This window comes from Myotis yumanensis, unplaced genomic scaffold, assembly GCF_028538775.1.
Source record: "Myotis yumanensis isolate MYYU_CA2020_CCGP unplaced genomic scaffold, mMyoYum1.0.hap1 SCAF_17, whole genome shotgun sequence".
Lineage (NCBI taxonomy): Eukaryota > Metazoa > Chordata > Mammalia > Chiroptera > Vespertilionidae > Myotis > Myotis yumanensis.
Window position 1 is genome coordinate 36,337,502 of NW_027223768.1, and position 131,494 is coordinate 36,468,995.

Genomic DNA, 131,494 nt, shown 5'->3' on the forward strand with positions numbered 1-131,494 from the left:
GGCTGAGACCCTATGTTGGGAACTGCTTAATGAGACCCCATGTCAACTGAACCTGTTTTTGTGCCTGACTCTGTGCCACACTTTTTACCCAAAAGCTCCCAGCTAAGGAATGGGTCTGGGTATTGGGAGAGAAAGTCTTTCCAAAGTTCTTCATTGCAGGTTTTAATTTTAAGTAGCTTCCTTGACCATGTTTATGCTACACAACTCTTGAGGAGACTAAAGCTGTCTTAGAAAGGTTGCATCTTTCCCGAACCCATTTGGCTCAGTGGATAGAGCAACAGCCTGCAGGCTGAAGGGTCCCATGTTCGATTCCAGTCAAGGGCACATGCTCAGATTGCAGGCTCAATTTCCAGCAGGGGGCGTGCAGGAGGCAGCTCATCAGTGATTCTCTCTCATAGTTGATATTTCTCTCTCCCTCTCCCCTCCTCTTTGAAATCAATAAAAATATTTTTGTAAAAAGGTTCCATCTTTTATTATTTCTTGTCCAGGAATAATAGGATCCATCACCTGCAGTGCCTTTGGGCAGCGAGTTTGTTAAAGTGGCAGCTCCTGCTCAGCCGTGTGGCGCCATGTTTGAGCAGTTGACCCATGAACAAGGAGGTCACAGTTCCATTCCTGGTCAGGGCACATGCCCTGGTTGAGGGCTCCATCCCCAGTAGGGGGCTTGCAGGAGGCAGCTAATTGATGATTGTCTCATCATTGATGTCTCTCTCTCTCTCTCTCTCTCTCTCCCCTCCCTTCCTCTCTGAAATCAATAAAAATATGTTTTAAAAAATTAAAGTGGCAGCTCCTGCACCACACCTCCCCCCACTTCCTCCTCTCTCCTCAGAATCACCTCAGAAGAAAGCATGGTAGAGGAAGGGACGGATTCAGCCCAGACCCACCTGCACAGCTGCAAAGCCAGAGCCACAGGCCCTTGTTCTCTTTCATCAGCTGCTCTGCCATCTCCCTGTGCTCCAGCTGGGCAAGCTGTAGCCCAGTCCCTTCGCCCAGCTCCCTCCCCATGACCTCAGCCTCTGAGTCGTTCCCCCTCTTCCTGCACCATCTTTTCTCTTTCCAGATTTTTGTCCCCCTTGTCATCTTCCTGTCTCATTTTTTCTTTCCTCTGTCCCACCTCATCCTGCTGGTACATTTCCCTCAATATTTCTGCTCTGTCCCAAGCTCTCACTGTGCTCTGTTCGCCTCTAACGTTCCATCTGCCCACGAGGGTCTCACAGCCCGTGAGAGTTACTGCCTTGGCTGGTTTGTTTCCTTCCTGAGTGAAATAGGAACTCACTGCTTCCCAGCCTGGTGGCCCTGTGTCCGGGAGCCCAGCTTGGGCAAAGGCTCTCTATGGAGCAGACAGCACAACAAACACATTGGTTCATTCTCTCAACACCAGTAGATATCTGTAATGCGATTCCTGATGGACTTTTCCCAATGCCCCGAACTTAGAGCTAAGACAAGGAGACTTCACGCTCCCAAAAGAGCTATACGTAAGTCAGGAATAGCATCACCTCTAAACTAAGTAAGGCGTGATCGAGTTGATTTTGCTCCCCCAGCAATCCACCCCAGCACTCTTCACCCCCACTCTGCATAAATAGAAGAATGGGGAGGGAGGAGAAAATCATCAGGATCAACATTGTTGGATCTGGGAGAGACCTGTGGCTTTTCCCTCTCTTCTGCATGAATGAGGTCACCTTGCCTTAATGCCAACTGAAAGGGGCTCCAAAAGCACTACATGAGAGAGTCAAGAAATATAAAAGAAAGTGAAGCCGCTCTCCTTGGTCGGGCAGTGGATTCGTTGATCTTCCCAAAGACAGAAGCGTGGACTTTGAGTGAGATGGGGAGGAGTCTGCACACTCGCTGCTCGGCATGGACACTGCAGAGGTAGCCAGGCTTCACTTGTCTTGCCATCTGGCCACCAGGTAGGGATGCCAGCAGCGGGGTTGGATGCTACACCCTCCGTGGGAGCCGCGTGGGAGGAGGGCCAGGGAGGCCAAGCCAGAGAATGCCTCCCACATCAGCACTCTTCAGCGGAGAGCTCCCCTCCCACCAGCCCCCCAAACACTCACACCTGTGCTCCACAAATGAGCCAACACGCCGATGTCTGTCAGAGAAGGCATCCACAGTGGATCAGTTTTAGTCAGAGAAACAGAGAAAACTAGCAGTGGCCAGGTAACTGAGAACTAGTTTGGCCTCTCTGCCATGCCCTCACCACTAGAGAAGCTGAAATTAGATGAGGCAAATAGAGGGGAGAGGTGTTAGACCATATCTCCCTTCCTATTATAGATTTTTGGACCACGAGACAAGCCTTAGCTGGAGTGACAGGAAGAGGTTAAAGGGGAGTTTTACATTGAACTGCACTGTTGAATTACTAGAAGTGATAAAAGCAGAACTGAGGGATTTTCCCAAAGCATCCTTAAATGAAGGAAGGCAGATTCGACATAGTCCTGATGTGAATGGGGGTTGGGGGGGGAAATGTAGGCTTCCAACCAACCAAGTTCAGACTATTTAAAAATTGTTTATATGCATTTATTAAGCAACACCACTCTGGATTTAGCACTGAGAAAGACAGGCACAGTTCTTGCCTTCATGCTGGAGGACCACCCCAAGGAAAATTAGTAATTTCATTCATGACAATGCTACAGGTGTCATCAAATATGACAACTGCTAGATAAAAGAGCTGGTGAGGGCGGAGCAAATGTAAACTAGGAAGATCAGATCTAGTTTTGAGGATCAGAGAGAACTTCCCTTTGGAATCAGAGACTGAAAAAAGGAAGGTCAGGGGAGTGTGTGTGGAGAAGCCTTCAAGAAAGAGAAAAGGGCCTGGCCAGTGTTGCTCAATGGTTAGGTGTCGGGCCCATGCAATGAAGGGTCACAGGTTCAATTCACGGTCAAGGGTCCATACATAGGTTGCAGGTTCTTTCCCCAACCTCTGTTAGGGTGCATGTGGGAGGCAACCAATGGATGTGTCTCTCTCACATCAATGTTTCTCTCTCTCCCCTTTCCTCTCTTCCATTCTTTTTAAAAATCAATGGAAAATAAAAAGAAAGAAAGAAGATAGGCCCTGGCCAGGTGACGCAGTTGGTTGGAGCATCATCTCTTACGCTAAGAACATTGCGGATTTGATTCTATCAGGGTACAACATACCCAGGTTGCGGGTTTGATTTCCTGAGTGCGTACAGGAGGCAACCAGTTGATGTTTCCCTCTCACATCAATGTTTCTCTCTCTCTCTCTCTCTCTCTCTCTCTCTCTCTCTCTCTCTCTCTCTCAAAAAAAATCAATGAGAAGCATATACATGGGAGAGGATTAGAAAAGAAAGAAAGAGGGCGACTGGAGGCCGTCTGCTGCTCCAGACCCCGCACCTGCCGCCAGGAGCTGTCAGCTTCCGCCCGGCTCTGTCACAAGAAGGTTGTCCATCGTTATGAAAACCCCAGAAACGTGGGGTCTCTTGACAAGACATCCAAACATGTTGGGACTGGATTGGTGGGGGCTCCAGCGTGTGGCGAGGTGATGAAATTCCAGATCCAGGTGGATGAGAAGGGGAAGATCCTGGGCGCCAGGTTTAAAACATTTGGCTGTGGTTCCGCAATCGCCTCCAGCTCGCTGGCCACCGAATAGGTGAAAGGAAAGACGATGGAGGAAGCTTTGACCATCACGAACACAGACATCGCCAGGGAGCTGTGCCTGCCCCCCGTGAAGCCGCACTGCTCCATGCTGGCTGAAGATGCGGTCAAGGCCGCCCTGGCTGATTACAAACTGAAGCAAGAACCCAAGAAAGGAGAGGCGAACGAGCCCCTGGAGAAGCCTCCAGCAGGGCCTTCAGCTGCGTGCCCGCCCCATGTTGTCACCTTAGATTCCAGGAAGCTCCTCACCCTGCAGTGAAAGGCCATGCGCACGACCCTTGCTGTCCACACTGTGGCTCTGAATTCTGCTCTGCGAGCAGAATACAGTTCAGTTGTTCTGAATCCTGTGGTTTCTTTCAGCCCAGTCTTACCGCCTTAATCCTAATTCTGTATATTTTGAATTGAATGTACGGCCTCAAAACAAATCATTAAGTCTTGAGTTTTGCTAGTCCACGAAGTGCACAAAGATCTATTTTATCTGAATCTATTTTGGGGAGGATTACCAATAGAATGCCTTGTACGACTCTTTGATAGAACCAAGTATTGTACATAGAACAGATCTGCATATATATATAATAAATTAAAGAGTGTAAGGAAAAAAAGAAAAGAAAAGGAAAGGAAAGAAAAGGAAGGATGAGGCGAGGTGCTCTGGGAGAAACAGCCACCACCTGGTTGCTGGAGAGGTGTGAATGAAAATTGGAAAGCTATTACTACATTTCTAGATGGCAAATAGAGAGCCATCTTGGGTGGTGGTGCTTGAAAAATAAGCCAGTTCTCAAATAATAATTCTTAGCATGAATATTCTGGGACTTTCATTTCATAAGAGTCAGGATCAGATCAATGAGAAAAATCTGTTTTTCCTGATATGACTGAGGTCTACGTGTTTCTTAGAAAAACTAGTGAGAAATTCAGCTGTAAGATTGTACCAAGAGGGAGATTCAATGACAATGAAGTGGACCCATTTTCTCTCTCACCCTTTAGACTGGAGTTGAGCTTTCCTGACTCCAAAATCAACTTTGAGCACAGGAGCATGTCACTCAGCATCAGGCCAGAGCCAGGGCATTTGTATTTGAAAAACATGAGAAGGGATTGAAGGAGCAGAAACTGTCCCCGGTAGCATCTGGTTGTGTGCAAGACGCCTAAACAAACAAAAAAAAATGTGGGGGAGAATTTCACTGACTGGTTTAGGAGTAACTTGAAGAATCAAGAAAGAAACTAAACATTGGCGCTGATGTCATGAGATTTAATAGGCAAATTGTTAGGGTGATCAAGATGAATCACTTCCAATTTTTCTTGAGACTTGTGACATTCGGCCTCATATGCAAATTCCTATGACCACTGTTCTTCCTAAAGTTCCCTGGGCTTTTGAGATCTACTGGACAATTCAGTGAAGAATTTTATGTAGTTTCATGGCAGAGTTGGGTGTTCTTTTTCTGAGAAAAACTGGAAAGGCAGAAGTTACTCTGAAACGGGCCAGTAACCCCTCTCTAGCCCCTTGTGTGGGCTCTGGAGACTCCGGTGAGGCTAGAGAAGAATCAGCCCAAATAGAGCCAAAGACAGCGAGTGGTAGCATTGGAAAGATCTCTATGTCAAACTACAGAGACACTGACCTAATTCCCACCTTCCACCTCCTGCCTTGCACCATCACCAAAGACACAAAACTGAGTTCAGGAAACCCTACTTCAGGACAAAGAGGAAAAGCTTGCCATTCCTGAGATTCAGACTGAGAGACCAGTGTGTCTGAAAGAGAACGCATGGCAAGAGATGAGACCAGTGGGGTCACGGGGGCCGTGTAACGCAGGATCCTAAGAATTTCGTCCTGAGGACACTGGCCAGCCATTGATGGACTTCCAGCAAGGGAGGAACATGGCTAGGTTTGTGTTGTGAAAGATTGCTCTCACTGACGTATCAAAAGTTCCAAGGAAGTTACAGGTGTTGATAAAAGTGGTTCTCTGTGAACTTTCTGCAGGATGAGGAGGGGAATCAGCAAATTGGAAAATCTGAAATATTTCCTTGAAAAAATCCAGGTGTTAAGTTAGCATTATTTTATTAATTTTTTTCATAAAATTTTTTTTCTAGATATCGGATAACTAACGTACTGCAATATTGAGAGTTTATATGTAGAACCATGGACCTCAGAAATGATGGTAAATGTATATACTTATATGAATTTTATTCTTTATATATGATAATAAGATCAATATATACATATTAAAAATTATGTATTTTTATATAAAGGAGAGAAAATAGGTTCAAAGTGTGGCTAAACTGGGAAAAAAGCTAGAGAAGAATTTGAAACAAAACCTTAAAAGCCAGTATTTTTCCAAGCCACCCTTCATCATTATTTTTCTTTATTGGAATATTTCCTATGAAATGTCCTGAAAACTGCATGGTAAACTACAAAGTAAACTTCAAAGTAAACACACCTCTATAATTAGCACTCAGATCAAGGAACTTATTATTAACTTTAAATATATGCAAGGGATTAGGTCTGTGTGATACTGTTCTCAGAAGATGAGGACAGACATTGGTAAATGCCCTCCTCATTCTCCTTGACTTCCAAGCACACGTGCACAAAGCATACACACATTAACCTTCTTCCCATACATCTGACTGCAAAGATGTCCCTCTTACATGATTAGACCATTCTCTGGTGGCAAAGACTCCTAACTGCTTATTAAATAAATTCACCTTCCCCTTTTCACAAATTCACAAACCCTGATGTTTAGTTGGACGTGTTGCCATTCATCTAAAGGCTGTGTTTTCCAACTCCTTTACCCGGAACTAAGTTTTAGCCACTGCTAATAAGCAGAAATCATGTAGAATCTCCAGCAATGGATAGGAACATATTTTCCATTTCTTTTTTTATCCTGTTGCCTGAGACTCCCCCACCCCCATCCCCTAATAACGAAGGATGTATGCAGTTTTAATAGCCATCTTGTACTATGAGGACAAAGGCCATAAACTAAGGATGATAGGACCACCATATCCTAAAGATATCTGAGGAGTCACTATACCAGTGATGGCGAACCTATGACACGCGTGTCAGAGGTGACACGCGAACTCAATTTTTTGGTTGATTTTTCTTTGTTAAATGGCATTTAAATATATAAAATAAATATCAAAAATATAAATCTTTGTTTTACTATGGTTGCAAATATCAAAAAATTTCTATATGTGACACAGCACCAGAGTTAAGTTAGGGTTTTTCAAAATGCTGACACGCCGAGCTCAAAAGGTTCGCCATCACTGCACTATACTCAACTAAACAGCCTACTGCTTGTCTTTTTTAGTTAAGACAGTAATAAACATGTATCTTGTTTAAGATACTCTTTTCCAGGTTTCTTAAACTCATTCTATTTCTAATCCTAACTGATTTACCATGTGTAGCTTCAAACAGATTTACCTACCTCCTAAAAGGAACCATCTAAAGGTTATAGTCAACTCTTGCACAAGAAGTCATGACATGGATACAGTCCTCTCAGTTTAGTTGTGCAAATGATGGCGATTCTGCTTTTAGTTCCCTATATTATGGGTCAACTTCACTTGAAAATAGAAATTCTAAATAAAATATTACCAAATTAATTTCATTAACATTAGAAGATATACCACAGGGATTATTCCAGGAATGCAAAGATGGCGTAACTTTTTTAACAATCTATTTATCTATTAGTTAGGCCAATTAAAGGGGGGAAGCATACAATCACTTCAATAAATAAATAAAAGATGTAGAAAAATTGACAATGATTTTAATCAACCTAGAAGATGAGAATTCACTTGACCTGACAAAGAGAATTTCACATTCTCTCTCCCTCCCTCTCTCTCTCTCTTTCTCTCTCTCTCTCACACACGCACACACACTCACACACAGTAGATGGTAATAAAAAATGGCAAAGTAAGGATTTCCAAAAGATCTCTCATTCATAAAAGTAATGAGAAAACTATAAAAACAAATAATCAGAATCAACTTTTCCAGAGTTCTAGAAATTAACTAAAATAACTAAAGGTTTACAACAATTCAGGGAGTGTTTATTCAAGAAAAATGTCTAAATTCCAGTAAGAATAGTTACCTCTGTGGCATTTTATCTAGTCCTATTCTTCATCCTCTCTCTTGCCTTATAACCAACACAGCACAATCATGGTGAAAACCAATAGACTTGTAGCCACTGTAGGAGCAGAAAGGGGGTGGGAGAGCCTTCAAAACCTCATTCCCAGAGAGCTATCATTATTTGATTTATCTGGTTGTTCCTTGAAGAACCTCACTTACAAGGCTGGCTTTATTGGATCTGACTGGAAATCACACAGTATGAAAGCCTTTTCCCTCAGGGTGTTTGTAAAAAACAATTAGAACCACTTCTGAGGTGTTGGATAACAGTTCTGTTCTTATTCTGTTGAATCAATCAAGAACAGAAGAAAACTTCCATGAATCTATAAAAATAAAATTGTAATATGCAAATCAACCAAATGGCTGACCAGCAGGACAACCATCCGGACGTCCGTCTGGACAAAACCAGGGCTGCGAGGGCCGAGGCAGCTGGGGCTGTGAAGGCCTACTCTTGTACGAATTTTGTGCATAGGGCCTCTAGTAACAGATAAGAGGGGGCTATAGGTTGTCTCTGGTTCTGCCCCACAAATGTCTTTTCATTCCAGTTTCTAGGCAACAGGAGCACATCCTTGTTCTGTTGTGCCATTCTCTAGCAGAGGGCAGAAATACAGAGCAGAAGGCTCTTTTTCAAACACAAATATCTGATATTTCCATGTTTAGAATCTCATTGACAGGCTCTTTAGAAGGCTGAAAGGCTACTACTGGTCACTACATGACTTGGCTTCTATGGATTTCTCCTAATTTCTAGTCTGTCTCCTCCCTTTCTGCAAATGCTTCAACCTTCCTGGATTACTGGCAGTTCCCCAAACTCACTCCGGGCCTTTACTCAAGTTTTTGCCCTTCTTGGAATCTCCCCTCCCCTCCTAGTTCGCCTAACAAACTCCTACTCATTTGACAAGATTCAAACCAATTGTTGCTTCCCCAGGGCCTCAACACCATTTCTTTGGGATGAGACTCTCTTCCTCCCCCACACATCACTTCTTCCCGTCCCCTACGTGATAGAGAGATTAGTACAGAAAAGATTGGGAAATCATCAGCAGGGCAGCCCACAAAAATGTGCATTTCCTGGTATTTTCTTTAATCTTAGAAGACTAAGAGAGGGAAGTAACATGCCCAAGGCCACGTAACAAATTAGCAGCGGAGTTGAAGTTGGAAGTCAAAGATGCCTTCTCCTTCCTTTGGAATATGCTAATTGACCCATTACCCTCTTATGTTCACAAAGGTATCCTGGATTCTCTCAAATTTCAGACAGTTAAATTTTGCAAGGTCTTCTAAGAAGGCAACATTGAAAAGCTTGTTGACACTTAGAGAAAGCACTGGAATGAGTGTATTTGGTCTAAAGCCTATACCTAACACCTGGAACCACAAAGGAAGCCTCTGGAAGGCTTCTAGAGTAAAAGAAAGAGCATAACTTTTGCAGGCAGTCTTGGGTTTGAGTTCCAAACCCACCAATTACCAGTTTTAGAACCTCAACTATAGGCCAACAAGCTAAAAGTAAACTTTCTAGTCTCAGTTTCTTCATGTGAAAAAACATGGTGATTTTTTTTCATCAAGATTAAATAAGATAGACTCAGTAAAACAACCAGCACAAAGTCTGGCATACATTAAGTATTCAATAACCTTAGTTGCCTTCTTCTCGTGCTGCTCCCTCTTGTCTCCCAGGCTCAGGACTTTAATTTGACTGAATCATGACAAGCTCTCTTAGCCTAAACGTTTCCAAATCCTATATAATAAAAGCATAGTATGCAAATTGTTCCCTCGACCCAGAGTTCCTCCAGGAGTTCAACCAGCGGACGGGGCCGGCTGGGGGAAGGGAGGGAGGCTCCAGCTGGCAGCTGGCAGCCTTTGGGGGACCCTACCAGTGCACGAATTTCATGCACTGGGCTTCTAGTCTAAAATAAGAGAAAATTGATTACATGTTCAATTCCAAAACGTGTACCTTCTTTTTCTTCTTTCTTTTATTAATCATCCCATTCAAGTCTATGAACTCAGCACAAAGCTTGCCTTTGGTTGTAAACTGCACAACAGAGGTTTGCTTTTAGAGGAAGTAAAGAGTGGTTGAAAGATACCTAGGGAAATGCAAATCTGGTGGCTAAATAGGACTTCCCTGGGTAAGATAATTTCCAAAATGCTGCTGAGATATAATTTTAGTGATGATGTAGAAAGGGAAGGCCAGCCCTACCTCAAAGAATGGTTGTAATTAGTGTGTTAATTCCATAAATATTTTTAGCACCTACTGTATGTCAGGTATTATCAGATAGGGAAAACACAAATATAGAGGAAAAGGAAAGTCAGTCACGGGGAAGGTATAATGACCTAGACCCAAGAGACTGCTTTTTGGTCCCAATTTCTCAAAAACTAGTCATATGACCTCTGGCAAGTCCCTCAAAGGTGTTAACCTCTTAGTTTCAGCTCTATGTATTCAAATACCCCTTAGAAATCTCCATCTGGATGTACCATAAATATGCCAACTGAACCTATCTAAGCCAAAAAACTAATTTTATATCCTTGCTCCCAATTGTATCTCAAAGTTACCTCTACCTCTTGTACTTCCTATCTCAGAGAATGGCATTGCGATATGCCTGGATTTAAGCATCTTTGTTCATCAGGGACATTGGCCTGTAATTCTCTTTCTTTGTAGTGTCTTTATCTGGGTTTGGAATTAGGATAATGCTAACCTCATAAAAAGAACTTGGAAGTGTTCCTTCCTCTTGGAATTTTTGGAATAGTTTGAGGACGACAGATGTTAGTCCTTCTTTGAATGTTTGGTAAAACTTCCCTGTGAAGCCATCTGAACCTGGGCTTTTGTTTGCTAGTAGGTTGTTTGTTTGTTTTTTATTATTGCTTCTATTTCATCGGTTGTTTTTGGCTGTTCAGGTTTTCTGGTACTTCCTGATTCAGTTTTGGAAGATTGTATTTTTCTAGAAATTTGTCCATTCCATCCATATTGTCCAGCTGGTTGGTCTATAGTTAGTTGTTCATAGTATTTTCATGCAATCATTTGTATTTCTGTGGTGTCATTAGTTACTTCTCTGCTTTTGTTTCTGATTGTATTTATTTGGGTCCTCTTTCTTTGTTTCTTGATGAGTCTGGCTAATGGGTTCTCAATCTTGTTTATTCTTTCAAAGAACCAGCTCTTGGTGTCATTGATTTTTTGTGTTGTTTTTTTTAGAATCTATGTCATTTATTTCTCCTCTCATCTTTTTTTTTTTTAAGTCCTTATTCTCTCTTTTTTTAAAATATATTTTATTGATTTTTTACAGAGAGGAAGGGAGAGAGATAGAGAGTTAGAAACATCGATGAGAGAGAAACATCGATCAGCTGCCTCCTGCACATCTCCTACTGGGGATGTGCCCCCAACCCAGGTACATGCCCTTGACCGGAATCGAACCTGGGACCTTTCAGTCCGCAGGCCGACGTTCTATCCACTGAGCCAAACCGGTTTTGGCTTTCCTCTCATCTTAATTATTTCCTTCTTTCTACTTACTCTGGGCTTTTTGTGGTGCTCTCTTTCTAATTATTTAAGTTATAGGATTAAATAGTTTATTATTAATTTTTCTTGTTTTTGAGTTAGGCCTGTAATGCTTGCTGTGAATTTCCCTCTCAGGACTGCTTTTGCTGTATCCCAGAAATTTTTGGTTTTTGAATGTTCATTTTCATTTGTTTCCAGGAAGTTTTTTATTTCTTTCTTGATCTCATTGGTAACTCATTCATTATTTAATAACATGCTATTTATCCTCCATGTGTGGATCAATCCCTTTAGTATTATGTAGTGACCTTTTTTTCTTTTCTTTTTTTTTTTTTTTTAGTGTTTTTACTGTAGTTGAATTTTAATTTTATTCCATTGTGGTCTGAGAAGATACTTGATAAGACTTCAATCTTCTTGAACTTGTAGAGACTTGTGTGTCCTAACATGTGGTCTATCTTTGAGAATGACCCATGTGCACTTGAGAAGAATGTGTATTCTGCAACTTTGGGGTGAAATGCTCTATAAATGTCAATTAAATCTACCTGATCCAGTGTGTCCTTGAGAATCACTGTTTCCTTGTTAATTTTTTGTCTGGAAGATCTATCCAGTGAAGTCAGTAGAGTGTTAAAGTCCCCTACTATGACTGTATTGCTGTCAATCTCTCCCTTAAAGTCCTCTAGAAGTTTTCTTTTAAATCAGCGGTTCTCAACTTGTGGGTCGAGACCCTTTTGGGGGTCAAACGACCCATTCACATGGGTCGCCTAAGACCAACAGAAAACACATATAATTACATATTGTTTTTGTGATTAATCACTATGCTTTAATTATGTTCAATTTGTAACTATGAAAATACATCCTGCATATCAGATATTTACATTACGATTCATAACAGTAGCAAAATTACAGTTATGAAGTAGCAACGAAAATCACTATGCTTTAATTATGTTCAATTTGTAACAATGAAAATACATCCTGCATATCAGATATTTACATTACGATTCATAACAGTAGCAAAATTACAGTTATGAAGTAGCAACGAAAATCATTTTATGGTTGGGGGTCACCACAACATGAGGAACTGTATTAAAGGGTCACGGCATTAGGAAGGTTGAGAACCACTGTTTTAAATATTTAGGTGCTCCTATATTGGGTGCATATATGTTTACCAGGCTTATATCCTCTTTGGATCAATACCTTTAGTATTATGTAGTGACCTTTGTTGTCTTGTGATGGCCTTCATTTTGAAGCCTATTTTGTTAGATATGGGTATAGCTACCCCAGCTTTTTTTTTTTTCCATTTCCATTTGCCTGGGAAATTTTTTTCCATCCCTTCACTCTTCACTCTCACACTGTATGAGTCTTTTATTATGAGGTGGGTGTCTTGTAGACAGCATATAATTGAGTCATGTTTTTGTATCCATTCAACTACCCTATGTCTTTTGATTGGAGCATTTATTCCATTTACATTCAAGGTTATTGTTGATAGTTATTTATTGCCATTTAATTCTGTAGGCCTCTGTTTCTCTCTCTCTCTCTCTTTTCCTCTCTCTCTCCTCATTACAGCAGTCCCTATAGCATTTCTTGCAGTTTCTTTCAGTAGTGGTACATTCCTTTATCTTTTTTTTTTTTTTACTGGGATGCTCTTTATTTCACTATCTATTTTGAATGATACCTTTGCTGGATATAGTAATCTTGGTTTCAGATCCTTGCTTTTCATTACCTTGAGTACTTCATGACATTCCTTCCTGACCTGTAGAGTTTGTGATGAGAAATCAGCTGACAGCCTTATAGGAGCTCCTTTGTAAGTAACAAATTGCTTCTCTCTTGCTACCTTTAAGATTCTCTCTTTGTCCTTAATTTTTGGTATTTTAATTATGATGTGTCTTGGTGTGGGCCTGTTTGTGTTTTTCTTGCTTGGGACTCTCTGTGTATCTTGAAATTCTGTGACTTTTTCCTTCACCAGGTTAGGGAAGTTTTCTGCCATTATTTCTTCAAACACATTTTCTATCCCTCGCTCATTTTCTTCCCCTTCTGATACACCTATTATATGAATATTATTACGTTTCATGTTGTCCCACAGCTCCCTTAAGCTGTCCTCCTGGTTTTTAATTGCTTTTTTCCTTTCTGTTCTCTGATTGAGTGGTCTTTTCTACCCTGTCTTATAATTCACTGATCCAACCCTCAGCTTCCCCTAATCTGTGTATTCCTTCCAATGTGTTCTTTATTAGTGCTATGTCATTCTTTTTTTCTGACTGTTATTTTTTCATAATTATCTTTTCTCATGCTGTTGAGCATCTTTACCATCATTACTCTGAACTCTATATCAGATAAATTTCTTATCTCTCTGATTTATCTCTTCTTCTGGAGAATTCTCTTGTTCCTTCATTTGGGGGTGGTTGACTTTTTGTCTCCCCATTTTTGAGTTTGTGTTTATGTATCAGTAGATCTGCTGCGACTCCCAATCTCTAGTGCAGGACAATGTCAGACACTGTTTCTGATTGTCTCTGAGTCCCCTGTTTGGGGCTATCAGAAATCCACAGCTTGTGGCTCCCTCTGCTGGGGTTGGATGCCTTTGGAAAGGACAAGATATGCACCAGGGTCTTCTTTTCCTAGCCCTAGGCTCAGAAGATCAGACAAAGACTCAAAGCCTCCAGAGATCTGCTTCTGCCTGCAGTCTGATTGTTAGCAGCCTTGATTGGCCTTAGGCCAGTGGTCGGCAAACTGCGGCTCGTGAGCCACATGGGCTCTTTGGCCCCTTGAGTGTGGTCATGAAGTTTCAATTGCACTATATGTGTGCACCCGTATGTGGTATTTTGTGGAAGAGCCACACTCAAGGGGCTGCAGTTTGCCGACCACTGCTTTAGGCCATGGACCACAGGGTAGGGCAAGAGTTCTTCCAATAGGGTGTGGTAACTGCCTTTCCCCCAGGCCAAAACCACCTACATAGCAAAGGTCCATAGAAGAAAGATGTCCTCTGCAGCATGAGGAAATGATTCCGCACAGGAAACCCAGGTAGCTACCCTCCAAGCTCCAACCCTAGAGTCCCCAACCCTGAACTCTCCTCACACAGCTCCAGTTCACTCTGCCCTCCCTCTGCCAGAGCTCAAGGTGCGTGGCTGCACAGGAAATTTTGTGCATTGACCCTTTAAGAGGATGCCTGCATTTCCAGTTGTCTCTGGCTGCAGACAGCAACCCTGCTGCTCTTCACAGCCAAGTGTTATGTGAGCTCCTTTCTCAGTTCTGGTGCTCTGAGTTCTCAGTGGGAACCCCCTTCAGCTGAGAAATCTCTCTGCACCTTCAGCTGCTGTCTGTGGGAGCCCGGGCACCCCTTTCGAGTCTCCACACTTCTTACCAGCCTCTATGCTGTTCACCACTTTCCGTCCATGGTTATCAGCTTCTCCCCAGCTAGTCTTCAGTTGATTTTTCAGTGTGATTTTTCTGTATTTTAATTGTATTTCCAGTTTGGTCCTGGGAGAGTGTCAGTGTAGGTTCTACTCACTTGGCCGCCATTTTTAATCTGAGGTTCATTATTTAATTCCTCATGCCCATCTCTAGGAAATCACAAGAATGATCGGCACCAAATGAAAAAATGACTACCACGTGCCAGGCACCTTGCTTGCATTAATATCATTTAGTTCTCTCAACAGCTCTGTGAGGTGGGTCCTCCTCTTAACTATGTTACTGCTGAGAAAAGGCTCAGAGAGATTGAATAACTTGTCCAAGGTTGGATGGTTTATAAATAACAGACCAGGAGTCTGAACCCAGGTCTCTCCAACCACAGAGCCAGAGTTCTGAATCAGTCTACTCTAGTGCCTTCAAAACAGAGATTTGCAAACTTGAAAGCAGTTGTGACAAGGTAAGAAAACTATGGAATTTTTTCTTTTTTTAAAAAAGAATTTTTCAATGTTGTATTACATTTGCAATTTTAAAAAGAGGCAACAAAATTCTAATGTTTAAAAATCCCTTTTCCTATGCTGCTCTTAACTAGAAATGATGCTAAAAAGTCATTCAAGTGGTTTATGATTAAGGGTCTTAGTCCTTGTATAATTACATCATTAAAAGGTGTTTACTAGTAGAGTCACTTTTTAACCCAATTGAATGGTTTTCTCATGGTTAGTGCCAGGGTGGATGGATGGATGGATGGATGGATGGATGGGTGGGTGGATGGATGGAAGGATGGAAAAGAGGAAGCTATAGGACTTCCTCCATGTGCTTCATTTGGGACCATCGCCACAGTTCATTGCTTTCTCTAGTGATTCCAGCTAGAATTTTTCACTGAAGCTTTCTAATCTATAAGCTTGGTTTTACAAACTGCTCAATTATCTTAGCTTTTTCCTCTTTCCTGGACTGACTTCACGTCAGCCTGCCTCATTGGTGCGACAACACAGGACTTCCTGTTCTTGGCTCCATACATGATCTTATGCAGCATGCAACTCCCACTTCCCCAGATGTCTCTGTGTCTCAGGGAATCACCTGGTGGTTAGGGACTACAGCTCTTCAGAGAGAAAGGAATTAATCTTGCTCCCTATCAGCTTTTGCAGGAAGAGTGCTCAGTAGACTTGCCAAAGAACCTTCTAGGACTGTTGAAGAGGAGAGCTTCATTTGAGTTTTGTTTGAAGGGAGGAGCTGGCTGACAGTGGTTTTCCAGTATTTCTAAGATACTTCGGAAATTATTGTCGTATTTATCACTAAGTCAATTGGTCAGAGCTATGGGAAGCAATGTTTGGTGCATAGAAAAGGTCAGAGGCTGACCTTAACCCTGTTCCTTCCTAGAAGGAGTGGTATGGTGTGGGTATTTCCCTTTCCTAGCAGCTTATGCCAATAGAAAGCAGGCTAGCAAACTTCACGGCTGCCATGTAGGATCATTTGAGGAATACTAGGAAGCACCCCTAACCCTACCAAGAATGCTTCTCAAAGAGCTGTGGAGACTGCAGGGACATGCGGAGTTCAGGGTCAGTCTAAGGAAGATCCCAGAAGTGGAGAGATCCCCGCATATTGGCTTTGGGGTCTGGAAAGATGGCAGGAGCATCAGTCGAACTGACAAGAATTTGGGGAGGAAATCTTCAGATTATCCTCCGGACTCCAGTGCCCTGAACTGGATTTGAATTCTGTAGGAGACAGTGGGGTGGGAAACTTGGTGAAGACCTTGGAGTGGGCAACCTCAGCACCACAGACCAGGTTAGGGCCAGAGGGCACTTCCAGTGGGCATCCTGTCTTCACAGGCCACACTGAGCCGTGTCCCCAGCTCACCTCCCTGGGCCTAGGTTACACAGCACATTCATCAGCTCAGGAAGGTGACTGGCTGGCATGGATTCTTAGGGTAAAAATACTGGATAAAGCCTGGGCCTGGGTCTGAGCTAGAGCCACCTCATAGCCTAGTTTCCTTTTGTCCCCCCTCAACCCTTATAACTCCCACTCACAACAGAGCTGTCTGGTTGACTGGTTTGCTCAGTCTCCACATCAGACACCTGTCCCTGTGGGCTTCCTCATCTCACCCGACAGGGTGTTTTTTCCAGTGCTTTCCCCAGACCAATTTAGACTCTGTGATCAGGTCTCCTAGGAGATGTTTCAGAGTTGGGGGAAATTTTGTATTTTCGTTTTATTTTTTACTTATTTTTTTTACTTATTCAGATAAATGTGCTTATCATGGCTCCAAGTGGCCAAGTGATCTGGCCTGCCCTTCAGTTACCTGACCCTGCAGGTCTGTCTCATGTTATAAGGTCAGAGGCTTTGATGAGGATGACAATTGGCTGAAAGGCCAGAAGGCTTGGGGCAGCCCAACACCAGGCACCCGGAGGCAGGTCACTTTGCCACATCTTGCCCAAAAGTGTCAGGAGACTAACAAGTCTTAGCGGCATGTTACCAATTCCATTACACTTCCCATGAAACATGGCCGCTGGGACAGACAGAGGTAAGGGCAACAGGAGAATCCTGGGGGATCACTGTTTCCTGCCCCTCACCTCCATCATCTGTGACAAACAGCAATCCCTTCCCTGTGGCTATGCGGAGCAGAGCCCACCCTGAGATGGAGGAAGATCACATGCTTGTGGAAAACAGCTGCACAATGAGACCATCTGCCACTCTTAAGTAGGAGGGTCTAACCTGCCGTATATTAGTAATTTGTGTCCTTTGTCTTTTTCTATAATTTAGGTTTATCAATTTTGCTGATCTCTCAAATATCATTGATTTTGTGGGTTTTTTTTGTTTTTTTTAAAATATATTTTACTGATTTTTTACAGAGAGGAAGGGAGAGAGATAGAGAGTCAGAAACATCGATGAGAGAGAAACATCGATCAGCTGCCTCCTGCACATCTCCCACTGGGGATGTGCCCGCAACCAAGGTACATGCCCTTGACCGGAATCGAACCTGGGACCTTTCAGTCCGCAGGCTGGCGCTCTATCCACTGAGCCAAACTGGTTTCGGCATGATTTTGTGTTTTCAATTTCATTGCTTTCTGGGTGTGTTTTTTTCTGCTTACTTTGAATTAATTTGCTCTTTTTTTTCTAGTTTCTTTTTCAATTCTTTATTGTTTAGAATATTACATATAGTATTACATATATCTCCTTTTTCTCCCATTGACCTCTTCCTGGCCATCCCCACCTCCCAGCACATACCTTCAACCCTCTAGTGCAGGGGTCCTCAAACTACGGCCCACGGGCCACATGCAAATGCAAATATTGTATTTGTTCTCATTTTGTTTTTTTACTTCAAAATAAGATATGTGCAGTGTGTATAGGAATTTGTTCATAGTTTTTTTTTAAACTATAGTCCGGCCCTCCAACGGTCTGAGGGACAGTGAACTGGCCCCCTGTTTAAAAAGTTTGAGGACCCCTGGTCTAGTGTCTGTGTCCATTGGTTATGCTCATATGCATGCATACAAGTCCTTTAGTTGATCTCTTACCCCGTCTCTCCTCCCTCCCTCTTCACTTTCCCTCTAAGTTTGACAGTCTGTTCCATGTTTCTCTGTCTCTGGATCTGTTTATGTTCATCAGTTTAGATTATTGATTTTTAGGTATTTCTTTTCTAATATATGCATTCAATGCTATACATTTCTTTGTAAATGCTACTTAGCTGCATTCTACAAATTTTGATAATTTGTGTTTTCATTTTCATTTTGTTCAAATATTTTAAAAATTGTGTTGGGATTTCTTTCTTTAACCCACGTGTTATTTAGAAGTGGGTTGTTTAATCTCCGTTGGAGTCTCTGGTTATTCTTCTTTTATTGGTATCTAGTTTAATTCCACTGTGGTCTGAGAGCAGATATTGTATGACTCCTATCCTTTTAAATAAGTTAATGTGTATTTTGTGGACAGGAAGATGCTCTGTTTTGGTGAATGTTCCTTGCAAGCTTGAGAAAAAATGTGTATTCTGCTATTGTTGAATGAAGTACTCTGTAGACATTCATTATACCCAGTTGACTGGTGGTGCTGTTGAGCTCCACTGTGTCCTTACTGATTTCCTGTCTGTTGGATCTGTCCATTTCTGATAACAGGGGTGTTGAAATCTTGAATTATAATAGTAGACTTATCTATTTCTCCTTGCAGTTCTATCAAGTTTTGCACACATGTTTGAAGCTCTGTTGTTAGGCACAAACATGTTAAGGATTGTTATGTCTTCTTAGAGAATTGATCCCTTTGTTATTGTGTAATGTCCCTTTTTTTCTCTGATAGTTTCCCTTGCTTTGATGTCTGCTCTGTCTGAAATTAATATAGCTACTTTGCTTTCTTTTGATGAGTGCTAGCATGTTTTTTCTTTCTCCATCCATTTACTTTTAATCTTTATGTGTCTCTATACTTAAAGTGGGTTTCTTGTTGACAACATATTGTTGAGTCTTGTTGTTCTTTTAAAATGTATTTTTAGGGAGTCGACCAAGATGGCGGCGTAGGTAAACACCGGAGACCGCTGCCGCAAACAACCATTTCAAAAATACAACTAAAAGACTGAACGGACATCACCCAGAAACACAGGAAGGCTGGCTGAAGAGAGACTCTACAACTAGAAGGAAAGAGAACAGCAAATCGAGGCTCAGAGGCGGCGCAGTGTGGAAAATACAAAGGTACCGAGGTGCGCGCACAAAGCGGGCTGGTGGCTGAGGGCGCGGTTGTCGTTTTCTGTCGGGAGTGAGTCTCAGACTCTGGGCTCCAGATCCGGGCGAGTCTCTAGGGACCCAGACTCAAACGGGAGAAGCGGGATTACCCGGCATCAGTTGGAACCTGAGGGCAGCTTTCTCTCCGAGGTTTGCAGCGGCTGCCGGGGTTCTGAGAAGCAGAGCCTCTGGGAACGAGACTGAGCGTGGCCATAACTGCTCCCTCCGCCCGCCCTGTTGATCCCGCCCCGCCCAAAGCCTGCGCACAGCCATTTGCCGATCGCCTCAGGCAAAGGCTGGATTAGCGCCTCCCCAGAAGGCAGACGTTTTCCGCACAGCTGATTCCTATAGCCAGTCGGCCTGAGGGTCAAATCCCTCTAGTGTTAACTACAACAATTAAGGCTTGGCTAGAACAAGACTGCGCACAGAGACCACAAGGGGGTGCACCAAGAAAGCATAAAAGATGCGGAGACAAAAAAACATGACAGAAATGGAGGATATGGAGCTAAGAATCGCAATTTTGAGGGCTTGCCATAAATTTGTGCAGAGCCTCACGAAAACTAATGAGACCCTCGATGCTACGATAAAGAAATTAGAAAGTAAGCATACACGGACTGAAATAAAGAATATTATACCCAATAGCAGACCAGAGGAGTACAATAATCAAACCAAAGATTCGACAAAAAACACCCAATTGGAAAAGCAAAATGAAAAAAGAATCCGAAAGTGTGAAGATAGTGTAAGGAGCCTCTGGGACAGCTTTAAGCGGTCTAATATCAGAGTCATTGGAGTGCCAGAAGATGAGAGACAGCAAGATATTGAAAACCTATTTCAAGAAATAATGGCAGAAAACTTCCCCCACCTGGTGAAAGAAATGGACTTACAGGTCCAAGAAGCGCAGAGAACCCCAAACAAAAGGAATCCAAAGAGGACCACACCAAGACACATCATCATTAAAATGCCAAGAGCAAAAGACAAAGAGAAAATCTTAAAAGCAGCAAGAGAAAGAGGCTCAATTACCTACAAGGGAATACCCATACGACTGTCAGCTGATTTCTCAACAGAAACTTTGCAGGCCAGAAGGGAATGGCAAGAAATATTCAAAGTGCTGAATACCAAGAACCTACAACCAAGATTACTTTATCCAGCAAAGCTATCATTCAGAATTGAAGGTCAGATAAAGAGCTTCACAGATAAGGAAAAGCTAAAGGAGTTCATCACCGCCAAACCAGTATTATATGAAATGCTGAAAGGTATCCTTTAAGAAGAGGAAGAAGAAGAAAAAGGTAAAGATACAAATTATGAACAACAAACATGCATCTATCAACAAATGAATCTAAGAATCAAGTGAATAAATAACCTGATGTACAGAATGAACTGGTGATTATAATAGAATCAGGGACATAGAAAGGGAATAGACTGACTATTCTTGGGGGAAAAAGGGGTGTGGGAGATGCGGGAAGTGACTGGACAAAAATCATGCACCTATGGATGAACACAGTGGGTGGGGAGTGAGGGTGGAGGGTGGGGTGGGAGCTGGAAGGAGGGGAGTTATGGGGGGAAAAAAGAGGAACAAATGTAATAATCTGAACAATAAAGATTTAATTTAAAAAAAATGTATTTTTATTAATTTTAGAGAGGAAGAGAGAGAAATATCAATGATGAGAGAGAATCATTGATTGGCTGCCCCTCACATGCACCCCATTGGGGATGGAGCGTGCAACCCAAGCATATGCCCTGACCAGGAATCGAACAGTGACCTCCTGGTTCATAGGTCGATGCTCAACCACTGAGCCATGCCAGTCGGGCTGTTGAGTCTTGTTAATCCACTCCAACAATCTCTGTCTTTTGGTTGGTTCATTTAGACCATTGACATTCAGCGTGGTTATTGATGTAGTTGACTTAATATTTGTCATATTTCTTACTATTTTCTATTTGTTATCCTTGTCTTTGTTGTTATTATTACCTTCCACTCCTTTTCTGCCTTTAGTGGTTTTTTATTTTCCCTCCTTTCTTAGTGTATTAGTTGTACTTTTTTTTTTAGTGGTTGCCTTAGATTTTGCAATATATATTTACAACCAATCCAAGCTCACTTGCTGCTTCATGGGTAGTGTGAGTACTTTATAATTTAAAAATCCTAATTCCTCTCTCTATTCCCTTATATCATTATTGTCATACATTTCACTTATATACAAGCACAAATGAATATATATATATATTTTAGAGGCCCAGTGTATGAATTCATGCATCAGTGGGGTCCCTCAGCCTGGCCTGTGGGATTGGGCCAAAACTAGCTCTCCGACATCCCTCAAGAGGTCCAGGATTGTGAGAGGGCACAGGCCAGGCCAAGGGACCCCACCAGTGCATGATCGGGGCCAGGGAGGGACACGGGAGGTTGGCCAGCCAGGGAGGGACCGCAGGAGGGCTCCAGGGCATGTCTGGCCCATCTCACTCAGTCCTGATAGGCAAGACACTAGCAGCAATCTAACTTACCAGTAAGAGTGTCTTCCCTCTGGTGGTCAGTGCACATAGCAACTGGTTGACCGATCAACTGTCTACCCCCTGGTGGTCAGTGCATGTCATAGTGACTGGTGGACCAGTCAACTATCTTTCCCCTGGTGGTCAGTGCACATCATTGCGAGCGGTTGAGCAGCCTTAGCATATCATTAGCATATTATGCTTTGATTGGTTGAATGGCCGACCTGACACTTAACATATTAGGCTTTTATTATATAGGATTTATATACATACACACTAATACATATATATGATATATACTTAAGCACACATAATTGAATACATTATTGCTATTATTTTAAACAATGTGCTATCTGTTAGATCAATGATGAATAAGATAAATACAAGTTTTTATTTTACCTTCATTTATTCCTTTTCTGATGCTTTTCCTTTATTTATGTAGATCTGAGTTTCTGATCTATAATATTTTCCTTCTTCTTAAAAAAACTTCTTTTAACATTTCTTACAAGTCAGCACTACTGGAAATGAATTCCCTTAATTTTTGTTTGTCTAAGAAAGTCTTTATTTCTCTTATTATCCTGATCTCCTTATGGAGGTCCATTTGGAGAGTGAGTTTAGCTGTTAAAATGGACTTTAAAAACATTAGCCTGGTGCCCTAGCTGGTTTGACTCAGTGGATAGAGCATCAGCCTGTGGACTAAAGGGTCCTGGGTTTGATTTTGGTCAAGGGCACAAGCCCAGGTTGGAGGCTCAGTCCCCAGTGGGGGGTGTGCAGGAAGCAGCCCATCAATGATTCTCTCTCATCATTGATGTTTCTATCTCTCTCTCCCTCTCCCTTCCTCTCTAAAATCCTATAAAATAAAAGCCTAATATGCAAATTGTCCCCTCAGGCGGTCATTTGGCCAGGAGTTTGACCAGGAGGCCGGGAGTTCGACCACTCACTATGATGTGGCACTGACCACCAGGGGGCAACATGGAACATAGCAGGAGTCAGCGATGCAGCACTGGCAACAGGTGGCAGTGGAAGTGCTGCCGGCCCCGATGGGCCCCAATGAGAGCAGGACTGCAGCAGGATAGTGGAGCAGGTAAGCAGGTGGCGCCAGGCCAAGGTGGGTGCAGGTGGGGGCCCAATTGCCCCGCCGATCACCCTGTAGAAAGTGACAAGCAGCAGCAGGGGGCAGGGTTGGTGCCCAGCTCCCAGGCACTGAGGGAGCCAGGTAGGGGTCCCAGCCCCAACCAATCACCCTGCAGGTGGGATGGTGGATCATGTGAAGGGGCGACACCAGACCAAAGCGGAGTGCCAGGCGGGGCCGTGGGGCTGCGAGGCTGGGGGCGCAAGCTGGGGCTCAATCTCTGTAGGCCACCCCGAGGGACCCCACTCGTGCACGAATTCGTGCACCGGGCCTCTAGTAAATAATATATTTTATTTTAAAAAACACACAAAACAAAACACTAGCCTGGTCTTTTAAAGACTCCTTGTGAACACCATAATAACATCTTTCCCAGGTTTCATTCTTATAGCATAACTCATGGAAAAGCACATGGGCTCTAATTCTGTTACTTCTCCTCAATAAAAATTTAGACACAGGCCCTGACCGGTTTGGCTCAGTGGATAGAGCGTCGGCCTGCGGACTGAAGGGTCCCAAGTTCGATTCCGGTCAAGGGCGTGTACCTTGGTTGCGGGCACATCCCCAGTAGAAGGTGTGCAGGAGGCGGCTGATCATTGTTTCTCTCTCATCGATGTTTCTCACTCTCTATCCCTCTCCCCTCCTCTCTGTAAAAAATCAATAAAATATATTTTTTTAAAAATTTAGACACAAGCTAAAAAATAAAGGCGGTCCCTCCAAACAACCACAGAGCTCACTAAATGCTACCACCTTGTACCCAGCAGGGAAGCTGGGTTTCTGACGGCTGATCTGCACTTGCCCACCCACCTCTCTACGACTGACAGCGGGACTTGCCTACATGTAGAGGTGTTCTCTGAAAGTATGGAACAAATCAGAAACAAGAGGTCCTTTGACTCATTAAAGTTCAGTCATCCACGTCCCACTTGACCTGCCTCACCCAAATTTGGGAGTGATCTGACAAAACTTCCTTTCCTTTGAACTCTAGGAAGAGTTACCACTCAGAACTGCCCAGAAATCTTGGTGGCCCCTTTCCTGGAGACAGCTAATAGGAGAGCGCATTTCTGCGGTTGTACCAGGGTTTGGCCAAAGTGACCACACAGCCCCTTTCCCGGCTTTATGGTCTAAGCACCTGACTCGGACTTCTTGGGAACAACAAAATGATTTAAGGCCTGAGGGGGATGAGCAATTCACTAGATCAAAAAGTCCCGTTAAGACAGGAAGCCTGCTGGTTCCTGATGCCTGGTCTAGTCTGCAGAGTCAGGACTGCCCGGTAGAGTTCGCTTCTGCCGTGCCGTTTACAAGCAGCTGCCGCCCGGGCTCCTCTCATCAAGCTCCTTCCTTCTCTTCACGGATGGATCCCAAGGGGCTTCTCCCCTTGAACGTCCTGCTGTTTCTCTCCCTGGCTTGTGACCGGAGCTGTGGAACAGGTGGGTGTCTGTGTGTGTGAGGGTTGGAGCCCTGGTGTTACTTGCCATGGAGTCAGCTAGCCCCGGGGACTGGCAGGAGGCGCGGTGGCGAGGGGCTGTGGTTCAGCTGCCTCTTCCTTAGGGACTGGCTGGGAGTTTCATCTGCCTCTTTCGAACGGGAAGGAACACTGTGAGTTCCTGTGGCCCGGGTTCCGAGGAAAAAGGGAGCTCTGAGCCAAAGGCACAGGTCACCATCTAGACCAGCCTCTCTGGTGACAGGCTCTGGTCAGTCCTGGTTGAGTGGGTGGTTTTGTGTGATGTCCTTCTGGCAAAGAACCAGGCCAAGAGCTTGAGATGGGGAGACGGGGCTCTGGGAGAAAATGGCTCCCACACCCTGGCCCTGGACAGGGTCAGAAACATGGTCCAACAACAAGGGAGGACTGTCGTTGGAAGAGAGGGTAGAAGCGAAAATCCCAGGCATTTGGTTGAGAACAGGGTGGCCACAGGGCGGTTGGACCGGTGGCTACTTTCCTGGAAGAGAAGGTTCCAAGGCAGCAAGAGGAGAGAGGCCAGGGTTTCTGGTTTTCTGGTTACAGTTAGTGGTCAGGGCAGCTTCAGCTCAGGCCAGTCACACGGCAGAGCACTCGGACGGGGCTCTGCCCCTGTCTTTCTTGCCTTCTGAAGGCTAGCTGATGTTCTCTGTTTGGTAGCATCAGGGCTGTGGAAAAAGGTATTTGAGAAAGAAAAAGCCAAGCAAGAAGTGAACTTTGGGTTCACTGGGTATTGGGGTGAGTCTCGTTTCAGCTTAAAGGCCTTGGGACTTTAATTAGAGTGTGGGAGGCAGCCTGAAGTGTGCGTGGGGGGAATCCGGAGCCTCCGTGTGTTTTGTGCTTGGGGTTTTCAAGACAGTACATCCATTATGGACTCCTCCAGGAAAATCCCAGAGACATGCCTGGGAGACCAGAGGGGCTGCCAGACTCCCAGGTGGAAAGACCTTCCTGGCCCCACTTTTCCTCAGAATCAGGCAGACCCATGGCTCTTGCTGCCCGATGTCTGGGAGAGGAATAACTGAGCTCAAGGCTCAGAAAGCCAAACTGAATCACAGGAAGGGCCTTCCTGGGTGCAGCCTATTTTCAACTCCTTCCTTTTTAGAACACCTCTAAGTGACTGTGGTAAGGTTTTTCATTTCTGTGCTTTCTTGCCTCCTGGCACATGACGTCTCAGGTGCTACTGACAGCTGTTCCACTCAAGACTGTGGAGGTCACTGGTTAGTGAGTAACAGCCCAGCCCCCATAGGGTGTGTCTACCCAATCAGCAGTGGCTCCCTTCCTTCCATTCTGTCTTCTCTGAAATATGCACACCACTTTTAAAGTGTATTTATTTTTAAATACACACCCTTCTGTGAAACCCCAATAAAACCCAGACAGAAATGTTTTGCAAGTGGGACAGATCAGGAGACCAAGATGGCGGCGTAGGTAAACACCGGAGACCGCTGCCGCAAACAACCATTTCAAAAATACAACTAAAAGACTGAACGGACATCACCCAGAACCACAGGAAGGCTGGCTGAAGAGAGACTCTACAACTAGAAGGAAAGAGAACAGCAAATCGAGGCCCAGAGGCGGCGCAGTGTGGAAAATACAAAGGTACCGAGGTGCGCGCGCAAAGCGGGCTGGTGGCTGAGGGCGCGGTTGTCGTTTTCGGTCGGGAGTGAGTCTCAGACTCTGGGCTCCGGATCCGGGCGAGTCTCTAGGGACCCAGACTCAAACGGGAGAAGCGGGATTATCCGGCATCAGTTGGATCCTGAGGGCAGCTTTCTCTCCGAGGTTTGCAGCGGCTGCCGGGGTTCTGAGAAGCAGAGCCTCTGGGAACGGGACTGAGCGTGGCCATAACTGCTCCCTCCGCCCGCCCTGTTGATCCCGCCCCGCCCAAAGCCTGCGCACAGCCATTTGCCGATCGCCTCAGGCAAAGGCTGGATTAGCGCCTCCCCAGAAGGCAGACGTTTTCCGCACAGCTGATTCCTATAGCCAGTCGGCCTGGGGGCCAAATCCCTCTAGTGTTAACTACAACAATTAAGGCTTGGCTAGAACAAGACTGCGCACAGAGACCACAAGGGGGTGCACCAAGAAAGCATAAAAGATGCGGAGACAAAAAAACATGACAGAAATGGAGGATATGGAGCTAAGAATCGCAATTTTGAGGGCTTGCCATAAATTTGTGCAGAACCTCACGAAAACTAATGAGACCCTCGATGCTACGATAAAGAAACTAGAAAGTAAGCATACACGGACTGAAATAAAGAATATTATACCCAATAGCAGACCAGAGGAGTACAATAATCAAACAAAAGATTCGACAAAAAACACCCAATTGGAAAAGCAAAATGAAAAAAGAATCCGAAAGTGTGAAGATAGTGTAAGGAGCCTCTGGGACAGCTTTAAGCGGTCTAATATCAGAGTCATTGGAGTGCCAGAAGATGAGATACAGCAAGATACTGAAAACCTATTTCAAGAAATAATGGCAGAAAACTTCCCCCACCTGGAGAAAGAAATGGACTTACAGGTCCAAGAAGCGCAGAGAACCCCAAACAAAAGGAATCCAAAGAGGACCACACCAAGACACATCATCATTAAAATGCCAAGAGCAAAAGACAAAGAGAAAATCTTAAAAGCAGCAAGAGAAAGAGGCTCAATTACCTACAAGGGAATACCCATACGACTGTCAGCTGATTTCTCAACAGAAACTTTGCAGGCCAGAAGGGAATGGCAAGAAATATTCAAAGTGCTGAATACCAAGAACCTACAACCAAGATTACTTTATCCAGCAAAGCTATCATTCAGAATTGAAGGTCAGATAAAGAGCTTCACAGATAAGGAAAAGCTAAAGGAGTTCATCACCACCAAACCAGTATTATATGAAATGCTGAAAGGTATCCTTTAAGAAGAGGAAGAAGAAGAAAAAGGTAAAGATACAAATTATGAACAACAAACATGCATCTATCAACAAATGAATCTAAGAATCAAGTGAATAAATAACCTGATGTACAGAATGAACTGGTGATTATAATAGAATCAGGGACATAGAAAGGGAATAGACTGACTATTCTTGGGGGTAAAAGGGGTGTGGGAGATGCGGGAAGTGACTGGACAAAAATCATGTACCTATGGATGAACACAGTGGGTGGGGAGTGAGGGTGGAGGGTGGGGTGGGAGCTGGAAGGAGGGGAGTTATGGGGGGAAAAAAGAGGAACAAATGTAATAATCTGAACAATAAAGATTTAATTTAAAAAAAAAAAATAAAAATAAAAAAAAAAAAAAAAAAAAAAAAAAAAAAAGTGGGACAGATCAGCCATGACAGAGTCACCCAACCAAGAAACCCAGTTCTTCTAAAATCAGTACCATCTCCCCTTCCCATCTCCCTTCAGCTCACCTTCCAATTCCCAGTCAGAATTGTAAAAATCAAAAATTTCACATGGCTCAGTGGTTGAGCATCAACCTATGAACCAGTAGATCATGGTTTAATTCCCTGTCAGGGCACATGCCCAGGTTGTGGGCTTGGTCCCCAGTAGGGGGCGTGCAGGAAGCAGCCAATCAATGATTCTCATCATTGATGTTTCCATCTCTTCCTCTCCTTTCCTTTCTGAAATATCTATGTACTGGAGGCCTGGTGCATGAAATTTGTGCACGGGAGTGGGTCCCTCAACCCAGCCTGCACCCTCTCGCAATCTGGGACCACTGGCTTCTAACCGCTCACCAGCCTGCCTGCCTGATCGCCCCTAACCACTCTGCCTACCTGCCTGATCACCTCTAACCATCTCTGCCTGCTGGCCCGATGGCCCCTAACTGTCGTCCCCTGCCAGCCTGATCACCCCTAACCGCCTCTGCCTCAGCCCCAGCCACCATGGCTTTGTCTGGAAGGAGGACTGTATGACCGGAAGATGTCCGATCAACCCAGTCTAATTAGCACATTACCCTTTTATTAGTATACACACACACACACACACACACACACACACTAGAGGCCTGGTGCACGAAATTCATGCATGGGTGGGGTCCCTAGGCCTGGCCGGCAATCAGAGCTGGGCTGGAGAGGAGGCAATAGGCTCCAGGCCGGGCACAGAAGGAACAGACATCGACGCCACCATTGTCGGCGCCCCACCACCGCACAGTTCCCCACCTCCCCCCTCCTCCTTCCCTTGCCACCACACCGCCACCACGGCAGGCAGGTGGCGGGCCGATCGGGCCCTGCTGGCAGCGGGGAGAGACAGAGCACGGGAGGTTGGCCACCGGCCCCAAGGAGGGAGCCAGCCCTCAGTCCTCTTGGGAAAGGGGCCACGTCTGCTGCCACCCACCCCCAATTCCCCGTCCCAGCCCAGGGGCCAGCCCCAATTGGATCATCAGGGCCTGCCAGCCAGGGGGAGGGACCATGGCCCGTTGGCCGGCTGGGAGAGGTTGGCTGTGGGAGTGCACTGACTACCAAGGGGCAGCTCCTGCATTAAGTGTCTGCCCCCTGGTGGTCAGTGAGCATCATAGGGACCGTTCATTCTGGTGGCTTAGGCTTTTATATATAGATAGATTTTTTTTTTTTTTTTAAGTTCATGGCCCTTCCCTCAATAAAGTGAATTTCCCATCCCCCCTATGGTACTTTTAAAAAAATAGACTTTATTTTTAGAGTAGTTTTTGGATTCACAGAAAAATTGAGGCAGAAGTACAGAGAATTTTTTCCCTACCCCCCCCGCCCCCCCCCCCCCCCCCCCCGCCACACACACACACACACATGCACAGCCTCCCTTATTATCAGCATCCCCCACCAGAGTGGAACATTTGTTACAATTGATGAATCTACCCCAATAGCATGTTTTATTCCTTCATGCAGGTCCTCTCCACCTCCTCTCCACACACGGTGGGTGGGGGAGATGAGGGACAAGTAAATGTGGGTTCTAGACTTGGTCCAACCCAGTGTATATAACAGTCTTGGGCCCATTTTATCTCAATATGTAGATCTAGGCACTTTTATTTCTCAAAAGCTTTAATAATGCCACCACCATCTCTGTCTCCAGCACTGGACTGGAAACAAAAACATCAGGGCTATTTGTTTTATCATAGATTGACCTGGGACCATCCCATTCAGCAACTATGTATTAGGATGCATGATGTGGCAGGCACGGTGAGAGGTTTGGGGGGAGCAAAATGAGCAAACACAGCCTCTGCCAGCACCTGACACAGAGTCTGGTCCATGAGAGCTCTTACACACATGTCTGTGGACTGAGAAATGACAGCATGTGCCTCTGCTTACTACTTACCAGGCACTGTTCTAAGTGCTTCATGTGTATCATTCATCTAATTCTCAGGCCAACCCTAAGAGATATGTTTCAATTGTTACTACCATTATCCTATATAATAAAGAGGTAATATGCAAATTGACCCTCACTCCATCACGCCATCATAAGATGACTGTGCCCACAGTGGAAGCAGGGTTCCTGTAACACAAGATGGCTGCACCCACAGCTGAGGCGGGGTTCCCGTAACAAGCCAAAATGAGCGAGCAGCAGGGACCTGAGGCTGCGTGGAGCTGGGCCGGGGGACTTGAGGCTGTGCCCCCCCACCCAGTGGGGTTTGATGGGGGACCTCAGGCTGCACCCCCCATCCAGTGGGGATTGAAGGGAGACCTCAGGCTGCATCCCCCACTCTGGCACCGGGTCAGGGGACCTCAGGCTGCGTCCCCCACCCTGGCACTGGGCTGGAGGACCTGAGGCCACAGCCCCCAGCCCAGCGGGGCTTAACGGGGGACCTGAGGCCAGGCCCCCCACCCTGGCACCAGGCAGGGGGACCTGAGGGTGTGCTGGGGGACCTGAGGCTGCGCCCTCCACCAGGAGGGCTTGACAGGGGTAAGGCCGGCTAGGTCTGGGTCTCGCGCGATTTCATAGTGCATGCAGGTGGGCGGGGACTTGACTCTGGGTCTCGCGGCATGCCCCAGACTCTGACAGGAGGAAGGTTTTCATATACATTTTACTAATTTTCTTTCATCTCTAACACTTCTATTATAGAGAAAGGGCAAATAGCAACATTAAAATATTTCCTCTAATTAATTCCCTTTTAATGTGCATGAATTTCATGCACTGGGCCACTAGTACTTTTATAAAAGAGGAAAGAGAGGCACAGAGTAGTGTAGCAAAGTTTCTCTGAGGTCACACAGCCTGACCCCAGAGGCCTCAATGAAAAACTGGATGAACTTGTGTTTAGGGAGGGGAGGAAATGCTAAAATTTGTATCCAGGTCTCACAGTAAAAATTAGAATGTGCTATCTATAATTGAAGCGTATGAGTTGACTTGAATTGAATTGAAATGAATCGAAGTATAAGAATTTTTAAAAGATGAGAAAAGTTGATAAAATCATAGAAGAAAGTAGAGGGCATTTGGAAGTATTTGATCTAGAATTTGGAAAGTGGATAGAAACTTCTTTCATTGTGTAAGTTTTCATTTAATAACTTGGTTTACAGGTTTGTTTATTGCAAGAGTATCACATGTACATCTAAAAAACTTCGACAATACAATGGGGTGAAAAATGGACACAAATCTCCCTTCCTTACCCCTCATGGAGGAACTCTATTACCAATTTCTTTCATGTCCTTCCAAATATATGTGTCTGGCAGGTTGGATTGTTATAGGCCTTGAAAAGAGTACTCTAGGTGAGGGCACTAATGTAGAAGTGAGGTGTGTGAGTGTTCAGAGAAAATGGTCAATGGTCTGTTGTCCCCGAAACCTAAGGTTCATAGCTCAGCCACTTCCATCTCCTCACCTGGCAAGTGGGGAGAAAGGTCCCCATCATTTCTCTCCATTTTACATCTCTTAGGAATGTTATAAAGATGGAGAGAGTATATTCTTCTTTTGGAGAGAGGAGAACTTAAACTCTTGTCATTTGTTCATTCATTTAGCTCATTCAGCTGTGTCATTCTTGGGCTACAAGGATTTATTGAGCTCCTACTATGTCCCAAGTGAGTTAGGATTACAGCAGCGAACATGGCTGTCACAGTCCCTATTCTTGGAAGCTTCTAACTGAGTAAAGATGATGGGCCTTGAACCAGAGTTAAAAGCATGATGACTGGTATGAAGGAGAGGGGCAGAGGACACAGGAAGCACACGGCAGGAAACCCTGGTGTCAGAGGCAGGGGCAGGATGGAAGGTGCTAGCCAGGCAAACACAGGGTGGTACCAGGCTTTCCGGCTGGGGAGTGGCGAGTACAGATTCTCCAGGACAGAAAGACCCAGCAGGACCGAGGACTGGGAACGGAGGATGGCTGGTGGGACTAGAGTTGAAAAAGCAGCCCTGGGCACATTATCCTTTCTTTCTGGCCCTAGATTTGCCGTAGGAACTGTGAGGCTCTGTGAGTCCTGCCTCTTCTCTACCTGAAACAAGTGCGGTAGCAAGATGCTACCAGCGCCTGTGAACGTACTGGGTGAGGTGGGGTGGAGTGGGGTGGGGGTGGGGGTCTCATTAGGCAGAATCCAGTCATGTGAAAGGGTTGGTTCCATGCTACTGATCTCAGGAAACTATCCATGGCCCCTGTGAATCACTCTAGTTTCTGAGTAGAGTGACCCTGGAAGGAAAATGAGTCGGTGCTAACAGCTACGTGTTCCGTCCAGGCCCTCTTGGTAAACAGGAATGACTGAATCACAGACCCCCCGGAAAGCACCCGTCAGGCAGCAGCCTCGGGAGCGGGGACTCCGCTGAAGGCCTGTGTCACCCTCTTTAAAGTCCCCACTTGTTTTCCACTCACGCTCAGGTGGCGATGATTTCAAGGCTCCCCCCGCCACCGCCCCAGTCACTTACACAGAGTTGTTACCTCATCATTCTTTTGTGGTTGTGGGCTGCGAGGGTCTCTTCCTAACCAAGTTTTGATTCCACTTCCCATGACTGAGTGAGCACAAACCACTCAGCCTGTTTTTCTCATCTGCCCCCTCTTTTCTTTTCCACTTTCCCCTCCTACTTCCTTTCCTTGATTTTTTTCCTACTCCCTCTCTCATCCTTTGTCCCCTCCTCCCCACTCTCCATCAATTCTGAGTTTTCACTGTCACCGTGGTGCAGGGGGGGTTGGGTTAGGTGGGGGTAGGGGCACTCGGGAGATGTAAGGGATGGGGGAGGGTTATGGTGTGAGAAGGGGAATCGTTTTCAGTTCTTTCCTCGTCGTGTCCAAATTGGTCTAAACATATAGACAGTATGCGAGTGACTTTTAATCTTGTTTTGAAGTTCAGGCCCCTGTGAGATATGACATTTATGGATGTGTTCCCAGAAAAAATGTCCACATGCTTATCTGCCCAACATTTTGTACATAATTTCAGGGGACTCCACAGGATGTTTCTTCTTGCACATATGGTTCTAATTTTCTATCCTTCCTTTATATGATGAAGTTTAAGTTCAGGATGCAAGAGGTTACTTTCTTGGGTTCTGTACCTGCCATGTCATCTGGACGGTCAGGCATTCATTAGGGTGCTTGCAATATGCTTCACAAATTATCTTTGTAAAAACACCAAGACCAACACCAGCTTTCCTCATCAGCATTCCTCAGCTAAACAACAAGCTTTCCTCACCAGCATTCCTCAGTTAAACAAGAGAACATTCTGTTTTCAGAGTTAATATATTAGCAATATTTTAAAAAAGCAAATGCCTAACTGCCTTTCTCACTTTTCCTCAATAAGTATGAGTCTCAGCCACTCTAATCCTGATGCTGGCCGAGGTAGATTGCTTTTTCCCCTCCTTTCCCCCTCCCTCCAATCTCTAATCTCTAGTCTGATGTTATTTGGGCCCTCACAGCTTTAGGATTTCAGGATAGTTGGGTATCAAGAACATTTCGGCCAGTCTGTCCAATTTCCCAACCACCCATCTTAATCACAAGTTAATTGAGTCTTTTCTAGGTGGCTACATCACTTAAGCAAACCGTTTTATTTTTCTTTTCTGACTTTTCTTATCAACTAGAACAATCTATGCTCTCTCTCTGAGTCATGGGCTCCTTCTTTTATGAACATTAGCATGGTTACATTATTGAGATCAGTTATCTATTGGGCAAGGCTAAATAAGAGAAATTCCAGTCAGATAACATGGCTTTCGGCATTCATAAATTGAACAGGCATTCATTAAAAGCCTATTGTGTGCCGACCACTGTGGTAGGTCCTAGGGACAAAGCAATGAACAAAATATGATTCTTCCTCTTGAGGAGTTTGCATCCTAGTGGGAAAGACAAAAATAAAATAAACAAATAAACAATCTAACATCAATTAAGCAACAAGGACAGCATTCTGTTTTCAAAGTTGATATATTAGCAATATTTAAAACAGTGATAAGTACAACAAGAAGGGGGATGCTATTTTGTTTATTTGGGGGGGGATGCTATTTTAGACAGGGAGGTCAGAGTACGTCTCAGAAAAGATCATGTTTTATCAGAAACCTAAAATAAAGTGAGGGAATGAGCTATCCAGATATATAAAAGAAAGTGAGAGAGAGAGAGAGAGAGAGAGAGAGAGAGAAAGAGAGAGAGAGAGAGATGCAAAAGTTCCAAACTAGAAATGTTCTTGAGTAAAGAAACAGCCAGAGTCAGGATGTCCATAGTGCAGAGAGCACACAGCAGGGAGAGGGAAGGAGATGGAGTTGGAGCAGTACTGGGGGCTGGGTTATCCAGAGTCTCTGAAGCCAGAACAAGGACTATGAATTTCTATTCGATGGGTGCTAGAAAGCCCTAGAAGTTGAAAAGCAGTAGAAACAACATTGGACATAGTTTTAAAAGATTACCCAGTCCATCGTATGCATGTAGGAGATTAGTTGGAAGACAATGGCGGGGCCCAGGCCTGGAACAGGGGGTCCCTCGGGGGTGAGGACAACGGAGCCCAACGCACTGGGGTGTTTGCATACATGATTCCGGAGACCAGGTTCAGAGACACAGATCCAAGTTTATTAAGGAAGTACAGCCGTATATAAAGGGGTAAGCTGCCAATAGAACAGGGACACGCTTGCTATGTTATCCAATGGGCATGAGGGTCGGGGTTAAGAGTAGGTGGCTCTTGGAGATTTGTCAGGCGGGCGTTTCCACTTCCTGGTGTGCCAAGGAAACATGTTTGCTGGAGTGTGCTCACAGCATTGCATCGGCCACAGCACTGAGATAAATCTCTTGAGCTCTGCCCACACAGGCCAATGATGATGGTGGTAGAAGCGAACGAGGTTGGAAGAGCTGGGATGCCAAATGTATTTTGAAGGCACAGCCAACAGGAATTGCTGTTAGACTGAAAGTGGAGTATGAGGAAGAAAGGAGTCAAGGATGATTCCAGTATCTCTGCCTGAGAATGTGCGGGGAAATTGGGAAGCAGTTTGAGGAAGGGGCTTTGGAATCAAGTTCATTTGGTAAGTGAGAGATGCCTTTAGACCTCTAAATACTGAGGAGTACAGCGAAGGGTGAGAGAGATATCTCTAAGCATTCCAGAAAGAGGTTGAACTGTGTAACTAGATGAGTGTGGGTGGGAAAAAAGAAGAGGTCTGAGTGTGAGTCCTGAGATGCTCCCATACTTAGAGGTTTTTAAGAGCAGAAGGTTCCAGTCAAGAAGACTGAGAAGGAGCAGCCAATAAAATGGAAAGAAAATCAGGAGAGTGTAATGTTCCAGAGGCCAAGGAAAGACAGTGCTTCAATGAGGGAGTGATGTACTGTGTCAGGTGCTCCTGAGACAGCAAGAGGGGGATGGAAAAGTGACCTGGCGTCATGGAATGCACAGCCGCCCTGACAAGAGTGATTCCAGGAAGCAGGAAGGAAGAATGCCTGTTCGGAGTGGGTACAAGAAAAAAATGGGTCAGGAAATGGAGACAGGAAATAGATGCACACCTAAAAGGACTCTGTGATCATGAAAAATAGAGAAATGGGGAAATGGCTGGGGAGAGACCTGGGATCAGGGGATGGTTTTTTTAAGATTAATAAAATCACATGTGGGTATGTTGTGTTAATGGAAATAACCCACACATATCAAATCACAATAAAACCCATGATGCGAGGGGTGGGGCAATTGTAGGAACAAAGCCTTGAAGTAGGTGAGTGCTCCATGAAGGAGGAAGCTAGCCTTCCCTGGGAGCATAGGCAACCCATCCAGGTAGGTAGGTCACCTTGGTGGTGCTAATTAATGGAAGTTCTCTTTTTATTTCTTCTATTCTTCAGTGAAATCGGAAGCAGGGTCGTCAGCTGAGGTTGTGGGTTTGAGGAGAGAAGATGTGTTAAATAGTCAACAGTGGGATCCCTTAAATTGGTTTGAACGGTTTGGGGTTTTTACAGCTGTTGTTGCTTCTGCTTTTTGTTGTTGTGAATCCTCACCCGAGAATATTTTTTTTCATTGATTTTTTTTTTAAGAGAAAGTGGAAGAGGGGAGGGGAGAGAGAAGCATCAATGTGAGAAAGATACATCAATTGGTTGCCTCCCCACATGTGCAATGACCAGGCTGGGCATCAAACCTGAAACTCAGGCATATTCCTTTGACTAGGAATTGAGCCACACTGGCCAGGACAGCTCCACTTTTTTTTTTGAAAAATAAAATAATTTCTTACCCTCAACATGATTAACTATCTTGAGGGTTTGGGGAGGGCTAGGAAACCACAGTTTCAACACTGGGCTCAAAACCTCCCTGACTCCACCTTCCTCAGACTTTTCTCATTTCCATTGTCTGAAATGACACTCTTGTAACCTTGGTCTCCTGGGCTCACGAGCTCAGAATCACTTCCAGTTGCTCTCCATCTGTGCCAGGCCAGCATGGCCAAGGGTGAACCTGAGGAGGGACGGTGAAGGATTTAAAGAAGACAGACAAAGAGAATACAACTGGGGCTTGGAGGATCTTCCATGCCTGGATGAGGACACAGAGAGATCCAGCCTGCAAGCTGATGCTTTACTTTATAGTCTGATTATAACAGCATTAACAAGTATACAAATGTTCTTGTTTTGGCAACACTTGCTGCACCTCCCACAGCCCATTCACTACTTAGGAAAGAATTAGGGAGGGCTGCAAGGTCAGGCTTAATTATGCTAGGAGAGCTCTGCCCTCCAGGCTGGGACTTGTTTGTGGCCCTGCCACAGGTCAGTCCAAGGAGGCTTAATCCTATAGCCGCTCCCTACATCCATCCTTCAGAGTACATAGTGGTGAGAAGCCTGGTGAAGGAATTACCAGACCTGGATTCCAGTCCAGTTACCAGTTATGTGATTTTCAGGAAGTCATTTAACTTCTCTATGCCTTAGGTGCCTTAACTATAAATCTCAGTTGATAGAATTCCCTCCCTGGTCAAAGAAACCCAGTGTCCTAGTTAGTTTATACAGCTCTATAATAAGTAACTTTAAAATTTCCACTGCAATATTACAAATACAGCAGGGTCCTCTTGACAGTCTTTATAGATCACTAAGGCCTGGAAAGCCTACTCTGCCATTCCTGACCCACGCACCACTCGCCAAGCCCCACACCCTGGCATAGCGTTGTATCTTCCTGGGGGTAGAGGCAATTTTTTCTCACTTAAACAAAGGCTCTGGATATAAAGTCACTTCACTGCAGAATTAAACTAGAGTCTAGGTTCTTCTGAATCCATCTAGTGCTTTACTGAGCCTTTCTTATCCCAGCCCCTCTCAAAGGCACCCAGTTTGTATATCTTAGGTTCTGAGGTTCCTTTGAATTCCCAGGGATCCTGACCACCATGTGATTCTCAAAGGCCCCCATAATAAGGGACTGTCTTCTTCTTCCTCCCACAGGTTGCCCAACCATCTTTGGGCAGTTGGGAAGCAGTGTGCTGCTGCCCCTGATACCTGAAGGGATAAGTAGGAGTATGAACAAGAGCATCCACATGTTCATCACATGGGCAAAATCACCGGGAAACAGGTCCAGTAAGAAAATCGTGTCTCTTGATCTGCCAGAAGAAGGCTCTTCACGCTACCTGGAAGATGGCTATAAGTTTTACCAGGAAAACTTGAGCCTGGAGATCCTGGAAAGCAAAAAGGAGCAGGAGGGCTGGTACACTATGACCCTGGAGGAAACAAATTCAGTCCAGCACTTTTGCCTGCAGCTGAAGCTCTATGGTAAGAATGGTTGCTTCTCCACACTGGAGGGCCATGATGGTCCCTTGCCTAAGATCTAAGGCTTCTCTCAGACGCAAAGAATAGTCAGAAGAGGGAGCATGTGAAAGATCACCTAGTCTGGGGGTATTTAAACTGTGCTTCAGAAGGAAGTGTTAGGTTCAAAAATCTTCCTTGTCTGAATTGTACATTGGTGGTAGCTGATTAGCATAGTCACCCTGACCCCACTTTCCCAAAGTGCTGGGGCTGACCACCAGACACTGAGTGACGGATGAATGATTATTCTGACACATGTTTCTGTGAAAGAGAGGGCTAAGGGACTGTCTGGCTAAAGGAACCAAACAGCCCCGTTTGCCTGACTCCTTTGGCTTAATTGTAGCAACAGCTTGAACTGAAATTAACTTCTAGATACTATCAGCAGGGTAAGCATCCTTGAGAAAACACATGCATCTGCAGTGTCCTTTAAGCAAGGACGTCTGAAGTCTAAACATAGATTCCAATAAAACACCCATGGGCTCAGACTTGTTTGGAAAAGTCAAGTCGGGGTCTGCCACCTTCGACAAGGTTCCCCTAGAGCAGCGGTTCTCAACCTGTGGGTCGTGACCCCTTTGGCGGTCGAACGACCCTTTCACAGGGGTCGCCTAAAACCATCGGAAAACACATGTATAATTACATATTATTTTTGTGATTAATCACTATGCTTTAATTATGTTCAATTTGTAACAATGAAAATACATCCTGCAGATCAGATATTTACATGACGATTCATAACAGTAGCAAAATTACAGTTATGAAGTAGCAACGAAAATAATTTTATGGTTGGGGGTCACAACATGAGGAACTGTATGAAAGGGTCTCGGCATTAGGAAGGTTGAGAACCACTGCTCTAGAGGCCTCCGACCTTTCCGAGAATCCTCCTTACAGACTTTCCAACCAACTCCTGTGCTTCCCACACCAAAGGAAAAGAGCACAGCTGCCTGTGGGCCAGGGGCCTGGAGCCCTGAGAGTCTCAATTTGCAAGTAAGATTTTGTTTTTTTTAAAAGGTGGCTTTTTTCCCCCTGATTTTTAAAAGTTTGAATAGCACTGATCAAGCTCCACCTCTCATAGATTGAGGACTGAAATCCAGAGAAGTGGTTTGTACAAGCTTTCACACATCTGTGTGGGTGGTGGGAGAAGGAGAGCTGAAACTCAGCCCACGCAGCATCCTCCAAGCCTTGTGCCCTGGCCAAGCATTGCATTTTCCTGGGGGAAGAGGGAACTTTTTCTCATTGAAACAAAAGCTCTGGTTATAAAGTCACTTAACTGCAGAATTAAACTAGAACCTAGATCAGTGATGGCGAACCTATGACACGCGTGTCAGAGGTGACACGCGAACTCATTTTTTTGGTTGATTTTTCTTTGTTAAATGGCATTTAAATATATAAAATAAATATCAAAAATATAAGTCTTTGTTTTACTACGGTTGCAAATATCAAAAAATTTCTATATGTGACACGGCACCAGAGTTAAGTTAGGGTTTTTCAAAATGCTGACACGCCGAGCTCAAAAGGTTCACCATCACTGCCCTAGGTTCATCTGAATCCGAGGCCAGTGCTTCACTGAGCCTTTTTAATCCCAGCCCCCCTTGAAGGCACCCAGTTTGTATCTCAGCCTCAGAAGTTTCCTTGAATTCCCATGGGCCCTACCACCATGTGGGCTGTCCTGCTGCCTTGTCTCTGAGGATGGGACAGGAAGCTCCACCTACTCCTCAGCATTTCTTTGAAATCCTCAAGTCCCTACAGGAGAGACAGAAATACCTTTCTCACCCTTTCCCTGCCCTAGAATTCCTTTTCCTCCAAACAGTGTACGCAGAATTCCTCCAGCCCTCCAGCAAGTACCCGGGAGTCCTGATCAGTCGCATGGTGGTCCTGGCACAGGCTGCTGTGAGCGTGGAGGCTATACGTCATGCATATTCCAGAACAGTTCACCCGGCCTTTGTGACATTTTGTGATCAAATTCTTTCCTTGGAAAATATGGTCTCTGCAGCCATGATATTCTCAAGTTGAAGGAAGAAGCTGGATTTTTCAGTCAGACAGGCTGAGGTTCAGCTCTCAGCGTGGCTGCCTATCAGCTGGGTGACATTAGAAAGGCACTCCACTTCCCTGGGACTTAGTTTTCTCGCCTGTAAAATGGGAATAAGCATAACCAGGGTTGTAATCTTAAGAAAGTTTTTAGGAAGATTAAAGAATGCGATGAATGTAAAATGTCAGCATTGTGCCTGTCCTATAGTAGTTGCCAAATAAATAAAACCTTTTCCTTTCCCTTGCCGATTGCATGGCATTAGAGTGAGATAGATCAACGAGGCCTCTACTTCAGGCATTCTAAAGCACTGGACACACACACACACACACACACACACAAATTCTACCATGAAAAGTCATTCTTTTAGGTCTTGGAGGTGATACTTTAGCCAATGACAATTAAACCTGTGGGGCATTTATTAACAGCAAACTCCACAGATAGAATACAGAGCAACCCAAATCAGGAACATCGGGGAAGGCCAGGGGATCCACTGAAAGACAATGTTTTTCTTCTCTATTTTATCCCACGGTGGTCCAGGCAAGGAGCATGTGGGGAGAGGGGGATGGTGCGGACCTGTAGGTCCCTGCTAGAAATAAGTCACACTTGCAGACCCACTGGGAGGGAACATACACGAGGCTGCATTTTCTTCTAATAAAAAGATTAAGTCAGAATCTCAGGGGGCTCATGACAGTGATGACTCCCTTTCTCCCCTCATGACAGAGCAGGTCTCCACCCCAGAAATTAAAGTGCTGAACTGGACCCTGGAGAATGGGAACTGCAGCTTGATGCTGGCCTGCACGGCGGAGAAGGGGGACCACGTGGTTTACGGCTGGAGCACGGAGGCAGGCACCCACCTGCTGAGTGCAGCAAATGGCTCCCACCCTCTGTACCTCACCCTTGGCCCCCAGCACGCGGACGATAACTACACCTGCACTGCAAGCAACCCCATCAGCAACCGTTCCCAGACCTTCACCCCGTGGTCCAGCTGCAGCTCCTATTCCTATTCAGGTGAGTGGTGGCTAGCGTGCCACCTTAATGCTATGGGCTCAGCCCCACCTGGACCAATCACTCTGCTTCTATAGCCACGGCCTTTACCTGGGTAGCAACGCTACATATTGTCTCTAGTTTATAAAAGCCTCCCATGTGTACTCAGGGAGTGCTCTCTGCCCATCATGACGAGGGTGGCATTATTACACTCAGTTCACAATTGAGGAAACCAATGAGAAATGATGGAGGCAGACCCAGAGCCCTGGTCTCCAAGTTACGATCCTTCTTCTCTCCTCTCTCGTTGGCTCCAGTCAGCAGGGGTGGCCAGGTGAGGGGGTGCAGGTGGCAGGTACTGACTCCCACATCCCTGCTCCACCAATGGTGGGACAGTTCTATACCGTCAATAAGTACTTATTGATCACCTAGGCCCGTGGTCGGCAAACTGCGGCTTGCGAGCCACATTCGGCTCTTTGGCCCCTTGAGTGTGGCTCTTCCTAAGCCTTAGGAGTACCCTAATTAAGTTAATAACAATGTACCTACCTATATAGTTTAAGTTTAAAAAATTTGGCTCTCAAAAGAAATTTCAATCGTTGTACTGTTGATATTTGGCTCTGTTGACTAATGAGTTTGCCGACCACTGGTCCTAGGCTGTAGGAAATTGGGAATACATATGACATGTGATCTGCTCTCCAGCAACGTGTTATAAAGATAAGACATAAAACATTTGCTCAATAACGAAAAGCAGGATGTAATGAAGGACCACTTTCATGGAATTGACTGTAGATTCCATAGCGGGTGAGAGGATTCAGGGAGTCAGCTCTCTGAGGACCTGGACTGGGAAGTGTGGGAATAATGACAAATGGTCTAGCACTGGGTCATTGCAAAGGCACTTGCCATGGTCTCTTTTGATCCTCACAAGAACCTTGCCAGCATCACCCTCATTTTGCAGACAAGGAACTTGAAGGTCACGGTATTTAGCTACCTTTCTCAAGTTTCTTCAACTTATAAATGGCAGAGTCGGCACCTAGATCTGATTGCTCCTTCACTAGAAGGAAAAGCACCATTATTCTGTTTTCGAAAGGAGCAGAGGGCTGATTAAGCAAGACCACCTAGGCCCTGGGAGTTGGGAAGAAGATAAGCACCGACTGTTTTCACCAACATATGTTGTGTCCCTGTCTCGGGGACAGAGAACCGGGTGCTGGCCTTGCAAGGCATTGCTGGTGCCCTCTGTGCATCCCCTGGGAATCTCCAAGGAGACTCCTCCCACAGTAGGTTTGGAGTTTACGTGGAAGGATTTCCAAATGACCAGGGATGGAGAGACAGGGAAAGCCAGCCAGTTTATGCACTTCATTACAGCATCTCCAGTTAGAGACTCACCTGGGTATTCCCACATGAACTGCTGGGAAAATCCCGCCTGGCCTCCAGTCCAGTTCCTTGGTGAACTGAACCCACCAGGTGTTGCCTCCCCAGCCATTCATGGCAAGTCAGTCATCTGCCCGCCTAGACATGTGTCTGGCTGCTTGCCCATCTTGCCCACCAACGACATTCAGAGGCTGTCTCCCAGTTCAGGCCCCTCTCCCTGGCCACAGTCATTCAGAATGTGCCGGTGGGACCAAGACAGCGGAGTTTACAGGACATGGCCCCAGAGGTCCCAGATCCAACCCTGTCCCTTTTGCTTACAAAAGTAAGTCGCTTAACCAAGACTTAGATTCTTTCTCTGAAATCATAACGGACAGGTCTTTATTGTTTGCTATATGCCAGTCATGTAGCATCCTACTTAATCCTCACAGCAACCAAGTAGTGTCAGTATCCCCAACTTACAGATGAGGAAATAAAAGTATAAAAAGATCACACAGAGCAAGTGACAGAACTGAGCTCTCCGACCCTGGAGCCCTCACAGGTACCAGTGGAAGACATCACACACTAAAAATGCCTGATAAATCTCAGTAAATGTGTTGTCGTTTTTTCTTGGGGCTGAGGAAGCAGCGGCTCTAAACCCTGCAGAGCCCTCTCTGGTCATAGCAGCCCTCTCTGGCCCATCTCAAAAAAGGGGAAGAACTCTTCTCACGCTTCTCGGTGTGGTTGAATAGGAATTTTAGTGCATTCCAAAGTCTTGGCAGGCCCTAGAGCTTTTACTCGGGCACTTGACCCAGGACAGTCCAAAAAAAAACCGTAAAGTTGCTCATATCCATCTAAGCTAGTTTCAGGACCAAGTATGCACTGGCCTGAACCAGATTTATCGAGTATTGAAGCAGGTTCCTGGAAGCTGTGGAGAGGCAGGCGAGCAGACGCAAGGCGCCATGGGAAAAGCCCTGTCAGGACCTCAGCTCAATCCTAGAGAACTACCCTGCATGGGGCAGCCCTTTCATTTTCTTGGGGCTCTGTTTTATCATCTGTAAAATGCAAAGGGTGAGCTGGGGAAGGTCGTTCTAGAGTTGATATTCTAATTCAGTTGGTGTGTACATTAATAAGAAATGCTCATAAGGGTTACAACAGTGAAGGTGTATTAGTTTGCTAGGGCTGCCATAACAACGTACCACGATCTGGTGGTTTAACCAGTAGGAATGTATGGTCTCACCGTTCTGGAGGCTGCAAGTCCAAGATCAAGGTGTTGGCACAGTTGGTCCCTTCTGAGGCCATTAGGGAAGGATCTGTTGCAGAGCTCCCTCCTGGGCTAATAGCTGGCTGTCTTCTGATGACTCTTTACATTGTCTTCCCTCCATGCACATCTCTGTTCTAATTTCCCCTTCTTATAAGGACTCTAGAGGGCCGGTGCATGAAATTCATGCACAGGTAGGGTCTCTAGGCCTAGATGGTGATCAGGGCCCATTGGGGCCTTCCGGCTGCCGGCCGGGCCTTCCTCTCCTTGGCTTCCAGACAGCCACCTTTTGCTATGCCTTCACATGGTCTTTCCTCGGTACATGCATATCCCAGGTCCCTCTTTGGGTGTCCAGATTCCTCTTCTTATAAGAACAATAGTATGATTGGCTTCGGGCCCACCCTACTGGCCTCATTTGAACATAATCACCTTTTTTAAGACCCTTTCTCCAAATACAGTCACATTCTGAGGTACTGGGGAGCTAGGGCTTCAACATATACAATTCAGCCCATAACACCACCCCAATGACCTCATTTTAACTTGATTAATTCTGTAAAGACTATGTCTCCAAATAAAGTCACATTTTAAGGACTTCACCATATGCACTTTTGGGGAAACACAATTCAATTCATAACACAAGTAGGGATTCCCCTCCCCTGCCTATAGGGACAGGGAACCACAGCATGTCAGAAACAGCTCCCACATGCTGTTCCCAATGCACCAGGTTGACTAAATACGGACAAAAAAAGTTTTACTAATTCATTGATTTGTGTTTGCAAATGAATTCTACTAATTCTAAAATACTGTGCTTAGTTCAACAAAACATATTGAGGCTCTACTATGCTCCAGCATTGTTCTAGGTCCGTGGTCGGCAAGCTGCAGCTCGCGAGCCACATGCGGCTCTCTGGCCCCTTGAGTGTGGCTCTTCCTAAGCCTTAGGAGTACCCTAATTAAGTTAATAACAATGTACCTACCTATATAGTTTAAGTTTAAAAAATTTGGCTCTCAAAAGAAATTTCAATCGTTGTACTGTTGATATTTGGCTCTGTTGACTAATGAGTTTGCTGACCACTGTTTTAGGTCCTTAAGGAGGGAGATAGCTCTGTAGGTAACTAGTTATCCTGGATTGTGCAGGGTGATGGGTATGGGCAAGGTAGCAAAGAGGAGGGAATGATCATCGCTGTCTCAGGGAAACGAAAGGCGCACCACAGAGGATGTGACAAACTGGGCTTGAAAAATAAGTAGAAATTACCCACACAGATTAAAAAAAAAAAAAGATGTTGGGAGAGGGAAAAGCAGATACAGCTGGGTCTTGTTCTGAATTATCCTGTAAGCAAAGGGAACTAATAAAGAGTTAGATAGAGAAGAGTAACATGATCAGGTTTGCGTTACAGAGAAAATCCAGTAGTGTGGAGAATAGACGGGGGCAGGGAAGAGGAAGAAGAAAGAAGTTAGTTCAGGGGGAGGGGCCATTATTGCAGCAACCCATCAAGACATGGTGAGGCCCGAACCCAAGCAGTGGCAGTTTACCAGACTTCAGACTTGGCATGAAGTGATGGGGTATGAGGGTCCCTTCAGCATCTATAACGAGTACAGTCATTTTAAGACTTTCATTATGGAAAAATCCAAAATGGTTAATAGTGTGAGGAGACCAAGCGTGATGTAAATCAGCACTCAAGCTAAACGGCAGAGAACACATTTGTCCCTCGGATCTTTTTTTCTGGTGACATTTGTCCAGGTGCCCAGTAATATAGTCATTCTTATTCCAATGACCGTCTCAGTGTTTTACGGTAAGAAACTTCTTCATGTCTATCATTCTGAAGGGTCTTTGTTGCAAAGTCCAAATCCCGGTGTGCTACCAAGCACTCTCACTGTGTCACACAAGGCATGTTGGCGTGGGTCAACATTTGGACAGGGTGACTTGCTGCCATCCGTCGTCAGTACTGTGCTCTGACATAGCTGCGTCTATGCTCCCAGGAATAACAAAACGTACGTAATTCAGCTAAAGGAAATGCCCCTGGAAGCTCCTCTGGAAAAGAAGACCCTTTTCGGTAGATTGGCAAAGAGCTGGCTCAGCACATCTAGGTTAGTTCGGCAGCAGAAAAAGCTGACACCTGCCAGTGAGGTCCCAGGGCTCTCCCTTTCTACCAAGGCCATTTCTTCCAACACTGAGCTCCCACTGTCACGGTCACCTAGATGTTTCACGCACAGGGCAGGTCCCTCACGTTCCTCCCAGTCCGGCAACCATGGCAACAATGGTGGAAGGGTGGAGCCTGGGCACCGCTCGGCGACCAGAGCCTTGTCACATGGCCACACCTGCTAGAAAGGAAGCTGAGAAACATAGTCCTTACCTGGGCAGTCAAATGACAAGACAAGACTTGCCCATGGAAGAGTGGGGGAACTGGCACCGGGGGCACAACTGGAGCCTCGGCAACACAATGCTGGGTGGGTGGGATAGGCAGGTGTAAGGAATTTTTTTGGAAGCTGTGAACTTTGTAAAATTTTTGATTTGGATGGTCTCAGATCTTAAATTAGTAAATGGTCGGTAAGCACCCTTCCCCCCACCCCCAGTTCTAGGTGGAAACTGCCACCGACAAGAAGACATCTCTTGTAGATGGTTGACTTCTTTGAGTAGATGTACATGGTGCAGGCAGCCTTGCTGACAGAACCACATGAAAGGCAGGAAAGAGATCTGGCATCCTCAGACCGTTACTTTAGCATCGCAGTAGCTCCTGGGGTGAACTACAAGCCACCTTTGTTTCTCGGATTCGTTTTTGTTTTCTTGTTTATCTCCCTTAAAGATTATGGCGTGGGGACCTGAGGAGAGAGAGGAGCTTTGTGTTTCTGTGTCAGCAGACCTCCAGAGTTTGGGGGAAAGGCCCTCCAGCATTTTCTTGGAGCCATGGCTGCAGGCCAACTTATTCGTTTCAGCCACAGCCAATAGGGTAGAGGGACCAAAAGGTGGAGACTCGCGCAAAGTACTCTTCATAAGTCCTTCATGGCACAGGGGTTCTCCATCAGCCTGCTCAGCTCTCTCCAAGAGGCAGCGGGGAGGGTGTGTGCGGGGAATGTACCGAACCTGCTGTTTAAGAATTCTGAATACGGTTCCTTTGTGAGTGAAGAATGAGGCCGGTGGACCCTGAACAACCTGGGTCTGATTTCTGAGCATCAGCATCCTGAGAGGCCTCACTCCATTTCTGAGCAAAAAAAAAAGAGGGAAAGCTGGAGTTTCTGCCACAGGAAATGGTGGTTTGAAAATGGGAACACAGGTGGTGCTGACAACATAGACACACAGCTTCCTCCTGGTTCCATGTGGTTATTGTCACGCCTATCCCAAGTAGGTCAGGGCTCGTTCCCTTCTATCTCTACCCTGGGCCATTCAGGAGGTGATATTACATTCTTCCAGAGGCTTTCTGATCATTTTTAATAAAAGGGTACCTGCCAGTCTCCTCCCAGCTTTTTTCTGTGGCCTCTAATTTAATTTAATTCATCACATGTATATTGAGTGCCCCCCTGCCCTATATTATATCAGATGGAATGGAGGATGTAAATAAACCATAAGGTACAGGGTCTATTTTCCAGTCGTTGACAATCTAGGTGGGACTTCTGTAGCTTATTAGGTAGAAGAATATTATCATATTAAAGAAATGGCTACTAGAATTCCTCTTTGGAAGAGAACAATGTTTGTTTAGGATAGTACCTTCATAAATGCTAGAAGAGACACTCCTCCCCCGCACCCCCCACAGAGAATATGGTAGTTGGTTAGATGGTTTGGGATGAGAGAGGGGGAAGACATTGCTGATGTAGATGAAGGAAGAGAAAGAAAAGGTCTGAGCCTGTCCAAGGGGGGAAGCCTGCTGGTTCCTAATGGAGTCTGCTCCCTGTGACCTTCAAGTCTACAGTAGAAGGATCAAACCCACAAAATTCTTAGTGTAGGGCCGTGGTCGGCAAACCGCGGCTCGCAAGCCACATGCGGCTCTTTGGCCCCTTGAGTGTGGCTCTTCCACAAAATACCATGTGTGGGTGCGCGTGTACAGTGCAATTGAAACTTCGTGGCCCATGCGCAGAAGTTGTTATTTTGTGGAAGAGCCACACTCAAGGGGCCAAAGAGCCGCATGTGGCTCGCGAGCCGCGGTTTGCCGAGCCACAGTTTGCTGACCACTGGTAGGGTTTTGGTTTTGGTTTTGGTTTGGAGTGTGTGTGCATGTGTGTAAACAGATGAAGGCATCCAGAATAGCTTAGACTAGAGCATATGGAGCTGCAGAAGTAAAGACTTGGAACCACAAGGAAATTTTTGCCAGAAATAACAGAAACTTTGGGAAGCCTGACCACAAGCCATAAAAACAGCGTCTTGTCTGTCTTCACCCAAGTTCCTGAAAGCATAGAGCCCCTGGCATTTAGTTTGCATGTAAATATCATAATTAGATAGTCGTGTCAAACAGATGAGCACCATGTGAAAATATACCTGGGCCTGCTGGCCAGATCAGGAATTGAAGGCATCAGCAAACAACCGGGTGGGGCTGAAGCATCTCTGGAGGTCAGTAAAGGAACCTCTGACTTGAAATCAAACCTCCCTCCTTGTTCTCCAATCAATCAGCAAGAAGTTCCCGAGGACCTACTAGTATATGTGCCCAGTGCTGAGAGAGCTGCAAAAGAAGTACAGTAAGCCCTCAAGTTTGGAGACCTAGATTTAATACACTTCAGACTTAATGGACAAAATTTTCCAGGCTGTATGTCTTATATGAAAAGTCACATCCTGTTAATTTTTTTTTTTTTTTTTAGATACAGGGAATTTTATTAAATTGGCATAGTCGGGACCAAAGAGATAAAACAATCACTGCCAACTTATCTGCAGCCCTTCCTTTTAACAAGCTAATGAACACAACCTGAAACACAAGCTAGTCTTGCAGGTCTAAGAGACAGTGAAGGGGTTTCCTCAGAATTTAAACATATTAACACAACCAGTCATATAAATCTAAACGTAAGCCAATCTCCTACAGGTTTTGAGATGGCACTCGCCACCTCTGTGAAAAGTTGAACACTAGGAATCAAGTCCCACCATATTGTTAGAAGGGAGGACAGTGACAGTGCTTGCTGAACCAAAATTATCATCAAAGCTCAAAAAGCTGACCCTATTCATTTAACCACAAGCCAATCTTATTTAAATCAGGACTGCCCAAAAGAAATGCTCTATTAGCCATTCATGATCTGAATTCTGGTGTATGAGATCAATTTAAATATGGTACACATAAAAAAAAGTCATGAGACATTTGTAATAAATAAGGCAGTGGCCAACTATTACTCATGAGTAGCTTTTTTGAGATAAGCTATCAAGTCTGCCCTCTCTGCACTCTTCTGAATGCCAGCGAAGATCATTTTTGCTCTAGGGATGTACTTCTTGGGATTCTCCAAATACTCCATCAGGGTAGCCTCACCCCAGGTGACACCTTTGTTCTTGTTGGCATCCGTGTGAGAAAATCCAGGGGCCTGACCTGTCTTTCGCCCAAAGAGACCACGGAGGTTTGGCCCAGTCCTGTGCTTGCCTCCCTTTTCCACAGCATGGCACTGGGCACACTTTTGAACAAAAATCTTCACGCCCTTCTCAACATCACCCATTTTTAAATCGCTCGTTAGTCGCACGCGACACAGAGATGCCCAATCGTGAGCCGGACGTCCCGCTCTCTAAGTCTCTCTGTTAATTTTAAAATGCTTTTAACCAAGATTTGCTTATAATGAAAGTACAGGGTTTGTTTTTAATTAATTCAGTTACTTTTAACAAATTTTCGTGAATAGGCCATATGTTAGAAAAAAAAACACTGTAATCATTACACCAACAGAAAGAAATGTGACATAGCCACAGCTATCGGCTACCTATTTACACCCAAGAGTCACGGCTCATGAACAACGTTCGGCGAATGCTCAGCACAGGATCCCACCGCATCCGCCAGGGAACTGGTTCTGCTGTCGGGGGCATGACTTTCTGCAGCAGTCTTAACGCTGCCGGCAGATGTGCCCACGTGCGCTAAGCCACACTCCAGCCCGTGCATTTGTTTACTTGGGTGAGTGGTGTGTGCACGCATTTACCAGACCTATTCAGTATAAATTTAAAATTACAGTAATACATAGAGAAAACTCTTCTGTGAAATTCAACTTTTCATACAGGCTTAATTTTATTTACACAAATGTGTCTACATAAGGAAAAATAGGTAAATTAACTAATTTGTCAATTTTTTAATATACGCATTTGGAAAACCTACTTCATTATACAACAGACTTTCAGCTTTAAGGGACACCCCCACACCCAAATTAGTCCATTATATCGAGGTTTCACTCTAAAGAGATGGCCTCTGGCCCCCAAGAACCGAGCAGCTAGTTGGGGAAGTGAGGCTAGTGGGAGAGTTCACACTTACCACCACGCGCTGCATCCCGGTCATTGCTCTGGGTTTATCAGAACAAGTCTGTGTCGTTTGCAGATGAGGAAAGTGAGGTCCCGGAGGTGTGAGCAGCCTATCTGGGGCCCCAGTGCTAGGAAGTGGTAGACCTAGAATTTGAATTCATCTGTTTGGCTCCAACTGCCTTCACTGCAAATGGTCTCCACAGCAGAGATCATGTCACAACTCAGGTTCTAAGATGCATGACATAAACCCAGGTGCTGCAGGGTTCCAGGTAAAGGGGAAAATGAGAGGCAGAATGGTCAGGCAATGGGACACGGAGGCAGTAAGATTGGCCTGGAAGTCAAGGCGGGGCGGGGCGGGCCAGGTAGAGAGCTGAAGGTACAGCAGGGGAAGAGGAGGGAAAAGGGCACTGGGGGGTAGGAATGGGCAGGTGTTGGTTAGAAGATGGTGAAGGGATGAGTTGGCACCTCAGAGTGCTTTTGCCTCAGGAGGTCTCCCAGGCATTCCAGTCTGCTGCTGCTAAAACACAACCCATAAACTTTCATCCAGCTCTACCATCAACTTTTTAAAATATTTATATTTTTATTTATTTCAAGAGAAAGGGAGAGGGAGAGAGAGATAAAAACATCAGTGATGAGAGAGAATCATTGATTGGCTGTCTCCTGCACGGCCCCTACTGGGGATTGAGCCTGCAACCCAGGCATGTGCCCTTGACCGGGAATCGAACCGTGACATCCTGGTTCATAGGTCAATGCTCAACCACTGAGACACAACAACCAAGCTGCCATGAACTTCTTCTGTGACTATAGGTACACTTGTCTGAGTTTCAGTTTTCTCAACACCAAATTAGGGGATCAGATGAGATAAGCATGATAGTTCTTTTAAAGTTAAAAAATGTCTGTGGTTCTGTACCTTAAATACTTCAGCAGATTCATATCACTTTGAATCTAAAGACTAAGAGAAAAATGAAGACTTATGAAATCTCTTTCAGGACTATGGCCAGGTTGCCTCTCACATCTGGCTAGACTGGCAGAAGCTGGTCATTTATGTCATAGGACAAGGGTAGCAGATAACTTTTATCCTCCTACGACCCTGAAAAACAAAGAGAGGAGTGGACTGGTGGTTGCCAGAGGAGAGGGCTTTGGGGGACTGGGTGAAAGAGGTGAAGGGATTAAGAGGTACAAATTGGCAGTTACGAACTAGTCATAGGGATGTAAAGTACAGGATAGGGAATATAGTCACTAATCCTATGTCATAAAAGGCTAACATGCAAATTGTCCCCTCAACCGGGAGTTCGGGGGGGTGGGGGGGGTGGGGGGCTGGCTGGCCAACCGCCCAAGGACCCTCCCCCAAGCCAGCCCGGCCCTATCTGAGGTAACACTTTATAAAGTATGTGACCATCTAACCATGATGCTGCACACCTGAAACCAATAGAAAATAGTATTGAAAGTAAACTAATTTAAATTTTTTTAAATTTAGAAATCCAAAAAAAAAAAGAAGAAGAAGAAGAAAGCACAGGCTGGAGTATTATGTCCCCAGGGCCTCAGTAATATGCCCCAGTCATTGTTACAGGAGTAGGTGGGGGGCAGAGCTGTCAACAGCAGCCCCGGGAGAAAGGCTCAGTTGACAGGTGTTACTGATACAGTTTTGTCATCCGCTGTTTTCTGGTTTTAGGGGCACCACTTTGTTTTATTTTTCTCTCAAATGAAATTTGAGAGAAAAAAGTGATTTAGATGAAATTAACTATAGTTTTAGAAGGTCCCCAAATATATGAGGGAAAGCAAAAGAAGAATTAGTCTCAAAATAAGAAGGGCTACTATAACAATTCGCTGGTCAGTTCCGTGGGCTCAGGAGGCATGATGGTGCATAGGCTGCTGCCTCTGCTTCTTATCATAGGATTGAGGAGGTTGCTCCACAGGTCCCTGGTGTTGGCCACATAAGCCCTGAATAATCAATCTCCTACTCATTCATACACACACACACACACACACACCTGCATGCATAGAGGGTTCTCAGAGTAGTCCTTCAGAGTGGAGCCGCTCACAGAGCAACTCCAGCCTCAGGAGTGAGTCCACACTCAAATTTCATGCTTTACATAAAGTCAGGCATCTTACTGCAGCTCTCTGTTTGTCCCCTAGCTTTTTCATCAAGTCATATGACTGTGCTAAAGTTGGTATCTAGAAGGGTTAAAACATATTTCATTTGGGGAAGGGAATCTATAATCAAGATGTTTTCAAAGCCAGTTCAATGAGATGCCTTGGGATGACTTGATGTCTGAAAGACCTAGGAAGAAAAAGAGAATCTTTTCAAAATCAGGAGGCAACTTTGGGTTAGCTGTCAGGTGGAAGGGCCACTGGATCTCAGTGGCATGCCTTTTCTCAGCTCACTGAGACTTCAGTCTGTATCTTTAATCAACTCTTAGACATGTGAGTTGTTCATTTGTTACCTAACTATTCCTTCCTTTCGACTTCTTCCCAACAAATTCATCACAGGTTCAACAACAGGCTTATTCCACAATCATCCTGAGAAGTTGCCCTTGCACGTTAATGTTAACACCTGGCAGTATACTACTTAGAACCTTAACACTATTACTTCATGTAGCAGCCCAGTGTTTCAAGTTGGCTCCCACTGTTCATTACCTTGGTGTCACTTACCCAAGTCCATAATTCTCTTGGACTCTCCAAGAGATCTATCTTCAGTATGCTGCCATGTTTCTCCTCCTGGACCAAGCTCTAGTTCTTGAGGATCTCTACACCTGCTTTCTTATCCGCAAGATGGGAGTAATGAGAGCACCCACCTCGTAGGATTGTTGTGAGGATTAAATACATTAATACAGATGATGCACTGAAAGAAATGCCTGGCCTGTTGTCAATGCTCAGAATCTTCTGTTATCTTATTGAGCTACATGTCTTGTTTACTTAGGCAACGGGCCTCAATCACTATTTTCCCAAATGCTGCTTCCGGTTCAGAAGGATTTGATAACCTGGGTAAAGGAGAAAAGGCAATAAAAATTGGCTCTGTGATTTTGAACCTGGGTGATTGGTACTCTAGAGCAAATATTAAACATGGGAATGATGGAGAGGAAAAATACTTGCTTTCCTTTTAGTTCAGGTCTAGTGGGTTCAATACAGTTATTTGCATGGACGGACAATAAAAGCACTCGTATGTTTCTTTTTAAATAACAAATGTAGGTCTTTCTTCCTCTCAGCGTTCTCACGAGAATGGTGTGGGAGTATGGGGACAGCAGGTGGAGCCATCATGTTCTCTTTACCAAAATGGATACAGCCACATTCGAGATTTTAAAATAGAGAAACTGGGCAGAAAGGTTGACTGAAGAGAAATGAAGATAAGTTTGGTTTTAGACATGGGATGTGGCATTTGAAGTAAAAATAATGCATTTGAATAGAAAAAAAAAATCTTTACAGAAATCAGGACTATGAAAGCCAAATATGGTAAGAAAAATGAGGAGGAGAAAACCGATGTGGAAATCTTCCGTGGTCTAAAGCTGATCTCTAAAATGCAGAAAACAGATGTCTTCCTTGAGAGAAAAGGTAGAAAGAGAACAGGAGGCTCGTGTTCATCCTCCCCTATCTGTGTAGGACGTTCTCACACTCACAGTGCATTTGAGATTGCCTTTTGCCTTTTCTTTCAGTTCCAGGACAATGGGGACTGTATGCTGGGCTGGCTTTAGGGGGCGTCATTGGTGTCATCATGATTCTCCAAGTGGCAATACTTCTATTCAGAAGAAGAGGTAGGTGTCTAACAATAAGGATGCTTATCAGAGTCTCTGTGGTAAACAGGGGACCTCTCACCACAAGCACGAACTTGCTCTCTTCGATTTAGCTTTCCTCAGGGAGTACCTTTGTGAAAACACTGAGCAAACATATCCTGGGACCTTGTTCAGTTCAGTCTAATTCAAAATGTCTCAATCCCCTACACCAGTGGTCGGCAAACTCATTAGTCAACAGAGCCAAATATCAACAGTACAATGATTGAAATTTCTTCTGAGAGCCAAATTTTTTAAACTTAAACTATATAGGTAGGTACATTGTTATGAACTTAATTAGGGTACTCCTAAGCTGGCCTTTGCTAAAAACGTCCTCCATCTGATTGAGGTACGTTCGCTGAGGTCGACCCCTTCCAACTCTCCCATCCACACTCGTCTTGTAGACTTGTTTTGTCTATCTCCTTTTGTTCATCCTCTCTATATGTCCAAACCATCTCAACATACCTTTCTCCATCCTCGACACTACATCTTCTTTCACTCCACAACGTTCCCTAAAATTAACTTAATAAACTTTACTTTTGTCACCCGCGCGCGATTTGTGGACGCGACTAGCACTAACCACTGCACCTGAGACTGCTGACTGACTGGCTCACTCAACTCGAGCATAAATCGTGTGCCTCCCCCCCCCCCCCCCCCGCTGCCTGCTCCGCGTGTCTCCCCCGTCACCCGACCAACTGACAACCCCCACTTCTTCTAACGCCACTTCTTCAAAATAGACTCGCCCAGGCCGAAAACTGACTTCTGCGCATGGGCCACAAAGTTTCAATCGCACTGTACATGCGCGCCCGCACATGGTATTTTGTGGAAGAGCCACACTCTAGGGGCCAAAGAGCCCCATGTGGCTCGCGAGCCGCGGTTTGCCGACCACTGCCCTATACTAGCCTATGGGGATAAAAAGAGACATGAGCTTTAGGTATCTAACATGGGAGACATTATACACAGTTAGTTTTAATTCAATGTGACAAATACTGCTGAAGGGGTACTGACCAGAGTTTTAATTGGAGCAGAACTCAGAGGACTCTTGGATCTCATTCAAGAAAAGTTGTAATTATTGACCAATAACAGGACATTATAACACATTTTTGAGCAAGGGTCGAAATCTTGCTATAATTTCTCACTATTCTTATGATATCCCTCTGAGAGAAGTAGGGTGACTGTTTCTATGTGACTTAGCAATGGACTAACAGAGGCACAGAGAGGCCAAGTGACTTGTCCAAGGCCACCCAGCTGGTTGGCAAGGAAATGAGAACTGTAACTATGTCTCCCAGCCACCAGGGTGCATTCCCCTGGGAAGGCCCACAGGTCATCAGAAAACAGCAGAGGGATCACTCTTTACTAAGACTTTTGCACAAATCCCGACTCACCTTGGGAAAGTGTGCAATTTATGAGGTTGCTTAAAGCCAAACTAAGTAATACAGAAAGTCATCCAGAATAGACTAAAACCATCAAGGCCCAATGGTTTCCTTGCCGTTTAAGTGCCTAGAAGTAGTTTCTCCTGCCTTTTCCTCCAAACGGTCCTATGATTCAGTGTCTCAAGGCAGTGTGCTCCCCTCCACCACACTCTCCTCACCCACCCACACGAGGGCCCCCAGACCCGCATGGGGAGGAGAGAACATATCTTCATGTCATCAAGCTGACGGCTGAGCTCATTCGCAAGTAGATCTATCTTGCCCACATGTAACCTTTTCGGAAAAGCCCTTACCTCAGCACTCTGATGTTGGTTTTGCTTATATAAGAAAATCTAGATCACAGCACAGCCACCTACTTTGTCTCATTTCCTCCATCTAAGAGTTCACTGGGGAGGAGGTGGAGGGAGGGGTGATTCAGACAGAACTCAAGAGGACAGCCGATGAGCATGGGGCAGGGCAACCACACTTGGTTGGATAATAAGGAAAGAGTGAGATACCATGGTTGGGAAAACAAATTAACACACCCACGTTAAGTTCATTAGTGGGAGGTGGTAGGAGTCTCACCCACATTTTTTCATCAACTACATCCTACTCCTCATATAATTGTGCTCTGAAGGGACTAGTACTCTTCATCCCACAACAATTTCCTACCACCACCCCCAACACACACATCCGTCCTCATAGCCAGTCACCATGTATTCCTTGTCAGCCAGGAACACAAAAACCCTGTCTCAAACCTGTGGGAAAACCCGTTCTTACTATCTGTCCCCTCCAAAGACTCTGCTCAAGAGATCCTGTTGGCAGTTTCTAATGCTGCCATCTGCCGAATGCAGCTGGACTCCGAAGGTTTCCCAATGGACTCTGGCAACTTCATATCCAGAATACATGGATTGAGAACATGGGCTTTGACGTTAGACAGACTTACATTTGAATGCAGATGTTGCCACTGACCAAACAAATGACTTAACCTCCCCTCTGGAAAATGAGAATAATATTATGTACTTCATGTTCTTGTCATGGGGATGCATGAGTTCATACACAGAAATCAGAGGATACAGCGGCTTCTGTGGATAGATGTCAGAGAGGTAGGTGATAGGTAGATAGATAGATAGATAGATAGATGATAGATAGATAGATAGATAGATAGATAGATAGATAGACGATAGACAGACAGACAGACATAGCTCTAATGTAGTGAGTTAAAACATCAATAGTGAAGTCTTATGGCCAGCAGAGGGCAGCACAGGAAGCACCTGGGAACAGTACCTTGTTTTAAAGATTTAAAGTACTTGAAGTCATGGTAGCTTTATGCTTCAGGTGAGAGCTGAAAAGGACATTAGACAGTCTACATCTTCATTTTAAAGTCATGGTAACAGAAGAGGCCCAGTTAGCTGACATGTTTTGGTCAATGCCACACAGCTGACGAGGGCTAGAATGTAGATGCCCTAATGCTAAGGCCTTTTTCATGAGACCCAAAGGCTTCACTGATTGGAGCAGAGTTGAGCTGGCTCCTGGACACTTGCTCTTACCCTGGATCAAAATAGGAAACTACATGATCTTGGTCCGGTGGTCTTTTTGAGAACAACGTCCAACCTTACTTTTTCCATCTGACCATGTAGGACTGTCCCCCACAGCTCTACATTTCAGCCTGAGCTGACCTGTAAGACTGAAAGGCTTTGGAAACTGAGGTCCGTTCTTTATTTGTTCTCCTACAGCACCTAGGACAGTGCTAGGCCGGCACTTCTAACTTTGCAAACATTCATAGATTTGAACTGAAAGGATATATTACAGAGAAACTAACTTGCAACTCTTCTGTTACTTCCTCTGATCACCTTATCCCCATCCTCCATTCTACATGCATGTGCGCATGCGCATGCACGCACACACACACACACACACACACACACACACGGTCCTAAGCCACTATCAACTCTGACCCAAAAAGTGAAGCTGGAACCACCAAGCACTCCATGCCCATGCCCACCCGAGAAAATCAGACATTGACATTCCTTTAATTCTTTGAGCTTCTCCAGTGGCTGCCCATCATTTCCTCCCCAAGGATCACACCCTCTTTCTCTTCCACAGAAAAGTATACCTCTCCTAAGTGGAATTCCCTCAGAGACATGCTCCTAGTTTTTTAAGACAAAAATTCATTGTTGTTCAAACAAAGGTGCCCTAAAAAATAAGTGTGCCCTAAAGACTTGGTGTCATTTCCTCTGGGTCGGGTCTCCATAGCCTCTGCCAAATAGGCCTCCATGTTTTCGTGTGTTACTTTCCCTCCATCCTTCTCACTGCTACACGATGCATGCAAAGAATGCCATGAAACATTAGAAAGGGTGAGGGAGGTGAGAAAGATCCTCAACACATTGTAAGTGAAAAGGTTAAGAGAAGCGTGTATGGAATGACCCCATTTGCATACAAAATACCTATATAACTACAGCAAATGTCCAGGACTGCACTGTCTCATATGGTAGTCACTAGCCACGTGTGGCTTTTTAAATTTAAATTAATTAGAATAGAATTGAATTTATAATTCAGTCCTTGAAAACTGGGGTCTGTTCTTTATTTGTTCTCCGACAGCACCTAGGACAGTGCTAGGTGGGCACTTCTAACTTTGCAATCATTCATAGATTTGAACTGAAAGGATATATTATAGTTAACCACAGTTCAAATGCTCAATAGCCACCTGTGGCTACCTATTAGACTGCAGACATGAAGCCTTTTCATCATCACAGGAAATTCTATTGCACAGAGCTGGTCTGGAAGGATAGAAATCAAACTGTTAAAAACGATTATTTCTGAGAATGAAATTGCACAGCTTAATGAGGTAGAGGGATATCATTTTTATTCTATACAACTTTTAAAATATTTTTTATTGATTTCAGGGTGGAAAAGAGAAGGAGAGAGAGAGATAGGAACATCAATAATGAGAGAGAATCATTGATCAGCTGCCTCCTGCATGCCCTCTACTGGGGATTGACCCTGCAACCCGGGCATGTGCCCTGACTGGGATCCAACTGGGACCTCCTGGTTTATAGGTCGACATTCAACCACTGAGCCATGCCGGCAGGCTTACTCTATTTCCTGTTGGTAGGCAATAGAATGACATTATAACTTTATTTTCTAAGGAATCTCAGGAGCACTAACCTACTTATAGTCCCTCCCCTTCACATACACATCAAGTCCCACTGAAACAGGGAGGCAAGGAAGCTGTGAGTGAAGCAGAAGGTTATGAGCTGAAGAATACAAGAATAAAAGGCATAAATAACTCACTCTGCCCTTTAAAAACTTAGGATCCTGTTAAAAAACCAGATACTCACATCAAAAAATAAAGATTAAAATAATTTATGACACTTAACGTGAATTGGGAATTTACTATTTGCCATGCCGGCAGGCTTACTCTATACAATTTTTATTTTTGTAACGAGAATGGATTATTTCTATAATTTTAAAAAGTTTAATATTCTAAACACTTCACAAGTCATATCTCATATTGTCATCACAACAGCCCTGTGAGGCAGGTGTTTCAACCCATTTCACAGGCAGGAAAATAGGCCCAGGGAGTTCAAGTAACTAACCTAATGCCATATGACAGCTGTCGGGGGGGATGGGGGGTAGGGAGGAGGACTCAGTGCTTTGTTCCCATGGTGCTCTTAGGGAACATTGGTACACAATAAGGGGGGGGGGGGGGGGCGGGAGGGTTCATGCTGGGGACCAGAGGGAGATAACTCTACGGTTTCTTTTCTCCAGGTAAGACAGACCATTACCAGCCAACAGTGGAAGAAAAAAGTCTTACTATCTATGCCCAAGTCCAGAAATCAGGTGTAAGTTCTATACTTTCTTTTTCTGGGGTGTTTCCTACGGCTTCCTGCCAGTTCACCATGCATTTCTGACATTCACAGTCCTCCGTGGGTTCTGAAGCAGGGGAAGTTAAAGGAGCAGAAGTCAAGAGCTGAAAGGATACTAGCTTCAGTGTCAGATGGGACTATTTGTTAGCGAAATAACAGAAAATACCGGGTAATCTTCTGGTCATCTGTTTCTTCACAGGAAAAAAAAAGGGAAGTTAGAAAGACATGACATGTGACTCCTTCCAGCTCACACGCATTCTAGGAGTCTACCGTCCCAGGTTATGAAACTCTCTCCTTTTCTAGGATAAAAGGTGCAGGCGTGAGGAGAGTGGAACAGGATTAGGAAAGCAATTGTGTGACAGGTTGAACTGGTCCACCTTTAGAAGTTTGCAAAGTGCCAAAGTGCCAAAGTGCCAAGGAAGGGAGGATTCTGGCTCAACAGGGGTGAAGAGATGGACGATGCTACGTAGGCTGAAAATGAAAGAAAGCAAAACTGTGATGGTTGGACTGAGACAGCAGAGAGGGATAAAGAAATTAGAGTTATGATGACGTTGAGCAGATGTTAAGAGGGGGATTACAGGGATCGTGATTAGCTATTATGATATTACTAGAGGCCTGGTGCACAAAAATTTGTGCACTCGGGGGGAGGGGGAGTCCCTCAGCCCGGCCTGTGCCCTCTCGCAGTCTGGGACCCCTCGGGGGTGACCACTTGCTGGCTTAGGCCTGCTCCCCGGGGGATTGGGCCTGAGATGGCAATCAGACATCCCTCTGGCAGCCTGGCAGCCCTCGGGGGATGTCCACTTGCCAGCGGGGAGCAGGCCTAAACTGCAGTCGGACATCCTTAGCGCTGCTGAGGAGGCAGGAGAGGCTCCCACCATCACTGCTGTACTGACAGCCGTCAGCGTGGCTTGTGGCTAAGCAGAGCTCCCCCCAGTGAGAGCGCACTGACCACCAGAGGACAGCTCCTGCATTGAGCATCTGCCCCCTGGTGGTCAGTGTGTGTCATAGTGACCAGTCATTCCCAGTCCTTCTGCTGTTAGAGTTTGTTTAGCTTCTATAATCGCAACATTGTTGCATCCGAAGCTCAGAGCTGGGCTGTGGCAGGCGGGGAACCTTGGCTTCCTCCGTCACTGGAGCAAGCAAGCCTCATGTTCGCTTCAGCTGCGTGGCTGCCGGCCGCCATCTTGGCTGACAGTTAATTTGCATATCTCACTGATTAGCCAATGGGAAGGGTAGCGAATTAACGGTTAATTACCATGCTTGTCTATTATTAGATAGGATAGTTTTTCCGACATGAAAACAATTCTAGGTGATAGGCCAGTATCTGGTCATTCAGAGTTGACTGGAAAGCAAACTCTGGAGTAAGGGATATAAAGGCAAAGGGATCTTTGATTAGTACGTTGGGAAATTGCATCAGATGAAAATAAATGCAGTTCTGATAACCAGAGATGAACTTTTGGACAAAGCTCTTGTTTCTGCTGTCCTCTAGTGGCCCGGAGGGTTTATTACACAGGCCACGACAACCACTGAGAACCATCCTCCGTTTAAATATATTAGAGTCCCAACAGCAACCTCCACTCTTGCATTTATACATTTAGGTAACCAGGTTCAGCTTTATCATGGTGCCTTCCCTATCTATTCCATGCAGTAAGCACCCCTCTTTCTACTGTATAAAGTATGGCATAGATACCAAAAGTGCACAATGTATGTGTCAGCTCAATGAGTTACCCCATCTTAATATCTAGTAAAGCAAATCCTCCTACCTTGTTTTTCTTTAAGAGTTTCTGACCATTTATATGTATTTTAGAATCAACTTCTCAAGTATCACAAAAAGGGAAAAAAATCCTACCAGGATTGCACTGAATCTACAGATCTATTTGAGGAGAAATTATATCTTGCAGTATCGAGTCTCCCTAATACCATAAAACTATTACTCATATAAAGGAACAGAACATTGGCAGCAACCCCCGGCCCTCCTGGTGCCCCTCCCAATCACTAACTTCTCACTCTTCCCCTAAGATATCACTATCCTGATTTCTGAAACTATAATTTAGTTTTCTCTCTTTTTCTCTTGATTTTATGAAAATGAAATCCTATGGTATCTTTCCTCTTGTTTGATTTCTTTTGCTCAATATTACCTTTATGATATTCATACATGTCTTTGAGCTTAGATATAATACATTCATTTTCCTTGTTTTATAGATGTCAATGCATGACTATACTAGTTTATTTATCCAGTTGACTATTGATGAACATTTGGATTATTTCCAGTGTGAGGCTACTATAAAAATGGCACTATGGCCAAAACCGGTTTGGCTCAGTGGATAGAGCGTCGGCCTGCGGACTGAAAGGTCCCAGGTTCAATTCTGGTCAAGGGCATGTACCTGGGTTGCGGGCACATCCCCAGTAGGAGATGTGCAGGAAGCAGCTGATCGATGTTTCTCTCTCATCGATGTTTCTAACTCTCTATCTCTCTCCCTTCCTCTCTGTGAAAAATCAATAAAATATAAAAAAAAAATGGCACTATGAACACTCATACATATGTCTCTCTCTTGGTAGACATGTGCACATATTTTTGTATGGTATACACCTAGAAGTAGAATTGCTGAATCATAGAGTATGCATATCTTTAAATTTACTAGATAAAGCCAGACTGTTTTTTCAAAGTGGGTGTAACAACTTACTTTTCTATCAGATATTTTGAGCAGATATGAAGAGGGAGGCTAAAGGGATTATGATTAGCCATTATGATATTACTAGAGGCCCAGTGCACGGATTTGTGCATGGGTGGGGTCCCTCAGCCTGGCCTGCAGGGATCAGGCTGAAATCAGCTCTCCAACATCCCCCGAGGGGTCCCAGATTGCTAGAGGGCACAGGCCAGGCCAAGAGACCCTACTAGTGCATGATCAGGGCAGGAAGGGAGGGCTCCAGGGCATTCCAGCCCATCTTGCCCAGTCCCGATAGACCAGACCCTAGCAGCAAGCTAACCTGTCAGAGCATCTGCCCCCTAGTGGTCAGTGTGCATCATAGCAACAGTCGAACGAACTGTCAGACACTTAGCATATTACGCTTTTATTATATAGGATAGTTATAAGAATTTCAGTTGCTATACATTATAATCAAAATTTGGTATTATTAGTCTTTCAAATTTTAGTTATTCTGTGGATTTTTATGGTTTTATTTTGCGTTCCCCTCATTATTAAGGAAGTTGAAAAGCTTCCCATATGTTTATTGCCCATATTAATACTATCCTCTTTCTTAAAGTGCTAATAAATCTCTAGCCCATTTTCTTTTGAGTTCCAGACTTTTTTTTTTTTATGGATTAGTAAAGCTCTTAAATATTTTTACCATTTTGGCAGTTATATGTTAACAAATACCTTCATTCATTCTGTGGCTTGCCTTTGCAATTTCCCAGAGATGCCTTTTGATGAGGACAATTTCTTTCCATTTTTTGTTTTTTAGTGTAGAGCATTTAGTAATCTCTTTCTTTATAGGTAGCACTTTTTATGTTCTGTTTGAGGAATCTTTCTCTCCTTCCAGGTAATGAAGATATTCTACCATCTTCTTAAAGGTGTATGGTTTATCTTTCTCATTTATTCTGTTATGTACCTGAAAATGATTTTTGGAGTAGAGTGTAAGATGGGTTAACTTTCATTTTTTTCCCCGTGTGCATAGCCTATTGACCATTTATCAAAAAGATTGTCCTTGCCCACTACAGTGCCACCTTCATCATAGACCAAGGGCCATATATGTGTAAATCTATTTTAAGGTTGTCTGTTCTGCTCCATTGGTCTATTTGTTTATCCTTGCACAAGTCCTGCACCATCTTTACAAATCTGTGATTACTGATTTATCATAAGTTTGAGATCTGGTAAAATGAGTTTTCTCACTTGTTCCTGTTCTTCTGCAAGAGCTCTTGGCTATTTTGGGTCTTTTTTATTTTTTTACTGTTTATTTTATTTTATTTTTTAGTTGAATTTATTGGGGTGGCATTGGTTCACAAATTCATACAGGTTTCAAGCTCAATAAAACATCATCTGCACACTGCGTGCACCCACTGCCCCAAGCAAAGTCTTATTTCTTCCCCATTTCCCCTGCCCTTTGCCCACCTCCACCTATGCCACAACCCCTTTCCACCTATCACCACGCTGTTGTCTGTGTCTATATATTTTTTTAATTCAGTTTGTTGAGTTCCACCTAAGAATCCTGCTGAAATTTTAATTAGTACTGCAGTGACCAATTTGAGGAGACCAAACATATTTATAGAGCTAAGTCATTAAACTAAAAAGATTATATAGACTTTTCTTTATTTCGGTCTTGATTTCTGTAAGTGATGTTTTATAATTTTTTGCATGAGAGTAGTTGTACATTCTTCATAATCTGTTATTTGGCATTTGAGCATTTGATGTTTTGGGATACTATGAGCAATGTTATCTTTTAAAAAAATTTTTATTTTCTGTTTATTACTGATATATAAGAATACAATTAATTTTTATATATTAACCTTATATTTGCAACATTGCTAAATCATTTATAAACTGCAGACATTTATCTATAGATGATTTTGGAATTTTTTTCTGTACACAATTGTGCCCCCTATAAAAAAATTACAGTTTTTATTTTTCATTTTCAATTCACATAACTTCCTTTTTCTTGCTCTGTTTTATTGGCTGAGACATCCCACACAATGCTAAATGGAAGTGATAACAATGGTATCCTTGCATGGTCCCAAACTCAAAAGAAAAATGTTCAATATCTTACCATTAAATATGATTTTTGCTGAACATTGTTTGTAGCTGTATTTTTATCTGATTAAGAATATTCTTCTCGCCCTGGCCAGTGTGCTCAGTGGTTAGAGTGTCAGCCACACACTGAAGGGTCTCTAGTTCGATTTCCAGTCAAAGGCATGTACCTGGGTTGCAGCTTCGATCCCTGGCCCCAGTCAGGGTGTGTGCGGGAGGCAACCAATCTGTGTCTTTCTTACATCAATGTTTCTTTCTCTCTCTCTCTCTCCCTTCCTCACTCCCTCCCTCCACTCTCTCTAAAATCAATGAAAAAAATATCTTCTGGTAAGGATTATCAACAACACAAAAGAATTTCTCTTCACACTATGTAAAAAATTATAAAGTAAATCAAGCAGTTATTTAAGACCAATCTGTGTACATTTGCTATTTTAAATATTAGCAATAATTAAAATGTATAAAAATGTTGCCCATGAGAGAGAAATACTATCCATGTGCTTAAATTTAAAATAGGTAATTGAATAAGAGGTTTAGAATTATCAGGTATGTTTACAATTGTGGGAACATGAGAGACATGAAGAACTAGTCACATTGACATTTCAAATTAAAATTCTAAGTTGTTAAACAATTGAATGCTCTGAAGAGAATGAAGCACTGAAAATTCCTGAATGTGGTTTAAAACCTTTGAAGAGTATAATTTCCCAGAAATTATTAAAATTTGCTTGAATAGAATAAGATTTATAAGCCTGGACAGAAAGGAGGCATTTGGATTTAACTTGGATACATTGAATATTAATTTTAAAATTAATACAAATTAAAAAATAAGAACAAAAAATATTCTCTCCTAATCCTGGTCTGCTAAGACAGTTTATCAAGGATTAATTGATGTTGAATTTTATCAACCCTCTGCACCTGTTGATATAATCTTATGATTTTGAAAAATTTATCTTTTGTATTTATCTACTGAACTACACCAATTTGCAAAGATTAAACCAACTTTGTATTCCTGGAATAGAAGCAATTTAGTCTGGTCCTTTTTGCCAGATTTTATTTGCTAATACTTTAGGATTTTTTTCTGTTTATGTTTCTGAATGAAATTGGTCTGCATTTTTTTTTCTTTCTTGTAATGGTTGTGTTATCAAGAGTATGCTAACCTCACAAAATAAGCGAGGGTGTGTTGGTGCCCTAGTGCTACTGTAACAGCTACAAACTTGGTGACTTAAAACAACGAAAATTTCTTCTCTAACAGCTCTGAAGGCCTGGAGTCCACAGGAAGGGGTCAGTGGGCCTGGCTCCTGCTGAGGCCCTGGGGGAGTCTTTCCTTGCTTCTTCCAGCTTCTGGTGGCTCCGGGGACTCCCTGGCATTTGTTGGCTTGTAGCTACATCACTCCAATGTCTGCATCCATCTTCACAGAACTTTCCTCTCTCTGTCTCTCTGTGGCTTCTCCTTTTCTGTCTCTTTGTAAAGATACTTATCACTGGATTTAAGACCTACTCTAATCAAACATGACCTCATTTGGAAATTATCACCGTAACTATATCTACAAAGATCCTATCCCAAACAAGGTCACATTTGAGATTCTGGGTGAATCTATTTTGGGGAAGCGGGCCACAATTCAACTCATTACAGGATGTATGTCCTTCTTGTTATTCTTTGGAAATGTTTGGGTACAATTTAAATATTTGGCAGGACTCAGGGGTGAAGCCAGGGGTTTCTTTGAGAAGATATTTAAATTATATTTTTATTATTTAATTTGCCTATTAAACAAATTTTTTTTCTATCTTTTATTGGTTACCCTAGAAATAAGGAAATGCATCCTTGACTGATCAAAGTCTAAATGTATTTCCTTCCTGGGCAATACTTTAACTTCACCTTTATTTATTTTTTTTAACTCCATCTTTAAGTACACCTCTTGATTCATGTTCCTTTTGGGTCATTATTTTAATTTCATATATGTTTTAAACATACAAGACTTATCCACATCTTTATAGTGTTTTTTTTCACATTTACAATGCCTATGTGATATTCTATAAAGATTGTGATAACATGGACAATTATCCACATTTACTAATATTTCCTTTGTTCTTCTTTTTAATGGCTATTTAATACCCTCATAAAGGCTATAACAACATAGAAAACTCTTTACCAAATAAATGTCTGCTGTCTGCTAGGGACTCTTATAGGTCTTATCAGGGCTAGCACCTTGCACAGTTCCAGGGGATAGCGTTCATAAAGAATGTGGGTATAATGCGCATTATTTTTGCAAATAATCAAGTTTCTTGCAAATAATGCTTCCTGGAGTTGTGCCCTAACTGAAGGCTTCAAGATGCAAAAAGGTACTAAGCTATTACACCCATGTTTAAAAAAATCCCCTAAGCCTAGATAAAAATCCTGAAGAGAAATCTAACAACCTGCTAACCACATTGTGTTAAAGTGATGAAACTATGTGTGTTTCCACTATACTTTTCTCTTCTTCCTAAACTTTCTAGTGAGATGTGAAAAGCTACGTTCTTTGCCTTCTCCCCATGCCTCTAAGTCAGGTCATAGAAGCGTCCCCCCAGGCCGTCAGACAGGCAGGTGTTGCTTCTGTTGATCAAGGTCTCTTAAATCGTTTTACATTCTTCTTGTGCATCTCATTATTGCAAGTAATTCTTCCTTAAATTCAGAATTTCTCCAAAATTCAGCATCTACAAATTGTATGGGATCTTGGAAGTCATCTATTTGAACCATGCAATTACTGTTTGAATTACTTTCTACAACATTACTTTCAAAGTGTTGGCTATCTTCCTTTTACTAAAATATAATCTCAGACCAACCATTAGCAGCATCACTTGGGACCTTATTAGAAATGCAGAATCCCAGGCCCCACCCCAGACCTTCTGAAATAGAACCAGCCTCCTAAGAAAATCCCTAGGTAGCCCTAGCCAGTTTGGCTCAGTGGATAGAGCATCGGCCTGTGGACTGAAGGATTCCAGGTTCAATTCCAATCAAAGGCATATGCCTGGGTTGCAGGCTCAATCTCCAGTAGAGGGCATGCAGGAAGTAGCCAATCAATGGTTCTCTCTCATCATTGATGTTTCTATCTCTCTCTCCCTCTCCCTTCCTCTCTGAAATCAATAATAATCAATAAAAAAAGAAAGAAAATCCCCAGGTAAACCATAGGTACATTGAAGCATGAGAAGCCCTGAGCCACCCAAGCATTTTCAATGCAATTGCCTCCCAATGCAATTCATCCCACATTTGAGCACCTTTCATTTTAGAAAAATCTTTATTACATTGCACAAAAGATTTCCCTAAAATTCCAACCTGGGTTTAAGCCTGAAGGACTCTACATGACAAACCCGATTTCTCTTCTACATGGCAGCTCATCAAAACACATGAAGAGACAGATCATGTTCCACCTGGAACCTTTTCTCCTTCAGTAACCTTTTCCAGTTCCTTACCTCTCCCTTAAGGTGACGAGATTCTAAGTTCTCTCCCATTAAAAGCCATGTGCTTCAGTTTCGAGCCTTGCTCTATATCAGGAAAAGTGGAGAGTAGCATTCGTCTACACCAGAGTACCCTACGTCCTTGCTGAACAGGTGACCTCCCTGGCACAAAATATGTCATCTCCCTCTTACAGGGTTGTGGTCACAATGTACCCTCCCACTGACTTCATCCTGGTATTGTAGATTGTAAGCCATTCAAAGTGACACCAGCACTGTTTGGTGGGGAATGCAAAGAAATATAGCCAATTTCTCAAGGAATTGGTCGTCTATTTGGAGAAACAAAGTTTAACTATGAGTGTGTTATATTCAGCATACAGTTAAGTGCCTTAGTGTGTGGAGTAGATTTTAAATAACTGAGGAATTGGGGTAAAGGAGAGGTCATTGTAAGTTGGGCGACCGAAGGAGAAGGGTCTGATGGACAAGTGCTTGGTGGGCCTCCTGGCTTCAGTGCTTCCTGCATTGCACACATCAGGAAAGTACTAAACCGTTCCGGGCTTTGGCTTGTTCATCTGTGAAATGTGAGTGACAACCGTATTTAGCATACAGAGTGGTTGTGAGACAAATGAAAAGACACGTGAAGAACTTGGTAAACTTTAACACACATGTATGTGGTTATTATTAAGTTCCAAATTTCATACAGGAAACAGAAGTAAGGAAAAGCCGTGTTAGAGTGCGGGGATGGCATGAAGCAGGGGTCCTCAAACTACGGCCCGCGGGCCACATGCAAATGCGAATATTGTATTTGTTCCCGCTTTGCTTTTTTACTTCAAAATAAGATATGTGCAGTGTGCATAGGAATTTGTTCATAGTTTTTTTTTTTTAAACTATAATCCGGCCCTCCAACGGTCTGAGGGACAGTGAACTGGCCCCCTGTTTAAAAAGTTTGAGGACCCCTGGCATGAAGTCTGCGTGTAGTGGATGGTATGAGCCAGGCTCAAATACCATGAGACGGCCTTCTGTTCAGGTGTCCCAGTAAGGGCCACACCGATCTTGGCTCACTGTGAGGAAGGCCTTTCACGCATCTGGGAAGCACAAATGCTGGGTTAGGCTGGCACATGAGCGCTAAGGTGTCACTGTGGAGTGCAGGCAAGGCCCTAAGAATTGAGTTCCAGGGAATTTGGGGGAGAATTTCCACCTGGGGAAGGAGGCTGGACCAAATTATTCTCAGGAGTTTTCTAACTCAAAGCTTTTTGATTCTGTGCTTCTCGGTGGGGAATAACTCAGTGATAACTCCGTGGATGAGAAATAACTTTGCATTCAGCTAACTTCCTGCTTTATTTGCTTCTCTCTAGTCTGTTCAGAAGAAACCTGATCCCCTGCCCGCTCAGGACCCCTGCACCACCATTTACGTGGCTGCCACAGAGCCTGTCCCAGAGCCTGTCCAGGTGAGGCATCTCTGCAGAGAGGGAATCGGAGGAGAGGAAGGGGTGGGACGCCTGCAGAGCTGAAATGAAACAGAGGCCTGCAATGGACAAGCAGGCCCTCACAAGAAGGTAGCAAGGAGCAGTTGGGGCCTTGGTTGCAGGGCTTTCGGGAACCCCTCGTGGCTGCTCACGTGGATCACAGCTTCCTCTGCTCCCTCGTGTTTCTCAGAATCCAAGTATCTTTGTTAAAAAATAAAGATTCCTGGAGTTTTCCACTCAGGATTCGGTTCGATCAGGATGCCTATGGACAGCAACCAGGCAGCTACACATCTAAAAACAACATCCCTCGGGACCCAGATGCACCTTTAAGTTGGGGATTGCGCCCTAGCCAGTGTGGCTCAGTGGATAGAGCATTGGCCTGCGGACTGAAGGGTCCCAAGTTCGATTCTGGCCAAGGGCACATGCCTGGGTTGAGGGCTCAATCCCCAATGGGAGGCATGCAGGAGGCAGCCGATCAATGATTCCCTCTCATCATTGATGTTTCTATCTCTCGCTACCTCTTCCTTCCTCTCTGAAATCAATAAAAGGATATTTAAAAAAAAAAAAAAGTTTGGGGATTGCAGTTTGAGTCCAGGAGTCCTCAAGTCCAGCTGCGTAACAGAATCACCTGTCAAATGCCTGTGTCTGGGCTCCGTCCCGCCCGATTAAATAGGCACCTGATTCTATTTAATCAGAATATTTAGGGCCTGAGCGCTGCGTCCATATGGAACCCAGAAGAGAATGTGACGCGCAGCCCAGAATGAGCCTCGCCCATTCTACCCCGTCGCGAAATCCGCCTGGGGTTCATTTCACTGGACAGCAAGCTCTCCTTTTACTGAATGGACAGAAATCAGTTCCGGGCTGAAATGTTGGCTCTGGTTGTGCTCTATTAAATAAAGCGGTTTAGGAGACGGTGAGGGTTAAAAGGCCACAGACATGCCTACATGGACCCTCTTCTTCGAAGCTCTCACTGTACACATGCTCTGACTTCAAAATCTTTACAAAATCAAATTTAGAATGAAGTTCTCTGGGGAAAGAAAAACAGTGTGTTTCACATTTCCTAGAAAAACCTCCTGATTCTTCCCATTTCTGTCTCTTTCTTTCTCAGACGCTTGAATCTCCTCTCCCTGTACACGGTCTTTGCCCCAAATCCTCACCGCCTCCCCCTCCGTCTCTCCTGCCTGAACCACCAACCCTTTGTAAAGCTCAGGAATTTGGAATTCTCTTAGTTTCTCCAAACTGTGCCCCATGGGAGCAAGACAAATGGTTTCCCTCTCCTTCTAAGTCAGGAGAAGGGAAGAGAGCAAGGAGGGGAGGGCGCCAGGTTCTGGCCCTTAGATCCCCGGGACAGGTCTCCCCGTCTCCTGAGGGCAGGCGTCCGCTTGGAAGGAGCCATAGTCCGTCTTGCGAGCGGGACAGGCAGCTGGGGCTGAGTGCCACCTCCGACAGCGGTGCCTGACCTTGACAGACAGGCCCTGAGCCAGTCTCTGTGCTACAAGATTTCTGAGGCCCCTCCCTTTTCCTAAGCAGGGCTGTTTCTCTTCGTTCCTGTGAAGCTAGAGCCCGTCCCCCCACTCACAGACCCGTCCCCCCACTCACAGACGCCCTCTGTTTTGCCCCCAGGAGCCGAGCTCCATCACCGTCTACGCCAGTGTGACACTTCCAGAGAGCTGACACCACAGACCCAGCGAAGGGACTGGCAGAAGGAGGACGGAGGAGCCAAAAGAAACACTGAACTTGGCCCCAGGCCTCAAGTTCTTACGATACTCTACACACCTGCACTCCTCGGATCAGCTCCCTGGGGATGTCGCTTCCACACCCACCCGTGACAGGGACAAGCAAGGGAAGTTTCCCACGCACTTAGTCTGCTCTGCAGGGCACAGGCCCAGGACAGGTTTCCGTCTCTGTGGTGCAGCAGACGAATGATAATGCAAAGCCACGAGTCTAGACTTTCGGGTGTCTTGCTCTTCGCTGGGAGTGGATAAGGAAAGCCAAAGGCAGAAAGCCAGCACGTAGAGCTCGTAGCTCAGGCGCTGGCCAGCAGCAGAGCCCGGAACCGTTTCCACCCTGGCCGCCTGTTCTTGATTCTGGGAGCTGCTCCGGGTCACCAGGCAGGCCTGATCCAGGCTCTGTGCCTGAGGTTCTCTCTCTGGATGGGCAATGAAGGATGAGTTCCTTATTCTATGTAAAACACTGCGACAAAAGAAGCTAAAGAGTCAATAAACTGACAACATGGCTTTGAGGTCTCCGAGCTTTGAATAATGGAATGAAAATCATCTAAGATTCTTAAAAAGCATAGTTTTAAGAATGTGCAAATGGTGGGTGCTCAGATTTAAAGAAATGTGGCGAGTATTTGGTGGTGCTGTTACAAAGGAATTTGCGGTCATCAGAACTTATTTTAGGGTGATTTTTCACTTCCCCAAATTATTTTTAAATTCTAGTTCTCTGTTTGCTCCGTTGAGCAACAAATCTGGAGCTTCAGCTAAGACTTGTCAACCTTATTCTGAACTCGTTTTACTGCATCGGCCGCCTCACATCACCAGGGTCTCCAGCAGGAACTTCCTAACCCCTCGCGCTGAATCTATCCTGAAGTAGAAAATTAACATATTTCAGCCTCACAGTTTCAAGGAATTGAATGCTTAATAAATTGCAGGCTGCAGACAGAGAGCTTCTTTCATAAAGTCCTATTTTCTTCCTATTCTCTTGCTTTCAGACATTCCTTCCTCAATGGAAGCCCTTCCTCTTTCCGACAGGCACTTGTGTGACACTAAGAAAGCACCGGCTGTCTTCCAACCATGTCACGAGGGTCACCAACGTCTGGCTCAGAACGCGGAGGTCCTTGTCACCTTGTACCTCCTCTGTTCAGTCTATTCGTACTTTAGTTCTGCTGCTCGGTGTAGCTCATTCCCTGTTAGCGATTTTGGTAATAGAGTTCTTAGCTGTGATCGACAGAAACTGGTCTGGATTTTGTTTTAATATATTTTTATTCATTTCAGAGAGGAACGGAGAGGGGGAGAGAGAGAGAGAAACATCAATGATGAAAGAGAATCACTGATTGGCTGCCTCCCGGGCATGTGCCCTTGACCAGAATCAAACCCGGGACCCTTCAGTCCGCAGGCAATGCTCTACCCACTGAGCCAAACCGGCTAGGGCTGGATTTTTATTTCATTTTTTTAATGTAGAAAAGGATTCTACTGAAAAGATTTTGCAGGGGCTTCTGTAAAACCATCCTTTGAAAATGAGCAGGAAGTGGGAAGACATCGGCTGTGGCCAGGACCACAGCCCAAATCACAAACCCAGCTCAGGGATGGCAGTGCTGAGTACCAGTTGCTCCGCCGTTGTGGGCTCCACCACCCCCGCCCTACCTCCTACCTCCGCTGGACTGGAAACTCCTTCTGCTGTTGGCACTGGCTGAACCACAGTGACTGCTCCAGGGTCCTTATTCATCTCTCCACCTCTATTTTTTTTTCTTTTTTCTTTTTTAATATATTTTATTGATGTTTTACAGAGAGGAAGGGAGTGGGATAAAGAGTTAGAAACATCGATGAGAGAGAAACATCCATCAGCTGCCTCCTACACACTCCCCACTGAGGATGTGCCCGCAACCAAGGTACATGCCCTTGACCATAATCGAACCTGGGACCCATGAGTCCACAGGCTGACGCTCTATCCACTGAGCCAAACCGGTTAGGGCTACCTCTAATCCAGAGTCTGAGCCTGAGTGGCCAATCATAGGCCACTCACCCATGTTCTACTCCCAGGGAGGCTGGGAATTGAATACCTGCCATTTTCCACTTGCATAGGTGGGATCTGCCTCGTATGAGTCAGCAAATCCCCCAAACATAAGCAGTGGAATTTAAAGCTGGGCGAGCAAAGAAAGAGAAAAAAAAAGTCCACATCACCGTTGTCTAACCTCGGGCTGTCTGAGTAATCCCTCCTTTACAACTCGTGTCGTCCCAGCAGCTCCGTTTTCAGCACTTGGGTTTTTCCTGTGGCTAGATTCTACCTGCTGGAAGGGCAGGAGCAAAGGGGGAAAGGAGAGGCGAATCCCTCAGAGTTTCCTGTCTCAGATCAACACCTCACTGGGGAGGGGGGCCGTGTCTTGGTGTCTGTGCCATCCTTCCAATGACCGGGAAAGCAGACAGCCCCTCCCTGTTCCCCAAAGGCGAGCTGGAGCGTTCCTTTTCCTTGGGCTTAAAAAATAAAAGTAAAACTGATACTTCAGAGTCTGATTTCCCCGTGTTTCTTCTCTAATGTTGTTTCCTGAATGAGCGCATCTGAATTCTGGAGAACTCAGGAGGAAAAGACTCATTTTTCGTCTGAAGGGACTGCTGTTCAGCAGTACAACCTTGGATGATCTCAAACCTCTTGAATGACACTTTCTCTAGTTAAAGAACCCAGACGTGATTGGTAAAGGGTGCATTCGCTGACTGAGAAACCACCCATTACAGTAAGTGACTTCTCTTCCTGCAGTTCTTGTTTCTACCTCCAGGAAATGAAGAAAATACAGACAGTTCATCCAGGAAATTGTACTCGTGTCTTGTGATGCGACAGGATTCATGACACAGTAGCATGGCCAGACGTGCCGCATGGCCCTGTGTCTCTGTCGCTGTAGTTATGTAATACTGAAGGTGGCTGCTTTGACTGGATGAGCGGTGAGATGGTCCCTTCCCTAGGGGATGTGCCCTCCTCACCAAAGTCAGGAGCCCCCTTCCACATGAGAAGAGAACTGTGTTGAAAGGATTGTTTAACTTCTGTCACTGACAGAGGAATTGCCTTTCCCAGACTTCTTCAATTCCCCCTGTGGAGCAATGCAGAGCAGGGTTTCTCAACTGCAGCAGTGTGGACATTTTGGTCCAGATAATTGTTTTCATGGCTGCCCCATGCATCGCATGATGTCTAGCAGATGCCAGTAGCACATCCCCTGTCCCTGATCAAGACAATCAAAAATGTCTCCAGCCCTAACCGGTTTGACTCAGTGGATAGAGCGTCGGCCTGCGGACTCAAGGGTCCCAGGTTCGATTCCGGTCAAGGGCATGGACCTTGGTTGTGGGCACATCCCTAGTAGGGGGTGTGCAGGAGGCAGCTGATTGATGTTTCTCTCTCATCAACATTTCCAACTCTCTATCCTTCTTCCTTCCTCTCTGTAAAAAATCAATAAAATATATACATTTTTTAAAAATGTCTCTGGCCATTGCCAAATGTTTCCTGGTGGGGAAAATCTTCCCACTGACTGAGAATCTCGAATCTAAAACCATACTGACTATCTGGTGATCTTTGTGCAGACTAACTATACTTCTATATACCAACAAGTAGAGCTCTCAAACATCACATTTTTAAAAAATACATATTTTTTTTATTGATTTCAGAGAGGAAGGATGGAAGAGAGAGATAGAAACATCAATGATGAGAGAGAATCACTGATGGGCTGCCTCCTGCACACCCCACACTGGGGGATCAAGCCCACAACCTGGTCATGTGCTCTGACCGGGAATCAAACCATGACTTCTTGTTTGATAGGTCAACGTTCAACTACTGAGCCACGCCCGCCAGGCCAAAAATAACATTTTTTAAATCCACACCCAAGGATATGTTTAGAGAGAGGAAGGAGAAAGGGAGAGAGAAAGAGACATAGATATGAGAAAGACGATGTTCCAACCAACTGAGCCACCTGGCCAGGGCCAAAAAGCAGATTTTGAAAGCGGCCACCTGGTCACGTAAGCATGGCTTATACCTGCCAATGTTCCCAGGGTTATCTAAATATTAGAGTTGCCAGATAACTTTTTAAAAATATTGATGCCCAAACCCTACCTCAAACCCAAATGAAATCTTGGTTGAGTATATAGAACCACCAACTTAGAGACCCACCCCTTTCTCTAACTCCCTGGTTAAGCATCCCACAAGCCTCCCCTCAAATTCTCTCCCACAGCAGTTATGCATGCTCCATTGTGAAAAAGTTCCAAGGGGAACGTTATCGCACATTCTTCACAGAAAGGATTTTGTGAAGAATTCCATACAGCAACCACAAGAGGGAGCTGTGGCAATGCTGCAGTCCACCCCCCACATGTATCCACAACACTTCTCTTGCATCTGAAAGATGTCAAGGTGGGGGGGGGGGGGGGGGGGGGGGGGGGGGCGGGGGGGGGAGGGGGTGGACGACGACATATGTAATACTCTTTGTAATACTTTAAGCAATAAAACAAAATTTTAAAAAAATAAAAATTAAATTTAAAAAAGATGTGAACTTAGTCACAGACTTGCTGAAACTGCCTGGATTCTCATTAGTCCACAACACATACAAGCTGGAGGGAGAGTTGAACCCTCCCCTTAGACATAAGGAAACCCAGTGTGGGTTGATGACAGATTCTAATCAAAGTTAACTGCAGTAAGTTTATTTCACAGAAGATGCCTGGTTCTACTCAATGTTTCACTCATTCAACAAATAGTTATGTTCTTACTAAGTGGCAGAATGTGCCATCCAGTGGGAGAAACAAGGAATACAAGCAATTGAAATGTTATACGATAGGTAGACAACCACGTGATCTACTGGGGCTTGAATAACATTCCTGCCAGGTCCCGACACCCCATCCCTCACTCATGAGGAAGAGTGCATGAGCTGTTTTGTGAATTTGGGAAGATGAGCTGAACAAGCCCAACTCAGTCCCTTCTGAGCTCTCTCTCTCTCTTGGGACCAGTCTGTCTGTAAGATGCACATGTTCTTGTCTACTCACTCCTGCTCACAAGAGCGGGATGCCCTCTTACTGGGCACATGTCCTGGGATTGCCAGCTCGTTGTGGCCTCCTCCTTTTCCCCTTTCTCCTCTTTCCCTCCGCCTCTCTTCATCATCATTATAACAACACTAGTAGCCAACATTTATTGGCTGCTTGCTAAGTGCCAGCTATGGTCCTGAGTGCTAATCATGCATCAGCTCTCCTAATGCCACGTTTGCCAATCAGTTTCAACAATAATAGAGCTAACCCCATTTTTCCACCTTTATGACTTCTGTCTCTGTCAAAACTGTTTCCAAACTCAGAAGAAGAGCGGGTATCAATTATTGTCCCCTCCCCCAAATCCCACCACTTTCTCCAACTCCCTGGTTAAGCATCCTACAAGCCTCCCCTGAAATTCTCTCCCACCGCAGCTAGACATGTTCCATTGTTAAAAAGTTCCAGGCGGAAACTTATTGCACATTAAAATCCTCCTTCCTGAAACTTGCCTATTTTCATCCTGGTTCTTCTCTCTGAATAGTCTAATTCTTCTTCCATATGACGATTTTTCCAACATGTGCAAAGAACTGTCATTTCTATCTGACCTTTGATTGTGGACAAGTCACTTGACCTCCCAGTTCTCATGTCTTCACTAGTTTAAGTGAAATGCTGGGAAAGTGAACAAGATGATTTCTAAGGTCTCCTTTTCCTAAAATTGTATGGTTTCTAAGTCTCCTTCCCTTCAGTCATCTATCATATGAAGTTCCCCTTACATGCCCCTCCACTGTCCTGACGGTTCTCCTCTGAACACAATAGGGTTTGTCAATTCCTTTTCAAAATTGATTTAAGTCCAGTTGGTGTACCATATTATATTATTTTCAGGTACAATATAGTGATTCCACATTTATATGCCTTACGATGTAATCACTGCACTAAGTCTAGTAATCATCTGTCCCTGTGCTAAGTTATTACAATATTATTGACTATGTCCCTCTCGACCTTTTTCACCCCTCCCTGCCCTCCCCTCTGGCAACCATCAGTTGAGAAAGATAAATACCATATGATTTCACTTACATGTGGAATCTGAAAAACAAAAATAGACTCATAGGAAGAGAGATCAAATTGTCCATGCTTTTTGAAATCTGCTACTCAAGACTGAATTCTGCTTCCGATGTTAAATACACCAATGCGGACAAGGGTAGAATTATATTCCATGATATGAGAAATACGCAATCATTTTTGTTTTTAAGTTGGATTTCAGGTCCACGAAAATAGATTGATACAATTAATACCATGGTCCCCTTGGTCCATGTTTCATTTTTATTTTGTTCTATTTTCCCCTTCACAACACATCCCTATTTTCTTTCTGCTTCCCATTACCATGTCTTTGAATAGATACATTCTCATCTATCTCATGTGTGCCCTTTCAGTCCATTGTCTATACATTTGTGTGTGTGTGTGGGAGGGTATGTTTAAAGGTATATATGGATATCTAGAATTGTTTTCCAAGTTACGTATAGAGACATTCTGCTTCTCAGTTTTGTTTTGTATTTGTTGCTCAATATTGTATTTTTTTAGAGAACCTGGCTAGGCTGCTGATCAACTGAACGCTGTCTCCGTGTCATTCCTTCTTTGCTGACTCCGTCCACACCTTTGGGAATCCCTGGACCTGCTGGGGTTGGACCCCAACATTCAGAGAGGAAGGGAAAGGGAGAGAGAAACATCAATGATGAGAGAAACATCAATTATTGATTGGCTGCCTCTTGCATGCCTCCTACTGGGGATCAAGCCCACAACCCGGGCACGTGCCCTGACCAAGAATCGAACCGTGAACTCCTGATTCATAGGTTGGTGCTCAACCACTGAGCCTTGCCAGCCAGGGAACGTATACCTCTCTTTTAACAGTGGGCACAGTGTCTTTTACTAAGCAGAAAACTTAATTTGATATAGTCATCATTTCTTCCCTTTATTATTTGTAGGGATTTTATATCTTGGTTTAAAAAGTTTTCTTACTCTCAAGGTTATAAAGATATCCTTCTATATCATTATCTAATAGTTTAGTATATTCAATTATTTTTTTCACTTTATATTACATCTTGCAAATCTTTATTTTTTTGCCATTTAATCATTTTTTATTTTTTAATTACAGCTGACATACATTATTCTATTAGTTTCAGGGTTATACCCCAGTAATTTGACATTATATAACTTACTAAGTGATCATCCCAATAAACCTCACACCCATATGACACCATACATAGTAATTAGAATATTATTGACTATATTCCCCATGCTGTACTTTACATCCCATAACTATTCTGTAACAACTAATTTGTATTTCTTAATCCCTTCACCTTTTTCACACAACCCCCTAACCCCTCCCATCTGGCAACCATCAAAATGTTCTCTGTATCTACAAGTCTGTTTTTGTTGTGCTCGTTAGTTTATTTTGTTTTTTAGATTCAATTGTTGATAGATATATATTTATTGTTCATGTTTTTTATCTTTTTTGTTTTTTCTTTTTAAAGAAGACCTTTTACGATTTCATAAACTACTGGTTTGGTGGTGATGAACTTCTTTAGCTGTTTCTTGTCTGGGAAGCTCTTTAACTGTCCTTCCATTCTAAACTAGAGACCTGGTGCACAAATTCATGTACCAGTGGGGTCCCTCCGCCTGGCCTGCAGGATCGAGCCAAAATGGGCTCTCTGACATCCCCTGAGGGGTCCTAGACTGCGAGAGGGTGCAGGCCAGGCCAAGGGACCACACCAGTGTAGGATCAGGGCCAGGGAGGGATACAGGAGGTTGGCCAGCCTGGGAGGGACCACAGGAGGGCTCCAGGGCATGTCCAACCCATTTTGCTTAGTCCCAATGGGCTGGACCCCAGCAGCAAGCTAACCTATTGGCCGGAGCATCTGCCCCCTGGTGGTCAGTGCAAGTCATAGCAAGCGGTTGAGTGGCCTCAGCATATCCTTAGCATATTACACTTTGATTGGTTGAACGGCCAACCAGATGACTGGACACTTAGCAATTAGGCTTTTATTATATAGGATGATAGCTTTGGTGGGTAGAGTAATCTTGGTTATAGGTCCTTGCTTTTCACCACTTTGAATATTTCTTGCCAATCCCTTCTAGCCTACAAAGTTTCTATTGAGAAATCAACCAACAGTTATGGGTGCTCTCTTGTAGGTAACTAACTACTTTTCTTTTGCTGCTTTTAAGAATCTCTCTTTGGCTCTAACTGATTTGGCTCAGTGGATAGAGCATCGGCCTGCGAACTGAAGGGCTCTGGGTTTGATTCCGGTCAAGGGCACATGCCAGGGTTGTGGGCTTGATCCCCAGTGGAATGCTTGCAGGAGGCAGCCAATCAATGATTCTCTCTCATCATTGATGTTTCTATCTCTCTCTTCCTCTCCCTTCCTCTCTAAAATCAATAAAAAATATATTTTTAAAAAAATCTCTCTTTGTCTTTACCCTTTTGAATTTGAATTACAATGTTTTTTAGTGTGGGTCTCTTTGGGTTCATCTTGTTTGGGACTTTCTGCCCTTCCTGGATTTCTCTGTTTATTTCCTTCACCAGGTAAGGGGAGCTTTCTCACTAGGAAATCCCTTCCTAGTGCCACTTTCTCAGCAAAATTCTGGAAAGAATGGACATTATTGGGCAAACAATTTGTTTTTGCTTCAGAAGCTCTTCTAGATTTCAGCCTGTCTTATCAGCCCATACTATCATGTACATTTCATCAACTTTGTCCTTCTTCTCAAGGTCTCTGTTTACAGCAGGCTCTCTCTTCTATTGGTCTGTACCCAGACCAGCCTCCTGCCCCAGGTCTTTTTTTTTTTTTTTTAATCTTTATTGCTGAAAGTATTACAGATGCCCCTTACAATTGTTTTTCCATTGACCCTCTCCATTGCACACCTGTTCCTCCCAGGCCTTCACCACACAATTGTTTGTGTCCACGGGCTATACGTTGTTGATTTGTTGATGATCAGCATTCTGACAAGTTTGAGGAAATACCTTATTGTCATTTTAATTTGCATCTCTTAGATGATTAGTGATTTTGAGCATTTTTTTATATGTCTCTTTGCCTTCTGTGAATCCACTTTGGAGTAGTGTCTATTTAATTCCTTTCCCCATTTTTAAATTGGATTCTTTGTCTTCCTTTCATTGAGCTGTATGAGTTCCTTATATATGTGGGAAATTAACCACTTATCAGATGTATCATTGGCAAATATGTTCTCCCATGCAGTGGGCTCTCCTTTCATTTTGTTGATGGTTTCTTTTGTTGTGCAGAAGCTTTTTATTTTTATGTAGTCACTGTAATGTTTAATCTGAGATGTAAGATTTAATCTGACCGAAACCAATAAATTGACCAAGACAAGCATGGTAAGAGCAAAAGATCTCGTTTATTGAAAGCTCTCGAGTGAGGTCCTGTGGTCCGGGAGCACAGGCCAGGGGAGTCACACCCGCCTGTGCCTGGCAGAGCTTCTTTATGCTGCTGTTGGACCAATCAGGTTTATCTGCGGTAGCTGGTGGTGGGTGATTTATGAGCAGAAAGTTTGTACGGCTGCACCCTGGCCATCCTGAGAAGTCTCGGGTGGTCATTTATTGTCCATCAGGAAGCTAGCACAGCAAGATGTGAGCACAACTGTGACTTGGTGCTCTGGTGGGTCCCAGGGTGGCTGCTATTGTCCAGCAGGAAGTTAGCACAACTGTGGCTCGGTCATTCTGGGTTGTTTGTCCAACTCAACGGGTGGGATCGGGAAAGTCCCTATTTTCCCAGCCCCAGACCTTACAGTCACATTTATTTTCTCCTTAGTTTCCTTTGACCTAGGAGATGTATCCATAAACATATTGCTATGAAAGATGTCTGAGATTTTGCTGCCTATGGTTTCTTCTAAGATTCTTATGGTTTCACAACTTACATTTAAGTCTTTTACCTATTTTGAGTTTATTATTGTATGGTGTAAGTTGGTGATCTAGTTTTATTTTTTCACATGTACCTGTCCAATTTTCCCAACACCATTTATTGAACAGGCTATCTTGACTCCATTGTATGCTCTTGCCTCCTTTGTCAAATATCAATTGAGTGTAATGGCTTGGGTCAATTTCGTGGGTATCTGTTCTGTTCCATTGATCTACTATAAAGTGATATCTGGTATTGTGATTGCTCCAACATTGTTGTTCTTTCTCAAGATTGCTGTAGCTATTCGGGGCCTTTTTTGGTTCCATATAAATTTTTGGAGTATTGGTTCTAGATCTGTGAAATATGCTGTTGGTATTTTAATAGGGATTATGTTGAATATATAGATTGCTTTGGAAAGTATGAACATTTTAATAATGTTGATTCTACCAATCCATGAACAGAGTATATTCTTCCACTTGTTTTATCTTTCTCTATCTCCTTTTTCAAAGTCCTAGAGTTTATTGATTTTTTTGTTTTTTTGCACCCATACTTAGTTTTTAGTCTCTATATCATTTATTTCCATTCTGATCTTTATTATTTTCTTCCTTCTACTTACTCTGGGCTTTTATTTTTGTTCTCTTTCTAATTCTTTGAGTTGTAGAGTTAGTAGTGTTATGGGGTAGGGGACTGAGTCATGAAAAAGTTACAGAATGTTACAATGTTATAGAGTAAAAGGTTACGGAATGTGTTGAGGGGGGGAAATGAGACATGAGAAATTGAATGTGCTCTGAGGGAGAGGGGGGATGTATGAGTAAGAAGTGCGTCAGAGTCAGTGGAAGAAGGATTGTTAGATTGTCTTAGAAAAACAATGTGTTATGATATGCTCCAGCCAGGTGTGACTCTGTTTAACCTTAATGGAATGCTTTGTAGTTAATTTTTCTTAACACTGTCTTGCTATAAAGGATCATACTGCACCCTTGGTCTCTACCACATGCTGCAAACCTTCCCAGAGGTGGAAGGTGCGGGCTGTGGTCAGCTGGCCAGCTTAATAAAAGGCTTTTAAATTCTGAGTCGATGGTCTATCTCGTTGAGCCAACCCATAAGATTTGGAGGCCCCAGCGAGATACCCGGCAGGGAGGAGGGGGACCCCCCTATTTAGGGCAGGAGGATCTCCCCCGGCAGGGGTGAGAGGGACCCCTTGTTTAGGGAAGGAGGCTCTCCCCCAGCAGGGAGAAGAGGGACCCCCTATTCAAGGCAGGAGGCTCTCCCCCACTTGTCGCTGGGCACTCAGCGAGATACCCCACACCTGTGGAGAACGACTACCAAGGAGGCCTCCAGTCCACCCAAAACTTTCAATTCAGAAACCGAGCCACCTGGACTCTCAAGAGAGGTAAGGACCAGTCATTAAACAGGGATTGGGACGCCCCACGGAAGGACCTATATGGAGGGCTGGACGCAGCGGTACTCCTGGTCCTGACCCATGGCCACAACGGTGGCCGGGGTCCCTGGTTCGTGAGGCTGTAGGCTGCACTGGGTTTGTCTGTCTAGTATTTGTTTGTCTTGGTATTTGTTGTCAAAAAGTTGTCTGCTTCTGTGTACACCCTGCTGCAATGTTTTTTGAAAATTTTCACCACTTCAAGGAGCAAGCTGCAGGTTCCAGGCAACCTTAGGTTGCATTTGGCTGATTTATTTTGTCTTTGTTCTTTGTTGTCTTTGTCTTTGTCAAATGGGATAGGGTCAGTCATCTTCGTAGACCCCCTATCAGTCAGGCCCACTCCGGGTGAGTGGAAGGGTAGCTTGATCACCTCCCGGGAAGCTATAGAGCTCCCTCAGGAATTAGGAAATTGTTAGGAATTGGGTGGATTGTTTAAACTCTGAGTGAATGTCTGGTGAAAGTGTGTGAGTGTGGAGGGAGAGGGCCTGCCCTCTCCTCTCCTTTATGTGGCTCCACGACTTCGGTTACGGAGTCTGAGTGGGCCCCAACCTGCGGTTCCGTGATTCATCATATGGCATAACGATGACTCACCCCCATGTGGAGGTGACCAGGTCCGGGGTTTATACGGGTGCACCTTAGCTACAATGAATCTAAGCTCCGAAGGGACGCAGCTAGGCGGGCGTCTGAGTGAGGATCTGTGAAAACAGGTCACCCCCTCCCTTGTCTGTCTCTCGCCACCGATCATCATGGGGTTGGGACAAAGTTTGTTTGTGTGGAACTAGCCAATTTACTACAGAGAAGGAGGAAAAAAGTGTAAATCATTACTGGTCTGTGTGAAGTAAGAGCTACTTTGATTTATTCTGCTTTCTGTTGATATGCTTGGCTGAAGGTTTGGGCTGGCCCCTTAGCAGTCTGCAAATAGTCTCTTGGCAGCTGCAAGAATTATTTTTCTCAGAGTCTTTTGCTCACCGTTAAGGAGAATTAGCCCACTTAGTTAATAAAGATTTCTGTCTATCAGCTGCTCTTACCTAGGTTGTAATTTACTGTATTAAACTGAAGTTCTAGTGTAGATTTAAAGGTTATAATGTTAATGCTTTTGATTTACAGCGATTCTGTGAATGGGAGTGGCCCACTTTCCAGGAAGGGTGGCCGGATGCGGGATCTTTTGATCTGACTACGGCCTTCAGGGTCCATTATGTCATACACGGCTGCCCAGGGCATCCTAATCAAATTCCTTATATTCAAGTTTAGGTTGACATATTTTCCAAGAAACCCGGTAAATGAGGGCTTGCCTCCTGAGGGAAAATTGGGACAGAGACAGACAATTCTTTTGGCCGAGCCCCAGAAGGGAAAGGCTCCCCCGGTCCTTCAGGGAGAGCAGGAAGAACCCAGTAGCCGGCCGCCCCAGGCCACGCCACCAGCTCTTGACAGAGGGAGAGAGGGGGAGAACCTGCAGGACCTTGCGACATCAGCCAGTCCTGCAGTTCCTATGTTGCCGCTACGGCAGGCTGGCCCTCTAGATCTGGGGCTAGACAGGCAGCTTTCTGGGGAAGCAAGGCAGACCGAGGCGCTATTCCCAGCTCCAGACCAGATTAGGGAGTGAATGATCAAAGAAGGGGGGCTGGATGCCTGAGCTGCCTGCAGTGGCCTCGAAAAAAAAAAAAAAAAGCAGCAGCAGCAGCGAGAAAGTACTTGGGCCTTTGGCTTGCAGGCTACAGCAGATAAGCCATAAGCCAGTGATTGGTACTAGCCTTCCTCCAGCCCCAGAAATAGAGTAGCAATCCTGAGATCTATGAAAGCTGCAGATAGAGTTAGTAAAAGCTCCCTGCTTGCAAATGTACTGAAAGGGTTTAGTACCTGTTGCTGCTGGAAGAGGAGGGGCTGATATCCCCTTCCAGTATACTCCCTTCAAAGAGGCCTGGTCGCTGCTCTGCCATAAAGGGGACTGGTGGGAAGACAAGGAAAGCAGGGCCCTGTAACTAATAAACAGAGTTAAGAAAAGGGCACTCTCCCTGGACCTGGGAGCCATCAGGACTTTGAAATTCTCCAAGAGAGGAGAAGTCTGACTCGGAGACTGGCCAAAACCTCGTTGGGTTAGGAGGGCTGGAGGCTGCATATTGAACTTATAGACTGAAATTTGCTAGGCAGAGGTTCAAGCCCAGTTGTATAGGGATTAAGCTACCTATGTACAGCAAAACAACTTTCTCCTGTGCCAGAATACATTTTAAGGAAATTGGACAAACTGTATTTGTGGCTAGAAAGAAGAACTGGCCTATGTGTAAACTGTCCTGGAAAAAGGCTATGTGGAATGAACCCAAAAAGTAAAGGGTGTCTAGCTGCCGACAGGGCAGTTGCCCAGGTGGGCAAAGAAGAATACCCATTAAATTTTGGTCTCTATTGAGAGACAGTTGACAGTTAGCAACCTGTATACTGTCTTACAGGCCTGTGTGACCATGCCCATGTCAGGGGTGGCACAAAACCTCAGCTGTAGGAAACTGGGGAAGGCCTGTCTAGAACAGAGGGGGTTAATAAAGTGGTGAATACTAGCCCTCTGTTATAGGAATTACAGACCCTGTGAGGTCCTGTGACATATAAGACCCTGTAGGGAAATAAAGCTCCTTTAGTCCATTCTGAAAGAATAAATAAAAGACAGATTAAAGGCTGTGTTTCCCTCCAGGCAACCCAACTGGAACCCCTATAGTGACAGGGGAAAGGAGGCTCTCGATCGGTATTGCCAGACTCTATTAGGGGGCATCCGAGCTGCTGCTTGGAGACCCACAAACCTCTCTAAGGTGACAGAGACAGTCCAGGGGCCTAACCCTGATGCTCTGGAAAGTCGGAGGGCTGTCAATGTTGCATTTGTTTCCAAGTCGGCCCCAAATATTAGGGAAAAATGACAGAAGTTAGAAGGTTTTGAGGGGAAATCAATCTCTAAGTTGGTTGAGGTGGCCCAGAAGGTTTTTGACAATCTGGAGGACCTGATGGCAGGTTTAAACACCCGGATGGCGAAGGTCCTCCTGGCCCTGAACGAGGAGGGAGGCCCAAGGGGTGGAGAGACAACAAGGGCAAAGAAAAGCCTCTCTGAAGAAAAGGAGTCCAACCCAGGCTTGGGAAAAATCAATGTGCATTTTGCAGAAAGGAAGGACATTGGAAAAGGGAGTGCCCTGAACGTGCCGGGGAACCGACTCCCTCCCATGCTGGTGGAGGAGGTGGATTGGGGTTGTCGGGGCTCAGCTGGCCCCCAGGAGCCGAGAATAACCCTGACAGTGGGGGGGGGGGGCACAAAAGGTGGACTTCCTTGTGGAACTCATAGCACTCACTCAGGCCCTCTGGTAGGGAAAGGGAAAAAGAGTAAACATTTCAGCTTCGTGAAAACAGCTGCCTTGAGCCCTGCCACGCTCCTCCCTGACGAGAAGGCAGAAGCCCCTTTGCCTGACTGCGAGGAGACACTGACTACCCTCACTTCCCTCCGTGAGGACCTTGTGGACCAGCCCTGCAGAATCCGGATGAGACCCTTTACACGGACGACGGGAGCAGCTTCGTAGAGGAAGGTACCCGGTAGCAGGGGGCACATGAGGAGGAGCCAGGGGAGATCTAAGAAGCCCTGGTAAGCGCCCCGGCACTGGCCCTGCCAGACCTACCCAGGGACTACAGGGATATATCTCCTCACACTGCCCTTACAGGAGGACACGGGAGCCACCTTAAAGAAGTCTCCTGACCTCAGGAGGAAAGGAAAAAGCTCCTGAGATACTTAACCACCTGGCAGCCATATAGGGGCCAAGGAAGTGACTAAAAGACCAGTAGGGCCCCTAGAAGTTCTCATAACCCTGCCAGCACGAAGGCTCCCAGAGAAGCCTACTCATCTGCCAGAGGAGCAGAGGCTAGCTGAGAAACTAAGGGCCCGGGAAGGAGAGGCTGGATGGCTAATTCTGCCAAATGGGAGGCCTATAATGCCAGAAGCCCTGGGACAGACCATCGCTTCCCAGACCCACCAGAGCAAGCACCCACCTGGGGGAATGAAGCTATCAGAACTACTGGGAAGAGAATTTTACATCCCAGGGCTCCAGAAAATATCTCAAGAGTTGGCTAGAAGGTGCCAAGTGTGTGCCCGGGTGAATCAAGGGCCCCCTGTTGTGGCCGCGCCGGGACAGCGATTCCGAGGTCAGAACCCCAGAGAACACTGGGAAATGGACTTCACCGAGATACCAGGAGGACAAGGAGGATATAAATACTTGCTGGTTTTCATTGATACCTTCTCTGGCTGGCCTGAGGCATACCCAACCAAGGCAGAGACAGCACAGGTAGTAGTGAGAAAACTCCTCACTGAAATTGTCCCCCGGTTTAGCCTGGCGTTTATCGCCAAAGTTACAATCCATATTTAAGGCCCTAAGAGTTACTTGAAAATTGCATTGTGTTTATAGACCACAGAGTTCTGGACAGGTAGAGAGGATAAATTGGATCTTAAAGGAAACATTAACTAAGTTAAAATTAGAGACTGGCAAAAACTGGGTAAGTCTCCTTCCTTTTGCTCTCCTCAAAGCTAGGTGCACCCCATACATCCAAGGGCTAACTCCTTTTTAAGATAATGTTTGGGCGACCGCTGCCTTTGGTGCCCAGGTTGGGGAAGGAAGAAATTGCCCAGCCATCTACCCAAAATTTGCTTAAGTCCTTACAGGCTTTGCAGAGCAGCGCCACGTCAGCATGACGGGTGGTGAGAGCCATACGGGAGGAGGACGTGCTGAGATCCAGTCCAATACAGCCTGCCTTCTCTCTGGGTGATCTCGTCTGGGTGAAGCGCCACGACCCTAGCAGCCTGGAACCTAGATGTGATGGACCCTACCAGGTGGTGCTGAGCACTCCAACCACCATCAAAGTCGCAGGAAAGAGGCACTGGAAATTGTAACCCCGTCCTCCTCATGCCTCTCACCTGGTGAACTGACCAATAGGAAGGAGAAAGACATGGGAACTAAGACTCTATGTCAGTGGCCGAGACCCTGGCCAATTCTTCACCATACATTGCCAAATGCCTCCTCAATTTCATATCGTAGAGGAGGGTGCTGAATCAAAGATTTGATTCGGGCATAAGACCAGTAGGGAATGTTATGGGGTAGGGGACTGAGTCATGAAAAAGTTACAGAATGTTACAATGTTATAGAGTAAAGGGTTACGGAATGTGTCGAGGGGGGGAAATGAGACATGAGAAATTGAATGTGCTAGAAGGGAGAGGGGGGATGTATGAGTAAGAAGTGTGTCAGAGTCAGTGGAAGAAGGATTGTTAGATTGTCTTAGAAAAAGAATTTGTTATGATATGCCCCAGCCAGGTGTGACTCTGTTTAACCTTAATGGAATCCTTTGTAGTTAATTTTTCTTAACACTGTCTTGCTATAAAGGATCATACTGCACACTTGGTCTCTACCACATGCTGCAAACCTTCCCAGAGGGGGAAGGTGCGGGCTGTGGTCAGCTGGCCAGCTTAATAAAAGGCTTTTAAATTTAAATTCTGAGTCGGTGGTCTATCTCGTTGAGCCAACCCATAACAGTAGTTTATTAGAAGTTTTTCTTTTTTTCTGGGGTAGGCCTGTAATGCTATGAACTTCCCTCTCAGGACTGGTTTTGCTGTGTCCTAGAGATTTAGAGTGGTTGTGTGACCATCTTCATCTGTTTCATCTGTTTCCAGGAAGTTCTTTTTTTCTTTCTTGACCTCATTGATAACCCATTCATTTAACATGCTATTTAGCCTCCATGTGTTTGAATGCTTTGAGTGTTTTTACTGTAGTTGATTACTAATTTCATCCCATTGTGATCTGAGAAGATACTTGTTATGATTCCAATCTTCTTGAATTTGTAGAGACTTGTTTTGTGTCCTAACATGTGGTCTATCTTTGAGAATGACCCATGTGCACTTGAGAAGAATGTATATTCTGCAGCTTTTGAGTGAAATGTTCTATAAATGTCAATTAAATCCATCTGTCAACCTTAATCCCTCAAAAGTGTTGTAGGCAGGGAAGGGGCTGTTCAGATTTCAGGAAATGTGATGGGTGTATTTCCCTGTCCCAGAGCTACTCCTCTGCGATTGGCCCAAAATATCTGGATGCAATCCAGTGGGATCAGCTGGAAACCTGGAGTTTCTATCAGCTCTCCGTGCAGGGAAAGTACCAGACTAGACTGGTGCCCAGGATAGTGGGTGGATGGCCCCTTCCCCAATCCAGTCACTGATGCTCCCTGAGACTATTGAAACCCTCAAACCCATAGGCTTGACCTCAGCTTCTGTTTTCTCTAAAAATGCACATTTAGGCTGTGGTAGGCATGGCTCCTGCTGAGGGTAGAGTGGCTGTTACCATCTAAGGCAGGGTTTTGTTTGTCTGACCTGCCCTGAGGCTATGGGAGGGGTTAGTTCCTCTTAAGACAAAAGGCCATTTGGTTCGGGTGTATGTGACCAAGGACAGGACTCTGCGTCTCCCTGGAATGCTTCCCACCCTGGCCTCTCCTTAGGCACCTGAAGTCCGCACTCCCTCCCTGCACCAAAGCCTCAGGTGAGCAGCTGCCAATGAAAACTTCTGTGCTCTGGGTTTAGAAAAAAGGAAAAAAACAACTAAACTGTAGCCTTCTCTCTGACGGGCTCCAGGCCCCACTGTGGCCAGCAGCCCTGTCGCCTTTCACGGTGGGATGTTACCTGGGAACTCCAGGCTCTGGGCTCTGGTACTCCAGGCTATGGAGCCCATCTGGGTCCCGGCCTCTATCTTGGAGAGAACAGCCTCCTGTAGCCAGGAGCTCCCTCCTCGCTCTCCTGCTGCTCCTGGACGCTCAGTCATTTCCTCTCCTGACCTTGCCCTTCCTGCCCGTCTCCAGGTGTTTTCTGTCCTTTCTTGATATAAGTCTCCTCCTTCACTGGACCTCAGTTGGTAACTATGGGTGCATGTTCCCCACTTTAGTTTTATTTCCAGTCTGGCCCTGGGAGGAGGTGGAAGAAAAGTCTGCCTATTCGGCCACTATTTTCTCCTTCTCCCTGCCCCAGCTTTTGAGCTATTTGGCTCTCTGCTCATCTACAAAGGGCACATTTCTCTCTGGAATTCAGTTCATCGTGGGTGTGGGTTTTTTGCATATACCACTCATTGCATATTCCACAGATAAGCATGATTTTAATTCCAGTTTTCTTATTGTTATCATGGAATAGCAGAACTTTCATATCCTTCCACATCAGATCAAAATAAGTCTCAAAACCTAGTGTCTTCTTGATTGATATGCAGTATAAGGCTGAAAGATAGAGATAAGACACTGGTCTAGGAATATGATGAAAACTAAAGGTCTTATCCAGGATAGGATATATCAAAAGTTGAACATCAAACAAATAATAGTTGGCTAACAAGAGTTCGTTCATAACAGGTGACCAAATTACTTCAGTGAAGCCCAATTTGACCACTGTCCGACCTGATATGTTAGATTATGGACATTAGCCATTTTTCTGTCAAATCTACAACTTGATGTGTGCAGTGTATTGGACTTACTAGTTTCTCTAATCATCATTTTGAAGTTTCTGCTCTCCAACACATAATCATTCACTTGATACTATTTTTGTATATAATCTTGATCTTCATTTTAATACTGAAAACAAAACTCAACTTGTAAAGAAAAAGAGCTTGTTTTTTTTCCAGGCATAATTCACTTTTAAGATATTTTTACTTGGGTGCTTTCCTTTTGTAAACTGTAGAATTGATGCAGGCCCTTAAATTTTTGGAAGTTAAAAGCAACCAAACCAAAATATGTAAGTATAAATTTTTGGATTGTATTTCTCTAAAAAAAAAGGGAGCGAGAGACATTGGTCTAGGCTCAACAGGACTAAGATACTGTTAGGGTCACCAAAGGAGGAACGCATGAAGCCAAAAGGGGTAAAGAATTATAAATGTACTAGAGACCCAATGCATGAAATTCGTGCAAGGGGCTCAGCTCTCGCAGCCCCAGCTTCGTCAGGACATCCGGAAGGACATCCGGAAGGTCTTTTGGCTGTCCGGTCTAATTAGCATATTATGCTTTTATTATTATAGATTATTACATCTGCTAGCAGAAGGGCTGAGACCAACATGGCATCAGCAGGGCAGAGTAGGGGGAGCGGGATATTTATGTCACTTTTAAGGGTCAGTCAGAGTAATGGGTCAGACCACGTGTAGGTGGGGGTGAGGTGTAGGTGATCCACTGGAAACTGGGTGAGGCGGTTTCCTGGAAGCCAAAGGCCATTGTTCATGAAACCTACAAGGAGAATAACAGAAAATCGCCGGGAGGGGCAAGAGCCCCCTGCAAGGCATAATGTGCCTAACAGATACTATCTAAGAATGTGCCTAACAGTTACCATCTAAGATTTCTTAAGGCATAGACGTGAGACCAAGCACGAGTTTCAGATAACAGGGGAAGAAAGAACGTTCCTACAGAGAAAGAGGAAGGAAGAAAGAAATACAACGTTAAGTTTTCAGCAGCTCTTGGCAATTTTACATTCTTTCTTCTTTCTTCCTTCTCTACGAAACATGATGAATGTGTGTGTTTTCCATGTGTAGTAATCACATATTTTAGGAAGACATGCTAAAAATGTGAAAGTAATACGGTTTAATCTTATGAAATGAAATAATTAATTTGGGAAATTCCATTTTTATCTTCAGTCTTTCTTTGGTCCCAAAAAGCTGCCTGGTTCACTATCCCTACATAAAGGCACTCACTTGTGCTATACTGAACAATTATATATTTAGAGAATGATGAGCAGGATTATACAGCAAATGACCTCAGAGGCTCAAGTTGCCTAGAAATGAAGGACTCCTCTCAGTGGCAAAGGCTATCCATAATCTTATTTCCCCCAGGTCTCAGGAGCTGGATCCTCAGACTCCCCCCAAACAGCTGGGTTCCAGTTAAAATTGCTTAGCTTTGGGGCTCAAGTATTTATACCTATTATTTTAACTAGACAACCAAGGGGTCTGGGCTGCCTGCCAATACTTGAGGCAATTAAGCGGAGACAGGGTTGAATCATATATGAGTGTTTATTCCAATCATGCAAACAGTACAGGAGAGCAGCAGGTCATCCACAAATATCTGCTCTGCAGCTAACCACTGCTTATATTGGGTAGGACACAAATTACATGAGGAAGTAGGCAGTGCAGGCTGAAGTGGGACTCCATTCTTTGGGCAACAAGGTTAACTCTTTCCATGATAATAGGCAGTTCTTGAATGAGACTGGACCGAATTCCAATATTGACTCCCAGGTCCAAGGTTGATTCCCAGGTCCCAGCAGTGTACAACTCCCAGACAGGTTAGAATGTCCTTTCTTTCATCAGAACAAGGCAATCACAGTTAACAGACCATGATTAATATTTCTTATAACTATAGTTAGTCTCCAATATTCTGTTTTTGCCCCTAACATTATTTTCCCTGACACCCTACATACATACAAGACCCCTGTTATCTTCTAACAGGGAGTGGTAAGCCTCGACGAAAGAATAGCCCTGTGTTTCATTTATCTCACTCATAATATAATTATATTAATTATATTAATTATATGATATATATAACATAATTATATATCATATAAAATATATAATAACATAATAGAATATCATTATTATATAAAACTACAGGCCTGGTGCACGAAATTTGTGCGGGGGCGGGGGGGGGTTGTCCCTCAGCCTGGCCTGCACCCTCTCCAATCTGGGACCCCTTGGGGGATGTCCAACTGCCAGGATCAGGACTAAACTGGCAGTTGAACATCCCTCTCACAATCTGGGACTGCTGACTCCTAACTGCTTCTGCCTGCCAGCCTGATCACGCCCTAACTGCTCCCCTGCCGGCCCAATCGCCCCCAACTGCCCTCCCCTGCTGGCATTAATTTGGAAGAAAGAAATACAACGTTAAGTTTTCAGCAGCTCTTGGCAATTTTACATTCTTTCTTCTTTCTGCCCCCAACTGCCCTCTCCTGCCAGCCCGATCACCCCAACTGCCCTCTCCTGCCGGCCTGATTGCCCCCAACTGCCCTCCCCTGCCAGCCTGGTAGCCCCTAACTGCCCTCCCCTGCAGGTCATCTTGTGGTGGACATCTTGTGATGACGTCGTGCATGACGCCACCTAGGCTTTTATTATATAGGACTAGAGGCCCGGTGCACAAAAATTTGTGCACTCGGGGGGAAAAGGGGTTCCTCAGCCCATCCTGTGCCCTCTCCCAGTCTGGGACCCCTCGGGAGATAATGACCTGCTGGCTTAGGCCTGCTCCCGGGTGGCAGAGGGCAGGCCCAATCCCTGGATGCAGCCCCTGGTCGGGCTCAGAGCAGGGCCGATTGGGGAGTTGGGGCGCCGCCCCCTGACACGCACAGAGCAGGGCCCAACAGGGGGTTGAGGAGCTCCCCCCTCTCACTCACAGAGTAGGGCCAATAGGGGAGTTGGGGCACCGCCCCCTGTCACACACAGAGCAGGGTGGATCAGAGGGTTGGGGCGCTGCCCCCTGTCATGCACAGAGCAGGGCCCATCAGGGGGTTGGGGAGCTCCCCCCTGTCACACACAGAGCAGGGACCATCAGGGGGTTGAGGAACTCCCCTCTGTCACTCACAGAGTAGGGCCGATAGGGGAGTTGGGGCACCGCCCCCTGTCACACACACAGCAGGGTGGATCAGGGGGTTGGGACGCTGCCCTCTATCACCCACAGAGCAGGGCCGATCAGGGGGTTGGGGCGCCGCCACTGTCACACTCAGGGCAGGGCCGATGGGGAGGTTATGGTTCTACCCTGTCACACACAGAGCAGGGCCCGTGGGGCAGGGGGTGGGGAGGAGTTGGGGCGCCGCACCCTGTCACACACAGAGCAGGGCCGATCAGGGGGTTGGGGCGCAGCCACTGTCACACTCAGGGCAGGGCCGATGGGGAGGTTATGGCTCTACCCCGTCACACACAGAGCAGGGCCCGTGGGGTGGGGGGGTTTGGGGCGCCACACCCTGTCACACACAGAGCAGGGCCTATCAAGGGGTTTGGGCGCTGCCCCCTGTCACGCTGATCCAGTGCCAGGGGGCCTCGAGGCTCTGCTGATCCCGGTGCTGGGAGGCATATTACCCTTTTACTATATAGGACAGAGGCCTGGGGGCCGGCTGGTTTGCCCTGAAGGGTGTCCTGGATCAGGGTGGGGGTCCCCACTGGGGTGCCTGGCCAGCCTGGATGAGGGGATGATGGCTGTTTGCAGCTGGTCACACACCCTTCAGGGTGGGGGTCCCCACTGGGGTGCCTGGCCAGTCTGGGTGAGGGGCTGAGGGCTGCTTTCAGGCTGGCGGTTGTTGATTGAAGCTCCCAATGGCTCCTTTTTTTTATTTTATTCTGGGCCAGCTTTAGCTCTGGCTCTAGCTCTGAGAGCAGGTATCTGGTTTGTTTCGGTTCTATAATCGAAACAATGTATAACTTCAGCTCTGAGATCCCAGCCGGCTATATTTTTTACAAAGTTTCAAACTGCCAGCTCAGAGGCCGGCAAGTGAGGCGGGGAACGTTGGAGTCCGCAGTCACGGGACAAGCAAGCCTCATGTTCGCTTCCAGCTGCCTGGCTGCCGGCCGCCATCTTGGCTGACAGTTAATTTGCATAAGGATATGCTGATTAGCCAATGGGAAGGGTAGCGTCGTACGCCAATTACCATGTTTCTCTTTTATTAGTGTAGATAATTTAGGAAATTATTAAATTTGTATAAAATATGTTTTATTAGTTACATATAACTGTATTATATATTAACATATAACTGTAATTATATAGTATTAGTTGCTACCATTTATTAAGCTCCTATCATGTGAACACATTCTTCCTATTCTCTATCCCCCATCACCTTTTGCCTAATAATGCTAACTTACTTTTCAGAACCATCTCAGCTTGGTTGTCAGTTCCTACAGAAAGCCTTCCCCACATTCTCCTAGCCCGGGCCCTCCCCGTTCTCCATAATTTTCTCTGTTAAAACACTGTTTAACTGTGGATCTCCCCAACAAGGGGAGAGATCAATTGCTTTGTTGGTCTGTATACCACCAGCACCCAGAATAGTGCCTGACACATAGTAGGCATTCAATAAATATTTGTTAAATAAACAATGAATTAATGCTAGGCACTTTATGTGATAATATAGAAAAAAAAACAGCAAAGACCATTGTTTCCGAAATCGTTGTCATTTCCTTTTCAGCTATAAATAGCAAGAAAATTCAAGTGAAACGCTGTCTGCTAGAAGAGTGCCTTTCTTTTCACAATCAATGATCCTCTGAAGATGGCGCAGCACTATTTATGGATCTTGCTCCTTTGCCTACAAACCTGTAAGTTCTGACCCTTGTTGATCCCTTCCTAGTTTTCTAATACTTTTTTGTAGAGATTGCCCTGAAGGAAGACATGGAAATGCCCTTCTGATAGGTTTCAACACAGATACCCTTGGTCTATAAGGAAAACAACCAGTAAGAGTCAAACCTGTTTTTCAGCTTTAGAGTTTGAATTTTTGTTTGTGGTGGGTCTCCAAAGAGCTGAGACAAACCCTTCTGCTCAGGAGACTCAGACCTGGCCAGAAAGCCCAGAAAAAGAAGAAATAATCCAAAATCTTGAATAACTTAAAAGCTATTTTTTGGGGGGGTATTATAATGTGTCATATGGCTTTTGACAGAGATATACTTTTCTCCATTATTTCATTGCCCTATCAGATTGGAGTTCATGACCATAATTGTCACTGTAAAAACTTGATCTCTGGACGCTTGCTTCATTTTCAAAGCACATTCAGAGCTATTACTCAGCTTCTATCTTCCAAAAACTCCCTAAAATAAATGAGAAGTGGCTATTATTCCTATTTTACAAATACATTACTTTCCAAAAAATGAAGAACTGGAACTAAGAACATTACTTTCAAAAAATGAAGAACTGGCTTTAAAAACTCTGTTTTCCTTAGTTATGCTCAACAGTAAATTATAAAGGACATATGCATACTGTTTGTTGTCGGTACAAAGAAAACTATGTAACATTAACCTAGCTCTGGGTGTGTCTTTTCATTGCATGTATTATTTAATTAAGTCCAAATAATTGCCTCGATTATATAAAAATTGACTCTGTTTGCCATTTTAAATCTATTTCTATTGTCCCTTACCAGTTCTAAAAATGCACTATCAAATTCCTGACACGAATGAGTGGGTTAGTGTTTTCTGAAAAGGTAGAATAAATGCACCGTGGTCTCTCTGGTTCCCTTGACCATTTAAAACTGGGGCTCCTTCCATTTGAGCTTCACAGAGATTGCACCCTAAATTTCTCCTGCTGCTGTTCCCGGCAAAGGTGGTCCCTTGTGCTTACCATTGGACTGTGAATCAACTGCTTTCCTGGAACTCAGGTTAGTGAAGCAGCTGAGAAGCAGTGGAAAAGGAAGTTAGAAATCCCCATTTTTCTCTTGAAATCACCGAAATAAGTCTGAGTGTGTGAACTCATGACTTTTCCATGTAGGAAAATTTTTCCCTTGGAGCCAAAACTCACAGGCTTATGTTCTGATCTCAACTTTCTCATCATGACTTGGGAATCCTGTGACTCTGACGGTCCCTCCAAGTATCCTACCAGCCACCCACCCTCTGGTGGAAGACAGGAGAGTCCGTGTCCATTTCTCTCTACATGTCCCCCCGCCCCCATGGAATTTTAATTCTTCCTTTTCTCTACACCTTTCTTGTTTCAGTTTCTTAAACTCCTCCCCTTCTCCTATCTCTCATCAATAATAGCAATTACTATTTATGGAGCAACCATTATGTGTCTGGCATTATGCTAAGTAGCCTACATTTATCATTTTTTTTAACCCTCACAATACCCTATGAGATGAGTACTATTAATATCTCAAGTTCACAGGTGAAAGCATTGGCACAGAATTCTGGAGGTCATTTCGCCAAAAAGTGGAGAAAGTAGGATTTGACTTCCAATGTTTTAGACTTAACCACTGAGCAATGCTGCCTTCATCCACTTTGATGCTGAAGTGGAATAAAATACTTGCCCTCCTATTCATTGTTATCATAATTCAGGATTTGTCAGTGAAGAGCAGTGACTTATTCCCAGCAAGACAGGATTATTTAGGGAGAGACTGGGCCTGTTTCCACACCCACCTGTAGAGGAGGTTGGGATTGGTGGGCAGGCCTTTGCCAATAGCCAGAGTTCAAGGAGGCCAGCAGAGCAGAATATCCAAGAAAATGACCATATTGAGACACGGTTCAAGCACCATTCACATCAATAGGATTTGGGTTGAGTTGAATTTGCTTCTTAAAAACAAACAAGGGTTCAATATCAACAAGGTCTTGTTGTCCTGTAAAGCATAGTCATGGGGCACCCAGCAGAGGTGAGTGGGCCCGTCTGAATACCTGCCCATGGATAACTAGGCCCTAACCATCATCCTGGGGGTTAAAGACAGGTTTTTTGTGCCTGGAGAAGAGTCCTGGCAAGAAACATATGCCACTAGTCCCAAGTCCTTCAAAATAACGAGAAAGCCTCTGTTCTAGAAAGAGATCTGAGCAGACCACTATCTCAGACACTCAGAAAGGGCTCAAAGGCCCACTTATAGAAATGGAAAAATATATATATTCTGCATGGGGAAAATGAAATATCAGCTAAAAATGCAGTTTCCAAAGAGAGGCTGGGAAGCTGCATCCTTGTGCTAACACAGGACTGCAGTGGGAGGGAGTAGAGGCCACTGCATCAGCCTGTTGGGCTGAAACAGCCCTGGTGATCAGTATGGTGGTGGACAAAGCAGCCAGAGTGCCTTCACACAGAAGCACAAAAGTCAGTCCCCAGCCGTTCATGGGTTGAGCATTGACCCATGAACCAGGAGGTCATGGTTCAATTCCCAATCAGGGCACATGCCCGGGTTGCAGGCTCGATCCCCAGTGTGGGGCATGCAGGAGGCAGCCGATCAATGATTCTCTCTCATCATTGATGTTCCTATCTCTCTCTCTTCCTCTCCCTTCCTCTTTGAAATCAATCGATAGATATATATATATTAAGGTCAGTCCCAGTCCACTCAGGATACTCAAGTATTTCCTCAGTCAAATCTTTCTTTCTTTTTTGTTTATGGGGGTTTTTTTGGTTAATCCTCACTTAACAGTTTCCTGGGAATATAATTTTAATCTCTGTAACAATGCTTTTTTTATTTTCTATAACAAACATACAGAGTGCCAGGGACTTTTGTAACAGGTTTATAAATATTAACTCATTCAACCTTCATAATACTTCTGTGAGGTAAGGCCTTCTGTTAGCTCCGTTTTAAAGTTGGTAAAAGTGAGGCACAGAGCCTGGTCGATGTGACTCAGTGGTTGAGCGTGGATCTATGAACCCAGAGCTTGCCAGTTCGATACCCGGGTTGCGTCCCCAGTGGAGGCATGAAGGAGGCAGCTGATCTATGTTTCTCTGCCATCGATGTTTCTCTCTCTCTCCCTCTCCCTTCCTCTCTCTCTAAAAATCAATAAAAATGTATTTTTTTAAAGATGAGGCACAGAGAGGTTGCTAATTTTCACGTATTGCTAGTACCTAATGGAACCAAGATTCAAACTCTGGGCTGTCTGGCTCTTTCTCACTAAGTCATAATGCCTGACATGGGGGTAGACAGAAAGTGCTCCTCATGGCAAGACCCTTTTTGGAGCCTCTAGAGCAGTGGTTCCCAACCTTCCTAATGCCGCGACCCTTTAATACAGTTCCTCATGTTGTGGTGACCCCCAACCATAAAATTACTTTCGTTGCTACTTCATAACTGTAATTTTGCTACTGTTATGAATCGTAATGTAAATATCTGATCTGCAGGATGTATTTTCATGGTTACAAATTAAACGTAATTAAAGCATAGTGATGAATCACAAAAACAATATGTAATTACATATGTGTTTTCCGGTGGTCTTAGGCGACCCCTGTGGAAGGGTCGTTCAACCACCAAAGGGGTGGCGACTCACAGGTTGAGAACCACTGCTCTAGATTCTTCTCCCTTGGTATACACCAGTGATGGCGAACCTTAGGAGCTCAGCATGTCAGCATTTTGAAAAACCCTAACTTAACTCTGGTGCCATGCCACATATAGAATTTTTTTTATCTTTGCAACCATAGTAAAACAAAGACTTATATTTTTGATATTTATTTTGTATATTTAAATGCCATTTAACAAAGGAAAATCAACCTAAAAAATGAGTTTGCGTGTCACCTCTGACACGCATGTCACAGGTTCGCCATCACTGGTATACACACTTCATTTAATCCTCGTAACTCCTCAAGTGGCAGGGCATGTATTTTTTACTTCATTTACCAACTAGAATCCTGAGGCTTAGCATGAAAGTGACTTACCCATGTCACTTAGCTCATCTGCAACAGAACCTTAACTAGAACATGTTCCTGGATCCCTAGTTCAGGGCACTTTTACTAGCCACTCTGAGCAGCCCCCACCTGTGGATCTATGCCAAAACAATTGTTTGCTAATGTCACGAGGATATGGGAGGGAAAAGAAGTTACAGTTAGCCAACTGCTCCTTCTTGTGTATCAGTTTATACCCTGAGGCTTCTACACCAAGACACAGGGACCAGTGAAGAGTTCTCTCTTGGCCTCACTCTTTCTCTTGCTCTGGGTTTCTCTACCTTGCTTTATGTTGCTGGAAAGGGGTAATTGGGTCAGCAGCCTAAAAGTATCCATTCTCTCAACAAAAATGTGAGAGTCACCCACTAGGTGGTAGGGAAATAGTGGTGACCAGAACAGACAAGGACTCTGCATTCATGGTGATTACATCCTCATGTAGCTGGGGCGCTGCGTAGTGATGGCTGCTCTGAAGAAAACTAAAGTAGGCGAGGCAATGGAGAGTGATGGAGGGAAGTGCTGCTTTAAGCCTGGTGATCAGGAAAGCTCTCTGATGAGATGACCTTGGAGCAGAGTTTCATAGTGACAGAGTGCCGCCCTGTGTTGTAAAAGAGGAAGTCAGGTCCTAGCCGGTTTGGCTCAGTGGATAGAGCGTCGGCCTGGGGACTGAAGGGTCCCAGGTTTGATTCCGGTCAAGGGCATGTACCTTGGTTGCAAGCACATCCCCAGTAGCGGGTGTGCAGGAGACAGCTGATCGATGTTTCTCTCTCATCAATGGGATGTTTCTAACTCTCTATCCCTCTCCCTTCCTCGCTGTAAAAAATCAATAAAATATATTTTTTTAAAAAAAGAAGAGGAAGTCAGTGAACATGCAGGCCTGTTTGAAGGAGGAAGCAGTGTGGTTAGAGTGAGGGAGGAAAAGAAGGGTAAGAGATGAGGAAGGAGGAGGGGCCAGAGCAAGTAGAGCTTAGGAGATAAAGGCAGAGTGTAACTGACTAGGGGGCCTCCTACACCCCCAATTGTACATCACCCTTGTTTTTATTAGACTCTAAGGAGAACTATGAAGTTTTAGGTCTGTCCCCTCTGCATTGTCATAAATATTTTATGTTTCGCACTCTTTTTGGATTCCATCCCCCACTTCTCTTGCTTGGCTCTGAAGAATTTCCCTCTAGCCAATTAAAGTCCTCCTACCCCACCAATATTTCCAACCAGAATAAGTTTCTGATTTTTAAAAATATATATATATATCTTTCTTTTTCTCATAATCTCTATTGCCTTTTTCCAGTCAGTGGTTTTTGGCAGCTACTTTATCATGAACTGCACATGTGTAGAGTCCACCTATACACATGGATTCATTCCGGAAAACAGGAGTTACCACCTAAAACGCAGAAAGGTGTATTAGGACGTGAAAGATGCCCACCTTTCCTCCCAGGAGGGGAAGGCCACCTCCATAAACAGCCTGTTTATAGTGCTCTCTGTCCCAGCTAGTGTCACCCTTCCCCTCGGGTTCCCTCTCACCATAACTACCTAAGGGGCACAATGAATGTATTTTCCCATTTAAGCCCACACTCCAGGGTTCCAGCCTTTTCCTGCCTTTGCTTCTCCTTGAGAAGTCCTGCCTGTCTCCTACCCTTCCCTTCTGCGGTCTGGCATATGACAGTGAGGAAGCCATCCTCACTGGGAGATGTTATAAACATGGCTCACCTCTCCCCTGGGCTCCCAAGGCTGCTCAACAATCTTTTCATCCCCTTAATAAATCTTGGGTAGACTCCCAGTGTGTTCCCTATAGTGGCATTTTCTCAACCTTTTGACATTCATCAAAACAATAATACAACCACGATTAATATGTACCAGGCATTGTGCTAAGTGCTTTATCTTCATAATTGTATCTAACAGTTATCCACATTGTAGAGGTAAGAAACCTGAGGATCAGACAATTTCAAAAAAATTTTCTCATGGTGACACAGCTAGGTTCAAACCTACCAAGATTCAAAACCTGTGCCCCTAAACTTTTTACTTTCTAGCTGGTCCTATCCTTGCCTCTTCACTCTTTTTTTTTTTTTTTTTAATATATTTTTATTGATTTTTTTTACAGAGAGGAGGGGAGAGAAATAGAAAGTTAGAAACATCGATCAGCTGCCTCTTGCACACCCCCTACTGGGGATGTTCCCGCAACCAAGGTACATGCCCTTGACCGGAATCAAACCTGGGACCCTTCAGTCCACAGGCCGACGCTCTATCCACTGAGCCAAACCAGTTAGGGCTGCCTCTTCACTCTCACCAGATAGTCTCACCTCCTACATTACTAAAGAGGTGAAGGTCAACAAGCATGAATCTCTTCACTTTTACCCACTCTACTCCAGAATGTCTACTCACAACAATCTCTGAGGCAACCATTATTCTATCCCCTCTGTAGCCTCAGTGAGATAAGGGCCTCAGCAAATGTCAGACATGAAACCTGGCTCAGACCTGTGTTCCCTTCACCTCACCAAGAGGCCTTTCTTCTATCCCCACCCCCAACAGCACCTCAAAATAACCTGGTCCTTTCACTCATCCTTGGCTTTTCCCTTCCACTTAAATGAAGGCATGAGCTTCTTCTGATTGAAAACCATATTCCTTTCATCTTTAGTGTCTCAACAAGTGTTAGTGGCCTTTGTATCCTCCATTGTACTTGGTCGGGGGGTTTGAAGGCAAGGTCCCTGGACTCAAGTCATTCACAATGTCTAGAAACAGACACATGGATTCACGACGGCCACACAATTTGGCAATTACTATGAGAGAGAAACCCAGAGCTGCAGAAAGCCAATGAGTTGGAAGGCCTAACCCAGAGCAAGGCCAACCAGGAAAATCTCTAAATGCTCTGCCTCCCTACCAACCTTTCACCACCAATCTCTTCTATTTTCAAACAAAATGAAATAAATTAATTTCACTTGACTCTCTCACTACTATTCTATTTTATCACTTTTTATTCTGTTCTGATATCTGGCTGTAACCAAAGAAAGAACCTAAAATATCAAAAGTGGTGGGCCGAGTAATCTTATAATAGCCCTTCATAGGCAGCTGTTTCTCACCCAGCCTTGGAGTAAGAGTTGGAAAGCATCAGTTTCAGGGTTTAGAGAGACTGTGTTTTGTGTTTGATTGAGGGACAATCCATAAAGTTTAGAAATGTTAGACTGCCTTGCAGAGTGAAGGACTGGCAGGCAGATTCAGGAATTCTTTTCAGGAAACAGTTGTAATAAACATCCTCTTAAAAACAGCAGGGTTGGCAGTTCCATTGGTAGAACAGTTCCCAAGGTCATCGGGGGTTCACAGTTTTTCAATCTTCCTGCTTCACCATTCTTAGTACTTGGCTTCATCTTCTTGATCCCAAATGTCTATCTGAGATCCCGCCTGCAAGAAGCAAGAAAGAGATAAATAAAGCAAAGTGCCTTCTTCTTAAAGACACAGAAGTCATATGCAACACTTTCACTTTCATCCTGTTGACCTGAACTTAGTCATATGACCAAACTTAGCTAGCAGAAAACTGGACAATAAGTGACTCTATTTCCTTCTACAAATGAAGGATTCTGTTACTACAAACGAAGCTCTAAGGAGAACAAATATAGGAAAACAACTAGAAGATTCTACCACAGCCCCCCACAAATAATATTTAAACCCATTCTCCTGATTTTCCATTCTTCCAACTTCTTACTTAGATGGTCCAACATCATCTCAAATTCAATATTTCTAAACCTGAACTTGTCTTCTACTTTGACTTCCTTCCAAAATAAAATGAATTGGTTTTCCACTGACATAAAGTAGACACGAAAAATATATTGTTGCCCTGGCCAGTGTGGCTCAGTTGGTTGCAATGTCATCACATGCACTAGAAGGTCTCTGGTACAATTCCCAGTCAGGGCACATGCCTAGGATGTGGGTTGGATCCCCAGTTGGGGCTCCATGCAGGAGGCAACTGATAGATGTATGTCTCCCACATTGATGTTTCTCTTTCTCTCTCCCTCCCCCCTCTCTAAGATCAATTATATATACACATATGTGTGTATATATATATATAATTGATTGACAAAAGAAGGTTTATATAATACAAATAAATAGTACAATAATTAATAAATAAATAGTAATACAAGAATAAACTCTGTAAGTAAACCTACTTTTGCCCACCTGTGTGTGTGCTTGTGCGCATTTGAACAACTGAATTATATTAGATGTCCTTATTCCTTGCCTTTCTTTGTACTATCTCTCAAATTTAACCCTTCCTTTCTATTCCCCCATCATCCTCTGGTTAATGCCCAGAAGGCTATAATAGGCTCCAAAATGGTCTCTCAAGGCCAGCTCCTCTTTCTTCTTACTTTTTCTATACATCATTACTATATTACTATGACCCTAAAACATTATTTTAATCTTCATCCTCAAAAACTTTCATAGCTCCCCTCTGTGGTGTAGACATTAAACTCAAGGCTGTCCCAAATCTAAGCCATATCTCTTTATATCTCCTGCCTTACCTCTCTCCACTGTTATTCCAATCTATACTTATTTAACCTACATTACACATTCTCCTGCTTCTAAACTTTGATTAAGGATCCCTTTGAGGAGTCCCACCTAAAGCACCCCTCCTGGGGATCAGTCACAGAAGGAAACAGTGATTCTGTTGCAACAGCTCTTGGATTACAGATGACCAACTCCAATGGCAACAGGAGGCGAGTCTTGGGAGTCCAAGCAGCGGCAGGGCTCTGTGGCTTCATTTCTCTGTCTGAAACAGCTATGGAGAGTCTTTAAAAACAAAACAAAACAAAACAAAAAACACTGAAGTTTGTTGTTGTTTTTTATTGTTTAAAATATTACATGTCTCCTTTTTTCCCCCGATTAACACCCCCCCCCCACTCCCACCCCCGAGGGCAAGGCCTCACCACCCCAGTGTCTGTGTCCATTGGTCATGCTAATATGCATGCATACAAGTCCTATGGTTGATCTCTAAGCCCATCCCCCCACCCCCCGCCTTCTCCCTGAGGTTGGATGGTCTGCTCAGTGCCATCTTGTCTCTGGATCCATATTTGCTCATCTGTTTATGTTGATCATTATATCCCACACATGAGTGCGATCATGTGATATTTATCTTTCGCCAACTGGCATATTTCACTTAGCATATGCTCTCCAGTTCCATCCATGCTGTTGCAAATGGTAAAAGTTCCTTCTTTTTTATAGCAGCGTAATATTCCATTGTGTAGATGTACCACAGTTTTCTAATCCACTCATCTGTGATGGGCACTTAGGCTGTTCCCATATTTTAGCTATGGTAAATTGTGCTGATATGAAGATAGGGGTGCATATATTCTTTCTAATTTGTGTTTCTGATATAGTCCTAGGAGTGGGATTACTGGGGTAAATGGGAGTTCCATTTTCAAATTTTTGAGGAAACTCCATACTATTCTCCACAGTGGCTGCACCGGTCTGCATTCCAACCAGCAGTGAATGAGGGTTCCTTTTTCTCCACATCCTCGCCAGCACTTGTTTGTTGATTTGTTGTTGATAGTCATTCTGACAGGTATGAGATGGTACCTCATTGTTTTGATTTGCATCTCTCAGATGTTTAGTGACTTTGAGCATGTTTTCATATGACTCTCGGCCTTCTGTATGTGCTCTTTCGAAAAGTGTCTACTTAGGTCCTTTGTCCATTTTTTGATTGGGTTGTTTATCTTCCTTTTGTTAAGTTGTACGAGTTCCCTGTAAATTTTGGAGATTAAACCCTTATCTGAAATAGCATTGGCAAATATGTTTTCCCATGCAGTGGGCTTTCTTATTGTTTTATTGATGGTTTCTTTTGCTGTGCAGAAGCTTTTTATTTTGATGTAGTCCCATTTGTTTATTTTTCTCTTTAGTTTCCATTGTCCTAGGAGCTATATTGATAAAGATATTACTATGACATATGTCTGATATTTTGCTGCCTATGGAGGCTTCTAAGATTTTTATGGCTTCCCAGCTTACATTTAAGTCCTTTAACCATTTGAGTTTATTTTTGTGTATGGTGTAAGTTGGTGATCTAGTTTAATTTTTTTTGCAGGTATCTGACTAATTTTCCCAGCACCATTTATTGAAGAGACTATCTTGACTCCATTGTATGCTCTTGCCTCCTTTGTCAAATATTAATTGAGCATAATGGCTTGGGTCTATTTCTGGGTTCTCTGTTCTGTTCCATTGGTCCATATGTCTGTTCTTGTGCCAGTACCAGGCAGTTTTGAGAACTGTGGCTTTGTAACATAGCTTGATATCTGGTATTGTGATCCCTCCAACTTTGTTCTTCTTTCTCAGGATTGCTGTGGCTATTCGGGGTCTTTTTTTTTTTTTTTATTCCAGATGAATTTTTGGAGAGTTTGTTCTAGGTCTGTGAAATATGCCGTTGGTATTTTAATGGGGATTGCATTAAATCTATAAATTGCTTTGGGTAGTATAGACATTTTAATGATGTTGATTCTACCAATCCATGAACACGGTATGTTCTTCCATTTGTTTATGTCTTCCTCTATCTCTTTTTTCAATGTTCTGTAGTTTTCTGAGTACAGGTCTTTTACCTCCTTAGTTAAGTTTATTTCTAAGTATCTTAATTTTTTTTTTTTTTTTTTGGTGCAATGGTAAATGGGATTGTCTTAACACTGAAGTTTTTAAGAGAAAAATAAAGTTCACCAAGTAAAGTGGTACCTAATAAAACCCCAGGGCTCTACTTGAATTAACCCTTAATAATGACTCTTTATACCTTCTTCTATATGGGCCGGGTGTCACCATGGCCATCATAGGGATAGACTAGGGAAGCCTTCAAGGGCATGTACCAATTATTAAGATGATAATAAAGAAGATGATGGTCTGGCCAGCTTGGCTCAGTGGTTGAGTATCAGCTTATGAACCAGGAGGTCACGGTTTAATTCCTCGTCAGGGCACATGCCCGGGTTGGGGCCTCAATCCCCAGTATGAGGCATGCAGAAAGCCGCCAATCGATGATTCTCTCATCATTGATGTTTCTATAGGGTGCCCCAAAATTCACGCAAGAAGTAATTTTGATAGAAAACACAGGTTTATAATTAAAAATTGTAAATTTTTTATTGATTCATAAAGTATGCAGTATAGGGTTATATATGGAATAGCACATTGGGTAAATGGCCTCCATGGCTTTGCTGGCACATACGCAAAGCCATGGTCTTCATTGGTCTTCATTGTCCCTGCTCCTGGGCCATAATTGGTTCTTGGTAATGCTTATCAAATTGAAGGGATTGAAATCAAAGGGCAACAGATATTAGAATCTGATTCAATAAACCAAGTAAAATTAGGCTTTTATTTTTTGTTGTTGTTGTTGTTAATGCTCACATAAAATTCAAATCTTGCGTGAATTTTGGGACATCCTATATCTCTTCCTCCCAATCCTTTCCTCTCTGAAATCAATTTTTTAAATTAATTAATTAATAAAAAAGAGACGAGGAGGAGGATTCTCATCCTCATTGTCATTATTAACCTCAGAAATAACTAACATGTATTTGCCTTGATGGTTAGTGAAGCATTTTCACTCATATTGTATGATTTGCTGATCACTAATTAGGTAGGGCAATTTTATAGCTATTATTTCCATTCTATGAATGAAGAAACTGAGACTCAGAAAGGTTTTGTGATTTTATAAGGTTACCCAGCTCATACATGTAAGTACTAGCACCTACATCTTCAGCCTCCCTATCTTTCCACTACATGCTAAGGTTTTGCAGCTGCCTCTCTTACATCACGGTTGGAACATTTGAAGGTGGGAGAATCTTTACCTTAATGCCTGTACAAACCCTATGCCATTTCTCAGCAAGCCCAGAATTCTCACCACAGCAGCAGCACAAATAGCAGCAGGACTTCCCTCAGCTCCTTCTATCGGCCCCCCAGCCTGCACCACTTCCTGATGACTTGCCATGGAAGATAAGATACACAAACTACAAAAGCAGCACCCCACATCCACCATGTTGTGGCTGCCCAACTGCTTTAACACTGAGAACTCTACCTTAGCAAACTGCCTACACACTTCCTGGAGTCTGATGAAAGAGCCCACCAAAATGATGAGGCAATGGCACACACACTGTATCCATCTTCTCACACCTGACCTGAATCCACGAGCAGAATGGCAATTAGGTACTAGGGGCCTTATGTAAAAGAAAAAAAAAAAAAAAAAGCCTTAAGATCTGGCACCAGGACCAGTTGCATAATTTGTAGAACCCAGCACAGCATGAACTATGGGGCTCCTTGTTCAAATACTATGAAGAATTTCAAGGTGTTGCAGCATCATTAAACTAAATTCAGGGTCTCTCTGAGCTCAAGGCTCTGTGTGACTGCACAAGTCACATAAACTATATCTGGGACATCCAGAGACTCAGGCTGGGACCCTCCGCATGTCCCTCTCCCTGATGTCATTAGCCCAATGGGACAGTTTACCTGGAGAGAATTCATGAATTTTGGTAAACTATGACTCCCGCCACTGAAAGCAACCTTAGTTTCTGCTTGGTCCCCCAATGGTGTGTTCCTTGTGCTCTTACCACACATCACATTGAATGCAGTACTTGTATACACATCTGTCTTTACCAGGACTGCAGCCATGTCTATTCACCCGTGAGTCCCTAACACAGCATCTGGTACATAGATAGCACTTAATGTTTGTAAATAAGGGTCCTTAGTCTCTCGCGCCCCCCAGGGCCCTGTTGCATATCCTCCCCTAACTAAGTCATCAGGCCTTGCCTGCGATGGTCTTCCTCAGAGGAAATGTTGGTTGGTCTGAAAGAAAAAAGGTTTATATTTGCAGCCCCTGGGTTCATTCAGAACTGCTTACTGGCTGAAGACAAAGGCAGCCTTAGTGAGACAGATTAAAAATCCCTTTGCTTTTTAAAATTTTTTAAATTGATTTCAGAGAGGACGGGAGAAGGAGAGAGATAGGAACATCAATAATGAGAGAGAATCATTGATCGGCTGCCTCCTGCAGGCCCTCTACTACTGGGGATCGAGCTTGCAACCGGGCATGTGCCCTGACCAGGAATCGAACCATGACCTCCTGGTTCATAAGTAGATGCTCAACCACTGAGCCACATTGGCCGGGCCCTTTGCTTTTATGACACTTCAAAATGACCTATATTCTCAATGACCCTTCTTCTTGCTCTCTTTGTGCCAAGCCTTGAATAAATTTTAGGGTCAGCCTGAACCCACTTATGTGGAAAACTTATGTCCTGCTCTTTGGGGCTTACATGCAGCCAATATTCATCAGAGGATCACTGTTATTGTTTATGGCTGATTCTCTTACTTGATGGGTCAGTGCCTGTGTCTCTTGGTTTTTTAAACATTTGTAATATAATCCGTGGTGGCTCAAAACACTATTTCTTACTAAATAGAGCTCAGTGAGAATAAGAAAGTAATGAGAGAAGAGGAAAAAGATGAGAAAAATAACATCTTATAATTATACTAGAGGTCAGATGCACAAAATTTGTGTATGGGTAGGGTCGTTAGGCCTGGTCAACAATCAGGCCCGATCTGTGGGGTGATTGGTGGAGCAATGGGGGGCCCCACTAGCACCTGCCTTGGGTGGCCTGGGGTCTGCCGGCTGGGGGCAGCTCCTGCATTGAGTGCCAACCCCCTGGTGGGCAGTGCATGTCATAGAGACCGGTCGTTCCACTGGTCATTCCATCATTCGGTCAATTTGCATATTAGGCTTTTATTATATAGAATTGCCTTTCATTTCAGAAATTATGTATTAAATCACTTTATTTTATTAGGTGATGGAGGGAAAGAAAAATAAACCTTTAATTTTTTTTTCTCATGTTGGATTTTAAAAACACTCATTCTTGCTTTGACCGGTTTGGCTCAGTGGATAGAGTGTCAGCCTGAGGACCAAAGGGTCCCGAGTTCAAATCCGATCAAGGGCACATACTTCGGTTGCATGCTCCTCCCTGGTCTGGGCCCTGGTCAGGGGTCATACAGGAGGCAACCAATGGATGCGTTTCTCTCACATTGATATTTCTCTCTGTCTTTCCCTCTCTCTTCCACTTTCTCTAAAAATCCAATGGAAAAATATCCTCAGGTGAGGAATAAATAAATAAATTCACTCATCCTTCAGCTTTTACTGGAAAGTGTCCCTGGATTCCCAAAACAGATCAAGTCCCTCTTGCTATTCTCTCTCAACAACCATAATACTTACTTGCTTTGTATTTAAGCGTTTGTGGTTACCTCGTCCACATTGGTCTCTTTATTTAACTGTTACATTCTGGAGAGCAGGAAGTATATCTATTTTTGTTCACCATTGTATCCCCAACTCCTTATTACATTAGTTCTGTAATCTCCCATCAATAGTTTATCTCCTGGCCTCGGTGTGTTTTTCCTAATGCTTAAAAGAGTAGTTTGCTCAACAAACATTCATATTATAGATTACATTAATAAATACCTACCACAGTATCTGAATCAAAGCTGACCTTGAATAAATCTATGCATTCATTCATAAATGTATGAATGAATAGATGAACTTTACTTCAGAAGTTGTTCCAAGACATTCTAGGCAACACACAAGTGAAATCCATTTATCACTATGTCCCAGAAGTATTTACTAACCACCCACTGTGTGTCAGGTACTCTTCCAGGGACTGGAGATACACTAGTTAACAAAAAAGATCCCCCAAATCGTCAACTTAGGGAGTATTTACTCCAGAGCACTGTACCTGCCAGGAATAGAAGCATAAATGTAACCTTTTTGCAAAGACCACAGGAGCCATCCCAGGCCCTCCCCCAACCCTTCCACTTCTTGGACATCTGATATTGGGAAAGAAAGACATTCAATATCTCAGACCTCATGGAGGCTTATGTTCCTTCTAGCTCTCAGAGTCTGTAAGTCTAGATAAACATGTTTTTAATTAAATAGATCCCTGGAAATTCACTGGGAAACTTCATTTTTGAATGATAACCCTTAAAAAAATGTATCCATCATAACATATTAAATATGTCTAGGGTAGAATGCCAAAACAAAAAGGCATCCTCAAGAAACTGGGTGATCTGCATCCATGGGAGCGCCTAAGGGAGACTCCAGCCTGGGGAGACAGGGAGCTCTGAACAGTGCAACAGCCAAATGGCTACAATTTCCTATTTATGTCCTCAGGTCTGGAAGCAGCTGAAAGCAACACAAACATGCTCACGGTGAATGGGATTCTGGGGGAAACAGTTACTTTCCCCTTAAATATCCAAAACATACAGCAAATTACCAACATTAACTGGGTGAGTTCCAAAACTTCCGTTGCTTTTGTGGTGGCCCTCTCAGGCGCACCCCCCCACGTCATTGTGACCCACCAAAACTATAAACAGCGAGTAAACGTCTCAAGTCAGAACTACAACTTGGAGATCAGCAATCTGAGGATGGAAGATGCAGCGATCTACAGAGCTGACATAAATACAAAGAACTCTGAAAAGGAGACACTCACCAGGACCTACAAACTTCAAGTTTATCGTAAGTCGTGGGAAGATAAAGGGCTTGTTTTTTATTTTTACTTTGCAAATTTGCTATTGCAGAACAACTGTATTTCTGACTACTGGGTTCCCTAAATCATTTTATGCTTATAAATAAGCATCACTATATTAATACTTTTCAAGAGGGTGTGGCTTGGCTTGTTTTTAGCAATGTAACCTTCTATCAGCATTTGTCCCGTGGCCTTGTTTTTCTTTTCTATAAAATGTGAATAATCATACTACTCACTTCCCATGGCTATTGTGAGGACCACGTGAGACAGTATGTGCAAAGTACTTTAGAAAACTTTTTATTTTGAAATAATTACAGGTACATAGAAAGGTGTAAAGACACTTACAGGGAGGTTCTGTGTCCACTATACTCAGTCTTCTCCCAATGGTAACATCTTATATAACTACTAGAGGCCCAGTGCAAGAAATTTGTGCACCAGTAGGGTCCCTAGCAGCTGCCAGCTGCTGGCCAGGGCCTTCCTTCGTTCTGCGCTGCCCCCTGGTGGTCATCGCTCATCATAGCGTGCGATGGGACTCCCTGTCAGTCGAACTCCAGAGGGGACACTTTGCAAATTAGGCTTTTATATATATAGATAGTTTAATATCAAAACTAGGAAATTGGCATCTGTGCAAGAAATAGAGCTTACTTTATATTTCACCACTTATACAGGCACTGGTTTATGTGTGAGTATACGTGTCGCTCTGTGCAATTTATTTACATAGTAGAGGCCTAGGGCATGGATTAGTGCACCAGTGGGGTCCCTCAGCCTGGCCTGCACCCTCTCGAAATCTGGGACCCTGCAGGGGATGTCGGACTGCTGGTTTCAGCCTGATCCCCCTTGGTCAGGCCAAGGGACTCCACCAGTGCACAAATCCATGCACTGGGCCTCTAGTATGCATATAAGATCTTTGGTGAATCTCATCTTGCCCTCCCCCCTTCTCTCTGAGATTCATCAGTCTGTTCCATGTTTTCATGCTAATGTGTTTTCATGCCAATGTGTGTGTTAGCTACTGGTTGAACAGTCAAAAGGTCACTTAGGCTTTTATATATACTAGAGGCCCGGTGCATGAATTTGTGAACAGGTGAGATCCCTCAGGGTTGCCTGCGGGGATCAGGTTGAAACCCGCAGTCCAACGCCACCTGCAGCTCCTGCCTACCACTCCCGCTCATCCTGGCCCCGCTGCACCTGACGTGGGCTTGTGGCCAGTCAGTCCCTATCAGGAGAGGCTCGTGCCGCCACAGCGGTGCTCACCAGCTGTGAGTCCTGCATCTGGTGCCCATCCCAAGGCAGGGGGGGGGGGCGGTTCAGGATGCAATCAGCCCTCTGGGCTGGCAGTAGGATGCCCTTGCCAGCCTGGGATCCAGATCTATCCCACTGACGTTCGCACAAGTTTTCAGAAGCCACCTGGCGGCCACTTTCATATCATTTCTTCCTTGCGGAGCATCTAGGGAGGGGAAGCGGCAATGTAGTGATTGTGCCGGTGGCACCAGTCCATCGGTGCCTGGCCCATTCTCCAGAGATTGGACCTGCAGGACTACTGAGGGAGGGAGTGGCTGCTGCTGGGCTGTGAGCCATTGGGACAGGTCGTTCAGCTGAGCAGCGCTCCCGCTGTGGAAGCACACTGACCACCAGGGGGCAGCTCCTGCATTGAGTGTCAGTGCGCATCATAGCAATCTGTCATTCGGTTGTTTGGTTGTTTGGTCGCTTAAGGCTTTTATATATACAGATAAGATGTAGCTTCATGTAACTACTACCACAATCAAGATACTTAACTGTGCCATCACCAGAAGTTCCTCATCCCTTTATAGTCACTCATTACTGCCCCTTTCCCCTGCCAAGCTCCTGGAAGACATTAATCAATTGTTCATATCTGTAATTATGTTAGTTCACAAATGTTCACATAGATGGAATCACAGCATGGAATCATGCTTTTGAGGAGTTATCCTGATTATTGCAAGTATCAATAGTTTATATCTTTCATTATAGGAGAACCATTCATAGCATAGATGTACTAGATTATTTAACCATTCACATATAAGAAATATTTTAGTTGGAATTAGACCTCTTGCCAGCTGTGTGACCTTGAGCAAGTTGTTTTGTTTAATCCAAAATGGCCAAAATGAAAAATAGTGATACCTTTAAATGCTGGTGAGGATGTGGAGAAACTGGATCACTCATACATTGCTGGTGGGAATTTAAATAGATTGGCAATTTTTTTAATGAAAAATTATTCTTAGAAGTTCTGAGATCTGGAGAGAGCTAACAAGCCATGAAAAGGCATGGAGGTAACTTAAACCATGGAGACAGTAAAGGATCGGTGCTTGCCAGGGGTTTGGGGGAGGGAGGGATAAATAAGCAGAGCACAGAGGGCTTTTAGGGCAGTGAAACTCTACTGTATGATCTACAATGCTGAATACATGTCACTATATATTTGTCAAAACTCATAGAATATACAGCACCAAGAGTGCATATCACCTGTGAACTTTGGGTGATCATGATAGTGCATCAATGTACATTATCTGTTGTATGTACCACTCTGGTGGGGATGTTGATGATGGAGGAGGCTGTGGGTGAATGGGGCAGGGTACATATGGTAACTCCCTGTACTTTCTACTCAGTTTTTTTAAGAACGTTAAATTGCTCTCAAAGATAGAACCTATTTTAAAGGGGGAGGGGAGAAGTTCTCAGATAAATAGCGCTGATGTTTGCACAACAATGTGAATGTACTTAACTGTACAATTAAAAATGGTTAAAATACTAAATGTTATGCCATGTATATTTTATCACAATACATTTTTGAAATTAAAAGAAATGGTTTTACATATGATTTCATTCTTGGGCATTTATCTCAGAGAAACAAAATCTTATTTCAGGCAGAAACTTGTATACAGATATTCATAGCAGCTTATTGCAATAACTTTAAGATGTTTGTTTTCATCCCTTTATACATTTAGTTGCAACTTCTTTGCTGAATTGGATAGTGGCTTTCAAATACTGGAGAATATTTTCTAATTTGTTTTTATTTTGTTAATTTTTTTGTTGTTGTTGCTATTTGCAATGTAATGGCTATAGACAGGACACACTTTTCAGTTTAACCTTCTTTAGTAACCTTTCCTCCATTGCTTTCTTAAGTCTAGAGCAACCATCAACAAGACAATAAATCAAGTCCAAGTTTGTAGCATTTGCCAATTCCTGTGACATAAATACTCCCACTGTGGCTGATTTTTTTATATTAAATTTATTCAGGTGACATTGGTTAATAACATTATGTAAATTTCAGGTGTACAACATCTGTATACAATATTGTGTGCTCACACCCCAAAGTCTAGTTTCCTTCCATAATATATTTGACGCCCTTTGCCCTACCTGACTTCCCCTTTGGTAACCTCCATTCTGCTGTCTGTGTCTAAGTTTTTGTTTTATTTTGATTGTTACTTTTTGTTTTATATTTCACATACAAGTGAAGTCATATGGTTTTTATCCTTTCTCATCTGATTTATTAGCATCATAGCTTCAAGAACCACCCATGATGTCACAAATAGATCATTTTAAGACATGCAGAGTGGGAAAGACTACACATCATTACAAAAGACAGATACATAGATATAAATAACTTTTCGAGCACAAATAATAGTAAATTGTCAAAAAATTAGAAAGTGATGAGTTTTGAGTATTTATTCTGTTTGTTTTTAATATGGTTTATTTTATTTTAACTTTTTATACTTTGCTTTTACATGATAGCTGTGTTTAATAAACATTTGAAAAAAATTTTTTTAAATATAGCAGCTGGCCCTCACAAGCTGGTATAGGCTAATGTGTTTCCCCTCCATAGGTAGGCTTGGGAAGCCGAAAATTACCCAGAGTTTAACGACATCTTCGAACAGTACTTGTAATGTCACACTGACATGCTCCATGGAGAAAGAAGAAAAAAATGTGAAGTACAGTTGGAGTCCCATGGGGACAGAGGGTAGTGTTCTCCAAGTCTTCCAGACTCCTAACAACCAAGAGCTGACTTACACCTGTACAGCCTGGAACCCCGTCAGCAACAATTCTGACTCCATCTCTGCCCAGCAGCTCTGTGCAGGTAACAGCTCTGTCCATCTCTCCTGGAGTCCTACCGCTAGGCCTGGTCCCCAGGGGCCTCTCCTCCGAGGAAGCCCTGGAAACCGGTCCAAACCAGAGGGATGATCCCTGGTTCCGTTTCTAACCCTGACTTTCGATAGCAGAAAGTATAGTTTCCCTCAAAGCTCTGGTACTCCCCTGGAGGGTCCCCAGTTTGGACAATGCCCCTGGAATGTGGCCAAGCCTGCCCAGCATCTTGGGCCGATTTTCCGAGAGTTGTCTCACTGCCTCTTCCATTTCCAGATAGCCCCACGGGCCTCCATATTCACCGTGCTGGATTGCTGAGTGGACTGGCTGTGCTCTTTCTGGTTATAGTCATCCTACCTTCAGTGCTTCTGTTCCTTTTTTGCAAGAAAGGACGAGGTAGGATTTCCCCAATGTGGAAATGCACCTTCCTTCTCCCTAGGACTGGAGTCATTTACCCAAGGTGGTGTGGAGAGGTCTTTTGTCGCAGGGAATCAGCATTTCTACAATCCCCACCCCACCAACCACACAATCTCCCAGACTGATGGCCCTGCCTGTATGGTATCACTCTGAAGGCTCTTCAGAATCTGTTCATGGGATCACCAGTATCTAGTGGGCCCAGAGCTTGGGTTCAAGTTTAGCACCCCCATTAATAAGCTGTGCTTCATTAGGCATGTATCTTTACCTCTTTGGCTCAGAGTTCTTATATCATATAGATTATATGATATAAGGCTTGGGCAGCGGTTCTCAACCTGTGGGTCGCGACCCCTTTGGCGGTCGAATGACCCTTTCACAGGGGTCGCCTAAGACCATCCTGCATATCAGATATTTACATTACGATTCATAACAGTAGCAACATTACAGTTATGAAGTAGCAACGAAAATAATTTTATGGTTGGGTCACAACATCAGTAACTGTATTTAAAGGGCCAGAAGGTTGGGAACCACTGGATTAGAGGGTCTTCAAGGTCACTTTCAATTCCATCATATTTTTTACTTTGGAGAGTCACTGAGGAACATGTCCTAATTTGGTATTCCATGGTTGTCACTAGATTCTTCCAGATCCCTCTGGATTCTTCTGTATTTGTGCTATTTTCAAGTGAGAAAACCAGACCTTCACACCTTAGGGGGAAATTACACCATCCTATTCGTCCTGACCCCATATCCACCCAAAATCTCCCCTTCGCTCAAATCAGAATAAGAAGCCTGGATGTAGGAGGCTCTCCCTCTGCTTCCCGGTTCTTGACTCTCCTTTGGTCTCATTCCTCAGGTTCCTCCTTCAAGACCTTCCATAAGAAACCTGGTAAGTTTTCAGCCACAAGTTTCTCTGGATGACAAGTGGGAGAGACGAATTCACAGCAGAGTGGTTAAGGCTAAGCTTGTGCTTTGCAGACAGTTTGGGGCGAGCATGTCAAACTCGCAGCCCGCGGGCTGCATGCCTTGTTTATTCGGCCTGTGTTAGTCTTTGAGTTTGACATGCTTGGTCTGGGGTGAAGGTCCCAGCTTTTCCACTTATCAGCTACCAGTTATTTTATCATTGTGAGTCTCCATTTTCTCAATTATAAAATATGCATAGTAATGGGTTAAATGGAATTCCATATGTAAAACACTTGTCTGGTGCCTGGCACATAGTAAGTACTCAGTCAATGTTAGCTACCATACCTATCATGGGTAGGCCCTGGCTTGGCCTCATGATGAGAAGTCACACAACCCGCTCAGGCCATAGGTGATCTTCAGGGTTCCTCAAAAAAAGACATCTGTCTTCAACACCTTACAGCAAGCATGTCAAACTCGCAGCCTGCGGGCCACATATCTCGTTTATTTGGCCCATGTTAGCCTTTGAGTTTGAAATGCTTGCCTTACAGTCTCTTGGGAAGGATAAAGGGCTGCTTTTTTTTTTTTTAAATCTATAAGTGAGACAAGAGAACACTCAGTCTAGCTCACTCACCAAGTCTGAGGCAGGGGCTGGACAGGACGAAACTCTGAAATGTTGGATCCTTCTGAGATTGCTCAACTCAGATCTGCTAAGTGTGGCTATGCTAGTGCCCTTGAACATGAAGACTCTAAATTCTAGCTGTATCTTTTCAACTTGATCCTAAATTGTTCCATGTTAGGAGCAAAGAAAAGCGGTACACTGGGATGAGGGCTTCTACCAGCCCATGAATTATTAAAAGTAGAAACGTGTCTCTCCTGTCTGCTTCTCTGGAGCTTCACACACAGTCTGGCACATTGAGGGAGCTTAACCAATGTTTGACTGTGTGAGTCAATCGAGCAAGCCTCAACTGTTTGTAGAGGGTCTGCTATGTGGTTAACGTTGAGGCAATAACAGTATTGTATGTACCAGAAGATTCCAACACAGTATATAACTAGAGAGACTCAATCTAGTAGAAAAACCAAGGACTTCTCGTTAAAAAACAACTAGCCATGCAAGGCAGTCAATGCTAAGTGCCAGAGACACATAGAAGAGCCTGGTAGAAGAGCTACTTTGACTGCCCACACAGAGATTGAAGAGAGTCTCTTTAGCCTAATGTGGACTCTAGAAAAAAGAATTCCCGCTGAGCTCTGGGTGAGGCTTGAGCCAGGTGCTTCCCATAGCACATGGAATCCCTAGAAGAGGGAAAGACAGTCCAAACACCCAAGCATCCATCTCAAGAGGATGGGAGCCATCTCTTAAGGCTTCATTTCTTCACCTTAAAAAGAAAATATTAGAATAGACCATCTCTAAAAAGTCATCCACCTTTTGGTTTTGGTTTTGTGTGTGTGTGTGTTTGTTGTTTTTTTAAGCCTCACCCAAGGATATTCTTCCATTGATTTATTTATTTATTTTTTTAGAGAGAGTGGAAGAAAGGAAAAGAGAGAGAAATATCGATGTGAGAGAAACACATCGATTGGTTGCCTCCTGCATGAGCCCCGACCAGGGTCCTGGCCGGGGAGGAGCCTGCAACTGAGGTACATGCCCTTGACCGGATTCCAACCCGGGACCCTTCGGTCTATAAGCCAATGCTCTATTCACTGAGTCAAATCGGCTACGGCCGTGGTCGGCAAACTGCGGCTCGTGAGCCACATGCGGCTCTTTGGCCCCTTGAGTGTGGCTCTTCCTAAGCCTTAGGAGTACCCTAATTAAGTTAATAACAATGTACCTACCTATATAGTTTAAGTTTAAAAAATTTGGCTCTCAAAAGAAATTTCAATCGTTGTACTGTTGATATTTGGCTCTGTTGACTAATGAGTTTGCCGACCACTGGGCTAGAGCAAGTCATCCACCTTTTGCATACTGTGCTTCTATCTTTGTGACACAGATGCTGCCTCAAAGAACACAGTATACACATATGTCAATGCTCCAAGAGATCCTCAGCCAGAAGAGCTCAGAATCTACGATGAAATCTCCCTGTCCAAGGTGAGCTGATTCCACTCATGAATCTTCACCAGCACTCCCAGGACAGGGAGTCACTGGTGGCAGGCCTCTCTTTATTACTGCCTCTCCAGAACAGGCAAGAATCTGGAAATACCATATCAGGGAAATACCATGTCAGGGAAATGACGCCAGGATTCTCTCTATGGGGATAGGAAGGTGGTCAATTGTCACCCCATGGCAGCCTCCAGGGTGAGGCCCTAAACTTTCATGTGGGGGTCTGGCTCAAGGTTAGATGAGAATCATGATTAAGAGTGAAGCATCCTCTACAGGGGACAAGCTACAAGAGAGCCCCTGGTGTGAGGGGAGGGCTGTTCCATGTGAACAGATTGCTTAAGGGGGCTCCAAGGTCACAGAGCTGAGAGAGGTGCCCTTGAACTCGATTAACTTGTCTGCCTGCAGCAGCAGCTTATTTTCCTCAGGCTCAGAGTCACTCTGTCCCACACCGGCTAACTCCCACCTGCCTTTGACCTGCCTGCCCCTCCCTCACCTCCACCCTGAATCAGTATTTTACCTGGTATCACCTTTCTCTGTGCCTGTGCCAGGCTGCTCCTCTGAAGGGGTAAACTGAGGCCTGCCTGATGAATCTAGCACTGTGTTTGGACTGATAGGGCAGCGGGGTCCATAAAGCCCATAAAGCTAATACCCTGACTAAGCGAAACTCGATCTCCACCATGCAAACCCCTCTTCTTGATTTTTTTTTGCCCAAATGCTACCCACCCTCCCATCATCGCACCCTCATCTGACCCAGAACTTCTCCAAAGCTGGATGGAAGCAGAGCTGAGGCCTGGAGAGAAGTCCGCCTGGTGAAAATGCTAACAGGAAGGAGTGATGGGCAGGGGTAGAAGTAGGAAGGGGGACACATAGCATTGTGCTTGGGTTCCATGACTAAGTGAATGACAGGTGTTTTACAGGTGCTTCCCACCAAGGAGAAGCCAGGAAACACAACATATTCCACAGTGCGGTACTCTGATAATGCCAATCCTTTCTAACGTTTTATCCCTGTTGTCATATCTGTTCCAACAATTCTGCTATTACACCCTGTTCATTCAACAAGTTGCCAGCTGGTTTCCTTGGGACTCCTCTCTAGACTCCTCAGGACTACTGGCTGAGGGCTTTGGTCTAAGGTACTTCCACACACACACAGAGCCCTACTCCCCAGGTCAATGGCTATTCACAGGCTGGCCTGTTTAGGGTGCTGATCCCACCCTTTAAGTGCAGGACCCCCTGAGCCCCTGATCATAGTTTGAAAACCTCAGCCTCTGCAATACCCAGGGCCTCTGTTAGCTCACGGTGTGAAAATAAGAAAACAGGAGCCTCCCGGAGGCCCATACCAGATACAAAGAACACAGGCTCATTTCGGCTCCCATTTGCTCTCTCAGCTGAGTTTTAACAGTATGCAACCTGCACAAGCATTTGTCGTGGTCTAGTGACAGTCACAAGTCCCTGTGCTTCGGTGTCTTTCCCTGGAATGTGCAAAGGAACAGTCAACCCTGTCCTTTAACAGAACTTTCCATTTGGGGGATCTGTTGAGGGGCGGTCACCATCTGAGGGTCCTCATTTCTGCTACTGTCAGAAGGACAGCTTTGGGGTCTCTTGGGGAATCAAATGTTTTGAAAGTGTTCCTGTTTAATAGCTGAGCTAATACGCAGGAAGCTAATCATGAAAGATAAATTTGAACCCAGGAGTCTAGAAAAATGGGAAAATAATGATAATAAATGAATGGTGGGAGGATATATTGGGAACGTGGAACGGAATGTAAATGAATCCGTAAGTAAAATTCAAGAGCTGACTCTTTAAGGCATCTGTGAGCCGGACAAGTAGGAAAGTTGTAAAGGTAAGTCAAGCGCCCCGCAGAAAGAGACAGGGGGCCTTTTTTCCTCAGTGATCACCAAAGGGAAGGAAGGAGGAGGAAAAAAAGGAGGTGAGTGAGGCAAGAAGAGAAGGAAAAGAAAGGAGGAAGGAGAAGCAAGAAGTGAGGGACAAGGGGCTCACATGTTTGAACCAGGATCTGAAGGAGAGTGGGAGGAAACAGAGGAGGAGCTCGCAGTGTGAAGAACTAGACTTGAGGAATTCCTCAGGGAGTCCTGAATTGAGATATCTCAAAGTGAATCCTCTAGACAGGTTGAATGACAGTTATTCATTGGTCAGTATGTGATTTAAGATCAAAGACTCCTCAAGCCAGTGGGCAGGTTGTCTGCAGTGTTCTAAACTAGAGCAGGAGAGATGCTAGCAGAGGTAACTTGCCACGGTGACTAGGGGAAGGTACAGAAGGAACTGGACCTCAACTAGGAACAAGGAAAGCAAGTGGCTTGAGCCTGGCTGTTGCCTCAAGCCTATGATCAAAACCATTCCCTCCTGCTTTTTTCTGGGTGAAAAAGTTGATGGCCCAAAGGCTTCCAAATGGGGCGGCTGGGGCAGAGGTGAAAGACTCACCAAAGGGCAAGGCCCTGCTACCCCAGACTTCCTCAGGGCAACACCCCTGGGTTCCTCATGGGAACTGGAATTCCCCAGCAGCACCTTTATGTTAACATGTCCTCTCTCTCCCTCGTGGGCACAGGTGGACAAAACCATCAGCACTCAGAACAGCAAACCTCCTAAGACTCCAAGCTATGTATCTGTGATCTAGGCTGCCAGACAGCATTCTCTCCATGGAAACTAAACCATAACCACGGATAATGGCAGATGCCCTGGACCCAGACTTTCTCTGCCCAGCTCTTACCTGAAGACTGCAAATCGCCACATCCCAATATGAAAAGCAGGAAGCCCTCTGCTGCTGGACATAGCTTGTGCTTAGATAGACAGATGGACATGTGCCCTTTCTGAAATGGGTGCATTGCCTTCTGGATGAATAAGACAAGCCCCTTGGCACAGTGCTCTCCAATCTTCTTTACATCGCAGCACATGTAGAAAATATGTTTATGGCACAATGAAGTAAACAATCAAGATTGCTCATGTCTGGAGGCTCCCTGGGGCTAGAGGCCTCTTGTGATTACAGGTGATGACCCTTCCCAGCAACTCCAAACATAGAGAGGACCCGTATTGTGCACCTCTGTAATACGCCGTGGCACGCCACCTAAGATGCTCTGCTGACATTCAATATGCGGGAGAAGCCCTGGTTCATGGCTTGGGAAAATTAGGCAAAGGCCCCCTTTTTCCTTGAGGCAGATGCAGCCCCTCACCCAAGTGCATGGCTTGGTAAATAGAGTGTGAGCTGCATGCATTTCAGCCTCCACTTGCCCCCTTTACCCAGGAACCTTTGTTCATGTACCACTGGCTGGACCAGTGCAACCGTACATGATGGTACGTGAGAAGTCGTCGGAGCTGTGGCTCTCAGCAGTACAGACACGCTCCCCAAATGTTGTGTTGGAAAATGCACTTTCTGTGGGGTTCTAGCATTCTGGGGCATTTTTCTTCAGGCCCTACTTCAAAAGCTTCATGAGACTTTCTTTCCAGCCAAGCTTTCCTTCTGTGTCACTCTGGGATGGTTAACTTTATGTGTCAACTTGGCGGGGCCAGGGGTGCACAGATATTTGGTTAAATTTTACTCAAATGCATCTGTGAGGGTGTTTCTAGGTGAGATTAACATTTGATTTTGTAGACTAAGTAATTAATCCTGTTTTCCTGGGTGAGCATCACTAAATCCACTGAAAGCTTGAATAGAACAAAATGGTGACATAAGAGAGAATTCTCTCTCTCTCTCTCTCTCTCTCTCTCTCTGTGTGTGTGTGTGTGTGTGTGTGTGTGTGTCTTCGAGCTGGGACATTGGTCTTCTGCCTTTACACTTGCACTTGGACTGGTATTTACACCATTAGCCCTCCTGGTTCTCAGGCCTTCAGACTGAGACTCAGACTCAGACTAGAACTATATACCATTACCACTCCAGCTTGCCGACTAGAGATCTTGGGCTTTCTCAATCTCTATAACTACATGAGCTGATTCCTTACTATAACTAGTTCTCATTGTCTGCAGAACCAGACAAACACATTATGCAAGCAGCCTCAACACCAAGAAGCCATGCCCAGTACCCCATTCTCCATAAGAGAATGACAAGTTATATCTCTGACACTTTAGGGGAACTAAGTGCAACCCAACCATCAAAACAAGAGACTTGAACAAAGCAAAGTCATTCTCGAGCAGGAACTTGAGAGATGATGTTGCAGATTATGAAATTAGGCCCAACCCAGTTCCCAAGGCTTCACCCGGAGAGTCATAGAGTTCAGCTCAAGGTTAGGTGCTCCTCCCTCTCCCCTGCTACGTCTGAGCGGAACACTCAAGTGAGTATTTGAAAAATTGCCCCCCTTATGAGCTAACAAATATAACCAGCTAAATCCTAAATGCCCACAAACAACCCCAGACTGAACGGCAACACTAAACTGCATTTAGGCAGAATGAGGCTGTTAGTCCTAGTGAATGGACCCATAAAACCCCTGGCCCTCACTATCTTTAGCGCTTTGTTGGGGCTGCAAGGCCCCCAAAGAATGAGATGAGTGTAATGTCTGCCCTGGGCTAACTGAGAAACCAATTCCAGCACAGACACTACAGCTAAACCCTGAACTACATATGACCTGGAGTGGCACCGGCTAGCACAGTCAGAAAGGACCTGATGGGGGAGGCGGAGCTGAAACTGGGCCTTGAAGGATGAATAGCATTTGGCAGAGGGTGAAGAAGACAGACGGCATCCACATGAGGAAACCATAAACAAACAAACAAAACAGCCCTGGGTCTGCATGTTGTATTTTGGACACCTCCCCAGACACACCATGCATGGTCACAGCCGCTTGCCTATGTGTGGCACAGAGCCTCGGCGAGACTGTGTGCTCCACCCCTTCTCCCTCTACACTGTGTAATACCCAGTCCTCTCTGATTTCCTGATATGATTAGTGAACTTAATTATGGCTCTTTTTGCACCCCTTTCTTTCCCCTGTTGGTCCTTCAGTCATTATAACTCATTCCATTCTGCCTCACATATGGACAATTATTTATCTCCCTCTACATTATACATCACTCAAGGACAAGATCCATGACTTCATGATCATGAAGAGACGCACATAGAGGTGACAGTTGTATTCACTTCTGCATGCACCACCACGCAACAGTGCCTTGTACCTGCTTGTGAGCAATAAATACTGTTGAAGAGAAGGTACTTATTGGAAGTGTTGATATATAACAGCCAATAAGCACAGTGGAATCTAATTATGACATATATTAAATATCAGGATGCAAATGGCAGAGGCTGTTTTGGAGGGAGAAGACTTTCAGAGTTAGGCCAACCAAGAGGGCAGCTGAAGCCATGAACCAGGTGTGAGCAGGTGAAAGGCAGTCACTCTAGGGAGGAACATGAAGGAGGAAATAAAGAGATTTGGTGATAAAGGATGGAAAAATTCCAACATGACACTGAACACCATGTTTCTCCTAAAATTAAAGTACTTCTCATCTTTACGTGAGTTGAGGGATCCCTCTTGAATATCCTCATTCTCTAAACTGCCCCTGCTTCTCCCTGGTGTGCTCACTCATTCAAATTCTTAATGTCCTAATGCCCCAGTGAAAAGTGAAGAAAGAGATAGGGAAGGAGAGAGAAAGAGAGGGAAGGAGGGAGGAAGGGAGCGAGGGAGGGAAAAAATCAAGCAAGCGTTTCTTAGGTCTTCCAGAAAAACAAACCTGAGGTGGAACCAGTGCACAGGAATCCTGAAAGTGGCCTACTCTTTCTGTTCTGTGAATATTCTAATTTATTAGACTTTCCTGTAAAATGAGTGTGTAAATATATGCTAACAAAAGGAGACTTGACTTTGGGTGCTGAGTACAATACAATGTACAAATGATATATAATATAATTTTACAATTGAAATCTATATAATTTTATTAACCAGCAATATCCCAATAAATTTAATAAAATTAAAGCAAATAAATAAGGAAATAAATAAAAGAGTGTGATTTTATTTACCCCTTCACAGCTTTCCAGATGAACTAAATTGTGACCGACAGGTCTATAAAATAAGAATATTCGCCCTGCCCTACCCGGTTTGGCTCAGTGGATAGAGAATCGGCCTGCGGACTGAAGGGTCCCAGGTTCGATTCTGGTCAAGGACATGTACCTTGGTTGTGGGCACATCCCCAGTAGGGGCTGTGCAAGAGGCAGCTGATCGATGTTTCTCTCTCATTGATGTTTCTGGCCCTCTATCCCTCTCCCTTCCTCTCTGTAAAAAATAAATAAAATATATTTTTTTAAAAAAAATAAAGAGTATTCGCCCTAACTGGTTTGGCTCAGTGGATAGAGCGTCGGCCTGGGGACTGAAGGGTCACAGGTTTGATTCCGGTCAAGGGCATGCACCTTAGTTGTGGGCACATCCCCAGTGGGGGGTGTACAGGAGACAGCTGATGGATGTTCCTCTCATCGATGTTTCAAACACTCTATACCTCTCCCTTTCCCTTCCTCTCTATAAAAAATCAATAAAATATATATTTTTTAAAAAGAATATTCTTTCAGCCCTGACCAGTGTTGCTCAGTGGTTAGAGTGTCAGCCCGTGCACCAAAGGATTACGGGTTTTATTCCCTGTCAAGGGCATGTATCTGAGTTTTAGGTTTATCAGGTGTACCAGTTAATAATGTGAATTTTGTAATAAAAGAAAGCACGATAATTTCAAGAGAAACATCAAAAGTGCTTTATTCAAAGTAATGTCCATCGCTAGCTACACATTTCCCTCATCTTTCAGGTAATTTGTGGATATTGTCCCAATAGAACTTTTCTTGTTTTGAGGCAAACCATTCAGAGACCAAATTTTCCACTTCTTATGTTTTGAAGTGCTGCTCAGAAAGTGCATGTGCCATCCATCAGAACAAGTGGTAATTTGAAGGAGCAAGGTCTGGTGAATACAACAGGTGGGTTAATACTTCCCAGGCAAGATCTTTTAATGTGTCTTTAATTGGTTTTGAAGTGTGTGATGGTGTGTCATCATGAAGCAAAATTACTTTGCCGTGTCTTCTGGCCCATTCTGGTTGTTTCACAATCAAAGCGTGGTTTAAATTGATAATTTGTTGTCAGTAGTGATCAGTATTAACGGTTTCACCTGGTTTTAGAACTCATAATACACCACACCTTCCTGATCCCACCAAATGCAGAGCACTGTCTTCTTTCCGAAGCGATTTGGCCTTGCAGTCGATGTTGATGGTTGACCTGGATCAACCCATGATTTTGTGCGTTTGGGATTCTCAAAATAAATCCACTTTCCATCGCCAGTCACAATTCAATGCAAAAGACTTTCTTTTGTGCCATTGAAGCAACATTTTACTGATGACTTTTCGGTTTTCCATTTGTCTTTCATTCAGTTCATGTGACACTCATTTTCCTTCCTTTAAAATCTTTCCCATTGCTTGTAAATGATTGCAAATGGTTTGCTGAGCAACGTTTAATCTTTCTGCAAATTGTTTTTGAGTTTGACGCGCATCTTTTTCCAACAATGCTTGTAATTGTTGGTCTTCAAACTTTTTCAGTTGACCTGGCTTTGTCTTTCACATCGAAATCATCACTTTCAAAGCGTTTAAACCAGCATTCACAAGTATCTTGAGATGGAGCATGTTCACCATAAGCTTCCCAAAGTATACGATAACTTTCAGCAGCACTTTTCTTCAAAATAAAGTAATGAATTAAAACTTCCCACAAATGCTCTTTTTTTGGCACAAAATTTGACATTTTTAAGCATAAAAATATCTATGTTAACACCTTCAGAAAATTTGACATATGAAGTTTTGAAGCTTGCTGTCAATACAACAAAATAGCATACATATCAAATCTCATATATATCAACATATGTGAAACTCCACCTATTGAAAAAAATCTGCATTATTAACCGGTACACCTGGTAATCCCCAGCCCGTTAGGGAATGTGTGGGAGGCAACAAATTGATGTGTCTCTCTTATATCTATTCCCTCTCTCTCTCTCCCCTCCCTCTCCCTTCCACTCTCCAAAAATCAATGGAAAAAATATTTTCAGAGGATTAACAGAAAAAAAAATTAAAAACCATTCTTTCTATAGAACAGGATTTTGTATCTGACCAAAGATGTGTCAATTTTACACTTGAAGTTGAAATCTCAGGGGCAGAGTCCTCTAGGGCAGCGGTTCTCAACCTGTGGGTCACGACTCCTTTGTTGGTCGAACGACCCTTTCACAGCGGTCGCCTAAGACCATCCTGCATATCAGATATTCACTTTACGATTCATAACAGTAGCAACATTACAGTTATGAAGTAGCAACGAAAATAATTTTATGGTTGGGTCACAACATGAGGAACTATATTTAAAGGGCCAGAAGGTTGAGAACCACTGCTCTAGGGCAGTGGTCAGCAAACTCATTAGTCAACAGAGCCAAATATCAACAGTACAAAGATTGAAATTTCTTTTGAGAGCCAAATTTTTTTAACTTAGAACTATATAGGTAGGTACATTGTTATGAACTTAATTAGGGTACTCCTAAGGCTTAAGAAGAGTCACACTCAAGGGGCCAAAAAGCCGCATGTGGCTCACGGGCCGCAGTTTGCTGACCACGGCCTAGCCCAGCGGTGGGCAAACTTTTTGACTCGAGGGCCCAATGGGTTCTTAAACTGGACCGGAGGGCCGGAACAAAAGCATGGATGGAGTGTTTGTGTGAACTAATATAAATTCAAAGTAAACATCATTACATAAAAGGGTACGGTCTTTTTTTTTTTTTAGTTTTATTCATTTCAAACGGGCTGGATCAGGCCCGAGGGCCGTAGTTTGCCCACGGCTGGCCTAGGGGAAAGCACCGGTAAGCCAGGGCAGTAAAGCATGGCCCTTACCAGGGAACTGAGAAAATGAAAAAACGTTACAGCTCATGCTTCTCAGAAAAAGAAAGTGAAGATGATCTAACAGGTGTGTGTGTTTTCCGTTGGCAGTAAAATCTCTGCAGTTCCCATAGCAATATTTTTTTCTGCTATATCTTTTTGGGCAGCGGAAACAAAAGAAAATATAAACAAATGGGATTACATCAAACTAAAGACTTTTTGCACAGCAAAGGAAACCATCAACAAAAGGAAAAGACAACCCACTGAATATTCGCCAATGATACATCTGATAAGGGGTTAATATCCAAAGTTCATAAAGAACTCATACAACTCAACACCAAAAGAAGCAAACAAACCAATTTAAAAAATGGGCAAAAGACCTGAATAGACACTTCTCAAAAGAGAACATGCAGATGGCCAATAGACATATGAAAAGATGCTCAGCATCACTAATCATCAGAGACCTGCAAATTCAAACCACAATGAGAGATCACCTCACACCTGTCAGAATGGCCATCAACAATAAATCAGCACATGTTGGTGAGGATGTGGAGAAAAGGGAACACGAGCCTTTCCCTTGGAATATCCCATCTCCCAGCCCCTTTCCTTAAATAAATTCAATTCTTCTTTTAAATGTTTATAAGAATTTATTTGAGCCAAACTGATGACATAAGCTGTGGCACAAGATCTCAGATGCTCCAGAGAATCATAACAGTTTTACAGCTTCTTTTATGCATTTGAAATTAAGGAGGGGATGTAAGAAAGATTGGGGAGCACATGATCTTGTTAACTATCCTATAATTATAGTTAACGAGATATGTGCTCTCGTGAGGGTTTGAAGGGGAATAGAAGACAATTGGGGGCTAGCAATCTGAGTCTGTGCCAGTAACCAGTATCCTGATGCACATGGTTAGCCTATAATTAAGTCACTGTCCCTTCCTCAGGCAATAATCTGTTTCCCTAAATACTCCCAGTTCACAAGGGCCACAAACCAAGGATCTAACAGCTTAGCCCGGGGAGGTCACTGGCACCCCCAGGCCAGGCCTTTGGGTGTAACCTCACCTCCCCCACCCCAACCCACAGAGGACTGCAAAGCCCGAGAAAAATCCGGAAGCCTGGTCTGTGTTTGGGGAGACAAGAAACCCAGGGGATAAACGGGAGAGACCCTCCACATCCGGTGCTCAGGCTTTGGAAAGCGACTCCCCTGAGTCACCAACCGAGTACATCTGCAAATAAAGGGTTTTCCTGCATCTTCTGAGCACCCAGTGTGTGTTTTCCGGCCGCCTGGTAAATTCCTTGACTGGAATCCGATCTGATTCCAGTCAAGGGCATGTCAACCTTAGTTGTAGGCACATCCCCAGTGGGGAGTATGCAGGAGGCAGCTGATTGATGCCCTTGACTGGAATCAAATCCGGGACCTTTCAGTCTGCAGGCTGATGCTCTATCCACTGAGCCAAACCAGTTAGGCTAAAGTCTCTATCTTCTGGGAGCTCCCTGATGGGGAGTAAGGAGCCGGTGGGTACAATGGACCCTTGCTTGTACCTAGCACTGGGTCCAGGTCCATGGGGTGGTCCTGGGTGGGCTTCTTTGGATTCCTGCCAGCTACCAAATAAATGTTGAAGCCAAACCATTTCCTGGCTTCTGGAATCCCCTGGCATCGTGCCTGTGGCTTCCCCAGCCAGTACACATCACCTCAGTTTTTCTTTATCCACCATCTGAGATGGCTATTTAGCCTTCCCAGCACCACCATGTCAACCTTTCACTTCCCGTGCCTTACAAGGAAGCCCAGATGAGAGGCAGCAAATGCTTCCTGTGTCAAACGTGTTGGATTCAACTTAGGTCTTAGGTGAGACAAGAGGAGTGCTTGAGGCTGGGGCTGGGACTCAAAACAGGAAAATTCCTGACAGCTCTGTGAATAAGAGTCCAGGCCTCATGCTCAGGAACCCCCCGTCCAGGCAGCAAGCAGGATCCCCGGTACTCACCCCAGAGGTGTCCCCTGCTTATTCAATCCTAGCAGAGGCACCAGTTAATGAAACCAGACAACCATTGGATCCAGACTGCCTGTCACTACTTGAGCCAATTAAGCAGAATCAGGGTTGAATCATATTTGAGCCAACCCTGTATTATTCCAATAATGCCGACAGTATGGGAGAGCAGCAGGTCATCCACATAAATCTGCTCTGCCCCACCCCCTAGCCCCCATAAACCAGCTGCTTATATTGGGTAGAAGGACAAAAGTACAAGGGAAAGTAGGCAAAAGGAATAAGAACTGGTGTAATGGTTACCGGTTATAGCAGTGATTCTCAACCTTCCTAATGCCACGACCCTTTAATACAGTTCCTCATGTAGTGGTGACCCCCAATTTCATTGTTACAAATTGAACATAGTTAAAGCATAGTGATTAATCACAAAAACAATATGTAATTATATATGTGTTTTCTGATGGTCTTAGGCGACCCCTGTGAAAGGGTCGTTCGACCCCCAAAGGGGTCGGGACCCACAGGTTGAGAACCGCTGGGTTATAGGCAATGCAGGCTGGGGCAGGCTGGGATGCTATTGTTTTGGCAACAAGGTTGTTAATTTTTCCATGATAATAGGCCAGTGATGGCGAACCTTTTGAGCTCGGCGTGTCAGCATTTTGAAAAATCCTAACTTAACTCTGGTGCCGTCTCACATATAGAAATTTTTTGATATTTGCAACCATAGTAAAACAAAGATTTATATTTTTTATATTTATTTTATATATTTAAATGCCATTTAACAAAGAAAAATCAACCAAAAAAAAATGAGTTCACGTGTCACCTCTGACATGCGTGTCATAGGTTCGCCATCACTGTAATAGGCAGTTCTCAGATAAGGAGAATAGACTTCATTCCAGGTTTACTCCTATGTCTTGCGCATACAACTCTCAGCCAGGTTGGAATGTGCTTTCTCTAATCAAGAACAGAACAATCATGGTTAACAGAGCATGATTAATATTTCTTTTAAGTATATTTTTTTTTATTAATTTCAGAGGGGAAGAGAGAGATAGAAACATCAATGATGAGGAAGAATCATTGACCGGCTGTCTCCTGCATGCTCCTCCTGGGGATTAAGCCCGCAACCTGGGCATGTGCCCCTAACCAGAATCAAACCTGGGACCCTTCAGTCCACAGGCTGATGCTCTATCCATTAAGCAAAACCAGCCAGAGCCATAATTAATATTTCTTATAACTGTTAATGTAAAAAAAAATACATTGAAACCTGTAAAGAATTTTTGTGAGTGTATTTGAGCCAAACTGTTGACATATGCCGGGAAGCAGAACCTCAATGAATTGAGATAATGGTCCGGAGAATGGCGGGTTATATCTGTATTTATACATTGCAATCAAAGGAAAGGGATGTAAGTGGGTTACATGAACTCATTGGTGATAGACTAGAGAGGCGGGAGAAAGCAAAGCAGGGAAACCCCTGGGATTGGATAAAAAGCAAAATGAGCCCTGGCCGGTTTGGCCCAGTGGATAGAGCATCAGCCTGCAGACTGAGGGGTCCCGGGTTCGATTCTGGTCAAGGGCATGTACCTTGGTTTCGGGCACATCCCCAGTGGGGGTGGGGGGGGTGCAGGAGGCAGCTGATCGATGTTTCTCATCTATGTTTCTAACTCTGTCTCTCTCCCTTCCTTTCTGTAAAAAAATCAATAAAATATATATTTTTTTAAAAAGTAAAATAATGGAGAACAGCATGGAGTTTCCTCAAAAAACTAAAAATGGAACTCCCATTTGACCCAGTGATCCCACTTCTAGGAATATATCCAAAGAAACTAGAAACACCAATCAGAAGGGATATATGCACCCATATGTTCATAGCAGCATAATTCACCATAGCTAAGATTTGGAAACAGCCTAAGTGCCCAACAGTAGATGAGTGGATTAAAAAACTGTGGTATATCTACACAATGGAATACTAAGCTGTGGTAAAAAAGAAGGAGTTCTTACCATTTGCAACAGCATGGATGGAACTAGAGAGCATTATGCTAAGTGAAATAAGCCAGTCAATGAAAGAAACATACCACATGATCTCACTCATTTACGGGTAATAAAGACCATTATAAACTTATGAACAATAATAGATACAGAGGCAGAGAAGCATTGATCAGATTGTCAAACCTCAGAAGGAAGGTAGGGGAGGGTGGGGGTAAGAGGGAGAGATCAACCAAAGGACTTATATGAAAGCATAAATAGGCCTAACCAATGGACACAGACAACAGGGGGATGAGGGCATGAGTAGAGGGGGATAGGGGATAATGTGGAGATAAGGACACATATGTAATAACTTAATAAAAAAATTAAAAATAAATAAAATATATACAAAAAGAATTATGGCATTTAAGCATAAGGAAATGACCCTTATCATTTGTTTGCACTCTGTCAGATTATTAAATAATTATAAAGATTTTATTACTGCATTCTTAGATGGATGGGGACTCACCTGAGAAAGTTAAAACAAGAATATGGGTGACTTGAAGGACAAGAACAAAGTTGTTTTTTTTTAAACAAAAATGCTAAAGAAATTTTAGATTCTAACTATAAGAGAGATTTAAGAGTTATTTGCCTCTAATTTCATGGATATAAAAATAAATAAAGGAGTCCTGGGCAAAAAAAAAAAGAAAAAAAAAGAAAAAGAAGTAAAATGATATACACATACTTAGGTGGGTGCAGGAACAATTAACATAACAATGAAGGAATTTGTGGTAACTGTCCTGGCACCCAGGCATATTAGGTTGTGCCCCAAGGGGTCCAGAAAAAGGGAAGTTACAAGTTACCCAGACATTTCAAGGGTATGTTATTATAGATGCAAAAAGACAGATGGGCTCAGTTAAGGTAAAGGTTGACCTTGTCAGGGAAGATACTGGCCTAGGACATCACTACTCACCATAACTGCTTTTAGTTAGAGTTTAATATCAAACCGTCCTTTGTGGTTACTTTAGGTCTCTGAGTTTGCAAGACCGCCATGCAGGCCTTCCTTGAGCTTGTCAGGTTAGCATGTGGCCCCTTCCATTCACATAACTATACCTAACAATCACAGTTAACAGAGCATGATTATTATTTCTGCCCCTAACATAAAGAAGTTAAGGTTGTGGGCTCTACTGATTGGTAGTTGGAGCCAAGGTAGGGTGTAGATGATCATTGATAATGTTAATGGTTGTACAACAGTGTGAATAATTAATGACACTGAATTGTATAGGTAAAACACTAAGATTTAGGTTATACTATTACAATATGTAATTTGGGTTATTTTACCTAAATAAATAAATAAGAAAAAAGCACACAGATGGAAAGTGTCTATTCTGTTTTCCAGAAAATTTCAACTCACATTGCACATTTAAAATTTTTGTACTTTGCTCAAGAAAAAAAAGAAAAAATAGAATAATAATAATAAAATTAGGACTGTAGTTTAGAGAACTGCATCAGGTGTCTGGACTGGTGGTTTGGACCAGACCTGGGTTCAACAATCTTGGTACTTGAGTCCTGGCTAGGAAAGAATTCAGAGCTAAGACTCAAACTATAAGAGAACATCTATCTAAAAAGCCAGTGACCATAATGCTGGAACGACCAATATGACCGGTCACTAGGACGCCCACTGTGGCCAGCAAACCTGCTTGGTCAGGGGGTGGGGCTTGCCGACCAACCTCCCGCTGCTCTTCCCCCCCAGCCGGCCTGTCCTTGATCAGGGTGGGAGAGTCTGATCAGGGGCCGGCTGCTGGCCAAACGCCACCCCCTGCACTTCCCCCAGCCAGCCCCACCCCTCATCTGCCCACCCTACCACGATAGGCACCCCCCTCCCCAGCCAGACCTGCCACTGATTGCACCCCTTGGTTTATAACCCTTGTGAATTGAGAGTATTTAGGTAAATAGCTCTTGCAAGACCAGATAATTAAGGAACGGGCAGTGACTTCGGGAATGTGCATTAGGAACATTGATTAACTTAGGAACAGAGTCCGGCTGCTAGTTTTCCACATTCTTTCACAAATGGAGTTAATTATGGGCTAGCAAAAGAGGGCAGTAGAAAGCAGGTCACTGGGACAAATTCAGATTGCTAGCCCCCAAAATGTCTTATGCTCCCCATCACTGGGTCTTCCATCCTACGGGTTTTAAGGGTGGAGATTTCAGGGAAGATCCCAGGGGAAGACCCCAATAGAATATTCAGCAGCTTTCTAGGTGTGCGCTTTCGGGCGCGGAAATGAGTCAGCACCAGGGCACGGGCTCATTCCTCAAGGCAGCTTGTCCCGAT

The 131,494-nt window shown here is 44.3% G+C and overlaps 3 protein-coding genes across 4 annotated transcripts; 2 read left to right on the forward strand and 1 right to left on the reverse strand.

The window, feature by feature from the left end:
• Positions 1–24,189: 24,189 nt before the first annotated feature.
• SLAMF1 (signaling lymphocytic activation molecule family member 1) lies at positions 24,190–70,871 on the forward strand. Its single transcript, XM_070395780.1, has 7 exons — positions 24,190–24,301; positions 37,033–37,356; positions 40,136–40,423; positions 53,049–53,147; positions 58,343–58,416; positions 67,964–68,056; positions 69,698–70,871. The coding sequence occupies exons 1-7, from the start codon at positions 24,226–24,228 to the stop codon at positions 69,746–69,748; spliced, it is 1,005 nt and encodes a 334-aa protein (XP_070251881.1). The 5' UTR covers positions 24,190–24,225; the 3' UTR covers positions 69,749–70,871.
• Positions 47,852–48,641, reverse strand: LOC138995397 (cytochrome c-like). Its single transcript, XM_070395781.1, has one exon. It carries the CDS (start codon positions 48,615–48,617, stop codon positions 48,300–48,302), a length of 318 nt encoding a protein of 105 aa, XP_070251882.1. The 5' UTR covers positions 48,618–48,641; the 3' UTR covers positions 47,852–48,299.
• A 16,691-nt stretch (positions 70,872–87,562) lies between the features above and the next one.
• On the forward strand, positions 87,563–119,182 carry CD84 (CD84 molecule). Of its 2 annotated transcripts, XM_070396774.1 has the most exons (8): positions 87,563–87,650; positions 93,284–93,410; positions 108,572–108,916; positions 112,759–113,010; positions 113,292–113,411; positions 114,283–114,315; positions 116,312–116,409; positions 118,985–119,182. In XM_070396774.1, exons 2-8 carry the CDS (start codon positions 93,365–93,367, stop codon positions 119,051–119,053), a joined length of 963 nt encoding a protein of 320 aa, XP_070252875.1. In that variant the 5' UTR covers positions 87,563–87,650; positions 93,284–93,364; the 3' UTR covers positions 119,054–119,182. The 2 variants fall into 2 exon arrangements, with proteins under 2 accessions (XP_070252875.1, XP_070252876.1); XM_070396775.1 differs by lacking the exons at positions 87,563–87,650; positions 93,284–93,410 and adding an exon at positions 94,421–94,459.
• The last annotated feature ends 12,312 nt before the right edge of the window (positions 119,183–131,494 follow it).

Bases quoted from the DNA above. Each gene is read 5' to 3' on its own strand.
- SLAMF1 (XM_070395780.1), top strand. From the start codon at position 24,226: ATGGATCCCAAGGGGCTTCTCCCCTTGAACGTCCTGCTGTTTCTCTCC. The intron at 24,302-37,032 runs GTGGGTGTCTGT...TTCCTCCCACAG, and splicing joins TGACCGGAGCTGTGGAACAG to GTTGCCCAACCATCTTTGGG. The intron at 53,148-58,342 runs GTAGGTGTCTAA...TCTTTTCTCCAG, and splicing joins ACTTCTATTCAGAAGAAGAG to GTAAGACAGACCATTACCAG.
- LOC138995397 (XM_070395781.1), bottom strand. From the start codon at position 48,617: ATGGGTGATGTTGAGAAGGGCGTGAAGATTTTTGTTCAAAAGTGTGCC.
- CD84 (XM_070396774.1), top strand. From the start codon at position 93,365: ATGGCGCAGCACTATTTATGGATCTTGCTCCTTTGCCTACAAACCT. The intron at 113,412-114,282 runs GTAGGATTTCCC...CTCATTCCTCAG, and splicing joins TTTTTGCAAGAAAGGACGAG to GTTCCTCCTTCAAGACCTTC. The intron at 114,316-116,311 runs GTAAGTTTTCAG...TTTGTGACACAG, and splicing joins GACCTTCCATAAGAAACCTG to ATGCTGCCTCAAAGAACACA.